The sequence below is a fragment of the Heterocephalus glaber genome, unplaced genomic scaffold (assembly GCF_053883595.1).
Source record: "Heterocephalus glaber isolate CG9 unplaced genomic scaffold, H.glaber_assembly_v1.0 deba00001428, whole genome shotgun sequence".
Classification (NCBI taxonomy): Eukaryota; Metazoa; Chordata; class Mammalia; order Rodentia; family Bathyergidae; genus Heterocephalus; species Heterocephalus glaber.
This window is the reverse complement of record NW_028258293.1, coordinates 24,605,008-24,737,162: the sequence shown is the minus strand read 5'-3', so window position 1 is coordinate 24,737,162 and position 132,155 is coordinate 24,605,008. Positions and strand designations below refer to the sequence as shown.

The window sequence follows — 132,155 nt, the reverse complement described above, 5'->3', positions numbered from 1 at the left end:
TGACATACAGATAAGTGAGGCATATAGGACTCCAGCTAGCCTTAATAAAAAAAAATCTACACATAGGTATATAATTGTTAGGATTCCAGAAATCCAACAGAAGAATAAAATTCTGCAAGCAGTGAGAGAAAAGAAACAAATCACAAACAAAGGAAAGCCCATCAGAATCACAGCAGACTTCTCAGTGCAAACCCTCAAGGCAAGAAGAGCTTGGAGTGATGTATTTCAAGCCCTAAAGGAAAAGAGCCTCCAACCCAGACTGATGTACCTTGCAAAACTATCTTTCAAAATTGATGGAGAAATAAGATACTTTGATGATAAAGAGCACCTCAGGAACTTCAGGAATACCAAACCAACACTCCAAAAAATTTTAGACAATACTCTAGGAAAAGACAATAAGGATCACAACCCCAGGAAACTCAGCAGAATGAATCCATTGGGCGTGACAAATTAAACACAAAGCGGGAGAACAAAAAGAAAAAGTCATGACAAGGCTTTTAAAACTTTCAACTTCATCTCCCTAATGAGTGTATAATTCAATCTTATTATTGTACTGATTAGTATTTTTCTGATTCTAGAGTTGCACACCATTCCTTGTGCTATACTGGCTATCTCTCATCTTCTTATGTCTCCATTTTAATTGGGTTGTCTATTAATAAGCTCTAAGAATTCTTTATATATTCTGCTCATAGGTTATATGCATTGTAAATATGGTCTGTTTAAGGACCACTTTTCATTTTAATGATGTCATTTAAAGTTCTGAATTTTGATGGAATCTCATTTATCAATGTTTTTCTTTTATACATCATGTTTTTTGTATCCTAGGTAATTCTTGCCTACCCTGAATTCATAAATATTTTCCCTTATAATTTCTTCTTAAAGTTTTATACTTTTAGGCTTTCTTATTTAGGTTCATAGATCCCTTCAAGTTATTTTCATGTATGGAAAAAAAGGGTTGAGGTTAATTTTTTATATACGGATACCAGGTGTTCTAGCGCCGTTTGCTGAAGACACTATCCCTTCCTTGGCTCTTGAATCAAGTTTATATTCTATAAAATGCTAGTGTTAAATAATCTTTCAAAACTCAGTGGACCATATATGTATGGTTCTATTTCTAGATTCTCTATTTTATTCAAATGACCTATTTGTCTTTCCTTACACCAAAACTGCCTTGATGACTGTAGCTTTAGAAGAAGTCTTAAAATTGGGTGCTAAACGTCTTCCAACACTGTTTTTGCTTTTGTTTTTTGGGGGTTTTTTTTGGCTTTTCTGGGTCCTATGTACTCCTACATAACTTTTAAATTTCAATATCCAATTCTTCATTTACAGCAACTATACACAGACCTGAATTTTTATATATACCTTGTGTTTTCTAATCCTGCTAAATTCAAGTACAAGTTCTAGGGGCTCCTAGAGATTTCTTAGTATTTTCTCTGTAGATGATCATTTCATCTCCACATAAAGATTTTGCTTCTGTCATGCCAATCCTATCCTAGTTGTGTCATTTTATTGCCAGACTATTTTGGTGGGGACTAGGTTTCAAAGTTTAATGGACAGATAAACAGTAGGCATATCTGCCCTTGTTCCCCACCTTAAGGAGAAAGCATTGTATCTTCTCCATTCATATAAGGCGTTCTCACTGCAAGTATGCAGTACATGTCTTTAATCTGTTGAGAAGTTTCTGTTCTACTTCTAGTCTCCTGATAGCTTTTACCATGAACAGCTGTAGAATTTGGTCCAATACTTTTTCTCCAACTACTGACAGGATCATATGGCTTTTTCCTTTCCTCTGTTAAAATGATGACTTTTGGGGGTGGATCTTCCAATGCTGAACCAACACTGCCATCCCTATAACAAAACCACTTTCTACATCCTGCCAGATCTGACTTCTAATAGTTTGTTTTGTTAAACAAATTTCTATCTATGTTCGTACTTTTTTTTTCTATTATCTTTATCCAATTTTAGGATTAGCACAATGTTGAGTTCCTAAAATGAGGGGAGAAGTGGTCCTTCTTTTTTCTGCTTTCCTTCTTTGATATAATCTATCAGTTAAAATGTTTATGAACATGCTGTTGTCATATAGGTAGGTTTTCAAGCTAGGAATATACTCTCTTTAATAGGTGCTATTCAAACTTTATATTTCCTTCAGAGTTAGTTTCATTAATTTGTCTTCTAACTTACTTCTTAGAAGTTGTCAAATTTATTTCAAAAAAGATTTTTGTAATATGCTTTCTCTATCCTTTTAAATTCTGTAAAATCTATGGTAATGTCTCCTAGATCTTAATATTGTAATTTAAAAAATGTATAACTGATATTGTGTAACAGGAAGAAAAGGTCTAAAAGAGCAGGGGCATTGTGAGGGGTAGGGGAAGGGAAAAAAGAGAAAGGAAAAAATATGAGAAGAGGAAAAAAATGAAAACAAGGTCTTTGCAAATAGGGAGGGGTGGAGGGGGTTAAGGGAGGGCAAGGGAAGGGGAAAAAAAATAAGAACCAAGAGACTCATGTAATGGTGCAAGATCCCAATGATGAATGTAACTGTATTTTATACCTAAAATGTACCAATAAAGTTAATGGGGAAAAAAAAAGAACCTTGATATAAAAAAGGTAACCCAACTAAACCTAATGCGTTTAATGCTATAATAAAAATAGAGAATTATATAAAGCTTAATGTATTGAACTCAAAATTATTCCTTTTATCGTGTGCTAATATGGAAGTCAATTAAAAACAAGAAGTTGCTGGGCTGGGGATTTAGCTCAGTGGTGCCACTGCCTACCTCACAAGCGCAAGGTCCTGGGTTCAATCCTCGGTACCAAAAAAAACCCCCAAAAACAAAAAAAAACCAAAAAATAAGAAGTTGCTATCTAATAAAGAATGATAGTTTTGATGAGAAAATTACTACTGCATGTTTGATCTGTGGCATGAACTTTTAGTGTTCTTGCAAAATAAGAAAACTGTCAGTACCAGCATTATCTTTCCAGTATTAGGAATTAAACCTGGGGTCTTCCCCGAACTACATCCCCAGCCCTTTGTAATTGTTTTTTTGAGACAGGGTCTTGCTAAGTTGCCCAGACTGGGCTTAAACTTGTGTCTCTCCTGCCTCCATCTCCCAATAGCATTTTATAGGTATGTACTAGCCAGTCAGATTTTATTGCTTGCCTATTTCTGGTGTTCTTAATATTTTGAATACTGTCATGAAACATGTTGTTCAGGTATGTCTTAGAGGCGAACAGAGAAGTTTTGAAGATCAGACTTTCTATGGAATGGTATGATGTATTCCATACAATAACACTAGTTTTCAATAAAATAAATGATGGATTATATATTACCTATCTGTAAGAAGTTACCACTGAACATTATTTTCTATCAAAAGAATCCACATGTTAGAAATTTAAGAATTCAGAATCTTCATTTCATTGAAAAACCAATTAAATTGTTATATAGAAATTTACATAACAAAGTGTTCAAACTGGCTACAAATGAAGTATTAGAGGTGAATAATGACACTTTAGCATCCCTTGTCTAATTATTATTAAAATATAAAAATAATAGGCTGGAGATTTAGCTCAGTGGCACTATGCCTGCCTTGCAAGCACAAGATCCTGAGTTTGATCCCCAGTATTACGAAAACAAAAAACAAATAAACAAGCAAACAAAAATATATATATAAATAAAAGCCCTGAAAATGATAGAGCTTCTTCAAACTTATTTCCTCTACTTCTGTTAATAGGTCTTTGTGAGGCAGGTTTCTTTACTATGAATACTAACAAAGCAAAACTTAACCAAGAAAAACATAAAAAACTCTTTAATCATAAATCATTGCCTTCGAGGAGCATTGTTATCAATCCACATTGGATTAGAAAAATTAACAACAAAGATGCAAGTTCATTTGACACTTCATCTAAATATTGATATATACCATATTCCTGTAAAAGGTGAATCTAAGATTATGGTATGGAACTTTCACTGTTTTATACTTAACTTTTGCTTATAATTGTAGACTGACAAAAATATTAATGAATCTAATATAAAATCTGTATATTTCATGTTTACAGTGGCAGTTTGTAATAGCTAAAACTTGGAAACAGCCCAATTACCCATCAACAGGAGACTGGATAAAGAAGATAGGGTTTTTCTGTAAAATGGAGTACTACTCAGCCATAAAGAACAAGAAACTAGAGACATTTATAGCTAAGTGGATGCACATTGAGGCCATACTCTTAAGTGAAATAAATAGGACACACATGTGCAAATATCAAATAGTTTCTCTGGTATGAAAAACTAAAAGTGTAAATAAGGGTCAAAATGTATAATTGATACTGTGAAATAGGAAACAGAGGTCTAAATAAGTAGGGGAAGTGGGAGGGGAAGGAGAAAGGAAAGAAGGGAAAAGGAAAATGTGAAAAAAGGAAAAAAATGGAAACAAAGTCTGTAAATAGGGAAGGGTGGAGGGGGTGAAGGGAAGGCAGAGGAATGGGTAAAAAATAAGAACTAAGACACATCATGTAATGGTACAAGATCCCAATGATGAGTGTAACTGTATTGTATACCAAAAATGTACCAATAAACTTTATGAAAAAAATAAAATAAAATCTGTATATTAACCATCTATATACATAATTTCAAATCACCATGTAGACTTCTCTTTTATTTCCCACTGTCCTATTTATTCTAGTTATTGAGTATATCTTGTGCCTTTAATATATTTCAAACATATTTATTCTTTAATTTTATTTTTCTAGTGATTTGTTGTATTTTGTAAAAGTATTACTTTATAATTTTTGAAATTTTTTTAATGACTTTCCATATCAAAAGTCTGAGAAGTGATCTAGAAGCTTTCCTACACCCATAACCGTCTGTGTGTGTGTGTGTGTGCGTGTGTGTATGTGTGTGTGTGTCCATTTGTGACTCAGTGGTTCCCTTCTACAAATGGAGGAGTGGCATGGTGAATCTGCAGGTTCCCACCTCACCACTGGGCATGTCCTCCCAAGTTGGACTTGAGAATAAAGTAGTAGCAAATCAATCTTACTACAGAATCACATCACATTCTTGGATCCAACATACCACAAATAAAGTTCACTTTTTATATTTATTTAACTCTTAGCACTTATCTTTGAATTACTTTGTAAGACAGAAAGAGATGTGTGATTAATCATTAGCCTTCAAATGGCAACAATAGTGTTAACCTGAGAGAAAGTTTACAAACTTCTACTGATTTTCCAGTCAGTCCTCCACATTCACTGGAAACTTTGGCTTACAAGTTCTCCCATGTCTGACTGCCCTCTCTGAGCAGTGTTATTGTCAACACGGATGATTCTTCCATCAATTTAGATGTACAGAACTCTAAAACACATGGCTTCCCATTTATACTCAAGCAATTCTTTCTAGCTGGGAGGTCCCATAACTTTATTCCTGAAGCTCAATTCTTTTTGTTCTTCAAGGCACATCATGGAAACAGGCTCTTTGAGGAAGCTTTCCATAACTCCAAGGAGTGGTTACGCATGCTTCCTTTTTGTTAACCTAAAACTCAACTTCCAACCATTAGCAATATGAAAGATTGAAATTATATGCATAAATTATCTACATGTGCAGTTAACTCCTCTTGCTAGCTATAAGTACCATGCATACTTGCTCCATATCTCCGTTCTTAGTTGGTATACATATTCTTTCACATAAGCCATAAATGGCTTTTGTTTGATTGCTTCCTTGTTTTGAGACAGGATTATGCCATGTAGCTCAGGCTGCACTGGAACTCACTATGTAGCCCACGGTGGCCTTGAACTCACAATGATGCTTCTGCCTCAGCTTCCCAAGTGCTAGAATTATAGGGATGCACCACCATGCCCAGCATAACAGATGTTTTGTGAATGTTACTCAAATAAGAACAAGACAAAGAAGTCATCAGTAAATTTATTTTAATAGTCTAGGATCAAGATGGCAGACACGAGCATTAAAAACTTCTATCCACCTCGTTTGTTCTAAGGCAGACATTGAAAATCCATTCCCATTAATCATTTTTAATAAGACCTACATTATTTTCTGAACATAAAAATTACATCTAATTGTCATTGGTATATAACATACAACATATGCAATATTTTGTCTAGGTATAAATAGCAAGTGTCTGGGTTAAAGTGGGGTCAATGAGATGAGGAGCAAGTAGGAATAAAATCAAATAGGCAACAGAAATGGAATAATGAAGACTGAAGGAATGATTAGATGCGGAAAGTTTTAGGGGCACATTCATTGATCCCTTTTATTTGTAAAAAATCTATACTAAATTCTAAGGACAGGAAGATAGAACATGTCATAATTCCTCTGTTAGCTGACTCTCTAGAATATTAAGAGAAATTTGTACAAAAGAAAAATATTAGGATTAGATAATTTACATGTAAAAAAGCCAGCTACTGATCTTTGTGTAATTATTCTTTTTCAGTTCAGACCAGAACATGTAATTTCATTCATGGTCTGATAACAGACCTGAAAATTTGCAACCTGCCTTACCAGAAAGAGCCAAAGACAGCTAGGGCTGTAAGTCTGATCTTGAGGGAAGAAAAACTGGGTCTAATTTATTTTCTCTTCCCCTAAGCAGTAAAGAGAAGAGAGAATTTTAAGTGAAAAAAATGATGAACCTTGTTTTAAATACAATGGATCTAAAGTGAGAATGGCAGCAGTAATTTAATAAAGTGGCAAATATTACAATAGCATTTTACAATCTGCAGAGCATATTCACCTACATGTGCCTTTGAGCACTTACCCTCTAAAGTCAGAAAACAAACAGTGAAAGTATTAAGAGAGATCACATCTATAACCTAAGACATGTATAGAATTACCGGCAAAGAAGCCATGGAGATATACAAAGATGAATTGTCCTGGGGAAAAAAATTAGAAAAATAATAGCAGACAACTGAGCCAGAGATAGAAAGTAGGAAGAAGAAAAGCAGACAGTACAGGCAAAAGCCCCTTCCTTTGTTCTGCTCTGTTTTTTAATCCATTAGACTTTCACGGGAGCCATTCGTGCATGTCAGTGAATAATCTTGGATTGGACTTCCTGACATGATGAATGGATTATGTACTCTCAAACTATCTGTGCTTAGAGTCTATTTGTTTATGATTTCCTCAATAAGCTTTAAAAATAGCAGCTCTGAGCTAACCTATGTTTCCAACAAGATGGAATTTACCAGAAAAGAATAAGAGAACACCAGAGAATCTTCTGGATCTGAGAGTGCTTTTAGTAAGCTGGCATAGGAAGCAGAATGCCCATACAGGTGAATGTGGTTTGATGTAAGATAACTAGAGTTCACAGAGATGTAAAGTAGCCTGCTGGTCACCAGAACCTGGAGAGGTGGGTGGTGGGAAATGGGAAGTCGTTAGTCAGAGGATACAAAGTTTAAGTTAGATAAGAAAAATCAATTCTGATGATATATTACACACATGAGACTATGGGTAATAAAAAATATCGTATACTTCAAAATTGCTAAGAGATTTTAAACATTCCCAATGCAAAGAAATATGTGTGGTAATGCCTATGTTAATTGGCCTGATTTCCTCATTCTGCAATACATGTGTGTATAATAATATCATGTTATGCCCTAGGCATATGTGCAGTTATTTCTGAATTAAAAAGAAAACTAACCAAAATACATTTTTAAAAGATAACTAGAGTTCATGTCTACAATAAAAGCAGGTTCTGAGATCCTTGCCTTCTCTCCCCTTCTGTTTTCACAAGCGTAAGTCTGTGTTCAGTGGGAAAATTGCTAAACTTGGAGTTAGAAGATTTCATTGCATGTCTACATTAAAAATTCCCTCCATGTGTGACATGGAAAAACCCACTATTTTCACTCAATGAGGTTCTGATTCCTCTTCTTTTTTTTTTTGTATTGGGGGGATTGAATTCAGTACCTCACACTTGCCAAGCAGGAACTGAGCTAAATGCCCCAGCCCAAATGTTTGTTTTGTTTTTTGTTTTTCTGGTACCAGGGATCAAACTCAGGACCTTGCACTTGCCAGGCAGGCGCAGCACCACTGAGCTACATCCCAGGCTCCTAATTCCTCTTCTGAGAATGAGATATGGAAAATTCCAGGCGCAATGGTTGTGGCCCTGCTCCTCCTCTTCCTCCCACATCTCCTCCCTGCTCCCCTGGCTGCTCTCCCAGCCCTCACTGAGCCTGAGCCTGTCATCAACTCAGGTCAAGCTTTTCCAGCCCCAGGGTATTTGCATCTGCTCTCCTGTCACTCCCTTCCTTGCTCAGTTTTAGTCCATCATTATATTCAGCCTTATTTTTTACTTGTTATATTACTACTTCAAGGTAATAAATTTATTTCTTTGGGAGTTTTTTGTATATTTGTCATTTCTCCTAGAATATAAGCAACATGAGAGCAAGGCGGGACCTCTTTTGTATCTTGAGCTCTTATGACCCTAAATGCTTAGACCAATATCTGGATACTAGCAGGTACATGATAAATATTTTCCAAATGAATGGACAGTTTTCAAAACAAGATTTATTAGAGAACTTTATTTTTGAAATAGAATCTTATCTAAGCACTTGATACACAGACCAGATAATGGCAGATACACTATGCTGTAAAGAAAGACAAGAAACTTGTTCCTCAGAAGCCTTGGGGTGGACTCTAGCAACTTTTTGGAACTCAGCTCCTTAGGGTGGGGTTGAAAACACTGCAGTCAATCAACCCTACATTTTCTAATGGTCTGTGATTATGCTTTTTAGATCCTTCTCTGATCACAATATACAGAATTTTCTAAATTCTGATGCCTATGAAATTTGGCTGGAGCTCACTGAGGAGATGTTACTTTATTGTAGTATTCCCTTCCTCGCTGCTGAAATTGATCCTGCTTGTAATTGATTCTGTCTTGTAATCAAAAGTTGCCATCTAAAGACTAGAACTGCCAAGACCTCCTACCACTGTGGTTAAATTTCTGCTTTAGTGCCTGAATGAACTGGCTCATGGTGCATTACTCGAGGAAGTCAAGCATTTTTTTTGAATCTCCCAAAATGTAATGGATTCTATTCTTCTTGTTCTGCCTCTGCAGCTCACTTCTTAATGTGTCCTGGAGCCCAGAAGCCATTCCCCACTCCCAATAGCACAGCTGGCACCAGTGGCAATTCTCTCATTCTCTTCCTAGCACGGCTGACGGAACTTGTTTCTTAGGACAGACTCGGGCTGAATGGTTGGTGTGGTTGGTTCGTTGGTTTTGGTGGGAGAGAAGAATTTAAAGTGAACTACAGTAGAATACAAAGTGTACTGTAATGAAAATCAAATATTTTCAGAAATGTCCTAAATATCCATCAGATAATCCCATAAATAACAGATTTTTTTATTGATCTTTTTGCTTTTAGACTCTCTTCTTGAGTTTCTGTCATATTTAACACACTTCTCAGTCATCACAGGTCCAAATCTCAGTTTCCAAATTTGTATTGCTTTTTTTCTTGTAGATTAATTCAACTCACTGTTTTCACCTCCTTCTTCGTGATCATTACCTGTAAAAGCTCATTTTCCACAAACAAAGAGTCATCATGGATTTTTTTTTTTTGGACATAAAATTAGCTCTTTCATACAGATCGAGTCACTATTGTCTTATACAAAACAGCTGCAGGCAGTTCTTCCTTTAAAAGCATTAGCTTTTCATTCTTGCCACATTTATGAACACCATAAAGTTAGCCTGGGCTTTCCATGGCCCAGTGGAACATCATTCTGTTATTTTGGCAGAAAACAAAAATATGACCTTATTCCTAAACTGCTTGGTCTGGGGTTAAGTGTGGGAGGGATAACAATGTACAAGTTGGCAACCATGACTTGGAAAGTGAGGGAGACATTGTATCCAGAGCAATGAGCAAGAGTGGAGAAAGAGGCAGGTGTGTAAAACACAAGGATGACACAGATATGGGAACCACAGGTGCCTGAGACCTTCTGGCAGACATCCCAAGAAGGCAGGCGAAAGGTACAGAGAATGAGGGTACAGGAGACAGCTGTAAGCATCACATCTGAGATGACAGTCATGATGGAAACACAAAAGCCATACCAGATATTAATGGGGATATCAGCATAGGTAAGCCAGGCAACACCTATGTGTTCACCGTAGGCATGGGGTATAATGTGTGTCCTGCAGAAAGGAAGGCTGTCAGCAAGAATACATCCAGCAGAATGATGTAGAGGCTTCGAAAGCAGATGCCCACAACAATCTTGATGATGGTCGTAGGAGTCAAGATAATGGTATATCTCAAAGGTGGACAAATGGCCAAACAAAGGTGGTCAAACAACATAGCCATTAGAATGGCTGAATCCAGGACAAAACTATACTGGAGGAAGAACATTTGTGTCAGGCACCTTGGGAACGTGATTTCTCAAGTCCCTAGCCAGAAGATACTTGGTCTTTTAAGCACATGAGCTGTGGACAGGATAAGATCAGTCATGGCCAGCATGGACAGGAAGAAGAACACAGGTTTATGAAGGTTACACTCCACTGTCATGAGATAGAGAAGAATGCAGTTCCCCATAACAGCTACAAAGTACATCACACAGAAGGGAGCCCCAGTCCACACATGGAATTGCTCCTGGCCTGGGATCCCACCAAAGTGAAGGGTCCTGGGTTGTAACTGCTCAAGTTGAAAATGATCATGGCAGACCAGGATGGCATAAGCCTTGTGTCCTACAGACAGAGAATGATAAAGGAGATTTAGAGTCACTTGAGTTGTTCTCATCTCCAACCAATCATCATTATTGATTCCTAAAGATAGAGATACCATATAATTTATTATCCAAGGGAACCCCTTTGAAGTGTAGAAAGGTAACATTAATAATGATGGTAGCAATATGCATAAACCAAGATCCAGGACACATCAAGATATACAGTTTTTCCTATTTTAAGAGAAGCACTTCTTTCTTCCGATCACCCAAGTTTACACAACTCTTCCAGGAAGCTCGCCAAACTGACTACACTTCATCTCATTCTGTCTCTAATACAAAATAACAAATTACAGGGCATACTTTTTCATGGGTTAGTCGATTGCAGCTTATAAAACTGTATGGACATTGTTAAGATGTGCTCTATGTTGTAGCATGTTGATTTCTGCCCCAGGACAACTACTTGCAAAAGAAAGCGGTGGGGGGAGGGAAAAAGGATAGGAAGATAAAAGAAAAAAGAAAACAAAAGAAAAAGGAAGAAAAGGGAAAAGTTTTCCAGCACACTGTACAATATATAATATCCTAATACTATACTTTGGACTTAGTAACACTATCAGTTAAGGTTCCTGTCCAAAAGGGGACTGTTTCTTTGTGAACACAAATTGTTTTAGATAGACCATAGACACCAGACACACAATCTCTGTCACACACACAGACACGTGATACTAACATTCTCAGGCATACCCTGATCTATACTTATACTTTCTAGTACATTTTGCCATCATATATTCACCCACACAAAATCTCACACAGGTCTAATCCCCTCACACCACACACACACATACATGAGAATAAAAAAGTATTTCATGAATTGGATTTTGTCACTGCCACATAGTTTGCAAATTCCTTCAAGGTTTCCTCTGAGAATTTGTTTTTCAAAGACTAGGTTCTATGCCTCCTCCCTACTCAATTTTGCCTCTTCCCCCACCCCCATTGCTTTTATCTAGAGTGTTACGCTCTACAAGTAACCACTCATAAACCATACCACAAGGCCAAGGACTCTCAGGGTCATTACTAAGATGAGCCCCATGCTGGCCATACTCTCATATTCCTAACCTGACAAGGCCGAAAGTCATGTTCAACCTTATCCCTACCCTGATTTATGTCTCATTCTTAGGCTCAGCTCAAATAACATCCATCCCCCAGACCAAGGCTTAGTTTATCTTATTTTCTGCTTTAAGCAGAGGAGAAATATTATTCCCTTTTGCTATCTGATTCTTCCTGTCTATAAGTAAAATCACCCTTCTTGAAGCCACCCAAGCCCTCCATGGCATCTCCACTATTCATACATTCTGGGCTCTGAGATCACAGTCCAGACCTCAGAGCAGGGGCCAAGTCCATCTACTGAGGATCATGTGGTTTAGTCGCCTTCATCTCTTTTACTTCGCCACCTTCACCTTGGCCCTCTGATCCAGAGAGCTCACACACCTCCTATTGAGTACACTAGAGACCTAATTAGCTTGCCCAGCTTTCAGGCCGAAAATCCGTCTTCTGGACTGTTCATGTCTCATAGGACTCCACACAAGCTGAAGGGCTATGCACATGTCAGTGTTCGCAGGCTTGAGGCCTGCCTGCCCCTCTGGACTCCTGGCTCACAAGCACAGGGACCATTTCTGCTGTGGTACACAGAGCACCCCACTGGACACAGTGTTTCAGACACAGGAAGAGTCTGTCAAATATTTGCTGAATAATGTTGAATGAATGAAAGAAGATTTCCTAGAACTCACTCAGTGCTCTGAATGTTCTAGAATATCTGGATTAAACCAGAGCTAAAGAAATTGCCATTATATTGTCTCTCCACAAACTATTTAGCTTTACTGAAGAGTAATTGAAGATGTCCACTGTTTTTCTCTTATAATAAGACACAGAAGAGTCCCTCAACTGTATATCCTATAAAAATGTTTATTAATTACATCACTTACTTTTTAAAAGTTCTCTGAAATTATCTTTCTCTATTCTTCTTATCAGGGTTTTTTTTCCCCTTCTATGAACATCTGTCTTCCAATTATAGGCAATGTGAATCATGTAAGTAATCATACTTCACTCTCACATAACTGAAAGAAAGCTTACAGCTGAAATTCTGACCCACATGTGAGGAAAAATAAGGATTTTTAAGCAGTGCAAAGCATGTGTCTTAACTTCTTGTTTTGTTTTGTCTCATTTTATTTTGTTTTGTTTTATTTTGAGACAGGGTCTCACTCTGTAGTTCGGGCTGGTCTTGAATTCACTATGTAGTCAGGCTGACCTCAAACGTGTGGCAATCCTCCTGCCTCAGCCTCCAGAGTGCTGGGATCACAGGTGTGTGCCACCACACCCAGCTCCTTGACTTAATTTTTTAAAATACTTATCTATTTTAGAGGCCACAGTGATTTAGCTTCATCCTTGTGGAGAACTCCACCCACAAATGTCTTCCTTGGTTTTCTCAACATGGAATGAAAAATTAGTTTCAGGTTTTATCGTTGCTCTTTCCCTTCACTTAAGGAAAATAGCTGGACTTTAATAATTTCATGATTTTTTGCTATTCATTTACTTGATAAATATTGCTTATATACCTAGTATAAGCCAGGAGCTATACTTGAAATGGGCTAGAAATGAATGGATAGCAACCACCATATTAAAAATCCAGAAGAACCTCACAAAATCACCAGAGCAGCAATTCTCTATTCATAATGATGCATAAATATACTACTATGCTATATAAATGTTAAAACAAAATTCCTATTCCTTAGAGATCTTTATAAGGAGAATAAAAATCTTAATCATTTTATTGTTTTTATTGAGATTTTTTTGAAGAGCACCTGGGATCAGCCATGAAGAGCACCACAAGTATTGTTTCCAGAAGCAAACTAAATATTTATTATTTTATAAACTCAGAAATTATTTTCCTATGGAATGATTGAATAGACTTTTGCCTAAAACAACAACAAAAGCAAACTCCACTTCAGATTAATGAGGAATTTTTTCATCTGCCCTTTCTCTGTGACTACTGGATACAAATCCATTTTCTGACCTAACATACTCTGGAAAATTAGCCTTGCAGACTTCAAGCAAGTCATATCAGTGGGACCATTTGGGAAAGAGCAGAATTCCTTTGTCCCGGATCTGCTTGGTCTTTACTCCATAGACAATAGGGCCGGGTGCAGGAGGGATGATTACTTAAAGATTAGCAAACATGATGTGAAAGGCACAAGGGACGTGATGCCCAAAGCGATGGGCAAGAATGGAGAAGAATGCAGGTATGTAGAACATGAGGATGACATAGACATGAGAACCACAGGTCCCGAGGGCTTTCTGGCGGGCATCACCAGAGGGGAGATGAAAAACAGCACCGTAGGATGAGAGTATACGAGACAGCAATCGAGATCACATCTATAATCACCATCATGATGGGAACACAAAAGCCGTACCAGATGTTCACAGAGATATCAGCACAAGCAAGCCTGGTGACACCTATAGGCTCACAGTATGTGTGAGCAATGATATGTGTCTTGCAGAAAGGAAGTCGATTCACAAGGAAAACAGAGGGGACAAAAACACAGAAGTTTCAGAAACAGATTCCCACAGAAATTTTGACAATAGTTTTGGGGGTCAGAACAGTGGTGTATCTCAGAGGGGAGCAGATGGCCACATACCGGTCAAATGCCATGGCCAGCAGTATAGCTGAATCCAGGACAAAGCTGTAGTGCTAAAAGAATAACTGAGTGAGACAGCCAGGAAAACTGATTTGCTGAGGACCAAGCCAGAAGATGCTAAGAGTTTGGGGGACCCATGTGGTGGACAGGACAAGGTCAGTTGTTGCCAGCATAGAAAAGAAAAGGAACATGGGTATGTGAAGACTGTGGCCCACCACAATGAGATAGAGAAGGACACTGTTGCCCACAATGGCCATTAAATAGATCAAGCAGAAGGGGATGCCAATCCAGACATGGTACCAGTCCAGGGATGCCCACAAGAGTAAAGGGGGCTGTGTTGTAGCCACTTAGGTTGTACGTGGCCATTGAGATATCATGAATAGTTTCTGCATCCTAAAAACAAATTGTATATAATGAACATGAGAAAATGATAATGGTGGTTCTTCTTCTAACCTTTCCTCAGGGTCAGGTTTCTTCTTTCCTGTATGTTATTAATAACCATGCTTATCATCTTGAGAAAGATGAGATAATTAATGATTATAAATTCCTACTGTACAACAGATTCTCAATCCTACCAAAGAAGATCTCATCTTCAGAAACTGGCAGAAACAAGGCGTTTTCATGCTCGTGTCCCACCTCACATGGTGCCTCAACCTGCTGTTAGATGCCAAGAATTCACAGGAGTGACCGTGTAGAGAAGAATGTAAATAAGTAGGTGGCTGGAACTCTAATTTGTCCAGCACACCAACCCTACCCCCATTTCAATGATTATTCTGCTAACCCTGGGATTTACAGGCCAGAATGTTCCCTGAGACCGTGATGTTTGACATCTCACCGGGAAAATGATATGAGAAAGGATGTGAGGCTTAGCCTCAGGGCCACCCTTGGAAAGAATAAGGAAATCTGCTTCAAATATGCTTTTTTTTATAACACAGAGGGGACCTCTAGTGGGAGAAAAATAGACTTTATACTTTATAAATCCTGAGTCAAGGTAGAAGCAAATAAGCAAACTTTATATCTAGAGCTAATGTTCTATGAAAACTTCCAACACACTATGCAGTTGAAATGTCTTTACATGAAATCACCTTGCAATTCTATTAACAATCTTACAAGACTGGTAATAGTATCATCTACATTTTACAAATGGAGAAATTGATGCGGAGAGCGGTAACGTGTCAAAAGCCACATAAGAAAATAACAAACCTGGGAATCAAGCCCAAGGAGTCTTTTCCTAACCAAACTTCTCTATAGAGCCAGTAGATTATGTGGAAAATAGAATATAATATGATATCCATGGAGCAAGAGACACAAAATTAAGCTACATAAAGAAAAATGTAGTAACCTAAAAGCATAAAAATGGTTAACAGAATAAAACCAAGCATATCACTTATGATTCTCAATGTAGATTGCTTGAACTGCCCTATTAAAAACCAGTGCTATCAATGAAGTTTTTAAAAATAAAACACAATTAAATTTTGCACAAGAGAATGACCTAAAACAAAATAACCAAGGAAGGATAAAATAAAAGTATAAACAAGTATAATTTAGACAAATTTAAAGGAAACACCTTTAAAATGTAAATCACAAAAACTAAATTTTAATTTATAAAGTATTAAATAGGGCAAAGGCTGCTTTGAACTACTAAAAAGAACACTACTTAGTGAGGGTACAAGTCATGCTACTTGCAAACATCTCTTCTTAGCACTCTTATTTAAAGAAATATGTTCCAGTACCAACAATCTTTTTTATTCACCCATTTTTTCTATATTCTTTTTATCCACAACTGTCCTTGTAATTCCCTTTGATTCTTTGAAGACATGTATCTAGCCATTAATGGCAACAAGTTTAACATTCTTGTGACTACTTACCCAGAACTTAGGGGATATGAGGATGGAGAGGAGGAGAAAGAAAAATAAAAAGGATTAAGATGTGATATGTATATATATCAACTTCACACAATGTATATAGTCAATAAGTATCACAAACATACAATAATAAAGCAGGATGGTTTTCTATTGTTACTGAACTGTAATCGTCTAATTCATTCCAGGGTCATCTGGGGGAGTTTTTTTGGTACTGGGATTGAACTCAGGACCTTGCACTTGCAAGGTAGATGGGGTGCCACTGAGCTAAATCCCTGGCCCTTTTTTTTTTTTTTTTTGAGAAAGTCTCACTATGTCATTCAGGCTGGCCTTGAATTTACTATGTAACCCAGGCTGACCTCAAACTCATGGTGATCCTCCTGCCTCAGCCTCCCGAATGTTGGGATTACAGGCATGTGCCACCATGCCTTAGCAAGGGCCATCTTTTGAAGTACTGTAATTCAAATTTGATTAGTCCCATAAATCACAGATTAACACATTCTATTTTGAATCTGTTCAACTATGTGATACAAATATCACCAATTTGTTCTTCTAAACTCTTGACCCCTCTAGGAGATTGTCATTTTTACTACTATTTATTTAAAGTCCAGGTGTTCTTCTCTATCCAGGTTAAATTCTATGCTTCATCATTTCACTCTCTTCCTAATATATATTTACTCACCTTGCTCCACTGACCTTCAATTTTATATGTGCAGCAAAACTCACTCCCTGGAGTACTGAACCTAATAAATTTTCTAAAACATGGAAAACAAACGTGCAAACTTCCTAAGTAGGCATATTGTGTTCCTATAACTTCATGGGCGGCAGCATTGTCCAAAGGATCCAACTGTACAATTTTATTTAGCTCTGTCTCCCTCTAAGAATTCTGTTTCTCTAACTTCTTCAAAGCATATTCCCCATCTCACTTCAATTCCTTCTTTCTCAATAGAAACCTTTCATCTTACTTCCCTGTCATGTGATATATAATCGTGTAATCCTGATGTCCCTTTCACATCTGAGACCAAAATCAAATCTTCATCTTCTATCTCAGGTGTTCCTACCTTGTCCTGTACCCTTCATTATCATTCAGTCTCTTTCTTTTATTTTCAGTGTAGCTCTTTTAATACTCTGTTCATTTGGCAGTTAAACGATGTGTGTCCAAATTCCTCTTGTAATCTAAATAATGGGAAAAATGACATTTCTCCATTCACAACTGTGTAGGTGCCTACACTCTTCATCTCTGTTTTATGCTCCCTGTGTCCTTTAATCTACTCTGCTCTTGTCTCTGTGTTCACAAGTACCCTGAAGTAACCTTCAACTAGGACAGCGATGACACCTGTGCCTCCCCTCTTCAGTCCTTAGGTGACTTCTCAGCAGCCTCTGGCTGGTGTTCTTGGTCATCTCTCTCAATCCTGACACACCCTCTTTCCTTAATATTGTGTTACCACACTCTGAGTTTTTCTTCAATTTCACGGGCATCCTATCTCATCCTTTGCCTATTCCTCCTGTGTTCTGCTATTTCCTCTTTCTTTTGCACCCTGCTATTTATTAAGGCTTTGCAAAAGGCTTTTCTCTTCTGGACCACTTTTCTGATCTATATCAACTCTTAAGTTCCCAATTAATGATATATATTGACATAGCTCAACTCTTTACCTCTCCTTTAGATCTTGCAAGACATGCATATTCAACTGCACCATGGATACCCTCTTTTGGATATCTTACTGACTCTTCAAAATTTGTTTTTTCAAAAACTTAAAATTAATACCTGTATTTCCCTAAAGCCTGCTTCCTCCTACTCTTTCCAGTACTTCAGAGCATATTAACTTCATCCGCTGACCCAAAAAAAGAAACTTGCAATTCACCATTTATATCTACCTTCACTTAAGGAACCCACATACATTAAATTATATCCATCCAATCATTTTTTGATTTAAAATAAAAAATTCTTAATACAACTAACAACGAATGCCTCCACAATTTGTTCTTACTTTCTCTATGCTTTTTATCACATTCCAAGAATATTTGCTCAAGAGGGGCCTACATTTTCTAAAACTGGGTATGTTAAAAGCAATTTTCATTAAAAAGGATAAAGATAAATTTCCCTGTCACTTTATTTACACAGATGCTGATTATAATATGTAGCTCTTTACTCTTAAGTTTTCACTCAAGTATCCATTGAGATTCATGTCCTCTCTCTGAAACAAACAGAAATGGGGCCAGAGGTGATGGAAAGAACAAAGCCACTGCCATTCCTTGAGGCTGAACAGTCAAACTGCAAGTTGTTCTGAGATGGTTCTATACACTGAGTTACCATGCACTGAATAATGCATTTTTCTTAACAATGGCGGTAGGAACATAAGTCTAATCAGATAATGGGTGATATTCCAAATACAGGTGAGGGAATACACATCCCATCAGCACCAGAGTCTCATGACTGTAAGGCTATACATACAGACTGACCCCTTGTTTTAGAACAACTATTTACATTCATTCTCCTACTTTCAGGCAAAACTAAGTTCTACATATTGGGTTTTTTTGTTTGTTTGTTTGGGTTTTTTTGGTACCAGGGATCGAACTCTGGTCCTTGCGCTTGCGCAGCAGGCAGCGAAACCACTGAGCTAAATCCCCGGCCCTCTACATACTGTTTTAATCTCAGCTGAGGCCCATTTCAGTCCATTTAAGAATATTTAAATAGGGCCAGGGATTTAGCTCAGTGGTTTCGCTGCCTGCTGCACAAGTGCAAGGACCAGAGTTCCATCCCTGGTACCAAAAATAAGAATATTTAAATATACTTTCTGGGGAAGTTTCCAGCTCTCTCCATGTTAGAAAATTCTATTTCCTCTTTTATGAAAGACATCAACTTACAACATCTTGTTTAACATTTGTTTGTTTGTCTGGGGAGGTTAAAATCTCTGCAAAGGCAAACCATATTAATTTTGCTCATTTTGTTTTATTTTGATAACATCCTCAATACCTACACAATGATGCCAGTGAACATCATTAATGAGTTCAGACAAAAATAAATATTTTCATCCTCTGTGTCTCTGAAACTCTATTTTAATGCATTATATACATATTACTTCATAATTAAAGCAAAATAAATCCATTCAAACTGGAAGCAAATAATATTCCAAGCTAGGAAGAAACTAAAAGCATTTCTATGAAAGATAAAAATAATATCACAGCTATCATTTTTATTAACAGTGCTTGAGAAATTTCTACCAGTGACAGAAGACATTTTTAAGACCACATATTTTGCCCATCATTCTTAGCTTTGCTGAGATACAAACTCATCCAGAAACCTTTTTTAATTCTCAAGACTGAATTAAGGGTCCCACCTGTATGTACTCACAGAATTATGTACTTATTTCCTATGGTACCACTTAACAATTATTACATTCACTTGTCTATCTTCTATTTTTCTTGAGATTAAGACATTTTTCACATCCATAACTTTATCTTCTTACTTAAGCTCAATTTCTGTAAAACACTAATTTTACTGAATCAATAAATAGTGTTTAAATCATGGCACACAAGCTTCCATTGGATGTGGAAACTCTACCTTTTCAGCCACACTTCTCTTATTCCACTTCTATTCTCCCCTACATTTATCCTATGTTCCACTAAACTTCAGTATAATAAATGAATACCTAAAATAGCAAATGGAAGAGTTAGTGCATGAGTGACAGAGTAAGCAGTTGAATAAAAATCACAATAAAATTACACACACATCCAGGTACACCTGGAGTCACAAAATCCATAGTGTCATGGTGTAGGTAACAGCTCTGAAAACAACTTTTAAAGTCAAGTATATAAAATTTACATTTGGTCTGTGGCTGCTACTTGAATATATTACCCTGAACCATTTAATATATTTTGCTAAAATGCCTATTTTTTATAGACTTTGTGAGGGGATTATATGAAAAGATTCTTAGCCCAGATTCTGAAAAATGTCACGCTCTTAATAAACAACAACTATTATGTAATATCATTATTGTTATTATCATTATTTTATTATTACCACTACTACAGATATCGGAAAATGTTCCTGGGTAGCAGAATCCCACAGGATGACTGAAAGTCACAACTCACACAGAAACCAGACTGAGTCCTTCTGGTTCTAAGCTCACAGATCCTGCCTGCTTTCAGCTGGCAAGTTGCATCCTCCATATATGCTCAGTCCTACCTGTTTCTTTGCCCCATTCATAGTAATCCTATTCTCTGAGACTTTCAAATCTGGCATCCAGAGGTGTTGGCCTTACTTTACAAGAGAAACCTGAACTAACACCTCTTTGTTCTCTTAGCCTCTCCTGGATCTCTTTTTGCCCTTCAGCTGATCCCCTCTGGAACCTCAGATCTGCTCTTGACTTCCCAACATGCAGCCTACTCCAAATCCAATACTTACCAAACCTCAGGCCCTCGATGGAGACTTAAGGGTGAAGAGCAAAATCACCCTTGAGAGACCAGTCCTCTTATTCCTACTTCTGGACCTTTGGAGAAGGAAATCAAAGCTTGCAGCCCCCTGAGGGACTACAGACATAAAGAGGTCAATGAGAGAATTGTGAACTCCACATGGAATTCCCGAGGCACCGAGGTCCCAGATGCTGGGGTAGCCTGAGTGTCCCTGCAGGATCAGAACTCAGGTGGGAGCCTGAGAGAAAAGAATCCCCAGAGAATTTCAAAACACCAAGTGCTCTCGTGACTACTGCTAGAATAACCTACAGAGAAATGTCCATGTTTATCATATGTGCGTGTTTGAAGGAATTTGTGTTTCTCTCTGTTGGATTTTTGTTTGTCTGTTGTTCATTTACCTTAGTTTTGTTTCATCTTGTTGCTAGGAGTTGAAATCAGAGCCTCATGAATGCTAGGCATGTGCTCTACCACTGAGCTACATCCTCTGCCTCTCTGTGCTAGTTTATTAAGGCTATAAATGTTCAATCATTTGTGTAAGTAATTAGAATAATTATTTCATTATGAGTGTAAATTGGTGTTAAGAGGAGGGATATAGGTTCTTCCTTCTTATTCAACCATAAAATGGGTTGGACAATGCCATGGTTATCACAAACTAGCATTGACCAAGCAGTGGGACTCTCATATAAATCTCTTCACACATACATTTGCGAGTTATATCCATTTAGACTGCAGATATCTTTAGAATCATTCTTTTCAGTTACAATTGTTCAGTCCAGTGTCATTTCTGCCACCTGGCTCTGATTGATCTAAAGATTTTAATTCCATCCTCTTCTCTGAAGCCATACTAATTTTCCCAAAATAGAAATGAAGGAACCTAGTTAGCAAGACAGACTCCATATTGCTGCTTGACCCACCTGCCTGCCCTTTAGATGAATTCAGAAGGAGGAAGCTTAAAAACCTCCTCCCCTTAGAAAGTCTCTTTAGAAATAACAATTAGTCAACTATTGTTTTACAAATGTTCTAGGCTTCTGTACCTTTTGCTTGCTTTACTAGTTCTATCCCATAGGGGGCCCTAGGAACTATTGGCCTCAAAGGTGTATAAAACATGTTTGTCAACCCCCAGTTGAGGCTCGAGTCTGATGCTCGGCTCGGGTCCCGGCCGGTAAAAAACTCCTGTGTGGATTTAATATCGGTCTCTGGTTGGTTGTCTCTCACTGGGTGCAACAGAAATATGTGCTCATTTCTACAGTTTATAATGCTTTTAAGATAAAACAAATCCCTCTTTGCATAATACAGAAAATCGAGTAATTTCAGACTTAACTTCCTCTTTAGATTTATTTCTTACTATTCTATTCTAAAGTGTACCCTACCTAAGTTCAAGATATATCCAAATAGATTACAAGCTAGTGTTCCAAATGCATTATAATTTCTGAGGCACCATCTCTTCGTATATGTTTTCTCCTCTTTCAGAAATATGCTTCCTGTACTTTTCTGCTTGATTCAGCTTTAATTTATACGACCACTTTACTTGGAAATTATCTCAGACACATTCTTGTGTTTACTCACAGATATGTTAGCACTTACAGCACTTATATAACTAACATCTGTTCATTACTGATTTGGTTCCCTGATTCTGCTTCCAGAATGTGAATTTCACGATGGTAAAGATCTCAATTTCCACCAATCAATTTCCATGGACATTCAGTTGATGCCTTTATTAGTAGTACTAGCACTATGATCAATGTCAAGTTATAGTTATATATTTGAAAATAGTAAAATAGTAATTTTACTATATGTAGAAAAGTAGAAAGTATCAGAGAAGATGAAATAAAAGCATCCATTAATTCATTACCCAGATATAGCAATAGTTAATATTTCAGCCTTTCCTACCAAATGTCCCATCTATGCAAATGCATATATATACATCATCGTTATTGTTCAACAGTGACACTGCACATAAATGTTTTTGTGGCTTTTTTATTAAACAATAAATGGTAATTGTACTTCAGGTTTAAATAAAAACAATTAAGCTAATGGTCTGGGGATTTAGCTCAGTGGTTTCGCTGCCTGCTGTGCAAGTGCAAGGACCCAAGTTCGATCCCAGGTACCAAAAAAAAAACAAACAATTAAACTATATCTGTATATAATTTGATCTTTCCTGATACAGAATAAAATTTTCCTTTCAAAATGAGAAAATACTTTCTTTTTAATAAAGATTATTCATTAATTTTTTTGACTTTTATATAACAAGGTTGAAGCCTTTATTTTGATTTATAAAGAGCATAGTATGTTCCACTATATGTTGACTTTTTTTTTTTTTTGGTACCGGAGATCGAACTTGGGTCCTTGCACTTGCAAGGCAGGTGGCAGAACCACTGAGCTAAATCCCTGGCTCTGCATATTGACTTTTTAGTGTTGAAACTACTTAGGATGAGATGGGACTTTCACAAGAATTACTGAGAATTGAGATTTGAGGAAAATCAACTACATAGTGTTCCAGAAAGAAAAAAGTTTTACCTTGCAAAAGCAAGGTCCTGAGTTCGATCCCCGGTACAGGGAAAAAAAAAAAAAATTTCTGGGCACTAATTTAATTCAGATTCAGTACTGTCACACACAAAAAATTAAATTTTAAGGAATTTAATATCAATAGTGAAAGAAATTATGGAATCTGTCTTAAGTAAGAATTGAAATAATTAGCTGATATCAGTATCCAATGATATCTATTATATATATATATATATATATATATATATATATATATATATTTTTTTTTTTTTTTTTTTTGGTACCGGGGATCGAACTCGGGTCCTTGCACTTGCACAGCAGGTGGCGAAACTACTGAGCTAAATCACTGGCCCTATGATTTATATTTTTGATAATTACTTAACTGAATTGTGACAATATTTCTTAGAATTAATGAAGTTTGGATCTATTAGTAAAGAAAACTTTGTGATAAAAGTATCCTATTTTATCAATTCCCGGTACTGGAAAAAAAAAAGTACCCTATTTTTAAATATTATGAGTAAACGTTAGTACAGTCTCATCTCAAATTTTAGAAAAGAACTCATGTTGTACTATAACTTCAGGTACTCCCATTCTCAAGTATGGCACCCTAAACTGCAGTGACAACTCTTAGCAATTTAATAAAGCATTTTATTTTTGAAACTTCAAGACGAAAGTTATTTATAATCAGTAGATAATAGTTTATTAAAGAGATAGGCAGAAAGACACCTATTGTCATAATGGTTTACATAGACTTTAATCTGATGAGCTGGATTTCTGTTCCACAGGCCTTTGAACTTGTTTTTCCCTTTTACACACATATTGATTTCTCTGTACACACTGTAAGCAATAGAGGCCTAGGGGACCAGTAATTGATAGTTAAGTATACGTGTTAAATAGAATTGTAGTTTAATTTAATAAGAAAAATTTTTTTATTCTTTTTGATATTCTTTTAAAACATCATTTTTTTTCCTTTTGAAGCATTTATCAGAGAATTCAATTGACAAAGACCTTACAATTTTACATGGCCTTCATTTTAAATTTTTCATTTGCATGAAAAATAGTGTTGGCCTCAGGATTTTCCTAGGATACATCTTTTTAAAATTTTTTCTGGTTCCTGAGTTCAATCCCTGGTACCAGAAAAAAGAATTAGAGGGACAAAATTTGTTCTGGGTTATATCTAGATATCCCCCAAGAGCCTTACAGGCTCATGGGTGGGGCTTTTGCAATGTGACCTGATTATGGACCTGCTCATAGTTGACTTGTGGTTAGCAGGTGGTGTCTGGTGGAAGAGGTGGGTCACTGGGACATGGTCTGGAAGGGTTTATCTCCCTCGCCAGCCCTTCCCTTTGCTCTCCGCTTTCCTGAAGCCATGATGTGAATGAACAGCTTCTCCATCACATAAATTAGTGGTTTCCAGGGGATGAAAATGGGAGATATGGGATGTGATTTGCCACATTTTTGGGGAGCCAGCAGAACATGGACTGAAACATGAGCCAAAATAAACCTCTTGTCCTTTAAGTATGAGTGGCAGGTATTTTGTCCCAGAGACAAGGGAGATAACTAAGACAATGCCACTTTTAACTGATACAGAAAAGTTGTAGATAACTTAATAGACTGAATATTAAGGTAGTTGTAGAAGCAAAATAAGTAATGTGTTCTTTTAAGATTTGCTTTTCCTGTAATTCCTTGTTTAAGGTCCCGATTGATTGTCTGACTCTAACCAGTAACTTCATTAACCTAACAAAGTTACCATGTCAGGGTGAATTTACAATATATATGTGCCTATCTTGTGTCTGTGACTTGTAAATAGGTACTGGAATTGTATTTACACATCAAAGACCACTAGGGAGGAGATAATGGCTAAAAAGGATATAAAAAGAGAAATGCTGAACAAAGGACCCCCCCCCATACTGACCAGACTGGTTTCTGGCATTCTCGCCTGCTCAGGAGAAGAAATTTTATTATTTTATCCAAATTCTGTGTCTCTGTGTATTTCTTTCAGAGATTTCTGTAACATTTGGTGTGTTGGCCAGGAATCGGGAGTGAAATAGCCCTTTTGGGCATGGCCCGAACCCCACCTGAGGGAGCGACTCTCTGTCTCCTCGAGAGGAAAGGCTGCCCCTGGGTCTAATTTCCTAGGCTCCCCAACAGGACCCAGAGATCCGCTCACCAGGCAGAGGATCACACGAACCAAAGAGACTACAGAAGGAGGACTGCTGTTCTTGGTGTCTCGTCTGTCTCTTTCCTTTGCTGGGTGAGAAACCCTGGGAAACCCCCTAGTCATTAACTTTCGGTTTTGCCTTGTGAATTTGTATTCTGTAACTTTGGGCAAATACAGCACAGGGGCCTGATCACTCCTTGTGCTTTGCCATTTGGGAAGATAGCTCCTCCCATTTGTTTTGGTTACAGTTAGGGGGTCACCAGGAGGGAATGTGATAACTTCTGAAAAAATGTGTGAATGAAAGAGTTCTGGATAGGAGAGTGTGTGAAATGAGCTGTGGAACAAGAAAGAGGGAGGAAGCGCTTGTGCTTAAAGAGTCCTCCCGGAGTGATAGAATTTGTGTGTGGTCGAGTTTAACACAGGCACAATGGTGAGCTTAGGCGACAGTCCACCTTAGCCTGAAGGGACCTTACAATGGCCGAGAGGCCCACAACCAGGCAGGCTAGCGAGTGATCCCCCACCTTTGTTTGTCTTGCGTCTCCATACAAGGGTACCCATGTACGCACCAACACTCTGATTGGCTGATCGTGGGGACAGAAACATCTCATCCTACTGTTTTGGAATGCATACTTAGGAATTTTAAGAAAGGTTTTACTGGAAATTATGGTATTAAGATGAAACCCCAAAACCTAGAGCCTTTTATGAGTTAGAATGGCCCATGCTTTGCCTAGCTTGGCCAACTGAGAGATCCCTAGATGAGGGTATCATCTGGTCGGTCTGGCTAACAGTCACTGCCTCTGAATGGGAACATCCAGGTCAATTTCCCTACTTTGATTTATGGCTCAAATTGTGCCACAGAATGCCTCCTTGGCTTCATATGTGCACCCCAGAAGCGAAAAGCAACATCCTGGTCCTCTGTCAGAAAGGGGACGATGCTGAAAAGTAACCGGTCCTTTCAGATCCAGACCAAGAGAATTTAGACTTTCCCTCTCCTTTGGAGTTGCTAAGTTCACAGGTTTGGAGGAAGTGGGGACAAAAGCATGAAAACTGCTTGGCTTCAGAGAACCATGCTGTGGTCAGACTCAGAGAGGATTGAATAGGGCTTACACTCAAATTTTAAAAATTAGTACGAAAAAATACGTAATGGATTAAAAACAGCTAAAAAAAAAGCTCTGAAGGACATAAAGCCAGAGAAAGTAAGAAACGTTACAAGGGTTACAAATTTTAGCTAATTGATAAACATATCTGTGTTTTAGTTTGAAAAGTTAGAAATTTTAGTTAATTGATAAATACCTGTTTCAGTTTGAAAAGTTACAAATTTTAGTTAATTGATAAATGTATCTGTGTTTCAGTTTGAATTGATGTTTAACTGGTGTGCTTAAAGTATTGTACATTGCAAATTCTTCAATTGTAATTATAAGGTTAACTTGGTCTTTTCTGTACTTTGTTAATAAAAAAAACCCCTCAAGGTTACTACCATTCTATTGGCAGCCAACCAAATTTAAAGTGTAACAATCTGAGAATGAGAAAAGGGACACTTTAAAATTTTAACAGCTAAAGACTAGCTTGTGATAAAAGGTCTATAGTGAGATAAAAAATACATATTTAAAAGCTATAAGTAAAAGAGATACAATTTTGATATAAAAAAATTTTGTATGTTTGTCTTGTTAAAAAGATAAAAAGATATACAAGATCAGAAGGCCTAGGTATGTCAAAAGATGTGCAAAAGTGATTTATCAAAAAAAAGGTATGTTTGTTGGTTTCAACTATGTTATAAAAGGTTTAAATATGTTTACATTAGTTGTCATCAAAGGGTTAAATTCTAAATATGTTACTATAATATGTGTACATTGGTCATCTTCAAAGGGTTTAAGAGCCAACAGGTTATAATATGATCTGCTTTATAGTGAGTTAGAAAAAACTGTTGGAAAAAGGCACGAATATGTAAGACCAAGGTGTGATGTTTGAGATTTGACTTTAAAAAGGATAAAAAAGAGGCTTGGTCCAGAGGAAAAATGTCATTTATTCTCTGCCAAGATCCCTTCAAAATGCTTTAATTATTTGATTCCATCTTTGCTATCCATTGTCCTAATTGGGAGGACTGTGAAAAACTTTGTATAACTTTGTTGACCTCTAAAAAATACAGAGAGTTTTAGGAAAAATTAAAAAGTTAATCCCACTAGAATACCGGGTGCTATGCAGAATCCAGATGCTTGATATGAACAGCAATTCCCAGTAAATGTGCGGCCCAGTTGGGATCCCAATACCCAAGCAGGACGGGAAAACTTGAGAAATTATCAGACAGCCCTTTTAGCAGGAATGCAGGCTGCAAGTAAAAGGCCTACAAATATGATTAAAGTGCTAGAAACACAGCAGGAGCCCAATTAGAGCCCTGAGAGATTTTATGAGTAGCTCTATAAAGTTTACAGAATGTATACACCTTTTGATCCTACTGTTCCTGAAAAACCATCAGCTAATTAATACAACTTTTGTAACCCAGTCAGCATCAGACATTAGAAGGAAAATCCAAAGGCAGGAGACTTGGGAAGGCGTGAATATAAACCTATTGTTGCAATTAGCTGGGAAAGTGTATGTGAATAGAGAGACAGTGAAGGAGAAAGAGAGCCGGGAAGGAAGATAGCAGTAGCTATGGGAGCCAAGGAAGAGAAGGAAAAAGAAAGACAAGGCTCAAGGAAAAGAAAAAGGAAAGGAAGGATACTGGAACATTGTTGCCTGTGATGGAGGACAGTGACTGACACAGCCTGGGCTCAATGCAGCTAGGCCCCCTTGAGCCCATGGTTGATATATAGATAGGGGGCCAAACTATGTCCTTTATGGTGGAGAGTGGCACAGAACATTCAGTGGTAACAGCTCCAGTTGCCCCTCTGAGCAGAGAGCGCATCCAAATGATTGGTGCCACTGGAATTTCAGAAAAGCGCCAGTTTTGCTATGAAAGGACATGTGAAGTTGGAGGACATAAAGTGAAACATGAATTCTTGTATGTGCCAGAATGTTCTTGCCCCTTACTAGGAAGAGATTTATTATCTAAATTGGGAGCTACAATAACTTTCGCCCAAAGAGGAAATGCATCTCTGCATTTAGACCCAGGAAGAGATCTCATCACTATGGTAACAACTAAAAGAGAGGGTGAATGGCAGTGTTGCAATGTGGATGATGTTTCCCAGGCTCTGCAAGAATTAAGAACTATGTTTCCTAGAGTATTGGCAGAGGACTCGCCCCCAGGCTTAGCTAAGAATCATCCACCCACAGTTATAAAATTAAAAGACAATTCGGCCCCATTGGTGTAAAACAATACCCAATATCCAGGCAAGCCCGAATTGGAATTAAACCCCATATCATGAGAGTAAAGGAATTTGGACTTATTAGAGAATGTACGTCACCTTGGAACACCCCTTTGCTGCCTGTTCGGAAACCCGATGGGGACTATAGGCCAGTGCACGATCTATGGGCTGTAAATGACAGAACAGTAACACTGCGCCCAGTGGTCCCTAACCCCTACGTTTTGTTGGGTCTGATACCCCCAGAAGCAGCATGGTTTACTTGTTTAGATCTAAAAGATGCCTTCTTTTGCCTTCGCATCGCTCCCTTCAGGCAACCCATCTTTGCATTTGAATGGGAAGACCCGAGTGATGGGGAAAAGACTCAGTTTACTTGGACTAGGTTGCCACAGGGATTTAAAAACTCACCCCTGCTTTTTTGGGAAGCCCTAGCCAAGGACTTGCTTGCCTTCCCCGTGGAACAATATAGCTGTGTCCTACTGCAGTATGTGGCTGACTTACTGTTATGCAGCTCAACCCAAGAGCAATGCTGGGAAGGCACCAAAAAGTTGTTGCTGCACTTACAGGAAAACTGGATGTAAGGTATCATGGGGAAAAGCCCAAATTTGTGTACAGCATGTTAAATATTTAGAATTTCAAATAACACAGGGCATGCATTGCCTAGGAAATAAAAAAACAGGTTATTAATGCCATCCCTAAACCCCAAACAAACAAACAGCTGAGAAGGTTTCTTGGGGGAGCAGGCTTCTGTAGAATTTGGATTCCGAGTTTTACAGAAATCTCTAAACTCCTTTATGAAGCCCTAAAGGGACAAGAGGAGAATCATCTGCATTGGACTGTAGAACAGGCAGAAGCTTTTAAAAAAATTTAAAATTGACTTTGGCAGCCACCCCAGGCCTAGGCATACCAGATGTAAAGTGGCCTTTTACTCCATCTGTGACTGAAAAAAACTGAACCCTGTGGCCCTTGGAATGTTGACCCAAGAAGTAGGTCCATGGAATCAACCGGTGACATATTTGTCTAAAAATTTAGATTCAGTAACAAAAGGACGGCCTCATTGTTTGGGGCCTTAGCAATTTCAGTTCTGTTGATTCAAAAAAACAGACAAGCTTACTTTAGGTCAGGAACTGACTGTGCAGGTTCCACACCCAATCCTAGAACTGCTGAACACAAGGGAGCATCATTGGCTGTCAAATAATTGGGTTACTCAGTATCAAGCCCTTCTCTGTGAGAATCCCTGCTTGTGGTTTATTTCTATAAAAACTTTAAATCCTGCTAACTTCTTGCCCACAGAGACAGGCCCTCCCGATCATGACTGCTTGAATGTCACTGATGAGCTCTTTTCCAGCTGCCCTGACTTGCAAATGACACTCTTGTCCGATGCTGACCTCGTTCTGTTCACGTATGGGAGCAGCTTCATGGAAGATGGGGTTCATCATGATGGATATGCGGTAACCATGAAGGATGAGGTGGTCTTACCCAGGGCTGTCGGTGCAATGTGTTAAGCTCTGGGCACTCATACAGGCACACCGGTGGGCAAAGGGTAATAAAGGTGTATATATATATATATGGACTTTTGCTATGCATTTGCTACATTATACATCATTGGCATGATTTACTGAGAGTGAGGTGTTCTCATGGCAGAAGGGAAGCTAATTAAAAATAAACAGGAAATTATACAGTTGCTAGAGGCAGTATGGGAATCTAGCAAAGTCACAACAATACATTGTTCAGGACATCAGAAAAGCAAAGACTTCATTGCACAAGGTAACAATAAAGCTGATGCTGAAAGCCAAGAAAGACAACGCACTCAAAGCCCTGCTCTCACCACTCCGGAGGCTGGTGAGTCAATGCACGGCTGAAAAATACCAACAAGGATGACATGGGTTATTGTGTTGTGCCAGATCACCACTGCCTTGAGTTTCTTTGTTTTCGAACTATGGGTGTTTAGGCCTAGTTATGAAAAGTTTGATGAACAATATGTGACTTTTAAAATGGTAAAATGGGAACCGGAAGGCTATCCATTTACAATATTCTTTGATAAAAACATTGTGGGGACCTGGGGTAACTTCTGACTGTGGGGGGCTATTCTAATGAAAAATTATATTGCAAAGAGAAAACACAAGTTTGGATCAATGGCTCCCTTGTTGGATGGACCACTGGTATTGTAACAATTGTAAACAAGGTCAATGTAATCTTATATCTGTGTATATGCCAGCCCCATAGGATCTTATTTGGCTACAAGGAGTAATATATTTCATTAGGACAAGAAATTTAAAAAGGTCTTGAGGAAATTCGAGACACACTTCAGGCTTTAGAAACCTAACTAGATTCACTGGCTAATGTCATTACAAAATAGGCATGCTCTCGATTTGCTCACAGCCCAGAAAGGAGGGACTTGCTTATTTCTTGGTAAAAAGAGTTGTTAATATACTAATAAATCTGGTATAATACAAGAATCACTAGACAAATTAAAAGATCAGATCAAGGCTCTTGATGAGAAATTTAGTATAGGAGTGCTGTCCTATGAGATTAATTTTACTTGGGCAAGATAAAAAAAACTTGGATAGGACCTCTTCTGAGTCCTCTTCTTGTTATAATATTAATATTAATGTTTGGTCCTTGTGTCATCCAGTGGATCTCAAAATTTATACAGTAGCACAGTGCTACAGCTCAGGACTACCAAATGCTAGTGTTAAAAAATGTAGATAAACTGGATAGAACTCCTAATGGATAGAAGAATTATCCCAAAGTAAACAGAGGGAAGAATGATACAGAAAAGTTTTAGATAACTTAATACATTGAATATTAAGGCAGTTGTAGAAGCAAAATAAGTAATGTGTTTTTTAATATTTACTTTTCCTGTAACTCCTTGTTTAAGGTGAGGATTATCTGACTCTAATGGGTAACTTCATTAACCTAAGGAAGTTACCATGCCAGGGTGAATTTACAATGTATATGTGCCTATCTTGTGTCTGTGACTTGTAAATAGGAACTGGAATTGTATTTACACATCAAAGACCACTAGGGGGGCCAGGGATTTAGCTCAGTGGTTCAGGTGCCTGCCTTGCAAGCACAAGGTCCCAAGTTTGATCCCTGGTACCAAAAAAAAAAAAAAAAGGTAATCAGTATCCCTTATTTTGGGCCAGGAATTTAGCTCAGTGGTTTCACCGCCTGCTGCTCAAGCTCAAGGACCTGAGTTTGATCCCCGGTACCAAAAAAAAAAAAAAAAGACCACTAGGGATGAGATGATGGCTAAAAAGGATATAAAAAGGGAAACGCTGAACAAAGAGGGCATGGATACTGACCAGACAGGCTTCTGGCATTCCCTCCTGCTCGCTAGAAGAAATTTCATTATTTTATCCAAATTCTGTGTCTCTGTGTATTTCTTTCCAAGATTTCTGTAACATAGCCATTGGAGTATTGCACATATTTACACCCATAATCAACATCACTGAGTGGGTGGGACTCAGATGGCTGAGCCCTTTGAGGGTTAATAAATATATGCTAGTTAACTATGACAGACTAGCTCTCTATTCTTGTTAGACAGAAAAGTGGTAGAAGTTCCCCACCATACTGCACTATATCAACTGCCAAATACTCCACCCTCATGGTATGCTTGTACACACTGGCATCTGTGGCCTGAAGCAGTTGCACGTGTGGGTCTCCATCCCTGTCTGCCTGAGGTACCTGCTGGCTGTGTCAGGAAATAGTATGCTGATCTGTGTGGTATCAGTGGAGCTCGGCCTTCATGAAGCCATGTACTTTTCCTTCCATTCTGGTTTTTTGGGGATCTAATTCTATCTATATCCACAGTTTGCAAAACCTTGACCATCTTCTCATTTGATGATGTGAGCATCTGCTTTAGTGGCTGTCACTTAGCGCTTTTTATGCATTCTCATGGCATTTCTTTTGCCTGTGAAATGGGGCCATGTCTTACTCACTGAGGTGTACCATCTTTCTTGGCCATGGTGGTGTAACTGGCAAGATAGAAGACTTGTAAAAGAAAATATAAGAGAAGATCTTCATAACCTTGAGTTTGGCAAATATTGTTAGATATGACACAAAAAACATAAGTAACAAGAGAAAGGAACTTCATCAAAAATTAAAAAAAAAAACCTCCAAGGCTTCAAAAGATACCACCAAAAAAAGGAAGAAAACAATACTAAGAATGAAAAAAAATTTTAAGTCATAATTGATAAAGGCCATGTACCTCGAATAAATAAAGAATCCTTACAATTCAATAGTAAATACTTAAATTTCCAAGATACAAAATGAGCAAAACAGCTACATATGGGCAGGGGATTTAGCTCAGTGGTTCCGGCACCATCTCATTAGCACAAAGTCCTGAGGTCCATGTGAATATCCAGTACCAAAAAAATATATATATATATATATATATATACACAGAAAGAGAGAGAGAGAGAGAGAAACAAAGACATTTCTCAAAAGAATATGCACAAATGACCAATGACCACATGGACAGATGACTGATATCATTAATCACTCAGAAAAAGCAAATCAAATCCACAATGAGTAAATTACTTCATATTTAATAAGATGTCAAGATTCAAAATTTCAGGTGAAAGCTCGGCATGGTGGCACATGCTTGTAATCCCAACACTGGAGAGACTGAGGCAGAAGGATCAGCTCAAGTTTGAGGCAAGCCTGGGCTACATAGTGAGACCTGTCTCAAACAAACAAATTTCATGTGACATCAAGTGTTGATGAAGACAGGAGAGAAACTGTAATCCTCATACACTGCTGATGGAAATGTGGAAAGGTACAGCCACTTCTGGCAGTCCTTCCAACAATAACTTAGAGTTACCGTGTAACCCAGCATTTCCACTTCTAGGTATAAACCTGAGAAAAATAAAAATATACCCACACCGAAATATGAACACAAATAATCATACCCTCACTATCCATAATGTCCCCTAAATGGAAAATAACCCAAGTCCACCAACAGATGAATATACTGCACTATATCTATGAAGTAAAATATTGTTTGACCACACAGAGGAATGAAATAATCAAATATTCCACATTATGGGTAAGGTATAAAAAAGTTTCCCAAGTTACCAAAGCTATCCACAGAAAGCTATATAATTTTAATTCCCTTTAAAGAGAAATGTCTCAAATAGGTAAATCTATAAAGACAGAAAATAAATTAGTGGTTTCTAGGGGATGAGAAAATGGGAGCTATGGAATGTGATCCAAATGGGCAGGAAGTTTCTCTCTGGGGTATAAAAATGTTCAGGAATTTGGATATAGCAATAGATACACAAGTAAATGAACTAAATGCCTCTGTTTTTTTTTTTTTTTTTTTTTTTTGGTGCCGGGGATTGAACTCGGGACCTTGCACTTGCGGAGCAGGTGGTGGAACCACTGAGCTAAATCCCCGGCCTCATGCCTCTGAATTTTTTACCTTAAAAGGCTAAATTTTATGGTGAGTAAATTGTACCTCAATTGAGAACAAACAAACTGAAAAAAAAAGTGAAATCTGGCCCAGAAATCGTCATCCTAAATCTGGAAGATGCTGAAACAGATTGATAATATTTACTGTCTTAGTTACTAGTCCCTCTCTCCCTCTCCCTCTCTCTCTCTCTCCAGTCCCAAAGACAATTTCACACTGGGCCGAATTATTCCTCTGCACTCTGGATTCCCATAGCACTTTGTACTCACTTCATACTGTGATTACTGATAATCTACTGACCTCAAATGTTGTCTTGGGGAAGAAATCAATTAAGCTTTGGCAAATGTTTGAATGGACAAGACAGTGCGCACACACCCTTCCCTTTAGGATGACATATGAATGTAAAAGCTCTTTATGGGCAATGGAGGGGTAAAGAAAGCACCAAAGTGAGAAAGAATCATGGATTTGAAGACAGACACTATGAAGATGATAAATAAAAAAAAACCTCAAAAGGAAAATGCTTCAAAAACTGCAATGGGAAGAAAGGAAGATAGGAACTGATTGGGACTGACGGCATAGAAGAGAACTGGTACTGAAGCTGCAAATGCAAAATGAAGTTAATAAAAACTCTCAGGCTCAGTGTCTTTGAGTTGTTGCTGAATTCTTCCTTGCCCTCCACCCAGATATTCACAGTGTATATCAATAGATCTCTTTGATTTGGCTCTATGTGTCTCATGCTGTTGTGTTGAACAGGTGCATGTTGACTAAATGGTGGGGGAGGGAACTGGAGCTGAGAAAGGAAGAAAGCATAGGGGCTGGAAAATCTCTGCTCCCAAAGGAAAAGGGAATAAACATTGGATGAGGCAAGACCTGAGATTCTAGCCTATATATTAAGGAAGCCTGAGCTATGTATTAAGTGTTGAATTGAGACACAGAATCTGAGAAAGTGGCATCAGGGAGGTAAGTTTGGATCAGATATTTTTAAGATGTAGAGAGATATTAATGAGGAGGGAATGGGAAATAGGTACCAGATGGGTGCACAGCTCTGTGGCAATGTTCAAAGAAGAGCAGGGACTCCAGGCTACCTCAGTGATAGAGTACTTGCCTAGCATGCAGGAGGCTCTGAGATCAATCTCCAACACCACAAAAAAAAGGCAGATGACTAATGAGAACAATGAGCCTGGGTAGCCAGAGTGAATTGTGTTTACCTGGAAAGTTGGTTAGGAGAAGGACCATTTAGAGAATCATTTTCCAGCTGAAAATGGAGAGATTAGTGGGCAAGTGATATGACTCCTAAGGAAGATGCATGAACCATAAATTAGCTTTATCCTCAGGCACTGAGGGACAGTGGAAGGAATGGTTAAACTCCTGTGTTTGGGAACCATGTACAAAGGATGTACGAGTCAACTTCCTAGACAGAGCAGGCAGATAAAGGACTCAAAAACAAAAGGCAATAATTCTTTGGAAAAGAAGAGATAATTTCTCCAATGGAAAGAAAAGACAAGGTGGATAGAGAATTGTAGCCAGAATATAAAGAAAACAAGATGCAAGAGTTTGTGTTTGATGGTGTGCATTTCTGCTGGGAGAGATGAACATATTTGCTGTACCAGAGCTTAGAGGAGAGGAGAGAAGAGAAGGTTTGGAATCAAAATTCTTTGGTTAAGAAGTCAACAAGAATAAGTAAAAGGATAACAGAGGTTCCAGTGAAACTTGCCCAGGTTTGTAATAGGTCAGACATATGCATTTATCAAACAAAAGCTACCGCCTAAAAATGGAAACCAGGAATAGAAAGCACCAGGAGAAACTGAAGTGACCGAGAGAAGAAAATGTGAAGTGTGGATAGTATCATTCAAGTTTCTGACCAAAGAACACAGGCTCGAGTTGAAATCTACATCCTGCTTTGAATACTTTCCCTCTGCTCTGATTCTACTCTAAAAATTATTAATTTCTTTGGGGGCCCAGAGATGTTTGGTTAGAGGAGACATGCTGGAAAGAAGAGGAAGTTTCAAGAATGAGAGGGAGGAATCCATAGACAAAGGGATTGGATATAGAAGGAGTGAGAGCTCTGATGGAAGGGGCCGTGGGATGGACAGCTTCATGTGGGGTTATTGGAAGTGCTCATTCATCCTGACGTGTGGAAGAGTTAGTGGGTGCCTGAGTTTGAGGGCAGACGGAAGTCACTGGGATGGAAGACAGAGTGTTGTGAGCACAGCTGCCTGTGCTTAGAGGCAGAAAAGTCTATGCTGGTGCTAATGTCACAGAGAAAAGCAGGTGCGAGTAGTACAGGATGAACAAGAGGACAACAAGTGGCACAAGCCACAGACTAGAAGAGAGGGTGAAAGCAGAAGATCTGTGACTACAAGCCAGGGATTTGTGTGGTGTTGGTATGTGACCTCTTTAGTGTAAAGCTGCATGGCACAGTGGGAACATACCTATTCTCTCACCTTCTGAACATTTGACAAATATAAACTCCATCCCTGACATCAGTAAATAAGACACAGCTCTGACACTCAGGGAGTCCATGGCATAGTAGAGCTGAAAATACAGTATCAGAGGGGCCGGGGATTTAGCTCAGTGGTTATGCCGCTTGCCTCATAAGCACAAGGACTCAAGTTCAATACCCTATACCAAAAAAAGAAAAAAGAAAATACACTATGGGGGGGGGGGGAAGAGAGGCCGAATACAGCAGTATAAAGGAAGTATCTATTTCAGCCATATTGGGGAAGGAGAAAAATCTTTCCGCGTAAGACATTTAGCCTGGCATAGTGGCACACACATATAATCCCAGCACTTGGGCGGGGGTGAGGTAAGAGGTTAGAGAATTTGAGGCCAGCTTGAGCTAAAGAGAGATCCTGTTGGAACAAAGAGGAAGGAAGACAGGAAGGAAGAGAGGGAGGGAGGGAGGGAATGAATATAGGCTGTATATAAAGAGGACAATGAAAATAGAGGAAGTAGAATGTATAAAAGATTACTGAAAAAGAAAGCACATTCAGTAACACAGATATTTGAGTAGGGAAACCAGTAAGTGTGTGTGTTGTGTGTGTGTGTTTGTAGTGAGTCTTTCAGAGAATTATTATATATAAAAGAACACATAAGGAAATTATTAAGAATATACTTACATACAAAAATACATATATATGAATGAATACATATATACACATATGAATGTAAATATGCATACGTATTTGTGTGTGAATGTTTGTTTTATTGTTTTTTACTGGTACCTATTGCAGTATATAATGATTGCATTCATCACGGGGAATTAGAACATGTATATAACACATCTTAATCATTTTTCTTCATCTCCTCCCCCACTCCTCCCCCTTCTCTTATTGCCCTTCCCATTTGAAACAGATCTATCTCCCTACTTCCTATTATCTATTTTTTGTTTTGTTCTTTACTTATATTCTGAGTTTCTCACATAGAATCCATGCAATACCCCAGCTTGTGTGTCTGATTTATTTCATTTAACATTATAGTCTCAAGGTGCATCTATTTTCTTACAAATGATTCAAGTTTATCCTTCATAGCACAATAGTACTCCACTGTAGGTACATTTTCTTTAACCATTCATCTGTCAGTGGACATATAGGACACTTCCAAAATTTAGCTATTTTGGATTGCGCTACTATAAATATGGGTATGCATGTATCACCTTCATATGATGTCTTTAACTGTTTGGGGAAGATACCTAAAAGCGAAATAGCTAGGTCAAATGGAATTTGTAGTTTCAGTGTTCTGAGGAATCTCCGTGCTGATTTCCATAGTGATTGTACTAGTTTACATTCCCACCAACAATGCAGAAAGGTTTCTTCCCTCCCTCCCCCACAACCTTGCCACCCTTTGCTTCTACTTGATTTCTTGGTGATAGCCATTCTTTCTGGACTACAATGGAACCAAGTGTTTTTTACACTTGCATTCTTCTAATGGCCAGAGATATTGAGCATTTTTTCATTTATTTATTGGCTATTTGTGTTGTAGTTCCTGAACATGGCACAGCACAAAAGGATGAAAGATTACTCAAATATGACTTGGAATTAACGTCCAATCCATACTCCGAGAGGGCCCAGAGCGGCTGCCGTTAACCGAGACCCCTCGGTGAGAGAAAGTCTCAAATGACAGCCCTGAGCTAAAGCCTCAGTGGCCTTTTATTGATTGAACCAGGAAGCAAGGATCAAAGGAAAAGGAAGGGTGTCTGGGCAGGAACTCATCTAGGGGACAGGAAAGGTCAGGGTGGTCTGTTAAATGACTGACCTTGGGATCAATTTAAATGATAAATCGGAGTATGGGGAGAACAAAGACCACAGCACTCATCCCTTAGGGCGGTGTGTTTGACCCTACTAGGACTTGTGGCCCTGTGGCTTCCTTTTAATCTCTAACCATGCATTCCAGGAGGTTTGGGGTATGTGACTCCAAAAGTCCCTAACCTCTGCATATCCATCTCATACATACTGCTGGCAACTGCTCCCACACATTTGTACTTCTTGTGAGAAGTATGTATTCACTTCATTGGCCACTTTTTGATTGTGTCTTTTATTCTGGAAGGGTCTAATTCTTTTGAGTTCTTTATATATTCTAGATATCAGTTCTATGTCTGAGGAGGAGCTGGCAACATTTTTTTCCCATTCTGTAGGTCATCTCTGCACTCTGTTGGTTGTTTCCTTTGCTGTGCAGAAAATTTTTAATTTGAAATAATCCCATTTGTTGATTCTTGATGTTATTTCTTCTGCTGCTATCAGGGTTCTGTTCTGAAAGTCCTTGCCTTCACCTATATCTTCAAGAGTTTTACCTATTTTATCTTACAGCAGTTAAACATTTTAGAAACAATTTATGAGTGCTAGGCGTGATGGTACATGCCTATAATTCCAGCATTCAAGAGGCTGAGGGCCGAGGATTTAGCTCAGTGTTTCTGCCACCTGCCTCACAAGAGCAAGGTCCGGAGTTCGATCCCCAGTAACCTCCCCCCCCCAAAAAAAGGCTGAAGCAGGTAGATGGTGAGCTCAAGGCCAACCTGAGTAATTTAGCCAACCTGAGCTACACAATGAGACCCTGTCCCAAAAAAAAAAAAAGAAAAAGGCAGGGCATGGTGGTGCAAGCCTGCAATTCCAGCACTCTGGGAGTCCCAGGTAAGAGGATCACATGTTCAAGTCCAGCCCGGGCAACTTAACAAGACCCTGTCTCAAAATAAAAAATATAAAAAGGCTAGGCATGTAGCTTAGTGGGAAAGCCCTGGATTCAGTCCCCAGAATCTCACACACATGCACGCACACACACACACACACAAATTTAAGGATATCTGTGCATTTTCAGTGAGAATGCAGCAGAAACCAGTGTACACTGAGAATGTAATGATTCAGGCAGAAGTGATGAAAATCTAGACTAGGTAGAGAATAAAATAAGAGAGTTCTCACATTAGTGGCTTACAAAATTTAGGGCGAATCAGAATCAATTGGGAAACAGTAAAACATAGATTGCTAATCCCAAAATCTAGATTTTCTGATTCAGTAGACTTACGATAGAGCCCAAGAATTCGCAAGTTCCCTGACTGATGACCCCAGTCTAAGGAAGGACCACGTATTAGAAGCACCGTCCTGTACCCTCCCTCCTACCTAGCCTGGTAGCGACAATATCATACTTCACACAACACCACTTATTAAGGCTTCCACAGACCAACTTTATTACACAAACAGGGTAACAACTTGCTCATTTTAAAGATCAGAAAACTTGCTTAGAGAAGACAGTGACTTAGCCAAGATCACACAGTCAATAGCTAATGAGCAGCTCTGATACAGGTCTTTTCCTCAAGCTCTCCGAGGGCCTTTCTGAGTGCCATAACTTCCTCCCCTGTCTTCATACATATCAGTGGATCTATGTCTAGGAGAAGAGTATAAGATCTTCAGTACTTACTGCTCCCTATCCTACTCTTGAAGCCTGCTATTTAAATGCAATTAATTGCTCTTTGGTGTGAAACTGCTGCCCTCTGTGCAGACCCTGGGGCTTTTGCAGAGTTTGTGACAGTTCGCTTACCCACAGAGTTTACTGAGGGTCTTTGTTTGTTTTGCTGTATTGAGATCAACCTAGGGCCTTGATCATTCTAGGCAATGCTCTCCCACTGAGCTACAGCCCCAGCCCCAGATGGTTTTTTTGGTGTTCAACCTATGACTGCTTTACAGAACCTGTGGCAACTGTGCTGTTGGCAATGTTTTGTCTTGTTTTTGTTTTTATTTTTTTTACTGTAGAGTTTTCTAAGTTTTATAGCTGTGTAGAGAGTTCCTGAATGGTGATGCATAGCCTACATCTGTGGAAAGGGTCAATGACTATGTAAATTGTGCACAGTGTGTGTGTGATTGCTATTGATAACATGCCCATGTATTGAGCCTTTGACTGCTGTAGAGCCTGTGAGCATGTACAGACCTTATGCTTGTTTGCAAGCCTTTATGGGCACTCTGTTAGTGTGTCCAAAGTCTGAAGCTATTTCTCCCCTATGATACAGGTGAGGGCTCTGCAGAAAATCATGGCTTTTTTATCTGCAGGCAGCATGACTACTGTGAACAACTCTGACACTCGCACAGCAGGCTGCCTCCTCACTGGTATCCCTGGGCTGGAGCACCTACACATCTGGCTCTCCATCCCCTTCTGCACCATGTACATAGCTGCCCTGGGAGGCAATGGCATTCTAATCTGCACCATCATCTCTCAGCCAGGCCTGCACGAGCCCATGTATATATTCCTGTCCATGCTGGCCAGTGCTGATGTCTTGCTGTCTACCTCCACCATGCCCAAGACTCTGGCCAACTTCTGGTTAGGTTCTAGCCACATTTCCTTTGACGGCTGCCTCACTCAGATGTTCTTCATCCATTTCCTCTTTGTGGCTGACTCTGCTATCCTACTGGCCATGGCCTTTGACCGTTATGTGGCCATCTGCTCCCCTTTGAGATATGCAACGATTCTCACAAGGACGGTCATTGGAAAGATCATCACTGCCACCCTGACCCGCAGCTTCATCATCATGTTTCCATCCATCTTTCTCCTCAAGAGACTACACTACTGCCGGGTCAACATCATTGCACATACATTTTGTGAGCACATGGGCATCGCCCATCTGTCCTGCTCTGACATCTCCATCAATGTCTGGTATGGCTTGGCAGCTGCTCTTCTCTCCACAGGCCTGGACATCATCCTTATTGCTGTTTCCTACATCCACATCCTCCGAGCTGTCTTCCACCTCTCTTCTCGAGAAGCCCGGTCCAAGGCCCTGAGTACCTGTGGATCCCACATCTGTGTCATCCTACTCTTCTATATCCCTGCCCTCTTTTCTGTCTTTGCCTACAGGTTTGGTGGGAAACGCTTTCCACGTTATGTCCATATCCTGCTGGCCAACCTGTATGTGGTCATACCCCCTACACTCAATCCCATTATTTATGGTGTGAGGACCAAGCAAATTTTAGAAGGGGCTAGACATATGTTTTCAAATCTTGCCAAGGAATTTAAATAAATTTAAGTAAATGCTCCCAACTTGGCTACAAATATTTATATTATTGGGTTTCATTATGGAATTTGTCAAACATATATATAAAATACTTTGATCACATCCATCTCCACATTACTTTTTTTTTGGGTACCGAGGATCGAACTCAGGACCTCATGCTTGCCAGGCAGGTGCTGTCCTGCTGAGGTAAGTCCCCAATCCCTCACATTACCTTTCTTTACACATATTCCCCCTCCCCAGATCCCCTTCCTCTCATCTAATTCTTTTCTATATTTATTAATTGTCCTGTATTCGCTACATCCTCATGTTTACATGATTTCCTATTATCCCCATGTTATTCCCATCCATTCAACTATGACATTTAAATATGCCATCTGCTCAGATAAACCTCTGATTTCTTTTCTTAGGAGCCTGTAATTATATTCACCCACTCTCTTCTACCTATTGGTCAAATTTAATCACCTCAAAAAGAGCTAAGGGTATACCACGGATTTACTATCCCAATAGGATTTTTCTCAGCATCTACTTGCATTGAGCCCCTAATATATTCTTAATTATTTGTATGTAATTTTAGCATTTATTTGCCAGTTCAACATGTTTTTTATGGTAACCCCTGAGAATTTTCATATCTGAAACTGTAGTTTCATGAGATATTTACATTTCTTCTAAGCCTCACAAATCCATGTTCACATACCCAGTTCAGAAATACTAGTGCCACAGCATATGGATGTAGATCCATTTATCATTTTAAACACAGCATATAATTTCAAAACCTTGTATCAAATAATCCTAGCCCAGCATTACCTATTCCAGACAAAGTTTTCCTCAAAAAGTAATTAATAGAGACAGCATATTTTCCCCATTAAAATATTTTAAAAATTATATTCATTCTTAAAATTAAAAGTCAAAATGCTTAATCTAATATCTCTGAATTCCTGTATTTTTAGTAAATAGTTAAAGGAATATTATATCACTTACCATTAACACTAGGAATTAGCTTAACATGATGTCCTCTAAGACTAAATTCAGGCAAGTCAGACTGAGTTTTAACCCAAGACAAATTTATCCTTGAAAATGTGGTTTACATCTCAGCCCTATCACCCAACAGTGAAAGATTCTGTATCACTTTTCATCAGTCACTTTTTTGTTGGGTCCTGAATATTCATTTTTTATTTATTAGCTATCTTTTAATGTTTGATTCTTAATTCAATTTAAAAACAGTACATACGTTGAGGAAAAAAGGCTTTGTAGCCCCATTGTTCCAAAACATCACATGTTCATATCAGATGTGCAATGTATGTATATGTATATAAAATTCTTATTATACAAATTTAACATTGTTTTTCTGTTCTCCACTCATTTTCTTTTCAGTACTGGGGATCAAACTCATGACCTTGCACTTGCGAGGCAGGCACGGTGCCACTGAGCTACAACCTCGGTGCCACTCATTTTTCTTTGAGAGTGTTCTCAGAGCTGGTATTCAGTATCGTATAGACAGGAGAATCGTGCCAGGTTTCAGGAGATGTGAATTTAAAATGTAGATGTCAGTGAATTTGAGAGTTTGCCTATCAATGAATTTAATATACAATTTTATATATTTATGTCAGAGTAAGGAAAAACGTTCAGTTTATTTTCCTCTTCTTTCCACATAGCTCTATATCTGCAAGACAAGGACAATGACGATTTCAGAAAACAGTTATCAGCATCCATTATACGAAAGAGAAAACTGTGGAGTAGCTATCAAGTTTGGGGTTTAGATCTTTGTGGGAATTCTGACTCTTCCTTTTTACTAACTGTGACTCTTTGAAAAGCACTTCTCATTAAAATAAATGCTGTATAAATGGTAGCTTTATTTGTATTGTTATTCCAATTATTATTTATTAATAGCTGACCTCATATCTCTTATTAAATAATTGTCCTGAGACTTAAGTATACTGTATGTCTTATGTTTTATTTGTAGAAGGAGGAACAGAAAGAATAAGGATGAAACACATACACAAAAGTATTTTACTGTAATGTTTACAATAAATAAATTCACCCAAACATTATCTTAGTATGTCAAAATTAAGTACATTTTAAATCTAAATTATAGATATTGCTTTAAATACAATTAAACCATTCAAGATATACAGACTTTCTTGTTTTGGAAATGTATTAAACTTCTGCCTCCTTTAGGCCTTTATGCATTTTATTCTGGTTGCCTGAAACATCATTCCCTTTATCTTTACACAACAACAACAACAAAAAACCCAAAAACTAAACAACAACAACAACAAAAAACAGAACCAAAGAATCACGGTTTAATGAAAAACTTAGGAGAATTATCTTCAAATTATATTACAAGTCAAGGGCTCATTTTTCCCAATATATAAGCGGTTCTTAAAATATAGAGAAAAAACAATCAGAAATCTGATGACACAAAAGACAGATGAGCCTGGCTCGGTGCCCCCTTCCTGTACCAGCTAAGTCTAGGAATTCAAGATCAGACTGAGAAATACAACAAGACAGTACCTCAAAAAACCAAAATAAAATAGGCAAACAAACAAAACCCAGAGACATAACTAGAATATGCTTAATTTACTATGAGTAAGAGAAAATACAATAAAAACTACACCAAGATATGATTTCTCATCTGTCAAATTGGCAAATATGAAAAGAATTTACCATTTTAGTCATGTTAGAAATCAGATCTTCTCATACTTGTTTACTGATGTACAATATGACAGAATTTCTGTGGAATTTGGAAATACCTATCAAAATTCTTATATATTAATCCTTTGGCCCAGAACTCACACTTATTTGAAATTAGATTTAAAATATGCCTCCATTTGGACAAAATTATCTCTCCACAAGGTCACTCATCATGGAAAAAATGTATAACATAAAAAAAATTTGAAATAACCTAAATACAGTGGAACCTTGATGGTTGTCATTAATTGGTTCCAGGAAGTGCAATGAATACCAAAAATGATGAGTACCAAACGAACTCTCTTGGCTGGAAAGGGCAGCAAGTCATGAGGCAATGGACACCAGCAAGTTATAGCATGCGCATTAAGTACCAACGATTACCAAAGAAAAATGTTCACTTCAATGAATCAAGAAGCTGACTACCAACATATGACTGTAAGTCTGAATTCCTGGCTTCCAAATGAACACGCTTATGCTGGTTAGAATTGTAAGAACTCGGTCATTTTTACCAAGTTACACAGACTCGAGTTAGAACTGCAGCCACCATATGCAGTATATACTGGCCAGCTGTTTGTTTTTCACTAGGCAATGAATTTAACCTCTTTTAAACTCAATTTCATTCCTAGTTTTAAAAAGAAACTCATAATAATATCTATTTCAGAGATTGTTTTGACTGTGGATTTTGGAAAGGAAAATTTTCCTAGTACAGTACTATTTCAGTAAAAGTAACCTAGTGGTGGTTAGAACTGAAGAGAAATTTTGACCTTTTTCATGTAAAATGCAGCTTCCTGGAGGAAACACTGCGAAGTAGCTTGCCTAGCAAATGGAAGGCTGAGACCCTGAGGGAGAGATAGAATAAGGAAGATCTGATTGACTTATAACTTACACTATATAAATAGTATATTACTATAATGTAGGATAAACTACACTAGAATTTTCTAAACCGTAAGAGTTTATACAAAAATTACCTAGGACTTGGGACAATTTTTTCACCCTCCCAAGTCTCTTTCTCATTTCTTCCTCTCACATTACCTAGAGAGGTATTTTCAGTTATCCTCCAAAATGCCCAAATGAATGATGGTGTACGGAAAGAAAAACCATTTGTTCTTCCTCATACTTTCTCCAACTGGGACTCTGACAATTAGACTGACAAAAGACAGGTAAACAAGAGAAAACCCAGCAAATTTAGTGACACGGGAAATGTGTGGTATTAATAAACATGGGAGAAACTCAGTAATAAATAAAGGAGTGGTTAGAACTTGGGCTGACATAGCATCCTCATATAGAACAATACATTTTTGGAGAAGTAACAAGATAAAAGAAGAGGTTTTAGGCTTCTTAGGGTAGCAACCCATGGAACAGTATACAGTAGATCTAAGGAAGGATGAGGAGTATTAGTGAGGCTTGCTTGTGTAGATACTTTCTTGGTGTTCCATCTCTAGTGACAGGCTGTTTTCCCTTGGCTGGTGTGGGAAGTGCGAGATGAAAGTCAGGACACCTTGAGCGGGGGAAGTTAATGCTCTACTTCTAACAACTGGGGGAGGCAGAGAGCTCTTCCTGCATTTCCCTTTGTCTCCATTTCCTTAGGTTTGAAATACTTGTATTAGCCAGGCAGGGTGGTGAACCCTCCAGCTCCCTGGAGGCTGAGGCAGGAGCAGAGCCATGGGTTTGAGGCCAGCCTGAGCTACACAGTGAGTTCAAGGCCAGCCCGAACTATATAGGGAAATCCTATCTAAAAAAAACACAAAACAAAACAATTCTTGAACCAGAGTAGCATATTCTGAACCGTATTCCATTTAGGCTATTCTAACCAAACACTATCCACTGTAAGCTAAAACAATAGAAATTTATTTCTCACAACTCTGGAGGCTGAGAAGCCCAAGATCAAGCAAATTCAACGTCTGGAAAACCTTTCTGATTCATAGATGGTCCCCTCCAGCTGTGTCCCATATAGTAAAAAGGCTCTTTCCTGAAGACCCAGTCAGTTTACAAAGGCTCTACCTCCAAATGCTATTAACTGGTGATCAGGTTTCAGTGAATAAACTTGGGCATGGAAGGTGAGGGTGGGACCTGAGGGGGTGGGGGGTGGGGTTATTACTCAGGCCACAGTGGAACTCTTCCAATGCGTTTACCATTTCAACTGGCAGATACTTCAGGAGAATTTAATTGAAGAAAAAAAAAAGAAGTAAAAGCCAAAACAGTTCCTTGCCTATCCTATTCACATTTTTCCAAACTTCACATGGTTAGCCTGGGAACAAACACAAAGGATTTCAGAATAAGACCATTTTTTGAGCTCTCAGATATCATGGCCTATTCTTTATTTATGTATACTTATTCTCCTTTTTAAAAAAAAAATTGCATTTCTATGTTCACATCAAGTGTGATAAGAATTAAGCCACTCTGGAGTACATGTTTCATTTAAGCAAAGTCTTGGTAAATGTTTCTACTTTTCCACACATTCCTTCTTTTGGTCCTCCACCTATCAGTGTAAGAGCCTTGAAGACCCCAAAGCAAGCAGAACCTCACAGATTTGATTTAGGAAATAGCTGTTAGTGAAGAACAGGACAGAGGTGACCTTCATCCTCATTCTGGATCTCCTGGTAGTAACCCTGAGCACCAACTATGCCCGTAGCATCTACACAGATTGTGACTTATGGTTCTAGGAGAAGCAGAGTGAGAGTAAGCCAAGAAAATATCCTATGTACTGTGTACTGGGTTAGGTTTCAACCTAGAAAACTTCCAGCCAGTTCTTCATAAGTCTTTCTTGGCTGAAAACCTCAGGGTACTGGAGATGGTTCCTATATAGAACCAGAAACACTATTAACATCTGTAAACGAGAGAAAAGATTACTGAGCATCCTCACAGTGGAATGTTGGGTGTTGTGTAACAAACCCTCCAGTTATTACCTGGTTCTGTAAAGGTCTGCTCCTTTGATTGTGTTTGGTTAACTAGGATCTAGGCTCTATTTGCAACCATGTAGATTGTTTAAAAAAATGACAAAAATGCAAATGTTTCTTATCTAGCATTGACAATGATTCATCTTCTTGGTAAATGCAAATTCACTTTATTTTATAGGGAATTAAAATGTGTCAAATGCTCATTCCTCACTAATACCACATAGAGACTCTGATCATAAGACAAAGTAGAGTTTTAATCAACACGATAAGGAACAGTCATCAAAGGGAGAGAAGCGAAGTTGATATATTTATAAAAAATAGGCCAGGTGTGGTGGCGAACCCCTGTAATCCCAAAACTTTGGAGGCTGAGGACACCAGCCTGAACTATGTAATGAGACCCTGTCTCAAAGAGTCAAAAAAAAGGAATCCTGTTTAGGATGGTTCTTGCAATTTGGAACATTAGTATTAGGTAAGACTAACAGTTTAGAATAAATGAAAATAGCAACGTCAGAATTTTGAGATAAAGTGGTTGAAAAATATTGAGGAGTAAACTGTTGTTTATGATATCTGTTAAAGAATTGCATAAGTTGATGTTCATTTAAATGTACTTCTAGGTTGAATAATAAAGTTATTTGAAATTTTTATCTTCCTGGTCAAGAGCTTAATAAATGATAAAATCATACTGACAAAGAAAATGGAATAACAAGGTTTGTTAATGTAGGAAGTGAACTGTATAGAAAATAGGTTTTAGTTTTTATTCCTTAAATCGTATTCTTATTTGTACTGATGTTAATGTCATGCTGGTACTCTCATTAATTTTTTTTTTTTTTTTTTGGTACCGGGGATTGAACTCCGGTCCTTGGCTTTCGAGGCAGGCGGCAGAACCACTAAGCTAAATCCCCAGCCTCTCATTAATGTATTAAATACATCATTGTTGTGTGCTTATTTTGTATCTGCATGAATGTTGCTATTTTACCTGGGATTTAAATTCTTCAATAAGGGAAGGATGAGGGAAGAGAGAAAATAGATTAAGTAGGTAGAGATATACCTGAGATTATTGATTACAAATTTAAAGTAACAAGAAAAGGTATGCATGTGTGAGTGTGTGTGTCTCCAAAATGGACTGAATAGAGATAAATTGAAATGCCAAATTTAAAGTGTTAACATTTACTTAGGAAAGTACAATGACCATGGAAAGTGATTATAATAGTGACGTTTTAAGTAGGCAATCAGGAGGGTAGCGTAGATATGGGAGAGAGGCTATCAATAGGGAAAAGGTGATAGGAACCATAGGTTATAGCTCCTGGTGGGATCAAAGGATGCTGGAGTGATAACAACAGAGAGGAAGAGTTTAAATGACAAAAGTGACTGACTGGAGAGTGGACTACCTGAAATTTAGGTCATGGATAAGATTTAAATATTGGTGATAATGAAATGTATGGCATGACAATGGGAGTAAAAAACCGAAGAAGACGAAAGACATGTGCATGTTAGCGGAGAGATGGAGAACTGAAGGCCAGAGTAAGGAAGGGGCATCTATGTCAGTACTGACATCACCAAGAATCATGATAAATTATAGAGAAACAGAACACAAGCCACTAAGGGAAGAGGGAAAATGTCAGGGATGAGCAAATAAGTGGACCACGGATGATTAGTAAGAGCTATTAAACAACAAACTGAAATAAAGATTTTTTTTTTTTAAGAGAAAGGAGTAAATCACCAATAAGGTGTAGGAAGAATGACTAATGCCAACCGCAGGCTATGAAATTTTATAAAAAGAGTGACAGAGAATAAAGAATTGTCCTCTGAAGAGCCAAGAGTCAGTTAGACCAAGAAATTGAGAGGAATAATTCAAGATTTGGTCAATACAGGGAATTCTGCTCATGACTGATGGAATTCCAGGTTGTCCAGTAAAAAATTTCAAATGTTAGACAGGGTGGAATAAAGCACAAAAAATAAGTATATACAGAACCTTATGGATCAAGGGTCTGAGTGGTGGCTTTGAATCTTGAGCTTCTCGCATCTTAACACATATAAAGTATATAATTGCCATCTTCTCAATGGCCTCAAAGCAGTGAGTGGCAGTGCACAGTGTCAGGAGAGAAGTGTGAGGTCATGGCAGGAAAATGTACAGCTGTCTGCTCCAGCTGATGCCTATGTGGCGGCTGAAGGTGGTGGAGAGCCAATCCCCACTGGAGCAGAGTACTCCCTTGATTCCTGGGGCATCATCCCAACATTTCTCTCCCGTTCTGCATAAGACAGGCCTCTCCTGTTCTCCACAACACAGCCAAGTACTCCCTAGGCATTTTTTTTTTTTTTGCTTTAGGAAAAACAATGGTAAAACTTTCACGATTTTAAAAGTGCTTACAAATATATTTAAATCCTTAAAAAAAAAATGCTCTCCATATCATGGAGTGAGAGGAAGCTGTAAAATAAAAATTAATCAATGCTTAATCAACTATTAAGAATATTGGTGTGTCTCAATTCAACTTTGCTAGTTAATTTATATGTATTTTAAATTGCCAGAGGAAAGCATATACCAATGAGGCTAAAACCTGAATATCAGTATCTACTGGCCTGGGGTAATACTGACTTTTGTAGTATGTATTGCAGTTCAAGATCCCGCCACAACTTTCCTTTGCCTGGGACACATGTTTCTTCTACTTCCCACCACTCCAGGATTGGTGTTGCAATCCGAACAAATCACAGACTGCAGATGAAAGGGTGTACATACTTCGAATTTGGACCCGGCAACAGGGTTTTCTGGCCCCTTGACCGCTTCAAGGCACTTCCGCATCCGGTGCTTTGCCTTCTCCCCGCCCTAGCCTCGAGCTCTTTCCTCTTCCTGTGCACATCCGCGTGCGCAGCGAAGGTTGGTGAGACCTGGTGGCCTTCCCTGCCTACACTTTCTCTAGCGGGTTTCAACGCCGCCAGCTTTGTTTCTTAACCGCCCTGCAGTTAAGAAACAAAGACCTGAACAATTGGCTGGTGTTGGGTAGAAAAATGTATCGAATTTTGCCAATTTAAAGTGTGACCTGAGGTTGGGATTAAGGCCTAGAAAAGCTGGTCCTGGGCTGTGAAGTGGCGGTGGAAAGGCTGGGTGTCCAGCAGGGTCTGAAGCAGGAAGCTAAATGCAATGGAAGAAGCCTCGCTGCAACCGGGATTAAAAAGGTTTAGTGACCAACAGGGAGCTTACATTCCTTGTCTTTCTGCTCCAGGAGGTAAGATCAGTTTCTTTTTTAAAAATTGGAGCTTTAAAAAGATGTATATGTGCTGCCGAAGCGAGCACAAAAAGATGTATTATACAATTCACTTCACTTTTTTTTTTTTTGGTACAGGGAATCAAACTGGGGACCTTGCGCTTTCGAGGCAGGTGCCGGAACCACTGAGCTAAATCCCTGGCCCCCACTTCTCTTTTTAAAAGTGCTGTATACAGCTCCATTTTAAATTATATTCACAGAACTGCGCCACCATTGGCACAATCAACTTTAGAGCATTATCTTGACCCTCCCCCAAATGACAACCCTTACTCCCTTCCCATCTTCTCACCCTTGGTAACCATTAATCCACTTTCCATTTTCATAGACCTGCCTGTTCGGGATATTTCCTATAAATGGTATCATGTAATGTGGTCTTTTGTGTGTCACTTCTTTTAGTAGCTTTGTCTTTTAAGGTTCACTCCTTCTTATGGCTGGATTACATGCGACTGTATTACCACAGTTTCTTTATCCATTTCTCGACTGACTAGTCGGTAGATATTTGGGTTGTTCGTTAGGTAAACAGACATTAGCAGGCCTGAGGGACAAAAGGTGTCCATAACATCCTGTGTTGCTAGCTATAGTTAAGGATCAAAGGCCTTATAGTCATTTATAATCAGACCCAAAGACCCGACCCAGTATTTCTAGAACAAGGCGTGCTGCATTCCTGGTTGCCATAGCCTAGGGCCCAATGATATCAGAGAAGGAAATGTTTCCTAAAGACCTTCCCATCTTGGGCTGGAACCTGATTTGATTAGAACCTTTTCTTCCTTTCCTAAGTTTCTTACATGCTCCGAGGGAGCACTGAGCGTCTGAAAAGGACAAGGAAGACATTTTTGAGATATGACATTCCAAAGTAACTTCTAAGAAAAATGTCAATAAGCATCATAATTGTCCTAGATCCCTGAATTCCAGGAGTAACTTTTGTGTGCATAAAAAGTTACTCAAACTTTCACTTTGCACACATGCTTTTTTATATGGCACTGTCTGCCTTCTCACTTGAAGGCATAACTCTCTGCATTTACTTTTCAAGAAATTAACTCACTAGGGCCAGGGGATTTAGCGCAATGGTTATGTGGCCTGCTATGCAAGTGCAAGGATCTGAGTTCTATCTCTGGTACCAAAAAAAAAAAAAGAAAGAAGGAAATTAACTCACTATATCATTATGTAGCCCAGGCTGAACTCTAACTCGAAACAATCCTCCTGCCTCAGCGTCCTGAGTGCTGGGATTACAGGCATACACCACCACACCCTGCTCACAGTTCTTTCATTAAGGGCACAAAAAGACCAATAAAGTTTGTGACAGCCAATTACTCACAGCGTCAAGCTTTCTGTCACAGCCTCCCTTTTTTTTTTTTTGGCACCGGGGATCGAACTAAGGACCTTGTGCTTGCGAGGCAGGCGCCAGAACCACTGAGGTAAATCCCCGGTGCAACAGCTTCCCTTTTTTGGTTGTTCAAAGCATACGGCTTCTATGAATATTTGTGTAAAATTTTTTTCATGGAATCATGTTTTAATTCCTCTAGTATATATACCTAGGAGTGGAGTTACTGAGTACACTTTTGAGGATCTGCCGGTGACTATACCATTTTACATTTCTGCTGACAGTGTATGAAGATCCTAGTGCCTCTGCAGCTTCACCAAAACTTGTTATTATCTGTCTTTTCGGTTCTGGCCTTCCTAGTGGGTGTGAAGTGGTATTTCCTTGTGGTTTTGATTTGGATTTTCGTAGTGGCTAATGATGGTAAACCCAGTTCCTTTCCAGCTCCCAGTTGATACCCCTGGGATTAATAATATAAAGTCAATGTTAGATTGCATTAATGAATAAAATATGTTTTAAAAATCTAATTCATTCATCCAGAAAGGTAAATGCTTGATTTTTCCTGGATCCCGTGCTTCAGCCTTCACTTCTTACAGGCCAAGTTTTACATTCTCATATTCCAGGATGGTATGGAATCCTGGGCTTCCTCTCCTAATTAGAAAGGGACATTAGATAATTATTTAAAATATTTCAGTTGCTTTGCATTACCATAATGTTTAATTTTATAGATCACCTTTCCATAGCACCAAGATAGGTGTATGGGCAAACATTTTAGCTATTTCTGTAAGAATGTTTTCAGATGAGATTAACATTTAAATAGGTGGACTTTGAATGAAATGACTGGTCAGGTAAGGTGAGTTGACCTCATTCTGAGGTCTGTGTGGAACAAAAGATTGACCTCTCACCCCTGAGAGGTAAAGCTGCCAGGAAATGGCCTTTGGACTTTAACTGAAGCTCTTTCTGGGTCTCCAGCCTCCTGGCCCTCCTGCAGATTTTATGCTTGCCGGGTTCCATAGTTGCAGGGGCCATAACTTCAAATAAATCTCTTGGTATGTGTGTAAGTAATATTTTGATTCTGTTTCCCTCAGGAATTTTGACTAGTACACCTCATTTTTTAAAAGTCCACACTTACTGCGATTACCTAGCTTTCTTGTACATTCATGCTGTTGGTATCATTGAACATTTATTTGCTGTATCCTCCACACCGCATCCCTTGGTTAATTTTTACATGTGTGTCATGAGTCTGTAGGGACATAGCCCCTAGAGATCAGTAAGTTTGTGCTCAAAATGTAGCTTCTCTTTTATCTTAAATTTTACCATAGTATATTACAATTATTTGTTCATTTATCCTTCTCCTTTTAGCCATTAAAATTCCACACCAGTAACTAAATTTTAGCTACCTTTCTGGCTTTTGGTTTTTTTGTTTGTATGTTTGGTTGGTTGGTTTTTTCGCACTTTGAGACCGGGAGTTCTCCTAGCTGTTTTCTATGTAACCCATAGGCGTCCCATTACAATATTCTGTGTTCAAGATTTAACCAGCTCAAATTCATCCAGATCTTTAGCTACACTGCCGTGATGAATATACTTCCTAAGTGGCTCTTTTGTTTCTAAATTTTCTCCACTTGTACCTTTTCCAAATTTCCTTGACTGTAATCTGAATTTGTTCTTCAAGATGCAAATCTGAAATTATTATTTCTTTAAAAACTTTCAATGACGTGATGTTCTGAATTCAAGGCAAAAACTATTATGACTCTTTTGACCTCCTAGTCTGTCCTGTGTCTGGTCTGTCTCACACCAGCCTCTCAATCCTCCTCACACTAAAGACACTGTCATTTCTTCAGCACACAGAGTAGAATTCTCCCTCTCAACATGAATCATGATGCATACTGTTCTGTTCTCCTTCATGGAAGTCCTCTTCATCCCTTGGATTTCTCTCATTTGTCATTACTCAAAGAGGCCTTCTCTCATCCTTGAAATTATGCTTATGGTAAATTAACTTAGAGAACTTAATTTGTGCGCTTCTTAATGCATATATGCTCACTGTGCCCACCCACTGCTGTGCACTAATTACACCAGGTTATTGTGGATTCTTCCCAACATCTACTATTGTTTGCCTTTGATTTAAAGCATTATAAAAGCTGGAGCTTTGAGTCAGATTTTAGTTTGTGTCCTAGATTTACCATTTATAGAATATATAATTTTCAATAACTTTTTTGGGGGGGTACATTTCCAGTCCTTTTTTTTTTTAATTTTTTATTTTGAGACAGGGTCTAACTAAATCACTTAAGTTGTCCAGATTGGGCTCAAACTTTGGATATTCTCACCTTGGTCTCCCAGAGTGCTGGACTACAGGCATGCACCACCATACCTGGCTTGAATTTATTTAATATCTTCAATCTCTATTTCCCCACACATGCCATGATTAGAGTTTTTTCTTTTATTGAAATATAGATTAAATAAAGTAAAAATGTTTTGTATTATGGCTAGTTAGTAAAATGATTGAAGCTTTCTTATATTTTTTAAAATTTGCTTTGTGCTAAGTTCTAAACATCTGTGTCACGCCCCCCCTACATTCATATGTTAAAACCCTAACTCCAAAGTGTTGTATCAAGAGGAGGCCTTTGGGAGATTTTTAGATCACGAGGGCATTGCTCACCTGAATGAGGTTAATGAGTTCATAAAGAGGCTCTGAGGGCTTGTTTGCTATCACTGTGCAGAAGCAATTAGAAAGCGACTTCTGTGGAACCGGCCCTCGCAGGCCCCCAGTTTATCAGTGCCTTGATCTTGGACTTCCCCACCTTGAGAACAGCAAGGAATAAATTTCTGTTGCTAATAAGCTACTCAGTTGAGGGTATTTCGGCACAGCAGTCTGAATGGACTAAAATACTTTTTCCCTCTGAGAAACTAAAATGTTCAACTCTTGTTGAGCGAAGAAGGAAAAATTCCCTGCTGGAGACACTGTGCATTTGACGGTCTGATTGATTCTAGGAGAGCCATGCTGTTGGGGAGTGAAGGTGTGAGTAAGCAGAAGAATGAATGATCTAGTTGTCCACACAGGACATAGGCATAAAGACCTTAATGGAGGATGGGTAGTACAGATTGTCACCCACAGTGACACCTCCCTTGGTACTGCTGTCCTGAAAAAGATGGAATTTGATGTCTCCAGTGTGTTGGGGGTAAATGTAAGACTAGAAATAGATGTTTCTTTTAATTTCTTACTTCTACTCACCCCATCTGTCTTTTACTATTCTTTTGTTGCTTTTGAATGCTCCTTGCATAACCAGTGGCCCTCCTTTTATGTATATCTTTCAACAGCCTCTTTTCAATGGTTTATATAGCTCAGTAACCACTGGAGTAATAAAAACAACAAAAGAACAGAAGAATCGAAAAGAATCTCCATTCCTGAGACTCCTTTTATTCCAGGCCCTGTGGACTTCTAGACCTTGCCAGATTCACTTGCCACAGACACTTGCCCATTGGTGCTTTCAGGTCTTCCCTTTGAATGGGTGAAATTCAATCTGTATGAGCACTTCTCATCATCACAGCCACAATGGAGTTAATGCTGGGTACCTTATTCTCTGGGGGAAAGGTTAAGTGTTCTTTCTAAGACTTTCAGTGAAGAATCTAATGCTAAGCTCACTTCCTTCTCTCCATCCTAGAATATATATGATAGAACTAAATTCTGAATGAACCATGGTACATGTGTTCCATGAAGGAAAAGCTCCAGGTGGCTTACAGGCAGTTGAAAATAGAAGAGAATGCCCGAGAAGTTGAAGGTTGACATCAGTATTTCCCCATTCACACTCTTCAAACTTTCCTTTTTGAATAAGTTCTTTTCCTGTAATGATGACTTCTCAACACCACCTATAAAGATGCCTCTCAGGTTTTCTTTCTGGCCCTCGTTATTTCCTCACCTTCCAATATCCTCGGCCTCCTCCTCATCCCTGGCCCATCATCCTTCAGGGATCAGCTCTGTCAGAACATTCTGACTGCTTCAGGTTTCAAGTCTTCCTCCTGAGGTAACAGTGCTATCACCTCTGACCCTTCTGATGGTGAAACTGCTCGCCATTGTTTTCCCTTTACCACCTATCACCAGTCCCAACCTGAGCCTCATCCTTGAAGAGTGGGAAGAGCATTGAGTATAGGCACAGGTCTTGTGTTCTTTTTTCACATGATCTGGAAATGTTAAATTACTGATTTGCTTTGGAATTTATTTTCCTCATTTTTATATTTTTTCATTTATTTTTTGCAGCACTGCAAATCAAACCTAGGGGCATTTTACCACCAAGCTACGTCTCTAACCCCTTAAATCTATGCTTTTTTTTTTTTTTTTTTTGAGAAAGGATCCCACTAAATTGCCTGACTTGCTTTAAACTTGCAATATTCCTGCTTTAGCCTCCCTCCCAGGTAGTTGGCACTACATAAATACTTACTAGCCAGATCATTGACCTCTATCTGCTAACTGCTCAATATCCAATCTTCCCTGCTCTATTATTCTCACAAGGAGTTTTATCATACTCCACAAGACAAAGAGACTAATAGTTCCTACCCCAGTCCTATTTGTTCATATAATTCTTTTCAATATGCTTTGTACTTCCTGTAGAAGAAAAGATAAAAAGTTAAGTTTGGAAATCTCGAATGCTGATCCCTTTCACAAAGTCTTAATACTAAGATAATTTAAAAAAAGATCAGGACCCAGACAGGTGATCCAAAATAACAATGAGGGTATCATGGGAAAATGGAAAGATAAGACCCTCAGTCTAGAGACTGAGATTAATAAGTCTATCTTACTTCCTTTAGATGCATCTGATCCCTGAAAAGGAAGTCATTTCCTTCCTTCCGTAACTAGTCTGCTCTATGTATTGAACCATATTCTAGATACATATACTCAGTGAACACAGAAATGACCCCTGATTTAAAAGAGTTCAGCATATTATTCTCAAGCTCTTGTTTCCTATCACTCCATAAATTCTCCTCAGTGATGTAACTGAGTCCCATGACTTGAGCCCTCACATACTGTACTGTGTTGACTTACAAATCTACATTTGAATGACTAGGCTGTCCTTGGAATTTAAAATTTATTAATCTCATCTGAGTATTACTCAGGAGATACTAACTTGATTTGTTTTTCAGAGCTGGGGATTGAACCCAGGGCCTTCACACTGAGCAATATTCTGAGTCCTTTTTAAAAATTTTTTATTTTGAGACTGGGTGTTGCTAAGTAGCAAGTTATCCCAGCCAGCTAGGCTCAAACTTGGAATCCTCCTGCATCATCATCCCAGAGTGCAGAGATTGCAGGCTTGTGCCAACACACCTGGCTTACATGATAAAAATATATATTTTATATATATGTTATATTCCACATACATATTTTATCTCCACAATTATCCATCTTGGTAAAGGTCCTTACCGTTCTCCCTTTAGATTAATGCAAAGATCTGTCTTTAGATTGTTTTCATTCCAATATGCTGCTGTCACTAAGTCTAATCATTCTACCTTAACAAATTATTTTATTAGTCCCCTTGTATCTCACTGCTACTCTGTAGTACAATTTAATCTTAGCGGGCTATTTCGGTAGTCTACACATTGTTCTCCCTCAACTACCTAGAAATCAATCCAAAATTTGAATAATTGCAACTTCTGTTGCCAACAAAAGAATAAAATCAAACCCCACAGAATAGACGTTTATTGCATAAAGTAGGTTAGCAGACACATTACAGGGAAACACCTACTCAGCTTTATTGTGAACATTAGATATAAGCAAACAAATACAAATTGGGTTTCTGATCATTTCTTTGTAAAGCAAATATTTTATCCTTTCATTATCTTCTCTGTGACAAGCTGGATTTCAAGTTCAAAGGTTTAATTTTTAACAGTGTATGAGGTGAGAGTGGGTGGGTTGATTTTCAAGAAGAGAGTTTTTGACTTTGGTGGGGGTGATGACAAGAAAATAATGGCAAGGAGAACTTGTTAAGAGAACTTGGAACTAATTTGAAAGATAGAGAAAGCATTTTTAAAACAACAGGTACGATGTGATCTTTAACTTGTATTTTGAAGAAGCTAGTCTGAGAAGAAATACAAATTAAGATGTTAGTTGTATTGCGTGGTATCATTTATGAAGTATTTGACTCTTTTCATTCTTTATTAACTTGAAAAAAAAAAGCTTTTGATGAAGTGCAAGTTTGAAGCTAATTTCAATGCCATCCTTGCTTTGAATCTTTTTTCTTCCAAACCCAGACTTCTGCCTTCTCTAATACATGTTCCTTTGATGCGTTCCCTAGGCCCTCTGCTCTGTTCCTACAAGGGATGGTCCCTGAAAACGCATTCCTCCAGTGTGCTGCACATCTCTCACTTGGCACTCATCATTTAAATTCTCTTACCAACTCTTCTGAATGTCACTAAGATGGAACAGAATACCTGATGTATTGTACACTTCATGATTATTCTTAATCTCCATCTACATATTGTCACCAAATTGTGTTGAAAGAAGAAAAATTATTTCATGAATCCATCCCTCTGTTCTAGTCAGGCATTTTTCTCCATATCAAAGAGACAGAGCGTTCTCCTTCCCAGGGTTAGGCATTTTTGTTGCTTTCACATTTCCAGTGTACTTATTACTGCTGGGTTGTTGTCCACACTAGGCAGTTTGGGTGGAGTCAGGAGTCTCAGGACACCAGCCAGCTTCGACCTGCAGTGTCACCAAGGGCAGTAAGGAAGCAGCACTGCCTGACACCCTGGTGGTGGGACGCACAGAGCACATCTTATAGGCCATTTTAGCCAAAGGACAGGCATCGAATTAGAATAGTGCCACATGTCTGTGCTTGTTTTGAGAGTCCGATGACCTCTTTGCTTGAGTACTGTTCAGAACAATCCCTTGATACTTAGCCGAATTCTCCCCATGTTGTCCAACCTCTGTCCTGGCTTTTATCCGTCCCTTCTCCCTCTGTACATCCCCAACCACCTTATGAGGCAGGTAACACTCATGGGGTCAGAGTCCTTGGGCAGGATGTCTTGTATTACTTTTCTTTTCACCATTGTTAGATCACTGAGACCTGTCGTTGCACTACCTAAGCTCTATAAGATTTTCGTGTATATGTGTGTAAGGATTTAGAAATCGATACATGACCTCTCAGTCGTATAGGTTAAAATGACAGACACACACGGGTACACATACACACATTATTTAAAACTGATAAATTTTAATGATCCACAAAACATGCCAGTGTGGCAAATGGTTATCTCTTACTCATATAACTGTAGATACTTTATTTAGACATTTTGATGTATTACTAAGGAGTGTAGGTGTGTTAACTGTGTTACCAAACTGATAGGGCCCTGGCCTTCAGCTGTTCCCAGGCCACAGGATTTGCTGTACATCAGGGAAGAGGAATAGCTTTGCATTTCTGCCTTCAAAATCCAGCGGGTGCCTGGAGACGGCTGCGGCCCCGCCCTAGGCCTCGGCAGGGTCTCCCGCGGTGCAGACCCGCTGCCCGGCCAGCGCCTCCTCCTCCCGGCCCCGCCTCTTTCCCCCTGGGTCTTCCAGCTTTGGAGGTGGAGCAGCGGCCACAAGGCTGCAGATCCTCGGGTCTGATCCAGGCCGCAGGTTCCAGGTTAGTGAGCAGGTCCACTTTCAGGCCAGCCGCTGCTGTGCCCCCTGGGGCACAGAGCTTGACACTCTCCACGGGGTGGGTCGGGGTTCAGGGTGGAGAAGGAGTGCCCGGGTCCCTTGAGGTTTGGAGTTGAGCGAGGCGCAGAGAGCACCTTCGCAGGTAGGAATAGGCAGGCAAAAGGCAGTGAGAATCAAACCCTGCTTCTGGATGTTAAAGGATGTAGGAGAGGCAGCTCTGGAAATTCTGCTCTAGGGAACTGCAGACTCCGGTCCAGCGTGGACTGGGCGGCCGGGCATCCCCTCCCCCCGCCCCCGCCCCAGCCCCAGCCCTAGCCCTGCTGCTGCAGGAAGTGAGCACATTTACCACCACCCCGGGAGGCCGGACTTTTCCCGGGGGTAGGTGGGAGATTAGCCACCCCGCCGCCGGCCCTGGGTGTCTGCCTGGCCCAGAGCCCGGGGAGGAGCAGCTCCTATCTTCCTCAAAAGGAAGGCGAGCCAAGCGTGGTTGAGAGAAGCCCCAGTGTTTCTCAGAATTAATTTAAAACACCTCGGATTTCCCTAAAGAACTTCGATCCCAGATGCTGCTCACAGCTGGAGCATCTCTGGCGATGTCTGCTGTGGCTGCCATTTCCCTTTCAGAGCGAAGGACATTTTTACTTCTTTATCTTCCTCGCTATGAATGAGTTCACTGAGGCTGGGGACATTTTATTTAATCAACCAATTGAGACAAATGGGTTGTTAAAATTATAGGTGCCACAGCCACGAATTCTGCCTCTTACATTTCAAACCCAAGCTGTATGCCCTGGCCCTGTTACTTGACCCCTACCAGCTTTCGTTCGTTTCATCTATGAAATGAATAGAGTAATGTGTATAACTTAAGAGTTTGGTGGGTATTAAACAGGCAGAGGTTTGAATACACAGAATTGCCGACATAATAAATACTCAAATTACTATTATTATTGTTATTGAGGAACTCTATGCCTAGCTTTAAAAAATACCCAGTCAAAACAATTTTTTAAATAATACACAAGGGAATAAAATATGCTAAGATAGATTACGTTAAAGAATATGAACTCTATTCGTTGCATCTAAACAAGTTAAAATATAACACTTTAAAATTAAGAATCACAAATACAGAAAAATATTAGAAGAATTTTATATTTTAGCTTTTCAGAAACTCAGTGGATTATCTAACACTGACTCCAAGAAAAGAAAACCTGACCAGGGTGATTATTTTAAGAACTTGCAAAGCTATTATCGTATGTTTTTGAAATGCACGAGAAATAATTTTTGAAGTTAAAAACACTTGAAATGGATCATATTCCAATTTGAATATTTAATGGTGTTGTTAGAGCAACTCTAGATAATAGGTTAAGGTGGACTATAACCCTGCATAAATATCACTTATAAATGTAGTTAGAGCCTGGTTCTCCGCACTTAGGGCTTCCACTGGGAGACAGCCCCGCCTTGTCCTCCCTCTCTAGCCTTACCTCCTCGCCACAGTGCTTTCCTCTCAGTCACTGAATTTTGTTCTGAAGCCCATTCTGACATGGATCTGGGCCCCCATGCTAATAGATGCTAGCCCTCCTCCCTCTTTCTAGTGGTTTTTGCCCCCTAAATTGTATCAACCTGGGAAGAAAGATCCTTTCTCTGATGCACTGCGTCTGAAGCCCTAATCTGCATGACAGTCATCCTGGAGAGCTTTTTAAAAGTACAGATTCTGAACTGGTCAGGGTGAGACTGAGTCCTGCATAAAGAGTGCCAGTGGATGCCAGAGCTGCCAGTTTGCAGACCTCAGGCCTTTTTCAGGCCTCTGCTCCCCGTCATACTTAGTAGGGATTTGGCCACTTTCATCAGGTGATTTGACCCTTAGGGCTCTGGGACCCCACCAGACTTCCCCGCACCTCCACACTGGTCCTGAGGAGACTGCATCAGCATCCCTGGTCCCCTCTGGGTTGTGCTGCCCTGTAGGCGGCAGTCATGGGCATGCTGTGTGTGGACTTCGGCACTTAGCCCTGTACCAACTCTGCTCCCTCCTTCACAGGTGCCCCCCACCACCACCTCAGCTCTTCTTTCCACAGGAGACGTCAACTCTTACACCATCTTTTCCATTCAAGAATCTTGGTCTTGACTGTCTCAGCATAGTATTAGATGGGAAAGTGGGGAGCTGGGAATTATGTGGTTCAGTGCTGTCGTGCTGCCTAATATGAATGGAATTCTGGGTTCAATCGTCCACCACTGGAAAAAAAAAAAAAGCCACATAGATGTCTGATGAAATAGAAAACGAACCATATAGTCAATTTTAAATTTTATAATAGCCTCAGTGGAAAGTAAAATGGGTAAAATTAATTTAAATACATTTTATTGAACCCAGTGCATTTGAAGTATTAACATATACAATCATTAAGATTTATTAATGAGATACCTCGGGTTATCTGTTGTTAATCCTCAAAATCTGATCTGTACTTCATACTTTAATGCTCATTTCTGATGAACCACTCTTCAAGTGCTCAAAACCACATAGAGCTATCATACTCGACAACATAGTTCTAATTCAGGCTTACAGGATCAGAAACCAAGCCTTCTCTTTTTCTCATTGCATTTCTTCTCTACCTTTCTCCCCTCTCCCCTTCCTGCTCCTTTTTTCTTCTTGTTGTCAACTCTATTGAGTTATAATTGTATCTGTTTGGTTACAGATTGTAAGCATACAATGCTGTTTCAGCATATATCCGTTAGGGAACAGTGGGGAAGGAACACAATGAAACAATAGACAAATTGAGGCTTGTTCCTCCCTTCCTGGACCCAGTCCTCTCCCTCCCTTGCTTAACCTTGAAGTTGGGCTTGACCTCCTGGTACCAGCATCTACATATTCTGCCCATTCATCTGGGCTGAGGAGAGGTGGAAGGAGCCATTTATGCCAGGCCCGAGGAAGTCTGGAGAAGCTACTTGTCTCTAAAGGTTTGGAATTTTAAAGTTCCATTTTGTTCCACTGCTGATTACTGCATGACAACCAGCAGTCATGATACGTAAAGGACATTTCCTTTACTCTTGTTTCCTTATACTACTTCGAAAGTTTGTCTCCTCTCACACCCTTGGGCTTTGGATTCCAGTGATGTGCTTTCAAATGCTGAAGTTTTGCCTTTTCTGGGATTTTATATAAATAGAATTATTCAGTTACTTGTCCTTGGTATTTGATGTCTCACCTTACACAATGCTTTTGAGATTTATCCTGTTGTGTGTATCAGAAGTTTCACTTAATTGATTATATTGAGCTTGTTCTAAAGTTGCCTTCCTACGTTTTAAGTTAGGGTTAAAGGTTTCAATTTACAAAGTAACCTGTGACCTAATTTGATTGTAAACAGTTTGCAAACTACTCTTATAATAAGTAGTAGAGTCTCAGCCAATCACAAGTGGCAGACTGTTAAAACTGTGTTCCAGTAATGCAGCAGGAACCCTAACCAATGAGGCTGTTTGTACCATACTTCAATTTCTGTATGTCACATGTTTTTCACTGGCTAAAAACAAAACTAGCTTATATGGTAGGGTAGAGTATTCTGAACCATTTGTTTCAGACTGCTTCCTGATTCTAGATTCACAGATAAGTCCAGTTAAGATTTGTGGGATCAAGACATACAGCCAATCTTTAAATTTTAAAAATTTATTGCAGAAAGAGACACGTTGCCATTAATCTCCTTCAGAATACCCCCCTCGCTTTAAACACACCTGTCTCATCATGCCACCACTTTTAGTAAAGGTTCTCGAAGTCTTCTTTCATATCTTTGCAAAATGTGATAAAAAATTCTATATAGTGAGTGCTGCTTCTGATTTCCATCCAGCCAAAAGACAGGCTCATAAAAACATTACCATGTGTCTTCATCCACCTTACTCACTGGATCTGCCACTATGGGAATTCTGGCTCTTCCCCAAAGTTAAAATGGCCATAAACAGTAAATGTTTCGAATCAGTTCAGGACATGGTGGCAGCCACAACAATGCAACTAAAGAAGCTCGTGAAAGAGGACTTCCAGAACTGCTTCTGAAAGTGACATGAATAACGGGGTAAGTGTGTTCTAAGTGATAGGAAATATTTTGAGGTGCATTAATGGCAATGTGTCATTTACATTTTAAAATTTATTACAGTAAAAATTTACTGTTTTTCCATCACACCTCATGATTTATCTTAACGGTAATATGCCATTGTATGGATATACCACAGTTTGTCCCTTTACCAGTTAGTGTTCTTATGGGTGGATTCTTTCTGGGCCATTTTAATGAGGCAGAAACTTCATCAAGGGAATTGTGTATTCTGAGTAAATTTTGCCTGAACCAAAAGTATGCATATGTGTGTGTTGAGGGAGATGGAGTGCACTTCCATTAAAATTGCACGTATAATACCACTACATTTTTGGGGGTTTTTTTTGTCGTTTTGTTTTGTTTTGGTACCGGGGATCAAACTCAGAACCTTGTGCTTTCGAGGCAGGCGGCGGCACCACTGAGCTAATCCCCGGCCCTACAATTTTTTTAACATTACAATTTCATAAATTGGCATACTCCATTCCATACTCCAATGCCAGCATCAAGTCCAGGTATAAGATCAGTGCTAAGTTGTAATTTGAAATTCAAATATTTCTCATTTCTCATTGTGGTAGGTGCAGTTTTAGGCTCTCATGGGAAAGTCTAAAAGACACTGGGCCCCTGCCTTTGTAATCCTAATTTAACAAAGACAATAGACCCTCATAATGTATGTGCTAAGTGAGGTGATGTTACTTTGACAGGAGATACTAACAAACCAACTAAATGCTCACTTTCTGCTTGTGTGATTAATTTTGTTAAACAATGCATCAGATGATAGTTAATACCAATTAGTAATACTAATTATGCATTGAGTTAATTAACTTGTCAACAATTACATTTTGCACCCTTTATGGAGAAGAAGCAGGTAAAGGAGCTGGCAGAGCCCCAGCTCTGTAGTCTGTCTACATTCAAATACCTGCTTAACCATAAAATGGGGTTAATGGGATATTCATAGCATTGTTAGAGGTGTTACTGGATTGCTCAGTAAGCAGGGCAGAGTGAGGTTCTGGTCCAGGACTTGCAGGAGCACCACAGAATACTAGATGGCAGCACTCAGGACCCCTCCTTGGTGCGCTGGTTCCTGCAACAGTGCCTCACAGTAGCCCTGCTCGGCTATGCTTGTGTCTTACAACTTTTTCTTTCTTTGGGGCGTTTTCTCTGACCTTTTCTTCTGATGGAAGTGTTATTACTGGCAGGAAGTTAGATTTCTTAAACCTACCAGACCCTTGGGGTGAGGGAGAATTGGTATAGTTTATAAGTCCTGGGCCTACATTGAATCATTTTATCACAGTGCACATCTGCTTTTGCTCGGGACCAGTCAAAGACAAATTAAGGAATTCCACCTGCTCCCAGATACTTTGTGGCCTGTCCCAGGACCAGAGTCAGTGTGCCATCAACAGACAGTGTGCACTGCTTTTTTTTTTGTAACCCAAACCCAACTGCAGCTAAGCAAGCAGAAGAAATATCTCCTGAGAGAATGATTCAGTGCTAGAAACAGAATTTCCTAAGAAGTCAAAAGTATGTACTCACTGTGATTTCAAACAATAGTAATATTAAAGTCAATCTTTGTCTCTATTTCCTTATTAAAGGACCAAGAATGCATACATTTATGCAGAGTTGTCCTATGAAGGGTAAAGAAAACATGAGAACACCCCTGTAATCCCACCACTCTGGGAGCTTGAGACAGGAGGATTGCAGGTTCAGCCCAGCCTGAGCAATTTGGTAAGAGAAAAAAGGGGGAGAGGAGTGGTGTAGCTCATTGCAAAGGCCCTGAGTTCAACACAAAGTACTGCCAAAAAAAGGCATGTAATTTCAGAAGTGTTAAAATATTATTTCTCCTTATTGTAGTCATTTCCGTTTTTTTGTACTTTCCTGAGAAGGTGAGCAGGAGGGATGACAAGGCCCTGGAACAGAGGTAGACAGGTCTTCACAGCCAACGCCTTTGACTTTGGAGATCAGACACTGGACAATGATAGCAAAGGGGTAAAAAAGTTCACACAAAAAGTCTGCTCATCTTTGCAAGGAGAGTGAAGTTCTCCCTTTTCATTCATCCAAAGTCGAGGACCTGTGCATCATTCACTGTAGTAGCTGCTGTGGATACAACATGAATAAAAAAACAGTGTCTGATCTCATGGGCATAGCATTCCACTGGGGGGATTCAGACAACGGAGATATGAGGCAGTAATAAAAACAAATCTGGTAAGTATGCTGCAGAGAGTGATTGGGCGGTAGCCACAGCTTAGGCTAGGCAGAGCAGACCCTCTTGATAAGGAAACATGTAAGGAGTGAGTCATGCAACACCGGGATAAAGTCACCCTTGCAGCAGGAAGAGTAAATGCAGAAATGCTTAGGCAGCGGTGTGTTTCGGTACTTTTAATATTGAGAATGTGTTTTGGTGGCTAGGGAGAGGTCAGGCAGATGAAGAGTCACACAAGGCCCCTCCTATCCAGGGTCTCTGTTTGTCCCTCCACTTAGTGAGAGTAAATGAAAATCGTAATCATTGGTTTACTAATGTTTGAAACTAATGTCTCATGAGTTGGGGTAATGAAAGTGTTGGAAATTAGAAAGAGAAGCCCTTGTTATTCCACGTGTCTGACCTTTGCACAGCACAGTGAGCATCCCTTTACCTTCTCTTTTCTTATCCTAATCCGTTTTTGTTTGCTCTTCTACCTAGGATTTCATAAGCAGGAACCATCTTAGAAGTCAGGGCTGAGTAGGCAAGAGCCAGGAGAGTAGCTACAATGACTTCAAGAGTTTTGGTGGACATCCGAGAGGAGGTGACCTGTCCCATCTGCCTGGAGCTCCTGACAGAACCTTTGAGCATAGATTGTGGCCACAGCTTCTGCCAAGCCTGCATCATAGAGAACAGTAAGAAATCAGCGACCAGCCAAGAAGAGAGCAGCTGTCCTGTGTGCCAGACCAGCTACCACCCCCGGAACCTCCGGCCTAATCGGCACCTGGCCAACATAGCAGAGAGGCTCAGAGAGGTAGTGCTAGGACCAAGAAACCAGCCACAGGTCATTCTTTGTGTGCGCCACGGAGAGAAACTCCAGCTCTTCTGTAAGGAGCATGGGACGCTAATTTGCTGGCTCTGCGAGCGTTCCCAGGAGCACCGTGGTCACCACACGCTCCTCATGGAGGAGGTAGCCCAGGAGTACCAGGTGCGAGCCCAGGACGGGGAGGAATGGGGTCCGTGGCAGGGGATTTTTAACTTCGAATTGTGTTCTCATCTGATTTCTTTTTATTCCTCTCATTTGCCTGGAGTATGAACCTAGGAAGTGCCCGCCCTCATGACCAAGAGTAGAGGTTTGATCTCTCACTTGTTGCACAAGATTGAGTAGGAGCTGCTTGGGATGAAACCAGAGGGTTCTGCTGGGTTGAGTGTGGGAGATATGCTGGCAGTAAGATTACTTTGGAGTCAAGTTCTTGCCCCATGAGAGAGAAAATCAGCCTCTTTCTGCCGGTTCCATCCCTTGTGTTTAAAAGATACTTTGGTATCGGGCTGGATATTTAGTTCAGTGGTTCCACCTTCTGCCTCACAAGCGCAAGGTCCTGATTTCAATATCTGGTACCAAAAAAAAAAAAAGATACTTTGATCTTTTGATCTTCACAGTTTTTCATCTCAGGACAGGACAGATTTCTTCTGAGGTCAGCACAAACTCTCTTAGTTTAGTCCATGTTTAGTTACTAAGACAGTTTAAGCTTCACCTTGCTTGACCTGATGTTTTTCCTCCAGGAAATGTTCCAAGAGTCCCTGAAGAAGTTGAGGAAAGACGAAGAGGAAGCTGAGAAGCTAAAAGCTGTTATCAGAGAGAAGAGGGCATCCTGGAAGGCAAGAAAGATTTCATCTTAGGGTGTCCTGGGAAAGGAGCCAGGGCATAGAAGCAGAGGGCAGAGAAGCGTGGTCCTATCTCTCCTGACAGTAGAGCTGGAAGGACTTGCCTTGGCCTGGTCCTTCATTGCGTACCTTCCAAACGAGGACAAGGCTAGGGTTTAAATAGCGAATATATTACATGAAAACTCAAGTTTTTGATATAGCTACCTAGGAGATAAGCCAGGACCAGAGGTAGCCCCTAAATCATAATTCTGGATCATAATTTACAGTTTCAATCTTTGTTCCTCTGAAAATGCTAAGTTAGTCACAGGCTGATAATTCCTATCTCGGTACTCAAAATTGGAAGGGGAGGCTGATGTGGAGGCATGAGAAGTTAGAGAGGCTGCCTGAAGTCTAGACCTCACCCAGAAGTCACAGTCTGTAGCTAAAAGAGTTAGATAAGGGAGCCTGAGGCTAATGACCTGGGAAGAGCAGAAGGGAGAAAAAAGAAAGGGAAGATGGAGTCCCACAGGCAGCATCCCTCCTCTCCATGGAGACCAGTGGTCAGCCTGAGTCACCCGATAGCAGCCTCTTTTTCTTCCCTGATGTTGAAGAATCAGATGGAGCCTGAGAGACACAGGATCCAGAAAGAGTTTAATCGGCTGCGAAGCATCCTGGACAAAGAGGAGCAGCGGGAACTGAGGAAGCTCGAGGAGGAAGCAAGGAAGGGGCTGAGTATTATAGAGAAAGCTGAGGGTGAGGTGACCCACCAAAGCCAGTCCCTGAGAGAGCTCATCTCAGACCTGGAGTACCGGTGCCAGGGCTCCACAGTGCATCTGCTGCAGGTAAAGCTTGTGGCCCCCACCCCATCCCTGGATGTTAGGGTCAAGGAATAAATAGCTTTCCTTTCTTTCTGGGACATAGAGCTAACATCCTGGTTAGGGTAGAAAAAATCCCTTCGGCCCTGTCATGCCTCTTCCTATTGAACTGTGCAGGGGTCATGAGGCAAACATAAGATAATTTCAGGGTGCAAAGCCCTGTTTTTTATTACTTACGACTGGTGGCTCCGAAGTTGATTTGATATTGAGAAGATCTGTTTCATCCAGCGATGTTCTATGGGAGTGTTCCTCAGCCTCAGCACTATTGATATTTTGTGCTAGATAAATGTTGTGAGAGACTCCTATACCTAGTAGGATATTTGGAAACATCCTTGGTCTCTACCCACTAAATCTCAGAAAGACTACTCCAGCCAGGTATGACCATCAAAACCCCTCTTGACATTGCCATGTGTTCCCAGGGAGGGCATAGGTAACCCCACCCCAGTTGAGAACCACTCTTCATTAGATACCCCTTGTCTGTGTTGCTATACTGGGAGTTTGTCATGTGGTTTTTGTTCAGTTTAGTCACAGGATAACATGTCAAATGCGAATACAAGTCCTTAAAGATTATGTAATACTAGCCCTTCTTATCCCTCTTCCCTAGGGCAGAATCACTTGACATGTTGCAGTTATAGGTATTTAAACAGGTCTTTAGGGGCTGGGCTTGTGTGTATGTAGTTTAGAAGGCTGCAAAGTATCTAGTTTAGAGAAATCTGAATGAGAAACTTGAACTAAGAGTGGAATTTGAACAGACATTTTCTATGTAGAGCGAGTAGTGTCACTAGGAACTTGTAGCACAGTGCACCTTGCAATATCCTGGAGGCTTCAGGCTGTTTCTTGTTTTCTGTTTGCCTTCTTGCTTCTTCCTGCTCTTCCTGTGCTGTGGAGTGATTTGTTTCTTTACTTATTTTGAAGTGCTAGCGTTGGAGTATGCAGTTGTAACTTTCCACCTATTAGAGTTTCTCCTCATTCACTGTCTCATTTTATTCTTGCCTTTTCTTCTTTTTTTTGGTACCAGGGATCAGACTTGTGTTTGTGAGGCAGGCGCATGGTACCACTGAGCTAAATCCCTGGCCCCACATCTCAATTCTTTTTTTTTTCCCTTCCCCTCAATCCTTCTCACCTTTTTTGCCAACATCAGATTCATTTATTTATAAGTCCTTATAAAGTTAATTATCATACATACAGATTAACAGCCAGACTACATTTTAAATTGAATGTTATCTAACAGTTGATTCTCTAGAATTCTCCTATCCCAGACATCTTGATTCTCTTTTCCACACCTTTATTACATCCCTGCTCATTAAAATTTGACAGCCAAGGTATAAGCTTCAAAATGAGCACTGAGAATCAAACCAGTGTAAGAGAAAGAGCCACAAAGTGGCACACTGATTTGCTCAGTTAAGTTCCACCGTACAGCCATGATTTAAGATGGATACAGTTCTGCTATTTGGTATAAAGTGATACCCCCAATGCCTCCACTGTTTTCTGTCTTAAACTCAGTTCGAGTTGTGTTCTGAGAAGCACAGCCCAAAATAACCCCAATGCAGAGAAAATTGTTATCCCTGTGGAATATAGATCGTTGAGCTTTTTTCAGGGTGTTTCAGGCTGAGGTACAGAGCAGAAGTTAGAAAGCCAAGTAGAGGGCAAGTGAGCAGTTTTATTGAAATGAGCCAGGCAGTGAGGGTGATGAAGGTAACCAGCAGGTAGCTAAAAGAAGTTAGAGTGTGAAGTGAACCAGCTTGATGAAAGATGGGCTATCATGTGAATATGCAGTAGTTTTTATGCAATATTTTGTCTAAATTTGGACATGGATGCTAATATCATTCAGGAGGATGGAGACATGAAGACTAGCTTTTCTTTAAAATTTGAAATGCCTGTGTCTTATTTGCGGGAGGTTCAAATCTGAATCATGAGAGAGAGGCCTCAGCAGAAGTACAGGTTTGGAAATCTTAAACATGTTGAAAATGAAGGAAACAGTTGAGATCAGTGGTAAGTTAGTGGATTAGAGGAGTTGAGGAGACAACCATATTTTAAGCCTGGGGGTGGGGATTTAGCTCAATGGTTCTGCAGCCTGCCTAGCAAGCGGAAGGACCCGAGTTCAATCCCCGGTACCAAAAAAAAGTCACTCTAACATACTGTGCGCTTAACGCTTTTAGCAACTAGAGTAGAGTGTAAGCTTCTCAAGGACAGAAGCTATCACACTGTCATCATTGTCCAAGCCCAGGCACAGTGTATGGCAAGTAACAAATGATACAAATATGTTACATTACTCATACACATTTGTAACAAAGGAACCATGGATGGAGTCATTTCCTGATGTATTCCCGTGAGTTTTCAGGGACAGTCTGCCCTGGGTTCTTCTCTTTACTTTGTGGCCTCCACATTTGGATTATTTATTCTGTATTCCTGTCATATTGTGAGGTGGTAGAAATGGGATGAGGTAACCCTATTACTCCTTGATTTAATCTGTCTTTTTCCTCCCTAGGATGTGAATGATCTCACACAAAGGTATGTGTAAGAGAATATGAGGTGCTGCTTTTAGATTGCCAAAAGCTGTGATTATCCTGTAGTTCATGGGAAAGGAAAAAAAATCATAGGACAGACACTGATGTCTCAATTGCTCATTGCATGAGAATTTGGGGATCCTAAATAAAGGAAATGGACTAGCTTCTATGCTAGGAGAATTTGGACAGTAGGGCACTGGGTGTAAATGATTGTGGTGTTAGTGACTTCCATAGTACCCTGTCACATGACCCCATTTCCACAAACCTCTACTTATTTTCAGCTCTGGTTCTTGTCGTTACAGTTACCTAAGTATACACAGGTATGTTCTTTTCCTGTGCATTTTTTCCGAAGGAAATTCCCACCTCCTCTGTTTCCCAGTCTGAGAATTTGCTCTTGGAAAAATCGGGAAAATCTGCCTTAAGTTTCCATTTCTCTACCAACATTGGAATAACCCAGCTATTGCTTCCTGGTCCCTCAGATTTCCATTATCTCAGTTCCAGTAAAACACAGACCTGAAACACGGGAAGAATGGCTTTGGCCGTAGAACACATCTCAATTCTTACCTGTCACGAGGTCTAGAATCTCATCCAACAAGGTAACCTCTAGAGCTGTCCACACATCAGGCACCCTCAGGCTCTTCACAGAAACATGAAGTACAGAGCCTGTTGTCATTCCCAGTTTGTATGTGAGCACATCTCCATTCTCTGGCTGGAGTCGTATTCCTAGAAATGCCGAATCCTGAAATTCAGTTCTCTACACCTTCCTCCTAGGCTCCTCTCAGCTGGGGCCCAAGTCCATAGACTTCTGAAGGAGTATTTAATACTAGATGCTCCAGGAGCAGCTTTCTGCTATTCTTCCTGTCAGCACAGACACCTGTAGCTTTTCCTGGTGGACCCTCTGAGGTGGCACCAACATCTTAAATATTTGCATCTTCTTTAGAGATAGCAAAGGATTTGCTAGGCTTTCTTCTAATCAGTTTCCTACTATCTCTAGGACATAAAATAAGGGAAATTGTTGTATTTTATAAAAACGAAAAACAGAAAATGAGGCTCTAAGAGGTTAAATCTTACTGAGGCGTGAGCTGGTTTCTAGTCCAGGTTTTCCTGTCCAGTGGCACATCTTTCTGCAGAACAATGCTCACTTCAGGAAAAAGTGTCACGAAATGGGCCAGGGAAGTGAAGGAGATGGGTGTCGGAGGAACCCAGGGTCAGCAGTGTGGGGCTCATAGGGCCTGTCTTCTTTAGGAGTGAGTTCTGGACCCTGAGGAAGCCCCAAGAGCTCCCCACCAAGCTGAGAAGTGCATTTCGAGCCCCAGATCTGAAAAAGATACTGCAAGTGTTTCGAGGTGAGGAGATTCAGGGAAAGAGTTTGGATGTGGAATTACCATACTGGTAAGAAATAAATCAGATAGAGAGTATAGCTGGAGATTGGGAATGGAAGTGGTGAGGGAAGCCACAGAGGGAGGGGCATCGTGTGCTAAGGAAGTTGCAGTATGTATTTAAGACGAAGTGAAATTACCAGATCATATTCTCCCAGAATTCCTCATCATTTTCTTTAGTCTGGTAAGGAGATACCAGACCCAAGACACTGATTCTAGTCAATATTTTTTACTTTTTATTGTTACAGCACTCACAGATGTCCAAAGCTACTGGGGTGAGTAGAAACCATGGCCTCTTTGAGCTGATATGCCTGATCATTTTCTCATTCTCTTCTTCAAAGAAGCCCACATATTCTCTCAGGTTAGAGGTGTCTCTGCCTCCCCTGCCATATGTCTAGCTCTATTCCCCCCAACTACTTCCTGTGTTCCCTCATCTCAGTGTGACAGATCCCATGTGTCATTGTTTTCTACTGATGTTGTGCCTTTTCCTACAGTGGACGTGACCATGAATCCACACTCTGCAAACTTAAATCTTGTCCTGTCTAAAAACCGGAGACAGGTGAGATTCGTGGGTGTTAAGCTGTCCCAACCGTCCTATCTGGAAGAACATTATGACTGTAGCATCCTAGGCTCTCAGCACTTCTCCTCAGGAAGATACTACTGGGAGGTGGATGTGACTAAGAAGACTGCCTGGATCCTGGGGGTGTGCAGCAATTCCACGGGACCTCCACTTTCTTTCAGCCAGTATCCTAACAGTCAGAACACTTACTCCAGATACCAGCCGCAGACTGGATACTGGGTGATAGGGCTACAGCACAAACGTGAATACAGAGCCTACGAGGACTCTTCTACCTCCCTGCTCCTCTCCATGTCTGTGCCCCCTCGCCGCATTGGGGTTTACTTAGACTATGAGGCTGGCACCGTCTCCTTCTATAATGTCACAAACCACGGCTTGCCCATCTACACTTTCTCTAAGTATTACTTTCCGACAGCCCTTTGTCCATATTTCAATCCTTGCGACTGTGTAGTACCAATGACCCTGAGGCGCCCAGGCCCTTGAGCTCTCTGCTGCCCACACCACAGCTGAGTGGTGCCCGCCACTCCGCAGCTCCTGTGTGAGCCTCTTCTGATCCCTGTTCTCTGTGTTCTTGCCCCTTTCCCTGGCAATATTTACCCATTGGTGGGATGCTCCCAGCCGCAATAGTGAGCACCCCTGGCAGTGAAGGAATGGGGGAGCTTTGGCCATTTCATCCTTTAGCATGGCGTTCATTGGTGCATGGGGCCAAGGTAAGAAATTCTCTTCTGTTAATTTTCTGCGAGTTCTGTACTGAATGAAAAATTGAATTCAACAAAATTCATTCGATAGTTTTTGAGAGATAATCATTTGTCATTTTTATTGTTACAAGTACATTGATTTGTTTTAATTGTTAACCCTACCACAATGTCCTAATATAAATTTGTTATTTTTTACATGCAAAAATAGATTTATAGGCTTTTTGTTCATTCATGTTTGTAAAAGAAATTGACCCATAATTTTGTATATCTTTGTCAGGTTTTATAAAATGCAACAATGAGCAAAGAAATTACAGTGTAAGTACATACAAGATTGGCTGTTAAAAATGAATCATAATTTTAATGGCTTTAAATTCAAATTGAAGAAATTGTAATTTCAGTTTTCACTGTAACCTCTGCCAACCTTTAGCCTTTATTTTAAAAGTTTAAGGATATGAATCAGATATGGTGATGTATGCCTGCAATTCCCAGCATTCTAGAGGCTGAGGCAGGAGAATTACTAGTTCAGGACCAACCTGGACTACCTAATGAGTTCAAGGATGGCCTGGACTACATAGTGAGACCCTGTCTCGAAGAAAGCAGGGAAGGGGGAGGAAGGAAGGAAAGAAAAACTTACGGGTACCAATCAAAAAAATATACTCGCCAAATGAATTGAACTTAAAAATGGAGGGCAAGAAGAAAATGATCAGTCCAGTGCAGGTTTTTCTCTTGCAGTGAGAGGAAAATGCAAAGTAAAAATCTAATCTAACACGCTTTTGAAAAGAGGATGGTTTATCCTAGCTTCCCTACACCCCCTTTTCTTTATGCCCAAACACAAATAACTGGTGAATGAGCTCTGTGACTTTGGTATGGAGGGGCTATATGTTTTCTGAGCCAACTATAAAAGAAATGAGGTAGATGTGAAGGTAGAAACAAATACAAAGGGGAGACAGCTGGTTTTCTGATGCAGCCAAGACCCCGTGGTGACTGTTGAACACTACAAATGTGACTAGTCTCAACTGAGATGTGAAGTAAGTATAAAACGTGCACTGAATTTTGATAAGAAATGTGAAATATCTCATTGACAACTTTTATATTGTATATTGTAATATTTTGGATATATTGAGTTAAATAAAATTTATTACTCATTTCACCTGTTTTATTTTACTTTTTAATGTGGATACCTGAAAATTTGAAATTACATACTTGGCTCACATTTTGCTTGACAACTGTGGTCTTGAGCCTGTGATGAAATAATTTCCACCTCTAAGAGAGCCCTAGAATAGGAGCTGGTGGACTGGGGTTCAGGAGGAACACCAAGACCCATATTCATTTTTACAGGAGGGGCCGGGGATTTAGCTCAGTGGCGCTGCTCCTGTCTGACAGGCACAAGGGTCCTGAGTTTGATCCCTGGTACCGGAAAAACAAAAAAAAGACTGGCATTTTCACAAGGAACTCTGGCCCCCACACCCACACCAAGACATTTTTATAAAAGGTAATGGCAGAGAGAAGACTTCAACATATCCAGAAATACAGACTCTGAAGATGAGGAAGACATCATGGCCAGACAGTCTGATTCTCAAGTCTGTCCCCTGCCTTTAGCCCTAGGTTGGGCACTTGAAGCTTCTTCATGATTTGAGGAAGTACTGATTCGTTCTGGCTCTGCTCTGTATCTGTGGTTAATAAGAAATGCAGGTTACAGTAAAAGCCTACAGCTGGTTTGTTGCGGGGGCGGGGGGGGGGTTATTGGAAAGACCAAGTCTGTGGAAACCCAGCAGCCAGATGTGTAATCCCCATCCTGACCTGTCTGTCAACTGGAAGAAATAAGAGAGGAAGAGATCGTGCGGGCAAACAGGCTGGTGTAGGTTGAGAGAGAAGCAAGAGCTAAGTAGTATTCCCTTCCCACTTATTTTCCCATACAGTGAGTTCCAGGCAAAAGGGTTTGGGCCAGACCTTCTCCACTGTAGAATAAAACTGAAGTTCACTGGGAAAACCCAAAGAAGTATATCCAGGTGTCCTGGGAATGACCTTAGATAATCATGCAAGCCAAAGTCCTCACTGGAATCCTGTGAGACCTGAGGAAGGTTTGCTCAAGCTGAAACTTGAGGACAATTACTAGTGTAATTTGGCAGCCTTGCGACCTTTTTCTGAGGGGTCTCAGGCAGAGGCCTCTCTCCTTGACTTTTTTCGCATGGTAACAGTGTTGTAAGCTACTATAAAAATAAAATTTAGGGCTGGGGATTTAGCTCAGTGGTTCTGCCACCTGCCTTGCAAGGACATGGTCCCGAGTTCAATCCCCAGTACCAAAAAAAATAAAAACCTAGACTACATAACAAGACTCTCAAAAAATTTTTTGTTTTCTTTTACAGTGATTTTGATTTCTAGCACTTTCCTTACTTAGTGTTTCTCTTTATGTACCTTATTTGTTTTTTCATGGTGTCTATGTTTTACATTATAGTATTGATTTTTTAACCATAATTATTTTAGATTTCTTGTCTGATCATTCCAAAAGCTATGTCAGATCTGAGTCCAATGTTGATGTTTACTTTGTCTCTCTAGAATGTTTTTTTGCCTTTTCACACAACTTCCTTTTGTTGTTGTTGTAAGCCTGACATGTTGTATCAGGTAACAGGAATTTAAAGAACTTGAACGTGCTGTTTTGTGTTAATTTGAGTAGGCATGGAGCTTTGTTTAATGTTTGCTGGAGCTGTAGGGGTCTTGGAGACTTTGAAATTCTGCATCCTGGCTCTTCTATGTTTGTTCAGTGGTGCTATTACTGGATGCTGGAGTCTTTTTAGAGGTGATTTTTGTGTTTGTTTGTTTATTAGTTTGTTTTTGTCCAAACAAAGTATTGGTCAAAGCAAGCGTAAATGGTGGCAAAACTTTTACATTTATTAAAAGTAGGAAAAAACCAGGCTCTTCAGAACCAGATTGGACCAAGTAAAGGTAGGGGAAAAAAAAGAAAAAAAAATTGAAAATATGCCCTACAATGTAAAGAGACACCAAAGCAAGTGCTTAATGGCAGCTATCCCTTTTTTATATTTTTTACACTGGCCTTACGTCCAGGTCATCTTATCAAAAACCTGCTCCAGTTCTCCAAATATCCACATACAGGGTTTTGGGAACTGTTCTGCCCATATATCCTGGGATTTTGCAATTAGCAGGTCATGCCTACATTTCTAGCCAGTTTTTGCCACACCTTGCCTTTCTATCTCACTCCTGGGATCAGACACAGGGCTTTTTGCCCCTGCTAGCCCAATCATCTACCATGAGCTACACCACCAGCTTCTTTGCCTTTGAGTTTTCCTAGAAACTCTTCCTTAAATTGCCGAGACCCACACAACATAGGGTCCAAAGCTGGGGAGAGCGAGGGGAGATCAAAAAAATTGAAAAATAACAAGAAAGAAGGATATATACCAAAATTGTGCTTTATAGCTGGGACCAGGTAGGACCATAGCCCGATGAGCTAATGGCTGCCTGGAGTCCAGCAGTTCTTTATTTAAGACAAACAGGAGAGAAGGCGGGGTCTTTCTCTGGGCTCTTCATTATGGGGACATGATTTGTTTTTTTGGAGATAAATTCCAAGAAAGGAGGATGGGAATGGATGTATCTCCCAGGAATTTCTCACTATCCAGCTAATCCACACTCAGCCCCCAGCAATTTGTCAAAATTAAGTGTAGCTACTGTCACTGAAAAACAGAATGCTGACAGCGTGAGGAATGAGCCCTCTGTAACCTCTTCTGTCCTTTTGTGCCTGCGATGAAAGAAGTCAGTCAAGACACAGAAGTAGAAGTAGAATTTATTGTAAAGTAGATGTAGAGAGAGAAAGGCATTTTCCCTCCAGTGGAAGTCTGAATATCTTTGTATGCACACAAGAGCTACTCCTGTAGTTCAGGAAACTATGGTAATTATGATGCTTATCAACATTAATTTTAGAAGTTACTTTGGAATTGTAAAATGTCTTCCTGACCTTTTTAGATGGCTAGTGTTCCCTCAGGAGCCTTAATCATGTAAGAAACTAACCAACAAATTTTACAAAAGCTAACTTCTTCATTTAAAGCCCGTCCCAGCCCAGGGGAGGGTTTTAAAGCATATTTTCTTTCCTCCTATCATTGGGCCATAGGCTATGGCAACCAGAAATGCTGTATGTTTTGTTTTAGAAATAGAGGCCCTGTGTCTTCAAGTCTGAGACCTAATAAATGGTCATAAATATGTTATACATTGAGGTCTTTTTTCTTAACTATAATGCCACAGCATGCTATTTTAGATCCTGCTTAGTCCCTCAGGTCTGCTAATGTCTCCCAACCCCCCGAAACACTACCAGTTTATGGGACATGCAACTTCTGTAGATATAGGTACAGACTGCTTTTCTCTATACTTTCTCTATATTATGTGTCTCCAGATATCAGGGTGGCAGTCTGTCCTGTGACTTTAATTCTCTGATGGTTCTAAGAAAATTGATTTTTACTTGGTTCAGTTTTCTTTTTTGAAAGGATAAGAGTAATGACTTTCAAGCTCTTTACATGTTGGAACCCAAACTGGAAGTCTCTTATGTTCTTTTCTATGAAATCCGCAGTAACTCTTTCTTTAGCAACCTCTTTCTCTGCCTAGCTATGTCTCCATTTTTTAGGTTGCTGGTTCACATTAGACTCACAGCGATAGCCAGAGAGTAAAGAATATCTTCCTGGACTCCACAGTGGTAGTGTTGGTCAGTGTTTTTTTTCCCCAGTCACATCCCCACACCCGTGGACACCATGTCCAAAGCTGGGGAAAGCGAGGGGAGATGAAGAAAATTTGAAAAGAAAGAAGGATATATACCAAAATTATGCTTTATAGCTGGGACTAGGTGGGACCATAGCTTGATGAGCTAATGGCTCCCTGGAGTCCAGCACACTCTTTGTTTATTTAAGACACTGAAGGGAAAAGCGGAGGCTGCGCTCAGGAATGAGAAAAACCCACCTGTCCTGTGGTAAGACAGCAGGGTAAACGCTGCTTCATTTGTTCATGCTGCATGTCTTTTGGTATTTTATAGCACTCTGTTTTATACCTACTTCAACCACACGGCAATTCCCACTCTGTTCCCAGTTTTGCCAGGGACTTTTTAGCCCCCATTTCTTGGTGATCTTCAGCCAGGGGGTGAGGGGAAGTGATTCTAAGTCAGATATGGGGCAAATTCATTTAAATGTCCTTTTAATGTCTGCATTCTTTTTTGTGTGTGTGTGCCGGAGATCGAACTTGGGTCCTTGCACTTGCGCAACAGGTGACGAAACTACTGAGCTAAATCCCTGGCCAATCTCTGCATTCTTTTCACCATGTGTTTACCATGCCTGAGACTGAGTCACTAGGAACATCTGCATCAGAATTATTGACAAGTATCTCCCCAGGATATTTATATCTGTAATTCTCAGAATCCCCTGTATTCTAGTGCAAGATGAAAAACTGGTCACAGGGTAAAAAAACACAACTTACAATTGCAAACACAAAATTTACACATGAGAGGCCATCATCTTTTAAATACACTCCAGTCCTGTGCAGGTACCTGCTTTAAATTGAGAACTTTTGTAAATTTCATTGGTAAGTTTTTACATGGTTAAGGCCTCTGAGGGAACACTGGCCATCTGAAAAGGACAGGAAGACATTTTGGAATTCCAAAGTAATATCTAAGAAAATAAGTCCTCAAGCATCCTAATTACCATAATTCTCTGAACCTCAGGGGTAACTCCTGTATGCATAACTTCCACACAAGGTAGATGTCTTCATAATATTATAGAGAGCTGAATTAGGTAGAAATATTATAGGCAGTCAGATAGAGCTAGGTACTAAAGAGAATCAGGACAAAGGTGAAACACATCGCAACTATAGCTGGAGACACATCTGTTGGAGACAGGACCTCAAGATAAAGACAAGATGACCAGACCTGTATACTTCCTCCAAGGACAAACACTGGGCCTAATGAAGTCTAGATAGACATTAGTCTTTGTTCTTTCCATCCACACTTGTTATGTGACTTATTTCCCAATTGGACTACTATTACCTAAGTGACTACACTTGTAAACTTACTGGTTGATAATGGCTGTGGCCCAGGTTGTGCCCATGTGGGTTTTATTCCATAAAACTCCCCTGTAGAGTGAGGTCCCTGCCTACTCATTTGGATACCCTCCTGCCTCTCAGGAGCTATCCTATCAATAAATATCTTCCTACTCTTAACTTCCATTGTTTCTAGAACTCATTCTTCGATTTTTAGAGAATACAAGCTTGGCATACCAGATATCTAACAGGTTGGGAAATATAATATTTCATATTTCATCTCTGGTATCATTTCCTGTATCAGTGTTGCTGGCCTTTTAACTTGAAGGCTTAACTCTGTCTACTTCACAATAAATTCTACCTATACTTCTGCACAGCTGTGTATGTGTCTTGACTGAATTCTTTCATCAAGGCCACAAAGGACTGAGGAGGTTTGTGAGGGCTGGTTGATCCTAGCATCAGGGGTAGGCTTCCTTAGTGACACTAAGGTCATTGCTAGACAGTGACCAGAGTTTACTGACCTGGGGAATCTGAAATCTGCATCAGAATAGTTACAACATCTGCACTCATTTTTATGAGATTTCACGTATCTTCCATTTGTCTGCAGACAATGCTGGGTAACCTCTTAACTTTGACTCCAAGAACCCCAGATCTTTTTACTTTGTTTTTAATCTCACCAGTCTCAGCCCTTCCAGCTCTTCAGGACCTCTCCTGAGGTTACCATCCTCCCGATTCAGGGGCTCACCTGTTCTCCTTGCAGCGGGAAGAGGGTATTACGGGCAGCTACATCAGATAGAAATTAATATACAGTCAGGGGTGGGGCCCTCAAGGAAGACATCAAGATTGTGGCTGGAGGCATAAAATGGAGACGCAATGCCTAGGCCTGCATGCCTTCCTACAGAGAAACAGCAATTTGATATTACCCGGTAATTAGCACCAGCTGGTTCAGTGGGCCCAGATAGGCATCACATACCCAGGTAGGTGACCAGAATATCTGGACTCATACTCCTCTCCCTTCTCAAAAATGTCTTTGTTCTTTCTATGTATGTATCCTGGCCACACGACTCTTCCCCTATTGGATCAATATTAGCTGAGCAGCTATATTTATAATGTGATAGGTTGATTGTAGTCTGACTCACGTTGTACCCACATTGTGACTTTGCTGTATAAATCACTCCAGACAAAGGGCTTCAGTGGCCATCCATTTGGAACCCTTCCTGGAAATCCTGGAGCTATTCTTCCCTTTATTTCCAATACAACTCTCCTAACTTCTTCCTTTGGTTTGCGACTTCATTCCTTGATGTTGTGGGACCTCAAATTCAGCACATTTGACATCTAAAAGGTCAGGAGTTATATTTCTCCTATATCAAGGAGAATTGTTTTTTACCTTCAGCTTGCTTTGCCATTGATAACCATAGACTTATGGTCCTACATCCTAAGTGCTTTAGGCTAGATTTGAGGATATTGGAGACTTAATATCAAAGCTCATACTATCTTCGAGTTTTGAAGGGAAAAAGACCAAATAGTAGATAAGTAAGCTTTATCTTTCTCTCTATCACATATGCTATTTCACCACGTGGTCATTCTTAAAAACTCATATAATTTGAGAATATGGGTTTTGAGTGTGTTTGTGTGATAGGAGAGCTGCAGTTATCAGATGGTGCTTTACAGATGCCATCCACGGCTCTCAGATGTACTCAGGCTGCATTCCAAGGAGATGTGCAGGGTTAGTTCCACCCCGACCTGAGCTGAGCCCCACCCCGCAGGCATTGCCTCTCAAACCACAGCGGCTAGAGTCACAGGCAGAAACAACTGCAGAGTTCCAGGTCTGGAGAGTTACCCCAGCCTTTCTGTCTCAGACAGGTGTCCCATCATGCAGATTAGACAGGGGAGAGTTATTTATTTGTTTATATTTGACAAGGTCTCCTTATGTAGCCTAGGCTGGCTTAACGGTAGCCTGTATGCCCAAAACCAGGTAACTTGATAAAGAAAATGCAGTATATATAATACGGAAACATATAACTCCCAATTAGTCAGATATCAAATATGCAGTGTTTGTGGTATTACAACATTGAGAAATGAAGTATTTACCAAAGAAAGAAGTTAGAAGAGTACTTCAAAGCATTGACCTCAAATGTATATAAACAAAAGTTTCACCAGAAAACAAATTGATTTTTCTTTGAAGGAAATTTATTGTACATTTATTTTCTCACTGCATCTCCCAATCCACTAGCTATTAACATATCCCTTCCCAATAAAACAGTAAGAAACCTGATATAGGGCTGGGGATTTAGCTCAGTGATTCTGCCACCTGCCTCAAAAAGCACAAGGTCCCGAGTTCGATCCCCGATACCAAAAAAAAAAGAAACCTGATATAAGTCCTCATGAAAACAATGCTTGCTGTCTCCTTACAACTTTGTGTTGGGTCACCACACCAGCGAGGTACCAAGGCAGGGTGGGGAGTGGGGCAGTGAGGACTGCGTAGCTGTAAATGAAGTTCAGGAAAGGACCTCCATTCAGTTTCCTTTACTTCACTCTGCTCAGTCCTGCTGAGGGCCCTACCTCAGCCTTGCTGCTTCTCTGCCAGACACCTCTGGAGGGTTCCAGGCTCGTGCAGGAAGAAGTCAGGGGTGAGAAGAAAGGAAACCATAGGCACAAAGAGGCATCCGAAGTCTCACAGAAAGAGAATGTGTTTCAGAGTGATAGTGAGGAAAACCAGCATGGTGGAGAAGGGACCAGGAGCCATGGTGAATGGGAGAGAACACAGAGCAGGAGGTGAGAACATTAAGTTCTGGAGCCTGACTTCCTGAGATCACGTCCCAGTTCACTCTGGCTAGCTGAATGATCTCAGGCAAGTCACTACATCTGCATGCCTCTGTTTTCTCATTGTAAGATGTGGACAATAAACTTTTGAGGTAATTGTGAGGATTAAATGAGTTAATCCAAAGTGATCAGAAAAGATAACTTCTCATTATTTTATTATTATTAACTGTTCACTCATCTTCAAGCCAGTCTCTTGCCTTTTTTCCTTGAACATGGGCAATGCTAGAGGATTGATCTTCAAGTGATCATACTGGGAAGTGGTTTAAACAGCAGCAGGTGGGGCCTAATTGGAGGTCCTTATATCATTGGAGGTTTGTCCAGTTTTGTACCTCCTTTTGTGACCCAAAAGCAATGGGTCCACAGGCTGAAAACTCAAATTAAGAGCCAAAATAGACCTCTTCTTTTCATAAAATAATTATTTCAGGTATTTTGTTATAGTAAAGGAAAGCTGAGAAGTCAAGGAATTGCATTTTTAAAATATAAAATACAATATATTAAAACCTGAATATATTTCAGTCCATATGTTCAGTCCATATGATGAAAATATTTCTGTTCATTTCCTTTCAAATGAAGGCATTGTTTTTAGATAAACTAAAGCTCCATCAATTAGAGCCTAAAGGATATGAGAGAGGAAATGGAAATTTAAACGTTCCATTTAACAAGTTCTACTATACACAAAGCATTATTTGAATGTAGACCACAGATTGGGATATTAAATTATATCTGTTTTCAGTGGTGTAAATAGTAGTAAACTGCTTCATAAACACGAAGAGCCTCAGCTCTAAGAAGATCTCTGAGGGCATAGATGGCAACTTGTAAAGCATCATCAGTTTATATAGCTGTCTTAGAATATATACATGTGCATTAGTCAGCTTTCCCATTCCTGGACACAATACCAGACTCCCACAAACTAAAAGGAGAAAGGATTGATGTACCTCATGGATGCAAGAGATTCAGTACACAGCTAGCAGGCTCCAAGGCAGGAACATCACGCAGGAAGCAAAACTGCTTAGCTGATGGCAACCAGGAAGCAAAGTAGGGAACAGTGCCAGAGAGGAGGGGATGAGGGACCAGATATAGAACTCAGGGTCACACTCCAGTGATCCACCCAGACATTCCCAGGAGCATGCTTTACTACCAGCTAATTGGTATTTCTTAATGCAATGAAGTTGACCTATGAGGATTTCAGGATTAACTGCCACAATCCACCCCCGTGTCAACTTCACACCCAAATACATCTCCTTAAACCAAACTTAATCTCCAAATACAGACAATAGCAAAGTGATAATTCCACCTACGTAATACAACCACCCTGCCTACAACTTGAAATGTAATAATCCTTTCCCCAGAGTCTCACCAAGTACAACAGGAAGTGGACATAGAGAATGTTTCTTTAAACCTCCCTGTCTGAGCTGGGTGTGGTGATACTGGGCACCTGAAATCCCAGGGGCTTGGAGACTGAGGCAGAAGGACCCCAAGTTTAAGTCCAGCCTGGCCAACTTATCAGGAACCTGTCTAAAGATAAAAATACCAGGGGAAAAGCAAAGAAACCTCATTATCTGTAAATATTTCTGTATCTCTATGTGAAAATCACCTGTGAGGACTTAGAATTTCTATATTATTGATCTATTTATTATATGAAGTCACTCAAATGAAAGGGCATTAAAAAGACTTCTTTTGAACATTGCTGTCTGCAACACAACAGAATGTAGGTGATAGAATGGATCTCACTGTTACACCTTTGTCATCCATGAAAATTCTGTTTGTAAATGAAGAAGTAAATTGGAGATATAAAATGATCATGCCATCCAGGTAATGACACTAGGCAGCATTTATGTAATGACTACAAAAATTCATGGCTAGTTATATATAATATAATTATCTTTGCAATAAAATATTCCCCATTAATGTTGTGGAATGGGAAGTACAACATGGAACTAACAATTTATATGTAAAACACAATATAATTTAGTTTGATCACAGTATTTTTAGAGAAGCATAATGGCCTCATCCAATGAAGCAAAATTATGCTGGGGTGTTTTGAGCTAGTTTATCTCTTCCAGTAGATGTTAGGGGTGTGTATTAGTCAGCTTTCCTTTCACTAAGTGTTGTTAGTCAGAGTCTGCAAGGGAATAGATTTAATACAGGACCCATAATTTACAGAATCGTTTTATAATATTCACCCGCAAAAGTCAAATGCAGAGGAGTCTACACTCGAGAGGCCCAAAGAATCCAGCCAAAGATCATGATCCCACAGAAATGTCCTGCACAAGTCCAGCTGAAGGCCTTGGGCCCAAGGAAATGTCATCCATGTGTTCAGAGGCCTAAAGCCCAAGGCAATGTCTCATGCATGTCCGTATCAAGGATCTGCACTGGGAAGGCCCAAGGGCCCATGGTGAAAGCTAGAAAGTCTGTGCTGGCAAGGTGAAGGACTTGTGCCACCAGGCTGAGAGATATGCACAGGTATCAGGAAGTGATGCTCGAAGTAAAAGCCAGACTTTCCCTGACTAGAACAGCAGCCATTCCTAGTGACAGCAAGACCCGAGCTGCTCTGATGATGAGAATAGCCAAGTTCATATCAGCAAAACCAGCCAAGGCCAGATTCTCCAAGAAAATCAACAGCATATGATCTTCCCCGCCAGTTCTCTTTTTATGCTGTTGGCAACAGTCCTGTAGTGGATCTTTCACACCCAGAACCACGCTGACTCAGTTCAGCTGGGGATTCCAAATTGGCCATTAGTTAATCCACCACACTAAGACACAATACACAACACCCACAGTCTAAGGAATGAGAGGTTGGTCTTTGCTTACAGTTTGGGGGAATTCAGTCCATGGTATAATCTTTAAGGCATTAACAGAATAGTGGAAAGGAAAGCAGACCAAACACGCTTTGTTTATGGCAACCAAGAATCAGAGGAGGGAAACGGTGTCAGAAAAGAACAGGCAAAGGGACTAGACATAAATTACAAGGCCACACACCCATGACTCACAAGGACACACCTAGAAGTGTGTCCCACCAAACCTCCAGGCACATCTCAAAGCCAATCAAGTTGACACTCCACCTGAACTACCACATCCCATTCCTTATCAAATTCATACCCAAACATTTCTCTTTAAGCCATAATCTTCAAATAAGGAAAAGACCTCCTAACATAATAAAACTATCATGTATGTAAACGAAAGTACAGTAATCCCTTCCTCAAAGTCTTAGAAGTCCCAGCATTTTTCAAAATCCACGTCAAAATTTTTTCCGAGATATAAGGCAAACTCTTACCTGTGAACCTTTATAAAAATCATGAATATTACATAATCTCAAGGTACAATGGTACAGGGTAAACATTTCCATTCAAAAAGGCAGGAGCAGAATCCAACCAAAGTGAGGCCCAAATCCATCAGGGCACACATGCAGTCCTGTTTGCCATATCTGGCATATGGGACAAGCGGTTTTCAAACCAGAGTCCAAAGGTTTGGGCAGCCCACAAAGCTTCTCTCTAGGGCTGGCTACACTCAGCCTGCAGCTTTGCTTGACTGAAAATTCAGGTTTCTGGCATTGCTCACTTTCTGGAGTCTCCACTGCACCCTTGGCTTCATTGCCATAGCTTCAGTCCTGGACTTCTCAGAGCTCCCTGCCTGGCCTATTAGGCCTTCTTTGCTGGGTAGAAATAGTTGGGCATGGTATCAAATGCCTGTAGTAGGCTGAGGCAAGAAAATTGCTTGAGCCAAAGTGTTGTGAACCAGCCTGGACAACAGCCAGACTCTAGCTCTGTGAAAGAGAGAGGGGTAGAGAATTTAAATTTCCTTTCAAACTTTAGCTGCTACATCAACTCTTCTATGGATCTTTAGCCTGCTGGTCCTGAATTTCTCAGCCTTTGCAATTGTATTAGCCAAATCTTAAAATAAATCTCAGTCTCCGTCATCTTTTGTGTGTGTGCACGTGTCTGACTTTCTGTTGGCCTCACACACACACGCACACACACGCACACACACACCCTATTGTTTGTTTCTCTGAAGAGTGCTGAGTAACTCAGATTTTGGTACCAAAATTAGTTCTAGAGGAACAGAATTGTAATATTAAATATTTTCTAAATTTATTCTAAGGTTTCTGAAATTAATTATCTACTCTTGTTATATTCAAAGCCACTGATAATATCATGTGGAGTAGTAAAGAAAGCACTGACTATAATGTATACTTTAAGTTTCTTAAGTGGGTAGATCGTAAATGTTCTTATAAACAGAAAAAGGAAGAGAGAGGCAGAGAGATAGAGAGAAAATGCACAGGAAGAAACTTATGGAGGTGATGGATATATTTATGTCATTGACTGTGATGACGGACTCAAGGTGTAGATTTATCTCCAATTTTTATTTGACATGCTGGGGATTGAAACCAGGGCCTTGCTCATGGAATACAAGTGTTCTACCATTGAGCCACACTAGAAATACTGCTTATCTCCACATCTATTAAAAGGCATACAGTAAGTATATATAGGCTCATATATCAACTCTATCTCGATAATTAATTTTTTAAAGAGAGTGCTAATGTTCTATGGCAGTGGGTATTGCTAGATTCTTGTAATCAGACACAAGGACCTGATTCTGATTGACTAGGTATGTGACTGAAATTTTTTGTCAAACCAAAGAATATAATGGTATGAATGCTTGTTCCTAATTTTTCTGGTCAAAGTGTGTTTGTGGGGGAGAGCACAGGTTGTCAGCTCAAGTACTACACAAACATCCAGATAGTTTTTATATCAGCCTTGAAAGAGATCTTTATTTACTATAACTGAGATGGCTGAAAGCAAAACCCAGAATCTCATTCAGTAAGTGGGTAAATTACAACACAAATTAAATTTTTAGTCTTGCAGGATATGTACTATAAAAGGGCAGATATTCATTGGAGAGAAATGTGATCATGAAGGTCAAATGGTGACACAGGAAAATGTCCAATGAAAGCTGAGAACATGACTTTTCTAAATTGTGATTCTCTCTTTTCTACTAAAAGGATATGCTCCACCCTGTCTGAGAAGATGCACCTTGGTTTTCCTGAACTGCATAGTAAGGCCCTGTCTCAAAACAAACAAACAAATCTGAAGATCACAGTGCTAGAGTGTATTTCCATTAAAGCCAAGCTCACTCACCCTGGAAGTTTCCAGAGGACTCCTCTTTGATCAGCGCTGTGGTAAAAGCCCTAGAATCCTTGAAGAATTCTGTGCTGGTCTTTGTGGACTGGAAACTACAATAGTACTACTGAAGCTGAATTGAGAAATCTCATGTAATACAAGTAATTGGATCATGGGTTCAAGAGTTAAAAGCTGGTGCACAAACAACAAAGACAAGGTTTGGGATGATGGTCACAACGAACAGAAGAGTCAAGACATAATCAAATAGTTTGACTTGCGCACTTCTGTCATGTTGTCCTATTGATCACAGTTATGCAAGTGAAATAGGCAGAAAGACTGATGAATTCTTATTTCATTTGGCTGGCAGGTCAGACATACACCTTTCCTGTCCTATTTCAAAGGCATAATTTAGTTTGCAAGAATATTATTAATTTCTCCTTCCACAAGATATCTCACTGGTTCTTGAATTGATGATGTTATGCTGATTTTAAATGTGAGCAAGAAGTAGTAACTCTGCTAACCTTTTTGAGAAGACATTGCATCTTTGAGAGAAATCCAACAAATATTCAGGGGGTCTTTCAGTGAAATTTTTAGACAGTGAAGCATTTAGAAATATCCTTTATAAGGTGAAGAAAGTATTGATGCATCTGACCTTTTCTACAAACAAAAAGGTTGGCACAACACCTTAGCAAAGTATTCTATTGAAGTTTAGAGATAATATGTTCCTCATTAGGATGTGCCATCCCGGTCTATTTGAAAGGAAGCTCAAAAGCGATGAGATTTAGGGAGCCTAGGATAAGAGAAGATTCTGCAGTTGAAGCTGCTTGCCACTGGAGCCATATGACAGATAATGCAGTGAATGGTATTTAACATGTCAATGGCACATGAAAATGTTGTTTGCAGTCTTTGACAGGACCTGAGAGTGGCCATCCTCTGTGGATAACAAACTCTCTTTTTAAAAAATATCATTTTTTTTCTATTACCAGGATGGAATTCAGGACCCTGCACTTGCCAGGCAGGCAGGACGGCACTGAGTGACATCCCTGGACCAAGAAATATCTTTTTGCTTTGTACTGGATCTTACTAGAGACTAAACAGCTAACTTTGAGTCACGAAGTTATGATATCACACTAGATGTCCATCAGGAACTAGACATTACCTGATTCCTCAAACCAGAAAGTTGAGCACGCACAGGAACACTCACTCGAAAACTGAAGTGGTAAACATATATATACATACTTAATCAAGCTTGAGCAAGACTGAAGCCCCTTGTAAGTAACATGAAGAATTGGCCCAAATGCCCACCATCAGGGTTTCTGTTACATTACTTCTCTTTCCCAGCCTAAACTTATAGCAGCAAACCTCCTTCCTGGGATATCCTGAACTACTATGAGGATCAGAAACCCTCTCAGTGGGCACTGAATAATCTTGTTAATATTGTTTGGAAAAAGAAATGGCCATACGTATGATTATATGCTAACTCATGTGCTGTGATCAATATTTTGGCTAGATGGTCAAGGAATTACAAGGGACGTGATTAGAAAATTGGTGACAGAGAGTTGTGGCAAGCAGTATGTAGATAGACCTCTCTGAATGGGTGGAAAATAGGAAAATATTTGTGATCTCGACACAGGGTGATTTCAATAAGGAAATGGAAGGGACAATCAATTCTATGGGTAGCAGTGTAAATCTCTTTAGCCAGCCACCTCTGTCATTACTGAATGGACTCATGAACGAAGTGAGAGCGGTGTTAGGAATGGAGGTTAGGCATCAGCTCAGTAACTGGCTTTCCAATCACCAAAGCTGAGATGGCTACAGCTATTCCTGAGTCCACTCTGCCAGCAGCTAACTCTGTCCCCATGTCCAAAATATAACAGCATTCTCTGTGGTGGTCATCCACCCTCATGGACACAGAGTGAGAGAAACGCTTGCATCACAGTGGGGCCAGCCTTCCGTTCTCATTGGAATAGACACTGTGGACCTAGATTGGTGTGCCCTGCGTGCAGTCCCTCTGCCAGAACTACCATCCTTGGACTCACAGAATGCCTTAGCACCATCATGGTCCACTACACAGGATTGCTTCTGACGGAGAAACTCCACTCACAGGAAGTGCAGTGTGGCCCTCGCCTTGCCCACCCTTCTCTCTGAGTCCTTTCTGCCCCCCAAGAGCAAACCCAGCTAAGAGATCCAAAGCAAGAGCAGCCCATGGAAAGAATTTCCTGAAGGGGCACCTCTTCTAACTTGTAACACTTCGCAGGGTTCATATGAAATACGTCAGAAAAAGTGAGATGAGAACAATTTCTGACCCCTTGAGAAAAAAGGAATGAAGGAGCAGGGGATGGAAGGGAGGCGGAAGAGAGGAGGAGGACAGAGAGGGCGAGAGCTGGGCGACACAGCCAGATAAATGGCTCCTGCCTGTGTCTCCGTGCAGCACTGATCTGTGGAGGATGGGAGGGAAGGGAGGGCTGGGGAAGGAGATTCATAAAACAGTGAAGACATTTGACTCAGGCACCAACTCCCCACAATGAATGTAATCACAATGTACTAAAAACATACACTGATTTAAAGCTTTCAAATCACTAATGTGTACAATTAGGACATGTTAATAACTGCAATTTAAAAAATCATATCTGGGTAACAAAATAAGCACTAGGAGAGCAGAGGATATTGAAAGAGGATGATATCCGAGTAAAGCACATATCAAACCTATTCCAAGGCTATAGCCATTAGAAAAGTGCCCAGGGCACCGACAGTAGGTTAAGAGAAGAAAAAGTGGGACAGCTTCTTTCTTCTGCCACCTTTCCTCCCATGAAAGCACTCCAGGGACAGACAGAAAGACAGACAGACAGACACACGCACACACACACACACACACGCATGCACACACACGCACACACACACACACACACACACACACACACAGGCTCAGGCCTTGCCTAGGGGCATCCCATTGGTCCTTAGATTCACCCCTCCCCCGCCCCCCAATTTCACTTTCGTTTCCTGCCTGGCTGCTGCTGGGAACCCCCTTGGTGAGTAAATCCTGAACCCCACAGCCGGCCTCTTGCCTCTTGTACACCGAATCCGAAGTCTCCACAGGTGTCCAAAGGTGTGCTACACAATTCGTGGTGGGCAGCGCTCGGAAGACGTCAGAAGAAAAAGCTGCATTTGCTTGGGTGCGTTGACGTCCTTGTTTTGAATCCTTTCTAGGGGAGGGGAAAGGGCCAGCTTGCGGGCTTGCTGCTGTCTTAGATCCTGAACCCTGGCAGGAGTGAGATGTTTTGTTTTGATTTTGGCACCGGGGACAGAAATCAGAACCTTGCGCTTTCCAGGCAGGCGCGGGAGCCACTGAGCCAAATCTCCGGCGCTTGGAAGGAATGAACTTTAAAGAAGGGAGAAAAAATAAGAACTAAGATACATCATGTTCTGGTACAAACACCCAATGATAAATGTAAATGTATTTTATACCTAAAATGTACCAGTGAATATATATTAAAAAATTTAAAAAAAAAAAAAAAAAGAAGGGAAGGCTCCCTCTCCTGGAAGGACAGCGCCTGCTCCTGCCTGACTGCCCCGCCCTCCCAGCCTTTCCCCTCCTTCCTGGCCTATGCTCCTGAATTTCTCCTTGGCTGATTGTGCCTAAATACTGTCCTCCATGGGCCGATAGAACAGCAGGGTCAGAGCCAGAGAGGGATCCTTGTAAATCAATAGTGGCGTGCTTTTCAGTGTACTAATGTGTTTCAGCATGACTCTACAGGTGGCTCTGTTTACCAGGGAGGTAAGATACTTTTACTGATAACTGACACGGATCTTTTCTCCTTATTCTTCAGGAGTCCCTAAGGGTTGCTTCATTTGAGAGATGTCACATTGTCTCTTTGCTGTAGTCTTATGTGATACCCAAAACCTAGCAGTTCATTGCATAGTAGCCATTCGGACATTATCGAAACCATTGAGGATGCTTTATCTCTACGAACAGCCTATTCATATGTGTAATTTCTTCTCCTGAACACATTTGTCTCTTTTTTTATCCCACATTTCCTTCATATTTTTAGGCTTCAGTTAAACCCTTATATTTTTAGGTTGGAAATCTCCAATAACACTTTTTCCCATCATTGAATTTTGCAACTACAGTACATTTCTTTGGTACTATTTGTCACATCTTATCTTTCTGATAATTTAATTCATGTGATATTCAAGTTGAATGTCAAGTCCACAATAATCGTTGGAACCGTGTTTGATCTCTGTTTGGCATCATCTTTTTTTAGATTGTAGTCTAGCTACTAGCACACAATCCATCACCAGGGAAGATTTGGCAGATGATCACATGTAACATTCGGGCACTTTTCTTTTAAAGCTGACATCCATTTTCCCTGGGATTATGTTTTTCAGGTCTCTGACATGTGTGATTCTGAAAGTATGTTTATCTCATCTCCCTCCCTAACATACATAGGCACACATAACTTTAGGATCATTCCCATGTCCTTGGTAAATTTCAAGGCCAAGATAAAATCCTACTGTAGGTATAGAAACACTTAAGTAGGGAAAACAAGGGACTTCTCCCACCATGGAGTTTTGACATACAGTTAAACAGGCCTAACCACCTGTGAAAAACTGACAGCTTGCATTTGCACTTCCTCTGTACACTGTACCCTGCAGAACTTATTTGGCAGAAGTTAAAGAAAAGACAAGAAACCTGATTCTAGAATGCGGAAAGGCCCCAAAGACCCTTCCACATCCTCCCTAGTAATGAGCCAATCAACCCATCAAGTAAAGGTGTCCTCAGCCAAGACACAGATTAGGCCCCTGACTATCTTAAAGCCCACACCTCAAGGTCAGGGATTTGGCACAGTGGTTCCGCCTGCTGCCTCCAAGCAAAAGGTCCTGAGTTTGATCCCCGGTACAAAAAAAAACCCTCCACAACTCAAGTCCACCTTCAACAGTGGCTCCTTTTCTGGCACCCCTGCCTGTCTCTCTGAGAGAAGGCAGCTATGATCTTGCATGCCTGCTATATGAAAGTGTAAACTTTGTTTCAAAACTTTTATCTCTATCTGATTCTCCCACAACCTTCTGCATCCTTGGGAGAGTCAGGCCCAGGATTGTGGAGACTCTTCACCCACACTACCATTTACAAACATGATTCTCCAAAACAAGCTAATGATCAGAATCGTGCTTCAACACCCACCTTGTTCTGAGTGTTACTTATGCCTAGCTAGTTACCTCTACTTTTGTGATTAACTTCGTAGGGTATAGAAGTGACATCTGGAGGAGGACTGAATGGGTTAAGTTAATTCCAGCTGAAAGTGAGGAAGACATAGAGTGGTACCTTGGTTCACAAACTCAATTCTCTCCACAATTCTGGCTGAAAAGTGAATTGGATGAGAACCAAATCCATTTTCCCATAAGCTCAACATTGAACCTAACCACTGAATTTGGTTCTAGTCTGACTCAGTTTGTGATCACAGTTGTGGAAAGAATCAAGTTCATGAACCAAGGTACCACTGCATTGTCTTTGGAAGTCATTTAGTATTCTTACATGTAATGAAGGGATTAGCTTCATCTTGTGGTATTAAAAAGAAATAACTGCATAAGAGTAGGAAGTCATGGAACTGTTTAGATGAAGTAGTTAGAGCAGCTCTGTCTGAGTAGACAACTTGTACAGGAAGTATAAGATTGAGACCATATTGATAGTGAAGGTAGTGTCCTATGGAATAAGTAGTTTGGTGCTTTTAAAACAGTTCAGATATGATTTTGGTGTGGGAAAGAAAAGTAAGGACTACTCAAGAATTTTAGTGTAAAAGGGCTCCATTTGTCCTTCTGTCCAGTAAAAGAAGGGAAAATAACCATCATTCTATGTGTGATACATCCTATCGCATGATATGAGCTGAGAATAAAGTGCCTGAAGTTCCTATAACGTAATTATCATTATGTCAGCAAACATTTTTTTCTTGTTTCATTCCCATTTCTTTGTTAATTTTTCATATTTTGTTCTTGATGTCTACTTGATTTTTGCCTAGGCAATATTCATTCAGTCCATTCCTGCTCTTCTTACTCTGTCCTATTTCAATCTTCCCAGTCATCAGCATCCAGAACAGGAGGAAGCACAGGAGTCAGGAGAGACAGGAGCAGGGAAAGAGCTTCTATGGCCTCCTCAGTTCTGGTGGAGGTGAAGGAGGAGGTGACCTGCCCCATCTGCCTGGAGCTCCTGAAAGAACCTGTGAGCACTGACTGTGGCCACAACTTCTGCAAACTGTGCATCACTGCAAACTGTGAGTCCTCAGTACATGAGCAAGGAGTGAGCAGCTGCCCTGTGTGCTGAGTCACTTTCCACTTTGCAACCCTGAAGCCCAATTGACACATGGCCAACATAGTGAAGAGGCTCAGGGGGTTGACCCTGATCCCGAGGGCAGATCACTGTGAACACCATGGTGAGAAACTCCTGCCCTTCTGTAAGGACGATGGGAAGGTCATTTGCTACCTTTGTGAACATTCTCTGGAACACCAAGGTCACCACATGATGCTCATGAAGCAGGTTGCATGAGAGTACCAGGTAAGAGACCAAGGTTGTCAGAAGACAGAGCAGAAAACAATACCTGGTAGGAAATTTCCACTTCCCACTATAGTTTAATTACTTTGCCACCATAGAACCAAGGTCTGTCTTTCTGTCCATTTTTTGCTTATCTTCTGCAACCTAAAGTAGGTATTGGTACACTCCAGTTAATTTCAAAGAATAAGCTTAGAGTAAGAGTTCATAGACAAAAGCAAATATTTTTGTAAACTTTACTAGAAGGGTGGAGATTTGGGGCCGAAGAGAAGCCCTGATTACCTATTTCAGCAGAAGAATAAATAAGATGGGTTCAGAACCAAGTGCTTTTCTTGATGTACAATCAAGTTTGTCTTCTGGGAAAGAAAGAATCAGTCTAAACTTGGTGAAGGGGACAGTGAATTTATTACTTAAAGAATTACTTAGAGGCATGAAGAAGACATTCACCTCCTCAGGTGTTTTTCTCAGTGTTGGTAAACTCAGGTTTCTGGGGAGATCAACCAGATTTCATCCACATTTATCCACTATCCAGGTGCTGAGAAACTCATAGCTTGACTCTGGTGGGATTCTTTTCTTACAGGAGCAGCTCCATGAAGTGCTGCAGAAGCTGATGAAGGATGAGAAAGAGTTTGAGAAGTTGAAAGCTGACATCAAAGAAGAAAGAACTTCCTGGAAGGCAGGAGAGGACACTTACAAGGGTGTTAGCCAGAAATCTGACAGGATCTTGGGAAGGAGATCCCTTCCTCTTTGTTTGGTGCTCACATAGTAAAGAAGTCATTGTTGAGTCCCATTCATGCTTTCCCTTTTGGGAGTGTGGGCAGGAGAGTGGCTGTCACTAATGAGTGCAGCTGTTTGGAGGGAGCTGTTCACACTGAGGGATGCTGGTGAGGATGGCCAGTGAATGCCATCCTACATGACTCCGATGGTTTTTGAGACAGACTGAGTCTACTGGGAAAAGATATTGACAGTGGCTCATGATTCTGCCTTCAGTATTCAGCTTTTGGCAGGGAGTTCACAAGTGCAATGAGGAGTAAAGCAGAGAGGTGCAGGTGTCCTGAAAGCTAAGCCACACCCAGGCATCCCATTTTGGGTCAGGGTGAGCCTGGGTGATGTTGACTTCAGGTCATTGATTTTAATGGCAGGGAGGGAAAATCACAGGAGAACTGTTCTTCCCTAAGAATTTCTCCTTTCTACTTCCCTTGCCCTGAGAACTCCCCAGTGAAAATAGTTATTTTTCTGGCTTCCCAACTCCAGTGACTGAGTGCCTCTCTCTTTCTTACCCCTGAAGAATCAGATACAGTGGGAGATAGAAAATGTCCAGAATGTGTTTAAACAATTGAGAGTCACCCTGGACTTTGAGGAGAAGAGGCTCCTGAGAAAACTGAAGACAGAGGAGGAACAGATTGTGAATAGCCTGGCTGTTTCTGAAAATGAGCTGACCCAGCAAACCTAGCTGGCAAGAGAGCTCATCTCAGATGTGGAGCAACGTTTGAAGGGGTCAGCAATGGAGATGTTACAGGTAAGACTTCAAGAGTAGGTGCAGCATCTGCAATTCAGACACAATGGAAATTATTTCTTTCTCTTCTCTGTTCCTTTATTTCTAGTGATGGAAGTAAAGTTCTTTCGGCTAATTAGTACTTCACTTCTGAATCAGTTTCATGGGGTATGGGCATAATTGAAATTGTATTTTTAAAAAAGGGAAAATCCTGTTTCAATTATTATGAAGTGCAGTGCACAAATTGAATACTGGGGGGAAGATCCATTGTGTCCAGTGCTTTAAAATTGCCTATTTCCTGTGATCTTGTGCTGAGCATTTATTATCTTTTTTTTTTGTATTAAATTCTTTTATTGGTACATTGTAGGTATACAATACAATTACATTTCTCATTGGGAATTGTACCTTTACATAATGCATCTTGGCTCTTATTTTTTTCCCCATTCCAGCCCTCCCTTCACCTCCCCCACCCTTCCCCATTTACAAAGACTTTCTTTCCATTTTTTCCATTTCTCATCATTTTTCCTTTCCCTTCTTTCCTTTCCCCTGCCCCTCCCACTACCCCTACCCCTTTGGACCTTTTCTTCCTATTTTACATTATCGATTATTCATTCTAATCATTGGTACATTTTAGGTATACAATAGAATGACATTCATCATTGGAAATTTTCACCTTTACATAGTCTCTCTTGGTTCTTATTTTTCACCCTTGCCCAGCCCTCCCTTCAACCCCTCCAGTCCTCCCTATTTAGAAAGATTTTGTTCCTATTTTTCCATTTTCTCATACTAATCCCATTCCCTTCTATCCTTTCCCCTAGCCCTCCCACTTCCTTCCCCTTTGCCCCTTTTCTTCCTATTTCACATTACCTATTATACATTTAGTCCTTATTTACACTTTCAGTTTCTCACAGCAGAGAAACTATTGGGTATTTATACATGTGTGTCCTATTTATTTCACTTAAGAGTATCTCCTCAATGTGCATCCACTTAGCTATAAATGTCTCTAATTTCTCATTTTTTATGGCTGAGTAGTACTCCATTTTATAAAAAATCCACATTTTCTTTATCCAGTCTCCAGCTGATGGGCATTTGGGGTGTTTCCAAGTTTTAGCTATTACAAACTGCACTGCTATGAACATGGGTGCACATATATCACTGTGGTATGATTCTTTTAATTCTTTGGGGAAGATCCCCAGCAGTGGAATAGCAGGGTCAAATGGGACTTCCAGTCCTAGTTCTTTGAGGTATCTCCATACTGATTTCCACAGTGCTTATCAAGCATCTTTTCACAATTCAAGGTAATCCCTGGTAAACAAAGGAACTTCAAGTTGCAAAAGATGTTCTACTTTCCTTTCTACAATAAATTGAGACATTTTCCATTTTAGTCCCCCCCCCAAAATCATCACAGACTAGTATTTCTTCCTTTATATATTCATTAAAATTCAGCAGTGAAGCCACCTCAGTGGTGTTCTTATTTTCATTTTTGTTTTTTGCGTTCCCATAGAATTATAAATTTTTTAATTCTTTTACTTGTCTCAAATTCATTTAGATAATCTATACTTCTTGAGTTAGATGTTGGTAGGACATGTCTTTGTACAAATGTTCATTTTATCTAAGTTGTTGAATTTGCAGGCGTAGTATAAGACTTGTTTATAATCTTTTTTATTTCTGTGTTATGTTAACTTTGTCAATATAAATTGTTTTTAATTACCACATATAGCATGTTCATTGGAAATATGCATACATTGTGGAATGTCTAAATGGAGCTAATTAACTCCTTCATTATTTTGCACACAACTTTTTTGCGGTGACAGCAAAGTCTATTCCTCTGGCAATTTGTAAGAACATAATACATTGTTATTAAGTATGGCCACCACATTGTGCAATGAATTTCTTGAAGATATTCCTTCTTTCTGATTTAACTTTTGAATCTTTTGACAAATATCTTCCTATCTCTCCCTCACAGGCCTTCACTCCTCCCAGTGTACTTCCTGCTTCTATAAGATCAACTTTTATTCATTCCACGTATTTAAGTGTTCATATCCACTACTATTTTTCTGGGCCTGGATTATTTCATTTAACATACAATCTTCTAGATTAATCCATGTTGCTGCAAAGTACAAGATTTCTGGTTTTTTTTCTTTCTTTTTTGTAAGCTGATGAGCTTTACATGGTGTATGTATACCATATTATCTTATACCCAGTAAGTCTTCTGCCCAGCAGGATCTGCATTTGAGTAGGGGAGTACATTCAAAGTTCAAGCCACTTTAAAGCTGGCGATAGCTTACCTTACGAATTGTATGCACCTCTTCTGTTCATATGTGTGCATCTTTAGCATGGCCAGATTCATATGTCACTTAATCCTAGCCTAAAAACTATATCCAGTTCCCTCGTTTCTGGCAGCAACAGAGTTGCATTTAAGATGGTTATCTGCTGTAATGCAGGCAGATGCCATACTGGCTCAAACTTTTTGTTGTCTTACGAGAGAAGTTCTCATTTCTGCAAAGTTTGTATCAGGAGAGTCACATTTCCTTCATGTACTAAGAATTCTTTCCAGATAGATGGAAACTTGAATTTCGAGAACGATGTAGAGCAGGTGCTGAAGATGAGTTTGAGCTGTAAAACTTAGCAATTGCTCTAGTTATAACTTACTATGACAAGGCCTTTTTACCTCTAAACATAACTTTGTTTGGTTTATGTTATACTCAATATGAGTCTACTACTATGAAGAACAAAACTCTGTATGTCTATGTGGACCCAGCTATTGGCTTACTTTTGCCAAAACTTTTATAAGGAGGAAATAAGTTTGGGGTACAGGACACCAGGTCCAAACAAAACTCTGTGTACAATGATAAAATGAGTAGATGACTCAAAACCATGAAGGCTGTGGACTGATAGAGACTGGAATTCTGGGTGAATATTATAATTTATATAACGATGGAGTGTGAGAGAGAAAGCCTCATGCTTGGTGTTAAATAGTAGACATCCTGGTTTTTTGTCCTTGTGGCTTCTTCATTATTGGACACATTAAACTGCATTTAACTGACAAATCAGAGTAAAAATAGAAGTGGAAACAACTTCCCATCCATGCACATTTAATTTAAGTGATTGGATAGGCCCATTTTATTTAGCATGGAAAGTGAGAAGCGATACTTGTTAAAACAGTTGTTTACTTGTCTCCTCAGCAAAAGCTATGTACAGTAAACTTTTTCTGGAATGATAGATTACCTTTGTTTTTGCAAATCCTGTTAATTCCTACAAAATAATAGTGTGTCATTGCAGGTATCTGTAAAATAAGTGGAAGAACCATGTAGTATTCAAATCGTCTCCGGACAGGGATTTAGCTCAGTGGTTCCACTGCCTGCCTCGCAAGCACAAGGTCCCGAGTTCGATCCCTGGTGCCAAAAAAACTAAAAACAACTTGTAAATCATCTCAAGGGTGACCATGGGATGGTTGGCTTGAGTCTTATGTTTACTTTTTGTCTTTCAGACTGGGAAAATCCCCACTCTCAGCATATTAGGGACTTCTAAGAATGGGATAAAACTTTGTAAGTGAGGAAAGCCCATTAATTTTAACTCATGTTTTCTTCTTTCTCACTAGGATGTGAAGGTCACCATGGAAAGGTATGTGTGGGATGCCAAGGACTGACGTTTTGTGTGGTGAGAGGAGATTTATAGTTATTAAATGAAGGAGTGTTCAATTGGAACAACATTTCCCAGGTCAGGAAAGTTTAGATGTAGTGCTACATAAATTCCTTGTCACCAACCAGAGTTTGAGTGTTTTATTACTTTTGAGAGTAGACCAGAAGGAACCAAATTGTATGGTAGCAATTTCGGCTGTGGAGCTGCAGTTGGGAACAGTAGGGGAATTAAGGATTAGCTGTTACAATATTAAACCCCTGGGCATCACCATTTTATTCACTGCGTATCTACACTGAGCTCTAGGCTTTGGAATTAATAGGTGCTTGATTTTTTATAGATAGAATATATCTTCTTTACCAAGTACCAAGGATTGTCCATTGGGATAATCCCTATATGGAGTATTTTTATTTTTCTCCCGGAAATGGAAGAGATCATGTCCATAGACAGACATGAGTATGTTAAACAGAATTTTGGCTGAAGTGCAAACAGTTGATCCGACTTAATCACATTCTTTCGAAGAATTTGGAAGGGCATCATCCTTTTCTCTACAATTGCATACCTTCCTGCAGCCTCAAGCTTTTCAAAACACATGGAATTCTAAAATTCTAATCAGTACCAGTTTGGTGTTCCTTTGCTGAATGTTTATAATTTCCCAGAGAAAGAATAAAATATGAAACCTCAGACCTTAGATGACCTTTCAGTTGGTACAAGCTTTGGAATTTTGAGGTTCTCCAGGTAGGATTCCTACACTTGATATGCTCCAGACACCCAAGAGCCAGATTTTGCAAATTTACTTACTGATCACTTTCTCAGGAACCCACATTCATGGCAGTAATTCTTCCATACATTATTATTTTTCTTCAAGTGTAGGCAGAGGGTGTTGTTTTAAAGTCATTAAGAATAGAGAAACTGTGCTCCTCACTGGTCAAGACCTTCCTAAGTTCACACAGAATGACTGAGAAGGCAGACATGTTTCTTTAGGGCTTCAAGAATTTACATTCTCCCTTGTCTGGATCCCACAACTATATAAATGAGATGCACTGGTAGATGTCAGTGGTGTTTGAAGGACACAGGTATGAGATGTGGAGTTCACTTTTTTTTCCTCTCTAGGAGTAAGTCATTAACTCCCAAGAAACCAAAAACTTTTCCCAAGATAAATAGGATGGTGCTCCAAGCTCCTGATCTGAAAAGGATGCTACAAATTCATCAAGGTGAGCAGAGCAAAATGGTCACTATTGTGCATGCCTGCCTGTATAATCCTAGCTACTCAGGAGGCTGAGACAGGAAGATTGCAAGTTCAAGTCTAGCCTGAGCAATTAGTGAGTTAATGACACTCTGTCTCAGTAAAATGTAAAAAGGATGAAAGTGTACTCCGTGTCAGAGCACTTACCTAGCATACAGTAGGTCCTGGGTTCAATCACTAACACCACCCAAATGGCAGGAGGGTGTATTGAGGTAAGCTAGGTTAGATGTGTGTCTGGGGGATTCTAGAGATGGCAGGACTGATTGAGGAAGAGGGAGCGGTGTCTAGTTGTGGATAGAGGAGACAAGGGAAAATGGGTGTCTGTGGGTGATGAACTCATATTATTGGGGAATGACCATTCACCCTTGTTCACGAGTTCACTGGCTCATCATAGGCCTCTTGGCTTCCCCTAGACTGGAGAGGACGTGGGTGTCAGTGCTGACTCGTTTGCTTCCATTTAATATTATGAATTTTTGTCATTTCAGAACAAATGGAGGTACGACGCTACTGGGGTAAGGAGAAATCCTAATATCATAAGCCACCCTCCCCTCCATATATTTCAGAAGTTATTTCTCATATTTTGAGATCCGTATTTCTCCTTCCAACACACACATGCATCGTATGTTTCTGCAAATGTACTACCCCTGCTTATGACTTCTGTGTGAAGTTCCTCCCACCCCTTTCTCAAGGTCTTACCGAGAATCCTCACATAATATCACACGTATTATGTCCCTCACCCAACCTTGCAATTTTTCTACAGCTCATCTGACACTGACTCCAAGCATCAATCCAGATATTGCCATTTCTGCAAATAGGCAAAAACTGAGATTAAGTGATCCATTGCAGACATCGAATTCTCAAAGAGGCTCCCTGGGCTACCCAGCTATCACATCAGGGAAGCATTACTGGGAAGTGGATGTAGCTATGGAACGTGACTGGATCCTGGGAGTCAGTGATGGAAGATACCTCAACACCTCATTTAAATTCAATGATGAAAATTATCAACCTAAACATGGTTACTGGGTCATAGGGCAACAGAATGATGTTAAGTATAATGCTTTTGAGGAGTCTTACAACTCTGATCCCTTGACCTTGGCCCTTTCCCTGACTGTTCCTCCTAAACGTGTTGGAATTTTCCTAGACTATGAGGCTCGTACTGTCTCATTCTACAATGTGACAAACCATGGATTTCTCATCCATAAATTCTCTAGGTGTTCCTTTTCTGGTAATGTTTTTCCATTCTTCAGTCCTAGGATCTGTGTAGTACCTATGCCATTATGTGGGCCAAAAACTTGAACTTTCTTCTACCCTCTCTCTCTCCTGTGTCCTGCCTCTGGCTGAAGTGTGCATCTCCTGCCTCTGAGGTGGCCTACTGCATTTTAACCACTTTGCCTGCTGTCTCGTAGCCTTCCCTTTGGGTCCTTCACACACAGTAGGATGTACAATTTCTCTGTTGCCATGTTCTCCCTGATATCTCATTTGCTCAGGAGAGAATCTTATTCCAGTCTTTCCCATACTCCCAAGGGAATGACTGATTCCTCATTAAGAAAGACCACTATTGAGGTTAAATGCTGTGCCAGATCTTCATAGCCTCATTCTCTGGCACTGATAATAGATGAAGGAAGGTCTTCACATGATTTTCTATGTTTTGAAGACTGTGCATAGGAGTTTCTCACCAAAGAATGAGCCCTTAGCAGTGCAGTGTGTCACTTTAACCACGATGTTTCTTATTTATCCAAGGGTGAGGAAGAGAGTATCATCATAGAAATCAGGAAGAGAGATCTTTTGCAAATGGGAAAAGGACTAAGAGCTGGAGGTAGGGGGAGGAAAGAGGAAGGGGATGTCAAATACTAAAATGTTTCATGTACACATACTCCCCATGATGAATTTAACATTATGTACTACATTGCACCTGATAACTTTGATCATCGTGAGAGAATAAATTGAGTTTCAAACATCCAGTGAAGTGTCTCATAAATATTTGTTCTAGTAATAATTGAAAACTGTAAGAAGTATCAGTGTCTATGAAACTGGTCATGCAAGGAGGAACTACAGTTGATCTTAGAGAAGCCTCATTTTTAGGTTCTAGATATTACTGTAACATTCTGAAGACCTCTCCAGTGTTGCTGTATAAATTTTTCCTCACAATTTTAGGGTGTTGTGTGTGTGAGATTCCGGTATTAGCACATATTGGTCCCTGTAAAATATATTCTGTGGGATTCAGATTGCCATTTGAAAAACATTAATAAAATAATAGTAACAATGAAATTTATCTCATAACATTATCATAAAAACCAAACAACAGACGTTTTAGTTACTCATGTTGTTCCTGGACCGTGGACAATAATGTAGGTTCTCTTAATTTCTGACTCATTCTCATTTACTAAAGCATTTACATGCATATGTATCAGTTCACTTGTAGAAACTTTACCCTCTATTGTGTTTTAAAATAGTGTACATTTTTAAATTATGGATTGTTTATTATTAGCAAATTGTATGTTTCTGTTTAGTAAGTGTTACTAACTTCATAGCTATCGAGACATTTTTCATATTTCTGCAAAATTCCCCTTCATTGGAAGCCCTTTTCTGTATTTTAAAATAAAATAAATGTAATTATTAGTTAATTATTTTTTATTTTATTGGGTATTGAACCTAGGACCTTCACACGGAGCTACATGCTGCTACTTTCCCCAGCTGTTTTTCAGTTTTTGTTCTGTGGCATGTTCTCATTATGTTGGCCGGGTTGAGCTGGAACTGGTTATCTTCCTGACTCAGCCTCCCTGAATATTAGGAGTACAGGCTTGTGCCACCATGCCAGGCTAAATGCAGTGTTTGTTATGATCAATGATCCAGGCAGTCACAGCACATCGGGAGTATGTCTCGACAATAGTGTGTGAGTATTCTGTGCATCCTGGTTGCCTGTATTCTTTCACTGAGATGGAAGGTTGTGGTGTGTCACATGCATGGGGGAAAAGCCTGTTCTCCTCCGACAGTGAAACAGAAGCCGAATTGTTCCGCAGTGAATACAGTGCTTGGTGGGATCCTCATGCATTTTTACATTTTGATCTCCATCTCTTCCTCAGCTCACTTGTAAGTTGGAGAAAAAACTAAAAGTGGCATGTTTCGGCAAGTAGCATCTGTCTCGATCAGTGCCTGGCCATTAAGTTGTCCCAAATTCTTAATCTTTGGGTGATCTGGATGGAGAAGAATTCCAAGGTGGATATTGTCAGTCCGTGTGCCTGTGCGTGCTTGTATGCACACCCTACCTTAGCACTCTTCTAAGTTTCTCTCACACCTCACCTTCCTGTCACCCACTGCAAAGGTGACTGAGGCGCTCATCACCGGGATAGTCTGGACTATCTTAGTTTCTTGACATGTCAACCTACGGGCATTTGTGTCTTCTCATTTACTGAAATTCCTATCTCCCAGTTCAGAATGAAGTGAATACTTACAAGGAAATAAAATTGTGTAAGGAACATACAACATACAACAATCACATATAGAGAAATATCCATTTTTTAACAGAGCTTCTGTCTCCAGAAAGGAAAATGTGCAGAGAAGAATATAAGGCCAGCTACACTCCCTCTTTTGAGTAAAAGGGTGAGGAGTTATCAGGAACTCAAAAATTACAATAGACCCCATCTATGGATTACTGTCTACCCATGGATCAGTTCTAGGATGTTCCCCTTTTTGTTACTTCTGACCCTCTGAGTGGCCATGCCATCTTGTATTTCTGGTGCCTTAGGGTTGTGGTGCCCTATAATTCGGCAGCCTTGGGCACACAGTAAGAGGTGTGAATGGCCTCAGCCATAAAGAGCCTTCAGCCTGGAAGATTCTTCCTGGGCAATAAACAAGCAGTGGTACCTAGAGCCATCACCAATGGTGATCAGAAGTTTTGGGGCCTGAGGGTCTGAGATCTTCATAGAAACAAGCACAAGATCTTTGGTACAGTTTTCCAGTGACCTTCCATTTTGCCTGAAGATGATGCTGGCCAGTCTCCATCCTGACTCAGTTTCTCCATGTTGTCCAGTGCCAGGTCCATGTTCAGTCCCAGCACCCAGTCACTACTCCTTTACTTTACACATGCCTATAACTAATAAAAGTTTTCTCAGTGTCTTTCTGGCATCCATAACACTTAAAATCACATTCCTTTAGGTAAAGACAATAACAAAATCATAATTCCATGTTGTGAGATATAACTCTTCTGCGTACAACAGCACACAGTAACCACTTTCAGAAGAAGATCAAAGTATAGATGGATAGTGCTCACTCTTGTTATCCTGTAACTTAAGTATTACAGGTTATGAAGTATTAAAAATACTTAAAAGGTCTAGCTGTTGACTCTTCATCTTGAGGCCTGGCTCTCTTCATTTTTGCCTCCAGCCATAATTCTGGTGCCTTTATTGTTTAGTTCTAACTTCCTCGAGGGCCCAATCTTTCTCTGGTTACATATTAATTTCTATCTATCTTAGCTGCCTATAATATTTACACACGTGGAGCACTACTCAGTCATAGAGAAGGACAAATTTGAGTCATTCATAGGAAAATGGATGTACCTTGAGATCATCATGATAAGTGAAATAAATCAGACATAAAGGTTAAATATCACACGATTTCTTTTATATTGGAAATGCATAGTATAATAATTTAGGAACCTAATAAAAGAAAGATAATAGGAAACAAAGAAATAGATGTTGTGGGGATGAGAAGGGGATCTAGGGATGAGGGAGACAGGAGAGAAGGGAAGGGGAAATTTTTAAAAATCAAGATGCAATATGTATTTGTACCAGTTCCTCAGAATGTATTGCTATAGGGGAAATAATATTACTTCCAACCTGTTAGATGTCAGATATGCCGAGTTTGTGGTTTTCTTTAAATCAAAGAATGAATTTAAAGGAACAATGGAGGTTAAATGTGGAAAAATTTATTGAGGGAGAGAGCTCCTGAGTGATAGGAGGGGACTTGAAAGTGGGTTGCTGTGGATCCCACTTCACAGAAGTTTTTTAGAGCAAATCACAAAGTGGGTATAAGGTAGGTCAGACTATGATCAACCAATGAGGCTGCAAGTATAGCCACTTAGGAAATATTGATCCACTGGGGAAACAGGTCGTGGAGCAAGTGTACACGGAAAGATCAAGGACCTTTTTAGGAAGCGATAGGAGATCTTGGTCACCCACCTGAGTGACTGATATCTGTATAGACTTTATTGGACCACTTGATATCAATTATAGTATAATCTTTATTTTATTGCTTATCCGTCAGGGAGGCACCTAGGCCTGGTCATTTTGTCTTTATTTTGAGGCCTGGCCTTTGACAGAAGTGCCTCTAGCCACAGTTGTAATGTGTTTTCATTTTTTGCACTGGCTCTCTCAAGGCCTAGTCTTGTCTGACTGCCTATAATATTTTTACCTAACTTAGCTGTCTATGATAGTATGTATTTATTATGTATCACAAGCATACCTTAAAAAATTGGAAGAAGAAGGAAAAAGAAATTCATGATCCTCCTACCTCATTCTCCGGAGTGCTGAGATTCAGGCATAGGGCACCAAACCCAGCTAAAGAAATAGTTAGAAAAAGAAATTTTTTGAAAGAATACAATAGTAAATAAAAATACTAAAATAAATTTTAGCGGGACCAAAGGAACATGTTACACAGATGCAAGCAAGGCAGAAGTTAGCACATTCATTATAATTGCAACTGAAACGTGGTTTATTACCATTACACTATTAATAGATATTATACAATTCCATGCTAATAAGCTGTAGAATCTCTGTAAAATAACTATGTGACAATAGGAGTTATGAACATAGCTTAGTGTTAAAGTTCTTGCCCAGCATGTTTGAGGCACTGAGTTCAACCCCTAACATCAAAAAAAAAAAGCCTAATATTCACCAAAATCTTAAGAAAATACAAATTTAAGAGTATATGAATTTATTCACATGTATAGGGGCCAAGGATTCTAAACCAATCTTGCAAATAGAGGCCCAGTGAGAGGAGAACACTACTTTGCCTTGCTCTGGGAGGGCTTAGGCACTGACAGGAAGTGAGTAAGAAAAAGTGGAGAGATTAAGGAAGATTGATGCTTTATTTCTGCACCAGTGTCAGCAGATAATTCCAGCTCTCTGTATCTCTCCACTATAGAAATGAGCCTTGGGGTCATGAGCCTTTCCATCTCTTTTAGTCTCTCCCATTTACCTACAGCTCCAAGTGCAGTTCCAGATTCTTGAATGCCCCAAACTTGTTCACTTTTCTGTCCGGGCCATTGGCACCACCCAGAAGCACCTCAGTGGGGAGTAATGTGAGGAACTGTCGATCCCCAAGCAGTTCCTAAAGGGGCGGTTTTTCTACCAATATGTTGGTGGATAGTCGTTAAGAAAATAACAAAGTAAAAAATATAGCATAGTTGCAGTCTGTTCAAGTCATAGACAAATGAACTAAAGAAATAGAGGAAAAGATTTGGTGAGAGGGAAAGAGAGAGAGAGGGAGAAAGGGAGAAAAAGGGAGAGAGGGAGACAAAAATAAACAAAACTAGTGGTGAAAAATTGTATATTACACACAGAACTGCTGGACTAAGTAAATATCTCTACTAGTGGTGTAACAAAGTCATCTAATGATTTACTATCTGAATGATACGAATTACCAATATTGAACTAAGGAGAGGAAACCAGAAACAGGGAAGTAATAAACTCCCATAAGCACAGCTAAAGCATATGTCCAACTAAGTTGGGTGCATATATTTTTATAGGACAGTTGTTAAACTTCCAGAAAATTTCTAACTGTCCTTTTGCCTGGGACCTTTCCTTGGATTCAGAGGATGGGAGAGGCAGAAGGGAAAATTGCACTTGGTCAAGCAGTTTCCCAAGGTGGTAGCTCTTATGTAACAAGCTCTAGAGGGGGTAGGTAGCTAGGATTTTCTTGGTTCCAGCCCAGATAATCGATACACTTATGTTCCTCATGAAAACAGCATGCTCTTCGTAGAGGCACAACTTGCTGGGATTGCTCTGTGTCCAAAAACGGTGCTGACTTTGGGGAGAGCTCTCCTGTTCAAGGTTCCTCCCTATCAGGTGAGGTTCAAGGTTCCTTCACTTTCACAGCCCTGTCCAGGGTCCAAAAGACCTGATTTAGTCCTTTAGAACAGTCATATTCAGCCTCAGATTTACACAAGAATTCACCTAGGAAAAAGCAGGGAGTAGCAACACATGCCTATAATCACAGCACTCTGAGGCCCAAAGAGTTCGAAGCCTGCCTGGGCTACCTAGTGAATTCAAGGCCAGCCTGCACTATATAGGGAGACCCTGTCTCAAAATACAAACAACCCCCCAAAACAAACAAACAAACAACAAAGAATTCACCTAGAAAACTTCTTTTATAGTCAGTGTTATTGAGGTACAGGTTACACACTCATTCAGAGTGCACAGTTTGATGAGTTTTGAACAAGTTTTACATTTGCATAACTATTGCATAATCCATATTTGGAGCGTTCATAACATTCCAAAGAGCGCCCCAAGTACGTCCTTTGTAGCCAACACTTCTTAGCACTGCCTGCCCCTCCTCCACGCACCTCCCATTCCTGAGGAGCTAGTACTGTGTATTGTTTTTAAAGGGTAAGTGGAACAAATTAGTGGATGGATTTGGGAGCCTAGGCATAATCATTAAAGTTATAGGGGAAAAGGCATTAGCATTGGGTGCCTTGCTGGTCTAGGAAGCAGAAAGGGTTAAACGTTATTTCTCAAACTCAACCACAACAGACATTTTGGACTGGCTAATACTTTGTTTTGAGAACTGTTCTGTGCACAGCAGAATGTTTAGCAGCATCCCTGGCCCCTACCCACCAGAGGTCAGTACCAAGCCCTAGTTATAACGCCCAGAAACTCCTTCAGATATTGGAAAACCCCTCCAGTGCAAATCGATTCTCCCCCTGAGAGAATTTGGAGTTAATATTTTGCCCTCTCTCTTGGCAGAAAGAACTGCAGCTCTTGGCCCTGGGGCTTCTTCCTCTTTCCTCTTCCTGCCGGCTCCATTTCACTTTCATTTCTCAGCCAACAACTCCGGAGGGAAGGAGGGACTGCAGGCAGGCTAAGCCCTTTGGGGTGAGTGAATTCCACCCCAGACTTCTTCAGCAAGTTAACCAGGAGTCAAGATTTTCCCACTGGGGCCTGAAGGTGTGTGGGGAAGTTGGGGGGAGAGGAGGTGCAGAGGGTGGGAGACTCCATTACGAAAATACTGAAGGAAGTTGGTGGAGCTTAATTTGTGCCCAGAGATCGGTTTTCTCTGAAGGCAAGAAAAGCTCAAGTGCAGACAGATGGCAGCCCTGAAGAATTGGGAGGAAATGGCTGAAAAGGAAATGTTAAAGAGGCAAAGGCCCTATTTCCAAAGGAACCCTTATTTCTAAGTGTTGAATCCATTCTTACACCTTTCCATATTCTGTAATTTCAATTTTCTTTCCTTGGAAGGGAAACTGGAATTCATTCGCTCCCTCTCCCTGCTCCCCCCAGGTAAATGGAAAGTCTCTTCCTTCCTGACCCCTCTCCTACTCAGGTTAGCTGGTAGGTGAGTCCCCTGCTTTCCAAGCTTCAGAGGCACAATGCAGCCTCAGAGGGTCAGCCAGGACAAAGATTGAAGCAGGTTCTTTCCCTCCTCAGCTGATAGGGAGGGACTGTCAGGCCTTCCTGACATATCCTCAGCCCTTGGACGGCCTGAGGACAGCAGGTTGAACTCCTGACTGCTGCTGCTGCTCTGTGACCCGTTTTGTCCTGTGTCCTGGGGTTCCAGTGTCAGGACTCAACTTGCTTTGCTCTTACTAAACCTGTTACTCTTTTTCCGTTAAGAGACAAGTCTTGCTATGTTGTCCAGGCTGACCTCAAGCTCCTGGGCACAAGTGATCCTACTGCTTCAGCCTTCTTACTAGCTGGGACTAAAAACACACTACCACACCTAACTTGCTTATTTACGCTTACTTGAGTAGTGCATAGAACTCTGGTGTCCTCATCTGCTTTAGAACTCAGTCATTTTTCCTGCTGTGCACACCTTTGTACTGATTGTTACCTGTATTTATTTGTTTTCTTTGTCAGAGCTAACGAACAAGAGTTGGCTTCTGCTCAGAAAGAGCCTGAGGTTTCAATAGCCTCACTATGAAGCTGGCTTTCTCTGTTGTCTCTGAGCATTGCCTATCTTAGGCTCACTTGGGGACAACTGCACCTTGATAGATATTGTCACCAGGAACCAGATTCTAACACCACACGCTCCAAACATCACAAGGAACCAGCAACCCTCCTTGTTTTGTTTTGTTGAGTGTGTGTCTTTGACAAAAGAATTCAGACAAGACACATAGGCAGTCACATAGCACATAGGCAAGTTTATTGCAAAGGGATAGAAAACACACCTTCATGTGAAGGTGGGCAAGCACCAAGATGACAGTTGCATGGGATTAAGGCTCAGGCTACATTTGTAGGCTTAAGTGGGTAGTCAAGTAATATTATTTCTTTCCTCCAAAGTCATTATTCTTTTACTAGGATAATCACTCTTTTGACCAACTTCAGAGGGAAGAACTTTTCTGTTTACTCCCAAAGTGGACATTTTCAATTTAGTTTCTTTTGAGAACTTGAGTCTATACCAACTCTTCACCCACGGTCTGAACTTTATCTGGGTTCTCGACCTTCATCAGTGCACTCAGAAGAGGTTACATTCTCATGGGCTAAAGTTCGAAACCATAAAATTGTTTGGATTTTATCTGTATCTAAGATTAAGAAAATAAAGATAGAGGGAAGCAAACTATCTTCTTTGTTTTCATAGAGTCCCCAGCATCCTGTCTCTGGGCCTTCCTAGTGTTTAACTTTCTGCTTCTCATATATGTTAGGTACATTCTGATGCCTGTGCTTCTGTCATATTTTCACTGTGCTGGCCTCGCTGTGAGTCTGCGCTTCACCCCCGCAGAAGGCCCTCTTCTGCCCAGATTCCAAATGTCTCCCCAGGGTTGAGCACTTCTTTACTTATAAAAAATTTTAATTCAAAGGTGCTAATGCAGACTGCTGGTGTGAATAGTATTCATTGGAATATCGATTCAAAATTGAATAAATATGAAATACATATAAGCACTTACATTTTAGTTATGGGATGACAATAAGCAGACAATAAATGATTGATAGAATATACAAGAAAGTATCTGATGCTGTGGAAACTTATATTTAAGGTAAGGGCTCTGAAGAAACCTGATAAAGTTCTTTGAATTTTAAGTAGCTTTCATGACCACTTCCCGGTGAGAAAATCTTTGAATAGAATCAATGTGTATGTGTGTGTGTGTGTGTGTGTGTGTGTGTGTGTGTGTGTGAGTGAGAGAGAGAGAGAGAGTGAGAGAGATATTGGAGATTGAACCCAGAGCCTTCGACTGAGCTACCTCCTCAGCCCATTTTTATTTTCTATTTTGAGGCAGAGACTTCTAAATCACTAAGTTACCTATGCTGGGCTCCAGCTTGATCATCTTGCCTCAGACTCCCAGAATGCTGGAATTACAGACAGAAGGGACCATGCCTGTCTGAATCATAAAGGCTTTAACAAGGGTTGGGGTTTCCCTTGGGGCTAAAAGGAGGACAGTGTTGGGTTGAGGAGGCGTGTGTAGAGAGGAGCAGGAGGTGGGCTCTGAAGGATGCTGCACTAAGAGGGGATCTGTAACTTGAACCTAGCTGGATACTGATTAAGACTGGCCTCACTCTGGATGACATGGGTGTGGACAGAGGAGTAACACAATTGATGTCTGCTTTTAGAAGACTGGTCCAGCCAACAACAGGAGAACAAGAAGGGCAATGAAAGGATCAAGGAGACCAATGGGGAAACAATTTCCTAGCACCTGGGAAGGAGATGCTGGTGGCTTCTATTAGAGAGTGAGCAGTAGAAGTGGTTGGAGCCAATTTGAAGGAAACACCCTCAGCATATTCCAAAGAACTAACTGAGCGAACAGGACGAGGGTAGGGGTTGCTTACTGAAAATGGTCCTATGTTTTAAAAAATGACTGAAATGTATTAACTGGAAACCCAGAGCTCTTGGAGAAAGGGTCATTCGTGTGGGAAAGATTAGTCCTGGACTCCATGGGGTGGCTGAAGATGGAACTCTGGGCACAGAGGAAAGGGGCAGGCAGAGGGTAGTGCAGTCTCTCTGAGTTTTCCAGGTCCCTGGGTGCCAGGAACAGCCCCTGCTTTCTTCACTGGCAGTGCCAGATCCAGAGATATTGTCTCCAACTTCCCTATGCTTGACTTCCTGGACACACTCTAATTTTACCATGTGGCCTAAACAAAGACACAGAGCTTGTGACATCGTGAGTCCAGATACTAGGAGAACTGTCAAGGGTCAGAGGGAATCTCCCAACCACTGTTGTAGTGACAAGGAAAAGTTCTAAGGTGTCCTAAATTTTATTACAAAGGTGTTGGAGAGTGAAAAGAGACAAGCAGGAGTTCATTAGTAACAAGCTATTGGTCTCAAAGGACAAAAAAACAAATTACATTCTTCAGTGCATGCTAATATCTTACCTGAAATCCTGTCTCAGCTCCCTGGGTGCCACACCTCCTCCTTGTAGTCCCAGCCAATCCAGGTAACAATTGCTTCTCAGAGGAGGCTGCCCAGCCATCCCAGAGCCTTCTCAGTATGACATGATTCCATCCCTCTTAGCAGTAGTTAAATGTAAATAACTTATGCCTCCCTTCCTCGGTTTTTTGTTTTTGTTTTTGTATTTGTTTTTTGAGACAGGGTCTCACTCTGTAGTTCTGATTGGCCTTGAACTCACTATGTAACCCAGGCTGACCTCAAACTCATAGCAATCCTCCTGCCTCAGCCTCCCCAAAGTGCTAGGATTACAGGCATGAGCCACCACACTCAGCCTCCGGATTTTCATTGTTCTCTGGCTTCTTAGATTTGGCAGACTTTTATTTCAGAGACCTCTTGATAGCTAGGTAACCTGTTTTTTTTATCAGACAGGGGCCACTCATGTTCCCTTCTAGACTTCCCTGACAGCTGCTGAGCTTGGACACTCTTAGGCAGTGATTTGGGCTTAGTGTTCATATGTGGGGCTCTAACTCCTTCATACCTTTCCCATTCTTTAACTGTTATGGTGGCAGCTGTTTTGACATGAGCTTGTAGCTCACTGAACATGTGATACAGCCTCATAGCAGAATGCAAGTTCCACTACTTCCTCCTCTGTGGGTCCTCGGTGTTTCTCAGCACTGGTAAGATACTGAGTGGAGGAAAAGATAGCAGGACCCCACACCTATGGTGAGTTCATGGCCTTAGTCATGAACAGGTGGATATCATTGCACCCTGGTCTTGCTGGTCAACAGAACCTGGTCCTACGTAGTGACCGAGTCCACCAGAGGCTAATAATAGCATTTGGCCTTTGGGCGATTTTTAGCCTCTGTGTCAGCAGCTGGATGTGTGTGAAACTAACAAGGCTGAAGTACATCTTGCTCCAATGGACTGATTGCCTTGATAGCTCCTTGGGCCCTAAAGGGGTGCATTTTGCAATGAGTCACGATCCTGTTATGGAAACTGAGGTCTGTGCTTATTGAAAAGTAATTTAAAAGAAATTAAATATGGGGTAAAGGTAATATCAGTATTATCTTTACAGGAAGAAAATATTTAAGCTTGATCATATCCCTTTTATTCTCCCACAGGCCAAATATAATTCCTAGTATTTTTGGGTAACTTGTCTGATTTCTCACTCTCATCTGCTTCTATTTCCTTCATCAACTTATCCTACATCCCGCCATCATTCATTCTTTGTTCAGTAGAAGAGATGGTCAGTTACTCATCATTTGGAAAGTGTTGTATACCCAGCTTCCCACAGGATCATTGACACCAAAGACTGAGCAGTGCTCTTGGCAGACCAGCCATACTGGCAATTTAGAAAACAAGATGTTGTGTGCTCCCTCAAAAGGCCATTTATGTGTATGATTCCTTCTACCTTAAAATGTTCTTTCTCTTTATGATTCCATATTCCCTTCTTAGCATTCAGCTTTCAATTCAACTCTTATTCAAGGAGGATTCTCTTGGATATTCCCAGGTTTGACAAACGATTTGATTTCCCCAAAACATATTAGTTTGTGTGGAAGGTATATATCCCACTCGACACTTAACATTTTTGTGAAAGATTATTTAGTTAATTTATTTCTTGTTTGAGTGACTATAGCTTTACTATAGTAATATCATCTGCTTGTATTCAACTTTGATTTTTGGATTTCAATCCATTTCCAGAATTTTAATCACTGAGGGTTATCTATATTTAATAATAATTTGCTGAATCAATCAATCAATAAATAAATAATTGGCGTTCAGTTTGTGGATGTGAAGTTGAAATAGAACAGATTTTTATCTCTTCCTAGTAGAGTGTCCCTGTATCCATTGAAACTTCTCTCATAGGATCAAGAGCTATCTTACTGGTATTTCTGTTTCTTATCTATTTAAATGGATATGACTCTATGATTTATGCACACTCTCTCCTCTTTGCCACAAAGCAAACCTTTAGGCTTCTATCAATATCTTTGACAGCTGGGTGTGGTGGCACAGGCCTGTAATCTCAGCACTCAGGAAGATCAGGCAGGACAATCACCATGAGTTCAAGGCCAGACTGAACTACATAGCAAGGCCCTGTCTGACAAAACAAAAAAAAAAAAGAAAGAAAAAAAATTGTTTTTTACATATTTCCAGGCCAGGGTGAAATCCTACCACCTACAATATAAGATCCCTCAAAACTTGCCAATATGGGCCAGGGGTTTAGCTCAGTGCTTCCGCCTCCCACCTCACAAGTGGAACGTCCCAAGTTTGATCCCCAGTACCAAAAACAAAAAACAAAACAAAACAACAACAACAAAAAACTTGCCAACTTATCTGGATCTTTCCATTTCTCCACTTACAAAACTAAATATGAATATGTTTCTTTTAGACTCTGGCTTTGCTTGTCCATATGTGAGGTAGCATGCATACGTTTGAAGTAAGACCTGAGGACATTGCGTTTACCCTAATTCTACTCATTGTGTTGATTGATACTCTGAAGCAATACTCAGTGATGGTGAATCTGTCAGAGTTTTCAATGATACAGTTTACTGCTGCGCACACGTGCCATAGGTTCATTCGCCACCACTTGCTCTAAGTCTTTTAATAGCAGTTATGCATCTGAAAAAAAGAGAAGACTTATTTCTCAAGAATTTTCATATGAGGAATAAGTAAATCAAATGATTTCTAAATTGTAAATCGATTATAAAACTCTTAGTGCTAAAATTGTCTCTATATTGTGGTCATTCCCGTTTCTATGGGCATCTCTGGGAAGTGAGTAAGAACACAAGAAGGATCTGTTTAGATAGGTGTGTTAGAAGATAAATACTTCTTCAGTGGAAGCCACATCTGTGACACCAAAGCTCAGCTATTAGAAGACTGATAATAGATTAAAAAAAAAAACAACCTTAATAAGAAAGATCTAATTATCTATAGAGAGATGGAAAGGTTCTTTTTATAGTTATCAAATGTTGTATTCCTATGCATTCAAGGCACTAGGGATAAAGCACTTGGAGAAAAATGCCTAATTTATGCATAAATTATATTTTATGAAGAGAAATAGACATAAAGATAGATATTAGAATGATAAAAGAAAGATAACAACTGTACACCAAATGTATTTGTGCTTGTGCTATAGGTAAGTCAGAGCAGGCCCATCTCATGAGGGGATGTGTAAGGAGAAAGCTGAGTCAAAGATGAAAAGAAACCATGCAAATAATAGGGAAGGGTCAGCAAAGGTTCTCAGGCATTAATAGCTTGCCCGGGCCTTTGAATGCTGCTTATCGTTTTTCTCCCCTTCCTTTTTTATTCTTTAATTGTGTGCTATTGGCCAGTTATTAATGTCTGCACAGCTAGACTCCTCCTTATTTATACCATTCTGATGCCATTCTTTTTTAATCGTCCTAGACATCAAGAAATCTTTAAGCAAGAAGAACTTTAGAAGTTAGGACAGGAAGAAGTATAATGGCTTTCCAAATCCTGGAGAACCTAGAGATGGAGATGACCTGTCCCATCTGCCTAAAGCTGCTGACAGAACCCTTGAGTCTAGGCTGTGGTCACAGGCTTTGCAAAGCCTGCATCACTGTGGACAACCAGGAGGCAGCAGTTGGCTCAGGAAAGGAGAGCAGCTGTCCTGTGTGTGGTGTCAGGTACCCACTCGGCAACCTGTGGGCTAATCGCCACCTGGCTGACATAGTGGAGAAATTCAGGGATGCAAAGCTGACCACAGGCATTGGGAAGAAGAGAGATTTCTGTGCACTCCATGGAGAGAAACTCCAACTCTTCTGTGAGGAGGATCGAAAGGTCATTTGCTGGCTTTGCGAGTGTTCTGGGGAACACCCTGGTCACCACACGCTCCTCATGGAGAAGGTAGCCAAAGAGTGTCAGGTATGGTGCTAAAGGGGGGACAGAGCACATCTTTGGTAAGAAGTCTCATCTTTTTTTTTCCCTTCTTTACTCACATTGACACCATAGCACAGAATCCTGAGATCTCTTTCCTGTATGTCTCTTATTCTACATTCAGGTTCCAATGCCTAGAGTACATTTCAGTGTGTTCCTTCCTTTTACATAAAGAGTGAACCTAATGTACATACAGTGTCTTGGCAAGAGTCGGAAATTTGGGGTCCCCTCTCCTCCACTTCATTGTATGGGTCAGGGATTTCTTCCTGAGGTTAGCCCTCATTACTCCTCTTGGCTGGATGACTGCTGAGAAGCATTATAGATTGGCTATGGAAAGAGCATCGGTAAGAGGGAAGTACTTCCCTCACAGCATGCTCCGAGGAAAAAGAGGAGCAGGCTACTGTGGGTGAAAAGATAATGAATTCCCTTCCTCAGCAATAATGAACACATTCCCTTCCTCAGATTTCCTCACATTTCATAAATTCTAATCAACTTCAAAGTTTCTAAAAATCTGTCCTTCTAATGCTAACCTGATTTCTTTCCTGCCAAGTCTCTATTCAGCTGCTGAGAATGCTCAAAACTCGACTCTGGTGTGATTTCTTTTTTCTAGGAGAAACTCCAGGCTGCTCTCAGGAGGCTGAGGAAAGAGCAACAAGAAGCTGAGAAGTTGCAAGCTGACATCAGAGAAGACAGAATTTCTTGGAAGGCAAGATGAGGGATTCAGGGACAGGACTCTTGGCAGGACCTTTGGTTCTAATCTAAGTAGTCCCTTCATCTTTATTCTTTGATATTTAGCAAGTCCAGACATCATTTGACTAGTTCTCTTCTTTGTTTTGTCCTGTATGGGTGAGACTGGAGAGCAGGCATGTTATAGGTATACACAGACACTTGCAGGTGAGCACCAACTGGGACTGTATGATGGGGATGAGGCTGAAGAACACTTTTCTATTTCTTTTCTCCAAGAATGCGCTCACACTTCTGTGGGAGGACACTAGGAAAAAGACAAAAGTTTTCCTGGTTTAAAATGGGTAACATGATAATGCAGGGAATCATAGTGCCCAGGACAACTACCTTCAACCCAAACCTCATTTTACGGTTTCTCTGAGGGTTCCCCTAGACCTAGGTGGAGGCACTCTTTGAGTAGCTGCTAAAGAAAAAATTAAAAAATAGCTCCTCTCAAATTACTCTCTTGCTTGTGCACCCCTCCTAGTTTGAAGTCCCTGAAAACTATTACCCGCCTGGCTCCTAATATCTTGCCCAGTAGACCCTCAGTCTGACAGGTGCATTGCATCTTTCTGTCCATCCTGGCAGTATCAGATACAGACTGAGAGACAAAGAATACAGACAGAATTTGATCAGCTTAGAAGAATCCTGGACAATGAGGAACAGAGAGAACTGCAAAGATTGGAGGAGGAAGAAAAGAAGACACTGGATCATTTGGCACAGGCTGAGGATGAGCTAGTTCAGCAGAGCCAGGTGGTAAAAGAGCTCATCTCAGATCTGGAGCTTCGGAGTCAGTGGTCAGCAGTGGAACTGCTGCAGGTGGGAATGAGCAACAAACCTGATGCTTTGGAAACATAGTCTATCACTTTCCTTTATATGGATCATCATTTTTCATGTGGAATAGAAATAGGGACAGCAAAAATTCTAGCTTTTTTCCTGATCTTAGGGGAAAAGCATTCAGGTTTTCACCATTATGTATGATGTTAACTATGGGATTTTGTATAAACCCTTTGTTAGGTTGAAAAAGCTCCTTTTGGTTCTGAGTTTGTTACCTTTCCACTTTTGTTTTTACAGTGGACCCTTTATTTACGAATTCAATTTGTTCCCGAGGGTTGGTTGTAACTCAAGTTAGTCAATGAAGACTCAAGCTCCTCTACACAGCCTTCAAAGTCTCTCTCCTGTATCCAGGCAGATCTCAGTATCCTTAGAGAAACACTGGCCCAGGATTTCTCAACCCCACACAGGAAAGGATGTTGTAATGTTCCTTCCAGAACTCTTTAAGGGTTAAATCTGTATCTGAGACCATCTGGAAGCACAAGCATCCATGATTTGGGTTGTAAGTCAAGACTTTTGTTGTAATTTAAAACTAAAATTCTGATCGTAACCCAAGTTGTTCCTGTGTCAGGCCGGTTGTAATTCAAGGGTTCACTGTGTCATGAAATGTGTGGAATTTTGTCATATTTTTTTCTGCTGTCTATTGAGATTGTCATGTGGTTTTTATTCTAGATTCTATTACTATGTTACATTATCTAAATTTTCTTATGCTAAAACAAATCTTTAGTTCTTGGCTAAATCCTACTTGGCCATGATTATAATGGCCAAGAATTTTTTTTATTTTGCTGTATTCAGTTTTCTACTATTTTGATGAAGAATTTTGTGTCTATATTCATAAGGAATTTGGGCCTATAGTTTTTATTTCTTCTGTTATTTTTGTGTGATTTTAGTACCAGGTGGGACTGACCTCATATAATTCTTTGGAAAGTGTTCCCTCCTCTTTTATTTTTGGAAGAATTTCTGAGATATTGTTAATATATCTTTAAACTTTTAGCAAAATTCACTATCAGAAGCCATCAGAGTCTAGATTTTTCTTTGTAAAAAATCTGTGACTTCCAGTCCAACCTCTTTACATATTTTAAGTCTACTCGCATTTTCTGTCATTTTGAATCAGTATTGATAGTGTCTATGCTTCCAGGAATTTGTTCATGTCATCTAGATTATCTAATTTGTTGGTACACAAATGTTCATAGTTTACAATTTGTGTGTGTGTCTGTGTATGTATATGTGTGTGTGTTGTGTGTGTGTGTGTGTTATACTGGGATTTGAACCCAGGTCATTGCACTTGCCAAGCAAGGGCTCTACCACTGAGTTACATCCCAGGTCCCTTGTCAGTCTTAATTTTTCTAAGATCAATTGTAATGTCCCATACTTCATTTGTGACTTGAATAATTCACTTCCTTTCTCTTTTCTCTTGATGTGTCTAAAGAAAAATTTGACAACTTTTAAATGACTCACTTTTTATTTCTCTGATTTTTCTCTCTTGTTTTTTATTCTTTTTTTTTTCATTAGTCCTGCTCTAGTTTTCATCCTTGTTGATTCATGTTGTCTCTCTTTTTCCTAGGACATGAGTGGAATTATGAAATGGTATGTATGGGTAACCAGGAATGGTGCTTTGGGATTATAAAGAAACATTTGTAGCCATTAGAAATATTTTGATCAGAGTGAAAAAAAATCTACCAGATCAGGAAAATCTGGATGTCATATTGTCTTAAATTGGTGGTCACAGGTGAGGACTTGAATGTTCCATACCTACTTAGAATGGAACAGATTTCTGTGCTAGAATTTGGTGGTTAATGTTCAAGGTTAAAACCAAAAAGGATATTGGGGATTAGAGGTTTCACAATCAGACTTCTGTGACTTCACTCGTTTAATTTACCTTATGTCCCTGCATCCAATTCTGCAACCTTCATTACTTGATACTTGTTTTATGTATTAAAGGGCAATGTGAAATCTCTTATATAGACCACCAGTGGTGTCCCAGCTTTGGATTAATACACAGACTCACAGGTTTCCAATACGAATCTCACACCACAGTCAAGATCTACAGTCTACTATTGATTTGCTTAGAGTGCCACATCTCTGTCCTTCCCTGGAAGATCCACGGAGATACAATGACTTTTCCACATCACATAACTTTTTTAGAGGTGGCAAAGGCTTTTTCTATGTATAATTTCACCTAATTTTGTATTATTTCCATCAAACACCAAAGGAAGGGTTAATTATTCTAGTTTTAGAAGAGGGAATTGTGCTTTCAAGAGATGGAGGCCTTCCTAGGTCACGCAGAAGGTTAGTGGAAGCATAATTCACACAAGCATATTTCTCCTCAATCCAGAGTCAGGCTTTCCCTCGGCCTTCCCAGAGAAGAGGTATAAAATACATCTAGGATGTGGAAAGAGAGTAAGCAGGTAGTGCTGGAGAGAAACAAGCAAAATGTGCAGCTCAAGATGTTTTGTCATCCCTAGGAGTGAGATCTGGACACTGAAGAAGCCAAAAACTCCTTCCAAGAAGCTGAAGAGTGTATTTCACGCCCCAGACCTGAGCAGGATGCTGTGGATGTTTAGAGGTGAAGGGAGCTGAGGGAAGAGAGTGGATGTGGGATACTTGTGACATCAAGGGAACTGGGATAGCTGTAAAGTAAAGATGGAGTTGAGGAGGGAGATCAGAGAAGAGGTGTTCTGTGATGAAGAGGCTGCACTTATGTCTGCAAATGGTTTAGGTGTCTGATTCAGTCTCTCATTTACCAGTGCATATTGTCACAATACTCACTCCTTAGCCTCTACTTCAGAGAAGAAGTATCAGTGTTCTAATTTTTTTTTTTGCTTCTAATCAAAAGTGTTGAATCTTTTTTCATTTCAGAGTTAAAAGATGTTCAAGGCTACTGGGGTAAGAAGCTGTTGGGTCTTCAGATCTCTGTGTACTACCACTCTCGGTATCCTAGTAATCCTGGAAGACTAAGTCAGGAAGATCACAAGTATGAGCCCAGCCTGGGGAACTTAGTGGTACCATCTCTCAAAAAAAAAAAAAAAAAATGAAAAAGGACTAGGGATGTAGCTCAGTGCAAAGGTCCTGAGTTCAGTCTCAAGTATCGCCCCCCGCCACACACACACACAAAAAAATCACTGTGGACTGCAATCACCTTTCGGAACTTTGTGGTTTCGACAAGATTTTATCATCTTGTCTGAAGTGTTCTCATATATGCACAATGCATTTCTCTAGCATTTACTTCCTCCCTGAATCCATCCACACAAAATGTCCCCAGGTTCCTTTTCGCGGTGTCACCAGATGAACCTACTTCATATCTGTCACCTGATCTTTCTTTTTCTTTTTTCTCCTGCAGTGGACTTTACACTGAATCCAGTGAACCTAAATTTGAATCTTGTCCTTTCGGAAGATCACAGACAAGTGAGACCTGTTCCAATTTGGCCATTTAAATGTTATAATTATGGTATTTTAGGCTCCCAGTATTTCTCCTCAGAGAAACATTATTGGGAAATAGACATATCCAACAAGACTGCCTGGATCCTGGGAGTATACTGTAGAAAACGTTCTAAAAAGTTTGGCGTTAGTCAAAGCACAACCCATTCAAATAATTACTCTAGATACAGACCTCGGTATGGCTACTGGGTTATAGGGCTACAGAAGAAATTTGAGTATTACGCCTTTGATGAAACGTCTACCTTTGATCCTAAGATTTTGACCCTCTCTGTGGCTATTCCTCTTCATCGAGTTGGGATTTTCCTCAACTTTGAAGCAGGCACTGTCTCATTTTTCAACATCACAAACCATGGGTCACTCATCTACACATTCTGTAAATGTTCCTATTCTTGGCCCGTTTATCCATATTTCAATCCTTGGAACTGTCCAGCTCCCTTGACTTTGTGCCCACCAAGCTCCTGAATGTTCTCATTCCTTCATCTACTTGGAGTACTCCTGTCTTAAGCCTCGTCTCTGGTGTCAGAGCACATCTGTACTATTCAGACCACCTCTTCCTTGTGGTTTCCCTTCTGTACTTCGGAGCTTTTACTCTTCCTTGAGATGTCCAGAGTATTTTGCTTGAATTAGAAGAGAAGCATATTTACTCTTCTTCATGGTCTCAGACATCAATCCCTCCCAAAGTTGTGTCTGTATTGGTGTAACATCACAGTTCTCCATATTTCTCTTGATCCCTGATCTGAAGATACTTGGCAAAGCCTATTAGCTTTATTACCTATCAGTATTATTTAGGATAGTCCATAGGAATCTCCCTCATGAACTCCACCACGACAACTTAAGAGTCTTTGAACAAATATCAGTTTATGATATCCCAGGTTCATCTGGGCATCCAGGAAAAGAAAACAAACATAAGCAGTGGACATACCCAGAGTTATATCCAGAGTATTTCAGTTCAAATCCTGTCTCTTCTTTCATAAACCGTGTGAAGTTCTAGTCATGGATAAATTCTGAGTTTGTTTTTTCTAAAATACAAATTGAGATTTACAATTGCACCTAACAAGCTCATTGTGAGGAACCAAATGTCAGAAGACGTAAAATATCTATTTAAAGTATTCAGTACGTACTAATAAATAATTACATTTGTGAGTACTGGAAATGATATGCTAGATTATTGTCCTATGCAACAGTTTTGTGCCTTCATAATAATAATGTTTCTACTGAAGTTTCATTTTTCAAGTTTTAGATTCTGCTGTCAAGACTACTCTATTTAAATTTTGTTTTATACAACTTTTTATACTGAGGCTGGTACTGTTTTTAAAGCCTTTTATGATGAATGGGTCAGAAAACTCTGAAAGAATGAGTTTCCATAATCTGTCCAATATAAGAAGCCATTTCTAGGAACAGCTGTTATAAGGGACAGTCTTCTAGTGGTCAGGACATTTTTTGAACGACTACTTTAGTTACCAGCCCATGCACTTTTCTTTTCTTTTTTAAAAAAACAATTTTTAAAAAATGAACTCAGGAGAACAAAGGCATCAACTATTCTTCGAGAATTATACTTTATAAATTAGAGAAAGTATGCTTTATAAATTTTTATAGAGCCCAACCAGAATGAAAAAGAACATGCTTGACCTGGGACTTGTACATAATGGTATATATATATATGTACTCATACACCCAACACACGTAGAACTGTAATAGTCATTTACATAAAGATATTTACATACAGTTTCTTTATCTCAGTTAATTTTCAAAAATATCATAAGAAAAAGGAATTTCTGTCAGGCAGTTAAAAAGAATATAGAAGCTGGGTGTGGTGGTGCACACCTCTAACCCCAGCACTCGGGAAGCAGAGACAGGAGGAGGCAAGTTTGAACCTAGCTTGGGCTACATAGGGAGCTGAAGTGCATAGTGAGGCCCTGTCTCAAAAAAAAGAATGCACCATCACAGGTGGTGATGTATGCTTGCAATCCTAGCACTCAGGGGCCCAAGGCAAGAGGATGGTGAGTTCAGACCCGCCTGGGCTTAATGAGACCCTACCTCAAAAAAAGAAAAAAAAAAAAGAAAGAAGGAAGAAGGAAGGAAGATATAAGCCTATTAGATATTACCCCAATGTCTCAGGGCTAAAAAGTTGAAGGAAACAGGATGAGAAGTGGTTCTGTCAACTCTCCCAGACCGTTGAGGAGCGACATTGTTATATTAATGAAATTCTGTCTGATTTCAAAGCTCGAGGTCATAACCATCCAGTCTATACCAGTGGTGCCAAATCTATGGCACATGTGCGGCAGCAGGCTATTTATATCTTTGAAAGCTCTAAAAGGTCTATACTCATCATGTCACCTGCAAGTACATCAGGAATGCAGTATTCACTGCACTGTATGCACTGTATGTAAATTACCTGCTACTGATTCATTAATGGCTACAGGGACTGAGCTTTTCAAAGGACATGTCCTGGGACCTAAGATTTTTTTCTATGATCTACCAGTATCCTTCTGCAAACCAGCATCTCCTTGCTATCTTTCCCCACATCCTAAGGAACCTGGGTCACGTCTTCCCTCTGGATGTGTACTATAGAGGTGAAGACTGTCCCGGAGAGTGTTTATGGAGTGAAGCCCCAGCAGATCCAAGACAAATTTATCCTCTTTGAAGAAGACACACTGAGTGGACACTGAAGAAGAAATTGAAATGAGATTGATTTGGTGAAATTTTATGTAACATGTGAAGACAAAGATAAATCTGTTAAGTTTGAGATGTAAGCATTTTGCCCATGTATGAAGTATAGGTAAGAGAGAAAGAGGGGAAAGAAAATCTTCATTTGTGGAAAATCAAGGGTTTTCTTTAGGTAGTTATGTCACCCTTTTTGTGAGAAAGATGATGGGTTCCGAAAAGCACCAATGCTAATATTTTTATTCATCTTACTAAATTTGATGATATTTCAAGGATAAATACTTCCTGACATGCAGCTCACCATTAAGGTTTTTTTTAAATTTTTTTCAGCTTTTGAATTAAAACCAAAGCCTTGGGCTGGGAATTTAGCTCAGTGGCACTTGCCTCATCTTAAGTAGCTATCCATTCTCTCTACTATAATTATCAGTCTTACAGCTTCATGGTTCTTTAGTACAGATGCTATATACATCATTAATGTCTCTTCTCGAGTCTTCTAATTGCTGTATTTTTCTGTTATGCACTTCAGATTACATGGAGTTGCTTATTTTTGTACCTATGTACTTCGATTGCATATTGCAGGAAAAGTCAAACTTGTTTCTTTTTTACAACTCCTTGATTTTATTGTAGGAACATTAATATATTTAATTAAAAATAATTATGAAAGACTAATATTAGCTAATTTGGCTCAGAGATGAAAAGACAGGAACTTATAAAGATTACAGAAAGATAATTAATAGATGTAGGATCTAAGCCTAGTTCTGTATGATTTTGAACTCTGAACTCTAAGAACACTTCCTAGGAATCTACTAAAACAAATGGCTTATAAATTCCTCCAAGTTAATTTCTTTAAAGCTGACCTGAAAGTCGCTGCCCTCATTTTAAAAAGCTTTGTCAGTCAGGTGCCTGAAATTCCAACAATTTGGGAGACAGAGGCATGACCACCCTAGTTTAAGACCAGCCTGGGTAAGACAGCAAGATCCTGTCTCAAAATAAAAAAAAATAAAAAGGACTGGGGAGTTAGCTCAGTGGCAGATCACTCCTGCATTCAAATCACGTTGCTCCTCACAGAAGTTCTTTTTCTCTTATGTCTTCCTTTGTGGTAAATGGCACCATGAAAAAAACATGAATGTCAACCCCAAAAGCTGTGGGTTACATTTCATTCCTTCTATACTACCTACCAACAAAATTAGCTCCACATTTGAATTGGATATTTAAGTTTGAGATTATCTTATGTCATTCCAGGAGATATACAGAGCTTTGTAATGTGACATTGAGCATTGAAAGAGCCATTACCTGTCCCTCAGAGTATTTCAAAGTGTGCTTTTTGAAGGAGTTCCAACTTTGCCCCTTCCAGTTAATTCATTCTCTCTGTAAAAGCAGTGAGGATTTTACAGTTCACATATGATTGTGTCACTTTGCACCTTGTAACTCTTCAATGATTCCCTTGTCTTCAGGATTATGTATAAAAATTATCCTTTTAAAAGATCATTGTGGGGAATAAAGGGTTAAATGAAAAAGGAAACTTCTTGTGAAACTGTCTTACATGTTATTAATATCACTTAACTTAGATTTCTTTTTACACTTCATTTGCACTTTCCTGACTCCTTTGAACAAGTAATTTCAGTAGAGATGTTTCTCTTTTGTGTTGTCACACTTAGCATCGTGTTATTTCATGCAAAATAAAATTTGTCATAGGTATGGTGTTTGAGGGTGGAATTGGGTGGGAACCATCCACACTCCTCTTTGGAAACTGACCCAGGAAAATAAAATTGCCTAAAATATCCATCGGAAATAAAGCCTTACATTCAGTCATGAGGAACACATTAAGTTATGTGTAAGAAAATAATAAATTTGGCATTCTGATATGTGATCCAGTGTGCATACTGCATGCCTATGTGCTGACATTTTCTTTGTTGTCTGCAATCCCCTTTGGCAGCTCAGAAGATACCCATGCCAGGGCTGCTTTATTTATGCCACTATTAAAACCTTCCATATTTATTAATGTATTTATCTCTCCAGCCCCAATTTCATATGCTCCATGAAGGCTGAAACTTAGCCCTTTGCATGTTCTTACATTCTGTCCAGTGACAATATCTGACACACTATATATCCTCAACACGTTTTACACGTTTATAGTTCATCAGAAATCTCTTCCACCAAGGCTTTACCCTTAGTTATTTTTTTCTCTTCTATACATCTTAGATTCATTATTTTACCCATTGTCTTATGTCCTAATCTTCCTTGTCTCTCCTACATACTCAATTGAAAAAAAATGTTTTTGTAATCTTACTAAATTAGCTCTATATTTTGAAGAAGTTGGTGAAAATGACCCCCATGGGGAAGACTCATAATAGTAACTGTTAATAAATTATGACAATTCAGCCATAAAACTTTCAAATTTGTAGTTTCTCTCAAATACATGGAATTTCTCTTTGTCCTTTCTCTTCACAATTCTTTGCTTGGCAACTCCTATTTAGGCTTCAATTAAAATTCCTTGCTTAGGGCCAGGGATTTAGCTCAGTGGTTCCACCCCTTGCCTCACAAGCACAAGGACCTGAGTTCGATCCCCAGTACCAAAAACAGAAAAATTCCTTGCTTAGATATTTCATTTAATCCTATAAACTAGATTAGTAGCTCTTGTGTACATTCTCATCACATGTTTATTTTTAATTTTAAGACATCACAACTTTGATATGATGATTACATGTATATTTAGGTTTTAAAATATCTTTTCCCTTTCTTCTCTGTTAGGTCACTGAAGAATAGATTAGGGTCTGTCTTGCTTAACACTGTATTCCCAGTACTTGCAGTGTTCCTAGCAATCCATAGAACATTTCTATCATAATATACACTCAACGAATAATTACAAAATAAATGGAAATTATTTTAGTCAATAGATCAAATCTGTATTTTGCCTAATGGGAATCTGCCTGGATTTATAACTCAACCAAAGCAGAAAATTTTGGAGGAGTCATAGAGAAAGACTTATTTTCTCCATAGTAATGTGATAATTGTTGCCTCAGTTACTCTATGGAGCATGTGTTTAAAATAAGCACTTTCTAATTCTGATTCTTCTTTTACACATGTGGAAATTGATTTCCAGCACAGTTCCCTGTTTTGTTTTAGCACAAGGGAAAGTATGAGGACAAGGACTAAATTCTTTTTTTTTGGACACAAGCTTTTGAAACTAGACTTCCTCACTTGATGAATTGGAGGTTCTGTATACAACAACACACAGTAATCATTTTCAGAAGATCAGAGTGGGGTTAGTGCTCTGTGTTAGTTACTTTTCTCTCCTTGCTGAGACAAAATATCTGACACCCAAAGTTAGAGGGGAAGGGTTTTATTTAGCTCACATTTCATGGAGGTTTCAACCAGTAATCAACTGGCTCCAAGGCAGGAATGTCAAACAGGCATCACAGAGGAGAAACAACATGGTGCTCACAAGGTAGCAAAGGCAACAAGGGAGTTTAACAGCATCTTTCTGCCCTTTTATCTTACTAAGAATTGGAGTTTGTGTGGATTCTTTTCCTGTTGGAAGGATTAGACTGAATACTTAGGCTGGGTATCTACGAATTTCAGGTACATGTGTAATTTGTATTGGGGATATATTCTACCCAAATAGGTTACTAGCTTGTACTCTATACAGTGGACTCAAATCTAAGTTAATGATGATACATATCTGAGGGGAGTTGGAAAGAACAGTCAAGCAAGCCTGGCCATAGGAGAAACCACTGAAACGAGAGGCCTCTTCAATCCTGCAGTGATAGCCATCACTGTGAAATGTCTCCAGGGTTTTGTCATCTAGGGATAGAATGGAACCTATTTTACTTCAACAAGCATTCATTTATGACCCGCTATGAAATAATTTCTGCTAACGATTCAGAAGCCTTAACACAACATTGATCCCACTAGCAGCTTAAACTTGGATTTTCAGTTCCCAGAACTGTGAGTAGATTTCTGTTGTTTAAGCTGTTTGCTCAATATTTTGTTGTAGCAGCTTAAATGTAATACAAACTGAATTCGGGAAGTGGAATATCCAAAAACTCTCAGGAAAGAAAGTTTGGAGTCATCTCACCTGAGAAAGAACCACAATGAGCTGAGCTGCTTTCTGATGCAAAGGAGTTAGTGGAAGAATGAGTGGCTATAAAAATCATCTATGATTGTGTGAAAAGATACAGAAATAAGGACTGTGATTGTCGTATTTCTTGTTATTGATTGTGTATGCATCAGATCTTTATTTTCCACTTTATCTCTTTTTTTATATAACAAAATTAACTTCAAAACACATAATTTAAGCATTTTTAATACTTGATATCTTGTAGCACTTAAATTATAGGATAACAAGAGTGAGCAGGTTATGGTTTGTGTTTAGATGTCCCCCCAAAGCCTCATGTGGATGAGGTGGGACTTTCTTTTTCAGAGGTAGTTGAATCCGGAATGTGTGATGCTGGGGTTAAGGGCATATGATTACTAAACCACTACATGGGAGTGAATAGTTTGGCATCACCCTGATCCTGGTGGTCTGAATAAGGTAAAAGGGGCAGAAAGATGCTGTTAAACTACCTTCTTACCTTTGCTGCCTGTGTGCACCATGTTGTTTCTCCTCTGCAAGGCCTCTTTGCCATTCCTGTCTTGGAGCCACCTGATTAAGGACTAACACCTCCATGAAATGTGAGCTAAATAAATCCCTTCCCATCTAACTTTAAGTGTCAGGTATTTTGTCTCAGCAAGGAGAGAAAAGTAACTAACACAGAGCACAACCAGCATTTCAATCTTATGAAAGTGGTTGCCATGTGCTGTTGTGTACAGAAGAGTTGTATCTCATTACATGCAACTACAATTTTGTCATTGTATTTACATAAAAGATAGTGATTTTAAATGTTATGGAAGCCAGCAAGACATTGAGGAAACTTTTATTAGTTATACGCATGTGTAAAGTAAAGGAGTAGTGACTGGGTGCTGGGACTGAACATGGACCTGGCACTGGGCAACATGGAGAAACTGAGTCAGGATGGAGACTGGCCAGCATCATCCTCAGGCAAAATGGAAGGTCACTGGAAAACTGTACCAAAGATCTTGTGCTTGTTTCTATGAAGATCTCAGACCCTCAGACCCCAAAACTTCTGATCACCATTGGTGATGGCTCTAGGTACCACTGCTTGTTTATTGCCCAGGGAGAATCTTCCAGGCTGAAGGCTCTTTATGGCTGAGGCCATTCACACCTCTTACTGTGTTCCCAAGGCTGCCAAATTATAGGGCACCACAACCCTAAGGCACCAGAAATACAAGATGGCATGGCCACTCAGAGGGTCAGAAGTAACAAAAAGGGGAACATCCTAGAACTGATCCATGGGTAGACAGTAATCCATAGATGGGGTCTATTGTAATTTTTGAGTTCCTGATAACTCCTCAGCCTTGTACTCAAAAGAGGGAGTGTAGAGTGAAGCTCAGCCAGTCCTAGCACCAGGAAGGAAGCTCCCCGCCTCCATCCCATGCTCCTAGGGCAGAGAAGGTGAGCCGCGTGGGCGCCAGAAGCACCCCCAACATCCCCGGTGGAAATGAGAACACACATAAACAAGCCTCAAAAACAGACTTCTGGATCACCTACAGCAACCCCAAAGGGAAACGAGATGGAACAATCTGATACTCAACCAGCTGGACTCTCTGAACCGGCAACAAAAGAGGATCTGGCAAAAATGAAATCAGAAATAATTACTCAGATAACAGCAAAGATTTTGCTCATGGTGCAAGACATGATTAATAAATCTAGAGAGGACACAGATTAAAAAAATAGAGGATCTGAGGAATATGATGGAATCCCAACATAGGAAACAAATGGAATCCATAAAACAGATACAAACAGATTTCCAAGAGATTAAAAACTCCATCGAAAGTCTGCACAGCAGAATGAACCAATGTGAGGATAGAATTTCACATATAGAAGATAAGATTGCAATTAGTGAGGAGGAAAAGAAAAATTGCTTTAAAATTGTAAGGGAACATGAGAAATCAATCCAGCAGCTGCTAGATGATGCAAAGAAGAATAACATAAGACTAATTGGAATCAATGAAGAAAGAAGACAGAGTGCAGATGACATAAAAAAAACTCTTCACAAAAGTGATGGCAGAAGACTTCCCAAGGAGGGGAAAAGAACTTGACATCCAGATAAGTGCGGCATATAGGACTCCAGCTAGCCTTAATAAAAAAAAAAATCTACACATAGGTATATAATTGTTAGGATTCCAGAAATCCAACAGAAGAACAAAATTCTACAAGCAGTGAGAGAAAAGAAACAAATCACATACAAAGGAAAGCCCATCAGAATCACAGCAGACTTCTCACTGCAAACCCTCAAGGCAAGAAGAGCTTAGAGTGATGTATTTCAAGCCCTAAAGGAAAACAGCCTCCAAGCCAGATTGATGTACCCTGCAAAACTATCTTTCAAAATTGATGGAGAAATAAGATACTTTCATGATAAAGAGCACCTGAAGAATTTCATGAATACCAAACCGGCATTCCAAAAAATTTTAGACAATACCCTAGGAAAAGACAATGAGGACCACAACCCCGGGAAACCCAGCAGAATGAATCCATTGGGCGTGACAAATTAAATGCAAAGGGGGAGAATCCAACAAAAAGAAAAAGTCATGACAAGGCTTTTAAAACTTTTGACTTCATCTCCCTAATGAGTGTATAATTTCAATCTTATTATTGTACTGATTAGTATTTTTCTGATTGTAGAGTTGCACACCATTCCTTGTGCTATACTGGCTATTTATCATCTTCTTATGTCTACATTTTAATTGGGTTGTCTATTAATGAGCTCTAAGAATTCTTTATATATTCTGCTCATAGGTTATATGCATTGTAAATATGGTCTGTTTAAGGACTAGTTTCCATTTTAATGATGTCATTTAAAGTTCTGAATTTTGATGGAATCTCATTTATCAATGTTTTTCTTTTATACATCATGTTTTTTGTATCCTAGGTAATTCTTGCCTACCCTGAGTTCATAAATATTTCCCCTTATGATTTCTTCTTAAAGTTTTATACTTTTAGGCTTTCTTATTTAGGTTCATAGATCCCTTCAAGTTATTTTCATGTATGGAAAAAAAGGGTTGAGGTTAATTTTTTTATATATGAATACCAGGTGTTCTAGTGCCGTTTGCTGAAGACATTATCTCTTCCTGGACTCTTGAATCAAGTTTATATTCTATAAAATGCTAATGTTAAATAATCTTTCAAAACTCAGTGGACCATATATGTGTGGTTTTATTTCTAGATTCTCTGTTTTATTCAAATGATCTGTATGTCTTTTCTTACACCAACACTGCCTTGATTACTGTAGCTTGAGAAGAAGTCTTAAAATTGGGTGCTAAACATCTTCCAACACTGTTTTTGTTTCTGTTTTTGGCTTTTCTGGGTCCTTTATACTCCTACATAACTTTTAAATTTCAATATCCAGTTCTTCATTTATAGCAAGTATACACAGACCTGAATTTTCATATATACCCTGTGTTTTCTAATCCTGCTAAATTCAAGTACAAGTTCTAGGGGCTCCTAGAGATTTCTTAGTATTTTCTCTGTAGATGATCATTTCATCTACATATAAAGATTTTGCTTCTGCCATGCCAATTCTATCCTAGTTGTGTCATTTTATTGTCAGACTATTTTGGAGGGGACTAGGTTTCAAAGTTTAATGGACAGATGAAGAGTAAGCATATCTGCCTTTGTTCCCCACCTGAAGGAGAAAGCATTGTATCTTCTCCATTCATACAAGGCATTCACGCTGGAAGTATGGAGTACATGTCTTTAATTTGTTGAGAAGTTTCTGTTCTACTTCTAGTCTCCTGATAGCTTTTACCATGAACAGCTGTAGAATTAATCCAATACTTTTTCTTCAACTAGTGACAGGGCCATATGGCTTTTTCCTTTCCTCTGTTAAAATGATGACTTCTGGGGGTGGATCTTCCAATGCTAAACCAACACTGCCATCCCTATAACAAAACCACTTTATACATCCTGCCAGATCTGACTTCCAATAGTTTGTTTTGTTAAACAAATTTCTATGTTCATACTTTTTTTCTATTATCTTTATCCAATTTTAGGATTAGCACAATGTTGAGTTCCTAAAGTGGTCTTTCTTTTTTCTGCTTTAATTGTTTGATATAATTTATCAGTTAAAATGTTTATGAACCTGCTGTTGTCATATAGGTAGGTTTTCAAGCTAGGAATATACTCTCTTTAATAGGTGCTATTCAAATTTTATATTTCCTCCAGAGTTAGTTTCATTAATTTGTCTTCTAACTTACTTCTTAGAAGTTGTCAAATTTATTTCAAAAAAGATTTTTGTAATATGCTTTCTATATCCTTTTAAATTCTGTAAAATCTGTGGTAATGTCTCCTAGATCTTAATATTGTAATTTTAAAAACGTATAACTGATATTGTGTAACAGGCAGAAAAGGTCTAAAAGAGCAGGGGCATTGGGAGGGGTAGGGGAAGGAAAAAAAGGGAAAGGAAAAAATATGAGAAGAGGAAAAAAATGGAAACAAGGTCTTTGCAAATAGGGAAGGGTGAAGGGGGTGCAGGGAGGGCAAGGGAAGGGGGAAAAATATAAGAACCAAGAGACTCATGTAATGGTACAAGATTCCAATGATGAATGTAACTGTATTTTATACCTAAAATGTACCAATAAAGTTAATGGGGGGGGGAAGAGGGAGTGTAGCTGGCCTTTATATTCTTCTCTGCACATTTTCCTTTCTGGAGACAGAAGCTCTGTTAAAAAATGGATATTTCTCTATATGTGATTGTTGTATGTTGTATGTTTCTTACATAATTTTATTTCCTTGTAAGTATTCACTTCATTCTGAACTGGGAGATAGGAATTTCAGTAAATGAGAAGACACAAATGCCCGTAGGTTGACATGTCAAGAAACTAAGATAGTCCAGACTATCCCGATGATGAGCACCTCAGTCACCTTTGCAGTGGGTGACAGGAAG

General features: G+C 39.9%; 3 protein-coding genes and 3 pseudogenes across 13 annotated transcripts; 4 read left to right on the top strand and 2 right to left on the bottom strand.

Annotated features, from left to right (window-relative positions):
* Nucleotides 1–9,715: 9,715 nt before the first annotated feature.
* On the bottom strand, nucleotides 9,716–10,637 carry LOC106007654 (olfactory receptor 52H1-like; annotated as a pseudogene).
* Nucleotides 10,638–13,759: 3,122 nt separating this feature from the next.
* LOC106007663 (olfactory receptor 52H1-like) lies at nucleotides 13,760–14,700 on the bottom strand (annotated as a pseudogene).
* Nucleotides 14,701–40,474: 25,774 nt separating this feature from the next.
* On the top strand, nucleotides 40,475–41,488 carry Or52b6 (olfactory receptor family 52 subfamily B member 6). Its single transcript, XM_004863481.2, has one exon. It carries the CDS (start codon nucleotides 40,475–40,477, stop codon nucleotides 41,483–41,485), a length of 1,011 nt encoding a protein of 336 aa, XP_004863538.1. The 3' UTR covers nucleotides 41,486–41,488.
* An 8,423-nt stretch (nucleotides 41,489–49,911) lies between these two features.
* On the top strand, nucleotides 49,912–74,327 carry LOC101721918 (tripartite motif-containing protein 6). Of its 4 annotated transcripts, none has more exons than XM_004863365.4 (9): nucleotides 49,912–50,285; nucleotides 64,914–65,046; nucleotides 65,999–66,485; nucleotides 67,061–67,156; nucleotides 67,753–67,983; nucleotides 70,505–70,527; nucleotides 71,769–71,869; nucleotides 72,151–72,177; nucleotides 72,397–74,327. In XM_004863365.4, the coding sequence occupies exons 3-9, from the start codon at nucleotides 66,066–66,068 to the stop codon at nucleotides 72,960–72,962; spliced, it is 1,464 nt and encodes a 487-aa protein (XP_004863422.1). In that variant the 5' UTR covers nucleotides 49,912–50,285; nucleotides 64,914–65,046; nucleotides 65,999–66,065; the 3' UTR covers nucleotides 72,963–74,327. The 4 variants fall into 4 exon arrangements, with proteins under 4 accessions (XP_004863422.1, XP_021098922.1, XP_021098921.1 ...); XM_021243263.2 differs by lacking the exon at nucleotides 49,912–50,285 and adding an exon at nucleotides 59,182–59,252; XM_021243262.2 differs by lacking the exon at nucleotides 49,912–50,285 and adding an exon at nucleotides 61,604–62,209.
* A 15,786-nt stretch (nucleotides 74,328–90,113) lies between these two features.
* Nucleotides 90,114–102,020, top strand: LOC101721041 (tripartite motif-containing protein 5-like; annotated as a pseudogene). The gene is made up of 8 exons (XR_015451467.1): nucleotides 90,114–90,314; nucleotides 93,212–93,685; nucleotides 94,260–94,355; nucleotides 94,968–95,198; nucleotides 98,776–98,798; nucleotides 99,927–100,027; nucleotides 100,545–100,571; nucleotides 100,820–102,020. The product of XR_015451467.1 is annotated as a tripartite motif-containing protein 5-like (transcript).
* A 6,026-nt stretch (nucleotides 102,021–108,046) lies between these two features.
* On the top strand, nucleotides 108,047–124,677 carry Trim34 (tripartite motif containing 34). Of its 7 annotated transcripts, none has more exons than XM_087211829.1 (9): nucleotides 108,058–108,149; nucleotides 110,820–111,020; nucleotides 115,000–115,479; nucleotides 116,102–116,197; nucleotides 116,803–117,033; nucleotides 118,613–118,635; nucleotides 119,514–119,614; nucleotides 119,908–119,934; nucleotides 120,389–124,677. In XM_087211829.1, exons 3-9 carry the CDS (start codon nucleotides 115,057–115,059, stop codon nucleotides 120,946–120,948), a joined length of 1,461 nt encoding a protein of 486 aa, XP_087067955.1. In that variant the 5' UTR covers nucleotides 108,058–108,149; nucleotides 110,820–111,020; nucleotides 115,000–115,056; the 3' UTR covers nucleotides 120,949–124,677. The 7 variants fall into 7 exon arrangements, with proteins under 7 accessions (XP_012920487.1, XP_087067955.1, XP_087067956.1 ...); XM_087211830.1 differs by lacking the exon at nucleotides 110,820–111,020 and having other exon boundaries at nucleotides 108,085–108,221; nucleotides 120,389–120,453; nucleotides 122,710–124,677; XM_087211832.1 differs by lacking the exon at nucleotides 110,820–111,020 and having other exon boundaries at nucleotides 108,085–108,221; nucleotides 119,908–120,022; nucleotides 120,389–120,453; nucleotides 122,710–123,079.
* The last annotated feature ends 7,478 nt before the right edge of the window (nucleotides 124,678–132,155 follow it).

Bases quoted from the DNA above. Each gene is read 5' to 3' on its own strand.
- LOC101721918 (XM_004863365.4), top strand. From the start codon at position 66,066: ATGACTTCAAGAGTTTTGGTGGACATCCGAGAGGAGGTGACCTGTCCC. The intron at 66,486-67,060 runs GTGCGAGCCCAG...TTTTTCCTCCAG, and splicing joins AGGTAGCCCAGGAGTACCAG to GAAATGTTCCAAGAGTCCCT. The intron at 70,528-71,768 runs GTATGTGTAAGA...TGTCTTCTTTAG, and splicing joins GTGAATGATCTCACACAAAG to GAGTGAGTTCTGGACCCTGA.
- Or52b6 (XM_004863481.2), top strand. From the start codon at position 40,475: ATGATACAGGTGAGGGCTCTGCAGAAAATCATGGCTTTTTTATCTGCA.
- Trim34 (XM_013065033.3), top strand. From the start codon at position 115,057: ATGGCTTTCCAAATCCTGGAGAACCTAGAGATGGAGATGACCTGTCCC. The intron at 115,480-116,101 runs GTATGGTGCTAA...TCTTTTTTCTAG, and splicing joins AGGTAGCCAAAGAGTGTCAG to GAGAAACTCCAGGCTGCTCT. The intron at 119,935-120,388 runs GTAAGAAGCTGT...TTTCTCCTGCAG, and splicing joins AGATGTTCAAGGCTACTGGG to TGGACTTTACACTGAATCCA.